Raw genomic sequence first — 121,896 nt, forward strand, 5'->3', positions numbered from 1 at the left:
CCTCCTAGCCTGTTGTGATTCATGAGATTATTACTCCTCAGGTGCAGGACTCTAGACTTCCCCTTGTTGAACCCCATCAGGTTCTTCTCCATTAAGCAATCCAGTCTGTCCAGGTTTAACAAAAGGGAAGGAAAGACTTCTGGTGTACTATCTACTCCTCCCAGCTAAGTTGTGTGTCCTCAGCACATTTGCTGAGGTTGCACTCTATTCATGCAGATCACTGGTGAATGTAGACAACACTAGATGCAGTAGCAGCAATCTCTGGGGTGCGCCACTTGCAACAGGCCTCCAGTACTGCTGATCACAACCATCTGAGCTCTGCCAGAGTTCTGCCAGAACTCAGAGCTTCAAAGCAGAAGATTCATTAAGTGTGTTTTCAAAGACAGCCAGTATCATTCAGAAGGGGTTTGACAGTTCCCTAATAAGTCTGATGGAAAAATGTTTCAACAGAAATGTTCATCTAAGACTCCTAACCGAAGAATTATAATTAGTCACGAGAATGGAGCTTTCTGTCAGCAGTTTTGCTTATAAACCAGATCCCCAAAGCAGTGTAAAGTTATGAAGGAACTGAAGACTAAGGCCAGGGCATGTCAGTATCTGATGAATGAAATGCAGTATTCACAAACTGTAAAAGGGGAGGTAGATACAAGAACATCGGCAATAATAACAATGTCTTCAATCCTTGTACACAACTTTGCAAACACATGGGCTAAAATATCCTGAAGGGATTAGCAACTTCTGTGTTTCAGTTGGTGGGTATATTTTAGTTTGAGTAGACAAAAGGGGGATTAACTTTGAGGTATAAATCCTGCAGTTTTGAAAACTGGGTTCAATAACAATTAAACTCAGCATAAGGAATGTTGGGGGTTGGACTCGATGATCTCTGGAGGTCCCTTCCAACCCCTACGATTCTGTGATTCTGTGAATGTTTGCCATTTTTAAACAAACGAGGAGTGTATCCTTGCAGTATGAGGATAGGACATTTGCTGGTCTCTATCTTTCCTTCTGAGTGGAAAATGGGAGTACAAATAACACAAAGTCCCCTGGGGTATGTAGCTTCTGAGACAGGCACCCAGAACTGGTAATACACGATGTTATGATGTGGAATACCTATAACCAAAAATCATAATACCATGACAAACTCCCTCAAAACATACTGAAAAGAACAAGACACTGTGTCTCAGTCTTTCTCATCTATCATATTAAGCTTTGGTGATAACCTTATTCTAGTATGATATATGGCACAAGTAAACTGAGATTTATTTGCTAACTACAACACTAAGAATAGTAACTTAACAATTCAAAAGCTGTTTTTGTGGTCAGTGGAACTTGGGAAGTATTATTTCAAAAGAATATGCATTCTTTGCTCTCTCATGTCATTCAATAACATCCTTCATATCCTCAGTAAGTGGGATATGTGGCTGGTCTGAAGGACCTAGCTGGCAGCCATCTGCTGCCAAACTAAATTTGTAGCAGCTGAGTTTTCTCTCCTCTTTTCTGGGGACACAGTGATCTAAGTTCCTTTCAGCATCTGGGATCCAGCTGTTGTAAAACTTACTGAGACAGAGTTATTGCTGAGACTTCTTTCCTCCTTTAAATGTGATTGAAACTAGCTAGCAATTTCATATCCTGAGTGTAGAACCGAACAGTTGACAGCACAAGTTTTGTTTTCATGGAATCACAGAATCACCAAGGCTGGAAGAGAGCTCCGAGATCATCCAGTCCAAACTGTCCACCTACCACCAATATTTTCCCATGAAAGCATGTCCCCTGATATCACATTAAGCATTTCTTGAACACCTCCAGGAATGGTGACTCAACCACCACTCTGGGCTTTCCATTCCAGCACCTGAACATTCTTTTGGAGAAGAAATTTTCCTGATGTCCAACCTGAACCTGGTGTAATTTGGCTCTATTCCTTCCAGTCCTATTATTAATTATGAGGGAGAAGAGGCCAACTCTCATTTTGCCATAACCTCCTTTTGAATAGTTGTGGAGAACAATGAGGTCTTCCCTGAGTCTCCTCTTCTCCAGACTACACAATCCCATTTCCTTCAGCTGCTTCTCTTAAGACTTCTTTACAGTGAGGGTGACAGAGCACTGGAACAGGCTGCCCAGGGAGGTGGTGGAGTCTCCTTCTCTGGAGATATTCAAGACCTGCCTGGATGCCTACCTGTGCAATGTGGTGTAGGGAGCCTGCTTTGGCAGGGGGGTTGGACTCGATGATCTCTAGAGGTCCCTTCCAACCCCTACAATTCTGTGATTCTGTGATTCTCTTAAGACTCTTAAGGTGTTCCAGACCCCTCATCAGCTTTATTGCCTTTCTCTGGACTCTCTCCAGGGCCTCAATATCTTTTCTATAGGTTCAATACGAATATTATATTGATCTTAATTCTAGCATTTGTACAACAAGAACAGGTGAAAGACAGCTTGGTAGTAATACTGACCATTAACTTTTTACTATTAGAAATCAGAACACAAAACAATTATGCTATGAAACAAATTTTCAAACTGCTTCTTTGGGTCAGTCAGGCTGTATTTATAGCCTGAGATACATTTCAACTAACAAGTAATTAGAAGTGATGAACATTTCCCTTTCACATAGTTAAGAAACATTGAAAGAAGACCAGAAAAAGCCAGAATGTTATTATCTCCTAGCACTTTTTTTAAGTTTATGGCAGATGAATGTAGAAAACACAAGTTACGTGAAACTTTCAAAAGAAAGACTTTCCATCAGAAAAATATTGTCTAGCTGTACTATGTTGCAGACTGATAGATCTTTTAGGATGTAACTGTTATTTTTAGAGTTAGTAAGTTTTCTGTTATCTGTAACAATGCAATCGTCTTCAGACTCAAGGAGCTCATGAGGTCATATCTTCAAAATTTATGTGCATGTATTTCTATTCTTTCTCTTGTTAAAATATAGAGTGGGAGTGCAAATAAACAGTGAATTAAGACACAATCCCATCCTACAAGTACAGAATACCAAAAGGCTTTCAGTTTGCTGAGTTATGCTATTAAAGTGTGAAAGAATTAAAGTGTGAAACTGAAAGAAATGCAATTTAATTACTAAGAAAAGCCAACATATTTCAAATAAGTGAGAGCAACATAAACTCTGCAATACTAAAAAGTGTTGCTGAGACTGATATTTTAGTTTTTTTTTCTTGCTGATTCATGAATCTAACTTATTATTATTATTATTATTATTTACTTATTTCCAGCAGACATATAAATGTAGCTTTTCATCTTTATGGCATTATATTTACTAACAAGTGTGATTAATGTCATCTAACTTCAGATTTCTATAATATAGATCTTACATTTGAGCCAGTCCTTCTAAGCTACAAATATAGTCAGTGGTGAGCATCAGCCACTTACAAGAAATTATTCACCTGACCAATTGTAGACATCTAGCTTAGGACAATATTAACCACCACATTCTTCTTGTGGTCATTTCACAGAGCATAGAGTAGCTTGGATGCAAATATCTATCATCTGTTCCCGGGTGAACCCTTCACATTAAGGAAACTTTAGTTAATAATTTCCATTGTCCAAGTGAATGTCATATTAATCTTGTACTAAGTAATTTTGTATTATGCAATGTGGCAATTGTGCTATAATTATTAAATACTAAAAGTTTGTTTGTCTTCCTGCCTGAGCCTTTCAACTGAAAGATGACAGTATGCACTGTCCGAATCTTGTGTGATGTGTGAACAAACGTATTAAGTTCTGCATGATTATTAATTCTATTTATGGCAATAGGAACTAGAAGAGGACAATCTGTACATCACCTCCACACAAACATTACAGGCGAAAAGCTAGAAACAAATCAATCAATAAATAAAAGCTATATTCACTATAACACTGCACACTCCATATGTACTTCTCATTTTGGTGGTTAGGCACAGAAAGGATAACCTAAACAAAGAAAGATGGAATTACATTAAACAATTGAGAAGAGAAAAAGGTATGAAGGAACCAGATTGTGTAGCTGATCTCCTTAACACAAAAATTCAGAACTAGTTAGAACTCTAGAAAACATTGTTAAGATCTGTTCAGGTCTGTTTAACCTATGATAGAAACTGCTTTGCCAGCTTCAGTCTCTAGTTGGCTCCTGCTTCCTGCTTCTTTCCCACCTCTTATCTGAGAGCATTGTCTGGGTTCTAATTTCCAAAAGATTTCCAGGATTATTAAGAAAGGCCTGTCTCTTGAGTGTGAGATATTCCAGACTGGTGGTCTTCATTTCAGATTCTTTGTCTCAGACTCATCAGTACAGCTTCACTTATTCCAGCCATCACTTGGTCATATTACTTTCAGAGTGCATTACATAATGACCAAGACTCTAGTATTTGTGACAGTCCTACATCCAACAGAAGGGAAAAAAAAAAAAAAAAAAAAAAAAAAAAAAAAAAAAAAGTTATCTGGCTGAAAAGAAATCTGATTGTTTTTGATAAATGATGATACCAGGGCAAAGGAAGAAATCCCCATCATGCTTAATAAGAGCAAAAAAAAAATTTACTTTTCAGTGAGCAAAATAATAATCCAACTGATTATACTGACACTATATGAATATGAATGAATGAGAATAATATGCATTATTCTCCCAGAAATTAGATGCTTATATCTATAAAAACTATATAAAATAAAAGTTTGCATCTATAGTAGTCACAGAATTTTGCACTACCACAGACTTCTAAGAAATCCCTCCAGTTATTACACTTTTTTCCATTGCCTGTCCTCTATAGGCAAAGAAACTGAACTCAGTAACATTTTCTTTCATTTTTCATGAAAGTAAGCCCTTCTGAAGAACATGGGAGTTTTCAGTAGCAGTTGTGTTTTGCCCCTGCTGAGGAATGGGAGTTAATTTGATAAGACAATCGTGATCTATATAAAAGAGTGACAAGTCTGAACACACTTGTTCAGTTATTTAAAACAGGATGCATATGAAAATCTGAATGAGATTTTCTTTGTCTCACATTTTAGTGGCTTATATATCAAAACACAGAAGTCTGAGCTGCCATTCAGTGAGATCTGGACAGGCTGGAGTGCTGGGCAGAGAGGAACCATGTGAGGTTCAAAAAGGACAAGTGTACAGTTATAGAATCACAGAATCATAGAATGATTAAGTTTGGAAAAGACCTCTAAGGTCATTAACCCCAGCCATCAACCCATCACCACTATGCCTCCTAAGCCATATCCTTAAGCACTACATCCACCCTTTTCTTGAAAATCTCCAGGACTGCTTCCCTGCTCAGACTGTTCCAATGCATTATCATTCTTTCTGAGCAGAAATTTCTCTAATAACCAGTCTAGACCTCCCCTAACACAACTTTTAAGGCCATAAACTCTCATCCTATCACTAGTTACTCAGTAAAAGAGGCTGACTCTCACCTTCCCACAACTTTCTTTCAAGTATTTGAAGACAGCAATAAGGTCTCCTCTGAGCCTCCTCTTTTCCAGACAAAACAAGCCCCATTCCCTCAGCTGCTCCTCATAAGACTTGTGCTCCCCAACCTTTACCAGCTTTGTTGCCTTTCTCTGGACACAATCTAGTACCTTCACGTCTTTCTGCTACTGAGCAGCCCAAAACTGAACACAACACTAGAGGCGCAGCTTTATCAGTGCTGAGTGCAGAGCTACAATCATCTCCCTATTTTTGCTGGCTATGGTATTTCTGATAGAAGCCAAGATGTAAGTAGTCTTCATGGCCACCTCGTTACACTGGTGGCTCATGTTCACCCTCTTACTGATTAACATCCCCAGATCCTTTTTCATTGTTCAACTTTCCAGCTATTCTAACCAATGCCTGTAGCACTGCATGGGGATGTTGTGACAAAAGTGCAGGACCTAGCACTTGATCTTGCCAAAGCTTATATAATTGGCCTCAGCCAAAAAAATCCAGCCTGTCTAGATTCCTCTGTAGGGTCTTCCCATGTTCAGACAGATCAACACTTCCACACAACTTGGTGTCATCTGCAAACTTACCAAGGGTACACTCAATGCCCTCATCCAGATTACCAGTAAACACATTGAACAGGACATACCCCAGTTCTGACCTCTGGGGAACACCACTTATGACTGGTCACTAGCTGGATTTAACTCCACTCATGACCACCCTCTGGGTCCAGACATCCAGTCAATTTTTTACCCAGCCAGAAATTCACTGGTCAAAGCCACACACTGCCAGTTTATCCAGAATAATACTGTCACAGACATAGTCCATGCTTTACTGAGGTCCATGTAGTCTACATCCACAGACTTTCTTTTATCCACTGCATGATTCACCTGGTCATATGTGGAGATTGGGTCAGTCAAGCAGAATCTATCTTTCATAAGCCATGATGCCTTAGGTGTCCCCCACATGCTATGTGATTACATACAAAAAGATCCCCTCCATGATCTTCCTAAATACCAAGGTCAGGCTGACAGGCCTCTAGCTGTCTTAATTCTCCTTCAGACACTTCTCACAGATAGGCATCATTATGACAGTTCCCACACCTGAGAAGGAACAACTGCATGCATGCCTAGAGCATCTTAATTGTGTGAAAAGGCTGAGATACCTGTCACTTGAGAGGTGGGCCCATGCAAACCTCATGAAATGAACAAGGTAATGTATATACAACTGTTATTCAGAACTTTACAAATGTTAAACATTCTTGAAGTCACAAATCAGTTAAATTCTAAAAACACTTGTAAAAATTGACTGTATTTCAGATCTCCCCAAACAATAAATTCAGTAAAATCACCACCTGCACTTTGAGACAGCCACAAAATCCTGCCATCCAGTACTTTGCTCAAGACCAAGCAAAGAATTTCCCACACAGAAAATGTTTTTTGATATTGTGAAATTTCATTCAGCGGGAAATAATTAGACATAGGTCACTTCACAGAGCAATGTAGTGATTTTTTTCTTGCTCCTGTCAAGAATGTTGTTCATAGCATATGACACAACTTTGTCACAATTTGGGCAGCTTTGAAAGACCAAAATAGTCTACATACTCTCATTCAGGTCTCCAAAAAAGACTACAAGAAGGTAAGGGGCTATAAAACCCTGCCTGGACAAGCTGTGGTGATGGCTGAAGTATAAGGGATTGAAAAAAGGACCAAGTAGCATCCTGGAACGCTACACAACAGCTCTCAACAGAAGTCAGCATAGGGGGAGTAAAGCAATGTAATGTGAAGAACTAGAGCCCTGTACATAACAGGGCAGGTGGTATGAAGGAGAAAACTATGTATAATGTGTGTGGTAAGACTGTTGCTCCTGAAACATAAGTTGACAGAGACACACAGTGTCTCCATTGGCAGCTTCTCCAGACACTTCAAAAAACAAATTTCTTTCTGTGCTAGATGTGCTTCTGTCTAAAGTCAGTGGTACTTTTTCCTTCTGTTTTAAAAGCAAAAAGTTAATCAATGCTTAAAGTTCAACAAGTTCAAGTGAAACAATGAAATTAGTATCTGGGGCTCCAGTAGTATTTTGAATTGAAAACTCACTAATAATGGTGTTTTATTTCTCTGACGTGAATCCAAGAACTTCTAAAGCTCTCTTTTTATCTAGCATACACCTGATATCTGTTAATACAAGAAAAACATTTTCAGAAAAAATACTGTTGAGAAGTTTAGTTAATGTGCTTTTATAAAAAATAATAGATGAAACCAGTTCACTCAGAAAATCTGATTTAGTTTAACACAGTTAAAGGCTGTGAAGAAATGGTCTCTCTGTGTAGCTGACATAGTAATTCATTATAATTAATTACCACTATTATCAATATTACGGCAAACTAATTATTGCTCTAGAATATGACCTGAAAGTTGATGTTATTAAGAAGATATTCTGTCACTATATATCCCATTTTGAGCCACTCAAGAAAAACAGGAAGAGATTAAAAAAAAATGGGTATCCAACGTGGTAAAGCTAATACTAGCTAATACTAATGTAGATGAAACTCTTACCTCAAAGACATGCAGTTTCAGAGTATTCTGAGCACTAATGATGTCATTTTTTTTTTCAGTTCTCCTGGATTCTATCCAACATCCTTCACTGTCCATGGACCACTGTCACAAATGTATACCATTTTATCAGGCATGTGAACAGCAGCAAGGCAGATTTCTCTTCCAAGTTCTGTTTCTATGATTTTAAAGCAAGACAGAAGCAGGATGAGGGCGAAGGAGGAATTCATCATCTCTGCAACTCAATCACTGGTAACACAGAGTTCTCCCTTCCACTGGGAACAGGTCTAAAACTAAACACAGTATCCTAGATGCAACTTCATATGTACCAAGTAGAATAAATAACATGATAAATAATCAACAATTTTATAAATTAAACCAGTAAGGAGATGGTATTTCAAGCTACAGCCACAAGGTAGCAGAGTAACTTTAATTTGAACCACATACATGGAGTAACAGATGTGCAAACAGACACAAAAGCATGCATACATTTATATAAAGATAGTTGCCTCCCCTCAGCTTTAACGAACTGCCCCCAGACATTCCTTAATGACGTAAATGGTAACATTCAGCTATGCCTGGGAGTTCAATGATGGGAAAATCTGAATAGTGTGCAACACAATCTCATTAAGGAAAAGGACTTACAATTTATATTTCACAGCCTGTGAACTACATTTCCTGATCTTTCTTCAGACTCCTAAGAGGAACTGAGTAACATTATCATTATCAATATAATCATGTTCTAATGAATATTAACTGCCTTACTACCTATAATGCACTGTGAAAAAGACATTTTTTTCTTTTTTAGTTTGTATTTTATTTCACATCACTGAACTTCAAGGAACTTAACTTCCAAAATAAATTAAGGTCTGATGTAAATAGGTTCTAAGATGAGAGGAATTGTCTTACACAGGTATTGAGATGGATTTCAAACTCCACGCAAAACATTTTAAAATTCTTCACTTTCATGGGCCAAATACAGTTCAGCAACAGATCCATTAAGATTATAACACCTGATTGTGAGCTTAACTTGTAAATTTGTTCATTTACTTTCCGTACTTCAATAACTGATTGGAATCTTCCTGCATTCCCATGATCTGGAAATGAATAAGCAGTTAGCTTCAGTATGGTATGAATCTGCATAAGGTCACAAGAGTCACCTGTAGGAAGTAAAAGTTGCTAGGATTTTTTGCTGATTGTTTATGATCTGCAACTTCTGGCTATAGCTGATATTTTCCATGAAGATATTTTATATTTATTGTCTACAACATAGAAATATATTTTGGCATTATGGAAAACAAAGACAAGGTATGAAAATAAGGGTGACAGATTTTTTTAATGAATCTTACATGGAGAATAGCTCAAGTAAATGCAAAATAATTCTTTTTCTAGTACTAAAGAAACTTGCTGGCATATTTTCATGAAAGAGATCACTTTAAAATACACTTGCTTTTAATACAACGTACATCTGTTGTCTGATTAAAAAATAGATGCATACCAACAAAATGTCATTTTCACATTGTGATTACCTACAATGAACACCAGTGATTTTGCAGCTATGAGCCTTACATTGCAAAAGAGGATTCTTCTCCTGGGAAAAAATAAAATAAAATAAAATAAAATAAAATAAAATAAAATAAAATAAAATAAAATAAAATAAAATAGTTTAAAATTTCTTTCAACTTTATACACTTAAATCATTGTTTCTGGATGTGCTTTGCATTGGTTATAAAAATCACTTCTGATTAACAGTTTACATGGAATAATTAATTAAGTTTCTTTTTGGGGGAAGATGTTGTATTGGTAATGCAAGCTTACAAGCCCGGGTATAGGGAACAATGTCTCTAATATGCCAATATATAAACAAAAAGAAAGAAAGAAAAAGAGCCTTGACAATATTTATCTAGATATACATTCTCCACAAGTTAACACTTATTTACTTACAAAAATCAGATATTTAAGTTTTATCAAGGCTAGCCAAAACTAGAGGAGAAAGTTAGAAATCTTTATTTATTGCCTGGTTGGAAGGGAAGAGAGATGAAGTGGTGAAGTGTAACAATAAGCAGTGTAGGAAATGGGGAAATAACTTCTGATTAAATGCAGATGCTGAACTAAAAGTGGCTGCTAATCACACCCTCTGGATCCTGCTTTAAAGAGGAAAAGAGTAAAGATATGACCTCCTTCCACTCATCATTTACTTTATTGCCACATAATTCTTCATGCAAAAATACTACAGTGAAATAACTTCAGTCTTCTACAAATGTTTCTACACTTGAGCAGGGTATTACAAGGATAAAAAAGAAAAAAGAAAAAAAAAAAAAAAAAAAAAAAAAAAAAAAAAAAAAAGGATAACTATTTGGAAGAAGAGAATAAATTAAGGTCATGAAGGAGCAGAGCCCTAATAGATACTGTAGATGAATATCTGAAAAGAGAATCAAAAGAAATCCACTATAACATGAAAAATAAACAGTAAGATAAAATACAATTTATTTAAAAGAGACCAACATAATCTGAATGTACAGCATTGAATATAAGGTTTTGTGATAATATAACCTCTTTATTTTATGGTGACAAAAAGGCTAATACAGGACCAATAGAAATGTTGTGGACCACAACTCAGTACTAAGAAACACACTCTGTTTATTTTCCCTGATGCTTGAAATAATAAAATTACCTTTAGTAATGTGACAGAATAAAATAATAATTAAATAATAATAATAATAATAATAATAAGGCAATTGAGCTTTCCTAGAATCTCTTCTTGCATATGCCAAATGAATATGTGTACTCTGCTGCTCTGAAATGCTTATAAATCAAGGAGTTCTCACCCCATAATGTGTGGCACTGTTTAACATATCAAGGCAGACTGCTAACAGGGTTATGGGATGCTATCAAAAAAGCATCCAAAATGATGTATTGTTGCCCACATGTTTTGTGTTTGGAAAGCATTCAGATGGAGGTGGAGGGGTTTCATTTGTTCATATTTAGAATCCAGTCCTGTTTCTAAAGACCTTCAGTCTAAATTTTCCTGCTAATTATACAATGGTTGCTTGGAAGATTAGCAGAGTATATTGAGGTTGTTAATCTTTACCTTCTCTCCTTCCTTCCATCATTCCTTTTGCATCCATACTTTACAGAATTATCAAAACTGAATTGGTAATAGCATAACTGCTGCACAGGATCTTACTATACATGTCAGCTACTAAGATTTAAATGGTCTCTTCTCTAAGAGACAAATATAGAAACCAAGATAGATAAACTTTATGCCAATGTAAATATATGAGCATTGCAGTAGTTCCTAAAACTGGCAGTTTCTTAATCCATGAGTACACAATAACCTATAGAAAATACAGTGAAGAAATTATGTATCCCTTTTGTCAGGAAACCTTCTGATCCCTCTCCAAATATGTATACATACTAAATAAATAAATAAATAAATAAATAAATAAATAAATAAATAAATAAATATTTTAAAATGCTATTTCTGAATACATAATACATTGTACAAAAGCTCAACAATACTGTGGATGATCTTACTCCTCCACCTCAGTCATTCATAGGAACAGCACTGTACAAAACAGAAGCTGGAAAGACATAAATTAATGTTAGTGTTGCCTCCCGTGGTCAAGTGGGAAAACCTCCAAATCAAAAACTTGACTTTGATACACTGCCTGCTGCAGAGGCTGGATCCTTCAAACACTGCCATACTGAGTCAATGTGTGGCAGCCAGAAATCTAAGACCATTTTATTTCTTTGTTTTCCCATAAATTTATGTTGCTATTTGCAAGATTTTTACAGAATTGCTGCACAACAAATACTTGTATCAAGGCAATTTCAGCTGCATAATATGTTGGCTATATAATTTTCCTTATGTTCAGAAATATGCTCCACTGTTTTGAAGGCCAGAAAATGAAGGCATTTTTTATTCCAGAAAACAACATGAGGGTACATGTGGGAAAAGAACAGAATTATACACAAGAATTCTTGAGGGGGAAGGCACAGAAAGGAAACTGATTTTCACACCTCATCAGTGAAACTATCTTCACAGTTTGATCATAATAAAAGTCTCCACCTAAAATATTAAAAAACAATATTTAAGTTTGTGGAAGTGATTTGGATTAGAGCAAGACAGAGGATACTTTCCCTTTGCATAGATACTATTCAGTTCAGGGTATTTGAACCTTACTAATTTCGTATGAAGAAGATGTTGATTTAAACTACTTAACTTCTTTTAGAAGCAAATGCCGGGATTCTCCAAAGTGCATGAAATTATGATAGACCATTCCTCATTAATGGGAGATTTCCATTCTTCCAAAGAAATAACATCAAGATGTAAATAATTTATTAACAGCAATTAAAATTCATTGCAATAAATGTCAATATCTCAACTTCTATATGGATAAACCTATGCATGAATGATTTTCCAGTACCTAACAATAACATCTTGCTATAACTCTGAGATAAATGAACACCAAGTGTGCTATTTATCTTGGTCAGTGTTGCTGTGCTGCCTTCCAGCTGTACAACCTGCTGACTTAATTTCAGAGGTTGGCTGTCATCTTACTCTTCACTGTATACCTTCTAAAATATTAAGTAAACCCTGTGGTCCACTCCCTGTCTCTTTCAGATGGTTTTTTCTATTATGTATCTGCTAAAACATTTCTTATCTCTCTTGCAGCTTTCTTGGGAGTTCTGGAATGGATCTGTCTGTCCTGACATTTTCACAGGCTTCAGACATTCTAATTTTTTTTATCAGCTCCATTGGCAAGTTCTTATTATTCTTCAGTATCTCATATTCTTCCCTTGGGAAATGACTGTTTTTGCTGTCTGTCCCTATATTCTTTCAGGAGTCAAGAGTTAATTCATTTGATAAATCTAGTTAGGTATACGTCTTTCTATCAGTAAATTGCATCCTAGGTTCTGTTATCTCTTTTAACTAATCACTGTTCCTAGTGTCATTATGAGTTTTTCCACAACTTTTTTTTCCACAACTATTTGGGCAACCTGTTCCAGTGCATCACCACCCTCTGAGTGAAAAACTTCCTCCTAATATCTAAGTCAAACATCCCCTGTCTCAGTTTAAAATCATTCCCCCTTGTCCTATCACTGTCCACCCTCATAAATAGTTGTTCCCCCTCCTGTTCATATGCTCCCTTCAAATACTGAAAGACCTCAGTGAGGCCTCCCTGCAGCCTTCTCTTCTCTAAGCTAAACAATCCCAGTTCCCTCAACTTTTCCTCATAGGAGAGGTGTTCCAGCCCTCTGATCATCTTAGTGACCCTCCTCTGGACCCGCTGTAAGAGCTCCACGTCCTTCCTGGGCTGAAGACCCCAGGCCTGAGTGCAGTACTCCAGATGGGGACAAATACCAAGTTAAATTCTCTGAAAACTGTACTCAGTGATTGGATGTGGCACAACATAAAATAATAAATAAATAAATAAAAACCTAATGAAACAGAAACACAATTAGGAAAGTAAATGAGAATTAAGGAGCATTATTATGCCGGTAAAATAATCCATATTATTATACCCATATAGAGCAATTATTACTCTGTACTTGTTCTAGTTCTACACTTCTTGAACTGAATGGCTTTATGGCTGAACAGAGTGCTAGGCAGAATATCAACACTGTTTTTATCATCTTCTTTCTTATATATCAATACCCTTTCACAGAAATGCTAGATCAAATCTCAATTACATTCTTTCAAAGGAGGGTGCTTGAATATTATGTATTAATGCATATGTTCCATGAAATCAAATATGGTACTTAAAGACAGTTCTCTGAGTAACACATTTCATACTTGTTCAGTGTGCTTCAGATACTATCAGTAGTTTTTGGTTTGTACAAATTTTACATTTACCTACTGAATAGGTTTTGGTGGATAACAGTTTTGTAAAACATGCTTGCATTGCTTCCTCTATTTTTAATAACGTGCTAAAGCAATAAAGAACTGAACCTTTTTAAAATTTTTCTCTTTTTCTTTATTTGCAAACACCTTTGATTGTCTTTTTTTTTTAATAATCTCTTGTTATCCTGATTTTCTTTTTCCTTTAATTGAATTTAATGTGAATTTGACTATAAAAGCTTTCAGCACAGCTATTTTAATATACTCACATCAGTCATACCATTCATTTTATTTAAGAAGGAAAGAATAAAGAAAAGGTTAGGAAAAATATTTACTGTCTTCTCAATTAAATGTCTAGTCATCCAACAACAGTAGTTCTGTCACATGCAGTATTTTGTTGTTATGTGGAGCTCATGCTGTTTGCTAGAGCTCCAAAGAGCCCTGACTACTGGGCCAAAATTCCTCAGCTCTACACAGATAAACAGAAGAAAATTATGATCCTACCTGGAAAAGCCTTATATTCTACAAGAATCAACTAATAGCCTTTTCTTTTTGAAGAATATATTCCATTTCCCTTTTTTCACGCAGTTTTGCTCATTTCTCATATATACACTTTCAAATAACACCTTTTAGGGGTTTTTTTGTTTTCAAACTGCCTGTCACACTGCAGGATCTTTCATTTCATTCCAGAAATATTCACTTCATTTTGCTTCATTTTTATTTCATTATTTCACTAAAAGACATTCAGTTTCATCCTGCTTGATACACATCAAATCATGATTGGTTATGAACATTATGAGTACCACTCCTTATCAGTAAGTAAACAGTGAAATATCTTCAGTGCACAGGCATCATGTGAATCTGAAGTTGTAACAGGTCTTCAGAATCCACACACCTCTCCAGGTCTTTAATCCAGAAACTAAATTTTGTCTTGGTGTATAACAGATCCACAAGTTATTTTGCTAAAATGTATGCCTGAAATGCTACAGCTGCTCTTTTTATAGTGAAACATTACTATAATAAAATATATGCTTACTTAATGAAGTAATACTATCTGTTAAGTTTAGCAGTGTCATACAATCTAACCTCACTTATCATCTTACTTTGCCAGGTGCAGTTTGGAAGGAATCTTCTCACAAAAATGAAAGCTGTTTTCACTGGTGTCCTGATTATTAAGATGTGCCTGAAGTTTCCTCTAGTAACATGAAGTATGTGCAGCACAGTGACATCTCTACTGAGAAAAATAGTTGAGCCAGTTGGAGGCATGTCCTCACTTGCAAAGGTCAGCCAATGTGAAGTGTAACAGCTATTATTTTGGGCTTTCAAAGACTGGGAAGCCTGTACACTGTTTTTTCCCTTCTCTCCCTAGAGAAAGGATACATACCAAATGGCCCAGCTGAGATTTGTAAACTTAACAGCTAGAGATGGGGAATAAACTATGTCAGATCAGCAGTCACAACAGATTTTTGCTTGAAGACTAATTTCAGGGCATATCTTCATATGGGCTTTTATTTCCCACTTTCTCCTCAGGAATAATCGTGTGAATAAATATGTCCTCTGGCATTTAATATCCTCTTCCTTTCAGTATTCTTTTATATATGTATATCAGGGAAGTAGGATTAAATTCCTTTTGTGCCTCAACTGAAGCCTTGCTTGCATAGATTTTCTAGCTGATACACTGAAATAACACTTCTCTTACCCTGTTCAAGCTCAAAACCTAGTCTCAGTCTTAATCTGCGATAGCTGTAGCTGCTCTCAAACTCTACCTTGTATGCACTTCAGGACATAAGACGTGTCTTCTTCTGTTCACACTTTAATTAATCCCCATATCCTCTGAGCCTTCAAAAGCTCCTCTCATTACACAAATCTTAAAGTGTGTAGTTGAGGCTGAGCTTCTATCTGCTTGCCTTTTAAGAAGAATGTTACAGTGAATGGTCTTGAGTCATCATCATGGCATGCTTTGATGCCAATACTCTCATAATGCTTGCAGCTGTAGTTTAATATGGAGACACTATTTTAGCCATATATTTGCTTGTAAATTCAGTTAAATGACTGTAATGTTGAATCCAATTTGCAGGCTGGGTGGAGAGTCTGTGTGTTGAATTGAGTGTGCAGTCCAAACACAGAGCATTTATTTTTAAGTCATTATTTTATCTTGACACACCTTTCAACAAACTGAGTAAGGATTTAAAATATAACACTGTGAACTACAGTTCCTAGGTCCAACAAAATACTGGTCAGAAATATTCATATTATTACATGTATGTACTCATTACATATTTATTCTGAGAGAATTAATACATTACAGAGTTTAGGCTGCACCTAGTATTGCTATTCAGCTGCTTCCACGTGTTTGCAAATTGGAGACTGACATGCAGCACGACTTTGCTTTATTCAGTACTTTTGTAAGTACTGAAATGAAGGATATTCTTAAGGGATGAACTTCAAATTTTCTCTATCCCACTAAAGAGATGGATCCAAGAAAAATATGTTTCAGGGAAAGTATTTCCACAAGAAAGAGAAAACTCATTTTTCAGATTACAGAGGAATGGATGTTACTTATTCATTAGCTTCAAAGTATGTTTTTTATTCTGTCCTTCTGCATTCTGCCTGTACTTTGCCACATGCTTGAGACTCCCAAACAGAAAAGTCTTGTATGACGGGAAGAGTATTGTTGACAAAGGAGAATTAACATTAATCCTATGAGTCAGTGCTATGTTGGATTGTAACCACAATCTCTTAGCTCCTGAAGATGACATTTCAACCAGAAGAACACAATGATAGAGGTAAGCTGGAGTTTAACATCCCACGCTGGTATTTTATTCCATGTCTTCAGGCCACTCAGTGACTCTTTTCTATGAAGCCATTGCATAAAATATATTTCTTCTGGGAATGTCATCATATGAATGAAGAAGAGGCTATTGCTCTCAGTAGTGATATCTTACAAAGGAATAGGAAAAGACAGCTGTGATTTCCAGATCGATCACATCTGTCCCTGAAACTGTTTGACATGTTGAGAAAAATGGCATGCACTTTTTCAAAAGAACAGTTAGTCTTGTACTGGAGAAGCAGAAAATTTCTCTCTCTACCTAAAGTACATAAGTAGTCATTATTAAGCTAAATACTCAAAATAGCTTCATAAAATAATTACACTACGTTATTGCTACCAAGTGAATTCAAGGATTTCAACAAAGAAAAATGAAAAACCTCACTCAGATGCAAGCTCAATCATTTTTTTATTACAAAAAGCACCCTCAGGAAGAACGCAATTTATATTCATATGTATTTTTTACTTGTCATTCCTTAGGCTTGATGGGTGTCAGAACATGACATTTTTAGTAGACTTGCAATTGCTCAAGAATTTAAATACACCCTGTGATTATATGCTGCAGGACCAACAACTGAAATGCCAAATAGCCGTTGCAATGCTCCTGGCAAAACTGTTCTCCCTTTGTGGAAAAAATTCAGGTGCTTTTCTGCAGCTGCAATTATTGTGTGATGTTTGGAATAGGCTTTGGCTGCTCTCTTTCCCTCCTCTTTCCTTCTTTCTCTCTCTTCTAAGGCCTATTCATACAGTCAGAACACTGCATAAATTATCATTTCAGCCAGGATGGAAAGCAGGTTTACTACTATATCATTTGATGCTACGTAATTGCTGATCCATTTTCTGTTAGAAAAGTGCATGACAAAGTTTCTGAAGTAATAATCTTCTAAAGATAACTAGGAAGTACTGTCAATGAGTACACAAAATAGTGAAATTAATATTCAGTTCACTAGCAGGGCACCATTATAATTATATTAGTTATTGTATAAAATAAAATGTTTCAGAATTTATAGACCAGATTGGATATATATTATAGAACAAGTAAAAATGGCAACTTTTATAAATTATTGCATAGAAAAAGCATAGAATAATAATTAATGAATAAATAATGAATTTGTTCATAAGTAACAAGAGAACCAGTGAGTGACAAAATGATCTGTATTGTCTATATATTTCTTTTTGTAAATATTACATGGATCCTTTTATCTAAATAAACCATCTCCATTTGATTTTCAGCTTCATTCCTTGAAGGCATATATATTACCTTTTGACCAAGCAAGAACTGACATGCAAGTTCATGGTGACCAGAAATATCAACTTCAGTTCTGTGATGTAGAGATATACATACCAAGTACTTGTATGTGCACTCTCAGGCTGTTCAAACAGATGCCATCTGGATAGATCCCAGCACTGACCCCTGGGGGACACCACTCGTCACTGATATACATCCAAACGCTGAGTCATTGACCACCACTCTCTGGGTAGTATAGCTTATGTCATAAAGCAAAGACTAGTGAAATTAACACTGAAGGAGTTTTGAGGTCCAGGCAAACAGTAGTATTCAAGAAGATGTGTACAGTCTTCATCAGCAATCTTCTGGAGTTTTTATTACTCTGAACAAGATGGTTACAGATGTTAGTATCATGGTTTAAGTGGAGCACTGGTCTGATGAAGCATGATGGTTCCCACAATTTTATGTTATGTTATTTTGTTTTATTTTATTTTATTTTATTTTATTTTATTTTATTTTATTTTATTTTATTTTATTTTATTTTATTTTATTTTATTTATGTATTGGCATACAGAAAGGCCTAGAGTAAAAATGTGTAGAAGCTTCCAAGGAATCTATGTAAGAACAGACACAATGACATGTAACAAATCAGCAATGCTTCTAATATTTCCAAAATATTTTTATTAGTGTCATTTTTCCTGCATAATATGATTCATGTATAGAATACAGGAATCAAATGGAATCTATGAAATATTGGAATGCTTTCTGAGAAATGAAAAACAAAACAAAAACCATAAAAAGGAGTAACAGCAGAGGTCTAACATTGGCACTGAATCTGCAAGAGATGGTTCTGGTTAAATTCTAAAATCTTCATCCAAACAAATCCTTGTTTAAACTCATGCCAGTGTGAAAAAGGACTACTGCAAGGTCCTTAGTTCTGCTATATTAAGCCTTTTAGATATACACTGCACTTTAGTATGAAACCTAGACATTATTCAGTAGTTGTCCTAAGTATTTTCATAATCATGATTTTTTTTTAGTCTGTTCCCTATTCAAAGTAGACAGCTAGCAGCTAGACAAGCATGCAAAGCTGAAAGACCAATAAGTAACTGAGACATATCTGTCATTTCCTGGGTTGATATTTCCAGGAAGGAATGATGAGTATGATCACTGTGAACAAAAAAAAATATATTATTTAAAGGGAAAAAATTACCAAATAAAACCACTTTAAAAGTAAGTAAAAATTCTCTATCAATCTGATTTATGAACTTTGCGGTCTGAAAACCTGCTGTTACTTACAGTTTGCATCAACAGCTTGGTGTGTAACAACAGGTACAGGAAGAAGGAAAGGGAAATAACTGTGCCACATGGTTATAGGGAAACACAAAACACTCACAGCCAGTGAGGATCTCCTTATACTAGTGAACATATATCAATATAAAGGCATTCAAATGTGCAAGGAGAATCTTTCTGTTTTCTAGGTAGTGTGTATCTCTATTTTCACAGTCTCAGGAAATGAAACTTGAATTCATTTCTAAGTACTTGACTTGCAAATGGAGCACTGAAGTTATTTGAAAACAAGGGCAGAATACTAAGATAGCAGGTCTGATATATACAGATTTAAATATACACACAGTTTTAGTTTTGGGAGAGACCCCAGTTTTCTAAGTGCCATTCCAGGGTAATGCAACTCCACTGAAGTGTCATTCTGCTGTCTTAATTTTATTTGGTTTAGTTTTTAAATCCATAACCCTGAAAATCTCCTGCAACAGGTAGAGAAGAGGAAGCACAGACTATTCTAGCTGCAACAAGTTTCTGTGGTATAAAGCATGGAAGTAAAACATAAAAATTGGTGTACTCCTGAATGTTCTTTTCTGTTATTGACTGTAGGGGAACTGGCATGAAAAGTACTAACTGGGTCTGACTATTTATAGAATCATTAAGATTGGAAAAGATCACTAAGATCATCAGTTCCAACCCACTCACTATGTCCTCCAGCACCACAACTACACATTTCTTGAACGCCTCCAGGAATGGAGACTCCATCACCTCCTTGGGCAGCCTGTTTCAATATCTCACCATTACTTCTGAGAACTTTTTCTAAAGTAAGGAAATAAAGTAAGTAACTTTTTCCCTGCCATAAGGAGGATCCAGGGAACTACAGGCCTGTCAGCCTGACCTCGGTACCAGGGAAATTAATGGAGCAAATAATTTTGAGTGAGATCACATGGCATGTGTGCAGCATCAAGGGTATTGGGCCCAGCCAACACAGATTCATGAAAGGCAGGTTGTACTTGACCAACCTCAGCTCCTTCAATGACTGGGTGACCAGACTGATAGATGAGGGAAAGGCTGTTGATGTAGTCTACCTAGGCTTCAGCAAAGCCTTTGTCACTATCTCCCACAGTATTCTCCTGCAGAAGCTGGCAGCCCATGGCTTGGACAGGTACACTCTTGGCTGGGTAAGGAACTGGCTGGAGGGCTGGGCCCAGAGAGTGGTGGTGAATGGAGTTAAATCCATCTGGTGACTGGTCAGGAGAATCCCCAGGATTTGGTGCTGGGGCATGTCCTCTTCAGTATCTTTATGATGACCTGGATGAGGGCACTGAGTGCACCCTCAGTAGGTCTGCAGATGACACCAAGTTGGCTGAAAGTGTCAATCTGCATAGGAGTAGCAAGGCCCTAGAGAGGGATCTGGACAGGCTGAATAGCTGGGCTGAGGCCAGTGGGATGAGGTTCAACAATATCAGATGCTGGATCCTGCACTTCAGCCACAACAACCCCAGGCAGCACTACAGGCTTGGGACAGAGAGGCTGGAAGACAGTAGAGGAAATGGACCTGGGGGTATTGATTGAACGTGAGCCAGCAGTGTGTATTGGTGGCCAAGAAGTTCAATGGCATCCTGGCTTGGATCAGAAACAGTATTGCCAGCAGGAATAGGGAACTAACTGTCCCCCAGTACTCAGCTCTGATGAGGCCATCCCTTGAGTACTGTGTCCAGTGTTGGGTCCCTGACTGCAAGAATGACATTGACGCCCTGGAGCACGTTCAAAGAAGGGCAACAAAGCTGGTGAGAGGTCTGGAGTACAGGCCATATGAGGAGCAGCTGAAGGAGCTGGGATTGTCCAGTCTGGAGAAGAGGATGCTGAGGGGAGACTTTATTGCTCTCTATAACTACCTAAAGGGAAATTGTAGTGAGCTGGGGTTCTGCCTCTTCTCTCATGTAACTGGTGATCAGACTAGAGGGAATGGCTTCAAGCTGCACCAGGGGCGATTCAGGCTGGATGTTAGGAAATACTACTCTGAAAGAGTGGTCAAGGACTGGAATGGGTGTCCAGGGAGGTGTCAGAGTCACTGACCCTGGAGTTGTTCAAGGAATGTTTGGACATTTTATTGAGGGATGTAGTTTAGTGAGAACTATTGGTGATGAGAGGATGGTTGGACTGGGTGATCCTGTGGGTCTTTTCCAAGCTTGGTGATTCTATGATTCTATGATTCTATGACCTTGAAGATCAAGTCCAACCACAATTTAACCATACTATCCCAACTCTAAAAACCCTCCACTTAATCATGTCCCCAAGCATCACAGTCAAATGGTTTTTAAACACATTCAGGTATGGTGACTCAACCACCTCCCTGGAGAATAGGCTCCCCAGGGAGGTGGTTGAGTCACCATACCTGAATACTGGAATAGTGCTTAACAACCTTTTCTGTATAGAACTTTTCCTGATATCCAACCCAAACTTACTCTGGCACAATTTGAGGCCATTTCCCCTCATCCTGTCACCTGTCACTAGCAAGAAGAGACCAGCCCTACTCAAGCTGTAAGCACCTTTCAGATCTTGGAAGAGAGCAATAAGGTCTCCCCTCAGCCTCCTTTTCCCCAAACTAAACAGTCCCGGATCCTTCAGTCTTTCCTTGTAAGGCATATTCTCCATGCTCTTCACAAGCCTTGTTGCCCTTCTTTGGACCTGCTCCAGCACCTCTGTGTCCTTTCTGTACTGAGGTGCCCAAAACTGAACACAGTACTTGAGATGAGACCTCACTAATGCTGCTACAGGGGCAAGATGACTTCCCTAGTCCTGCTCACCACACCATTCCTGATACAGGCCAGAATGCCACTGGCCTTCTTGGCCACCTGGGCACATTGGTGGCTCATAATCAGCTGACTGTCCACCAGTACACCAAGATCCCTTTCCATCAGGCAGCTTTACAGACACTCCTCCCCAAGCCTGTAGGGTTGCCTGGGATTGTTGTGACCAAAATGCAGGACCCGACACTTGGCCCTATTGAAACTCATACAATTAACCTTGGCCCATCAATCCAGTCTATCCAGGTCCCTCTGTATTGCCTTTCTCCCATTAGGCAAATCAACACTCCCTCCCAACTTGGTGTCATCTACAAACTTGCTGAGGGTGCACTCAATCCCCTCATCAAGATCATTAATAAAGATGTTCAAGAAGCAACCTCAGTACTGAGCCCTGGGGGACACTGCTCTTGACCATCCACCAACTGGATTTAACTCCAGTGACCACAACTCTTTGGGCCCGGCCATCCAGCCAGTGTTTCACCCAGCAGAGAATATGCCCATCCAAACCACAGCCAGCCAGCTTCTCCATGAGGATGTTGTGGGGGACAGTGTCAAAGGCCTTACTGAAGTCTAGGTAGACCACATCAACAGCCTTACTTTCATCCACTAAGCAGGTCACCCTGTCATAGAATTATATCAGGTTTGTCAAACAAGATCGACCATTTGTAAACCCATGCTGACTGTGCCCAAAGCCCTGGTTGACCTTTAACTGGTCCATGATGGCTCCTGAGATTGTCTGTTTCGTAACCTTCCCCAGCACCAAGGTGAGACTGATAGGTCTGTCGCTACCAGGATTATATTTCTCTCCCTTTTTGAATATGGGCATCACACACAGCCATTCTCCAGTCTGCCGGGACATCCCCAGTTAGCCAGGACTCCTGAAGGATGATTGAGAGTAGCTTGGCAACCATATCTGCCAGCTCCTTCAGCACTCTAGGGTGCAGCCCATCCGGCCCCATGGACTTGTGAGCATCCAGCAGGTTCAAAACCATCTCATCAGGGATCATGCAGAGCTTATTCTGTTCCCTATCCCTGTCTACCAGCACAGGGAGCTGAGTTCCCAGGAAGTAACAGATCTTACTATTAAAGACTGAGGCAAAGAAGGCATTAAGTACCTCAGCCTTATCCTGATCCTTGGTCACCAAGCTGCCCTCAGCATCCAACAGGGGATGATGATTCTTCCTAGTCCTTCTCTTGCTGTTGATGTATTTATAGAAATATTTATTGTTGTCCTTTACCTTAGTGGCCAAGTTCAGTTCTACCTGGGCTTTGGCTTTTCTAATTTTCTCCCTGTACAGCACCACTGAGTACCGGTAATCATCATAAGTGTGCCCCGGTGGCGCAGCGGTAGAATTCCCATCTGCAACACCAGGGGGCCCGGGTTCGAATCCCCCCCGTGGAGCAGGGGGTAGAAGTGCCGCTCTGCTACACAGAGGGCTCGAATCCCGGGAGTTGGACTCGATGATCTCTAAGGTCCCTTCCAACTCGCACAATACTATGATACTATGATGATAAGTAGCTTGCCCACTCTTCCAGAGACCATAAACTTTCCTTTTGTTCTTGAGTTCCAGCCAAAGGTCTCTGTTCAGCCAGACCAGCCTCCTTGCCAGTTGGCTCATCTTCTGTGACTTGGAGATGGTCAGCTCCTGCACCTTTAAAATGACTTCCTTAAAATATTCCCAGATTTCCTGGGCTCCCACGCTCTCCAAAACTACCTCCCAAGGGACCCTCTCAACCATGGTTCTAAAGAGATTAAAGTATGCCTTCCAGACCTGCCATCCAAGGTACCTCCCCTCTATGGTTCAACAAGGACTGAGAAATCTAGCATCTCAGGATCACTTATGCCCCAGATGACCTTTACATCCCCCACAAGACTTTCTCTGTTAACAAACAGCAGATCCAGGATTTTGATTTCCCTTCACCAGCTGTGTCAGGAAGTTGTCTCCCACACACTCTAGGAACATCTGAGACTGTTCCCCACATGCTGTATTATAAATCCAGCAGATGTCTGGGAAGTTGACGTTCCCCACAAGAACAAGGGGGGGTGACCTTGAGACCTCACCCAACTGTTTATAAAGTGTCTTGTCCACCTCTTCATCCTGGTTGGGTGGCTTGTAACAGACTCACATGGTGATATCAGTCTTATTGGCCCCTGTTTTTATTCTGACCCATAAGATCTCAACCCAGTCATCACCATCATTCATTTCCATATATTTACATTATTTCTTAACGTAGAGGGCTACGCCACCACCTTTCCTGCCTTGCCTATCTCTTTTGTAAAGTCAATAGCTATCCATCACAGCACTCCAACTGTGTGAGTCATTCCACCATGTTTCCATGCCGGCAACTATATCATAGTTTTCTGAGTGCACAATGGCCTTCAGCTCTAGTCTCTCTAGAGTCTCCTCTTTTCAAGACCAAATAATCCCAGTTCCTTTAACTGCTCCTCTTAAGACTTGTGCTCCAGCTTCTCCTCCCTTCTTTGGACAAGCTTCAATGGCTTGGTGTGTTTCTCCTAGTCAGGGACCCAAAACTGAGTACAGTGTTCAAAGTGCAGCCTCATCAATGCCAAGTACAGGGAGACGATCACATCCCCGGTGTGGCTGGCTGTATAATTTCTGATACAAGCTGGGATGCCATTGGCCTTCTTGGCTACCTGGGCACACTGCTGTCTCATGTTCAGCTGGCTGTTGACTAGCACCACCAATTGTTTTTCTACCATGCAGCTTTCTAGCCACTCTGTCCCAGGCCTTTAGCATTGCATGGGGTTGTTGTGACTAAAGTGAAGGATCCAGCACTTGGTCTAGCTGAACGTCACAACCAGTTGAACTGACCCCAGCCCATTAATCCTAATTCCTCTGTAGTGCCTTTGTACCTTCAGGCAGATGAACACTTCCTCCCAGCTTCATGTCATCTGCAAACTTATTGAGGGTGTACTCAGTCCCCTCACATTTACAGTATAGCTCTTCAGCCTTAATTACATTGGAACTATTTTCTCAAAGAGGTGTATTTTACCATGCAGTAGATCTAATTTAAAATAATTATTTTAACAATTCAGAGTAAGTACAAAGGACAAGTCATTGCCTAAAAGAAATGCTGTTATTCTGGATAAAAACATGGCACATTCAACTTAGCATTGTGATGGCTGTTAGCACAGTGCCTTTGACTGTCCTCTTCACAAGCAGAAATATTTCTCATTTAGAATGAATGCTATTTGCTGCCAACATAAACTTCTGAGAATCTCATTGTTAGAGTACTGTCAACGATATTTCTAGGAAATAATGTTGTTCAATAATACTAAAGACAGACAAAATGATTCAGATTCCCTATAAAATGAATCATTTAAAAATAAATAAATAAATAAATAAATAAATAAATTGGAAATAAGTTTATTTGTTACATGGTAATCCTCCAGACCTTTATTGTTTTACAAACTTCTGCTAAATACTAAATGAAAAATCAGAACAGAATCCTTATTTTTTATAACTCTGACAATACAAGAACAGTTTTATGTACTAGGAAGTAATCTGATTTCCTATGGAAACAGTGAACAACGTCACTCGCTGTCACCATTAACAGACTTCCTTAGTGATGGTTAGATTCACTGTTCCTTTTCTTACTTGGCTACTGTCTCTAATTTCTAATCTGTGAATAAGAAACACCGAGTTACTGTCTGTAGCTTACTTTTCTATCTTTACGTCATAATTCTTTAATATTCATAAAAAATAGTAGAGGCTATTTGAACTAAATGTCTGTTTTTGCTATACTAATGATTCATGAGGCAAGGTTTATATAGTATAGTATAGTATAGTATAGTATAGTATAGTATAGTATAGTATAGTATAGTATAGTATAGTATAGTATAGTATAGTATAGTATAGTATAGCATATGATATTATATGCCTCCCTCTAAGAAATGTATATTATTTTAGGAGTTGGATATGTATTTATTTATTTATTTATAGTGGTAGTTGTGATCTAAACTGTGGTGTTTGTTTATTTTCTCATTTGTTTTTGTTTAAAGTACTGCCAGAGAATTACTTGCAATATAATTTGTAGCACTAAAAAAAAGGGTCAAGAAGAGCTGCTATGACACATACCATGTTGCTTACCAAATTGAAGAAAAAATAATGGAGGCCATTAATCTAATATTTTGTTGAATAGAAACAAAGATTATAGCCTCAATATCAGCTTGAAAAAGGAGATTTCAAAAAGGTTAGTACTAGTAAGATTTGTTGTCAGCCCTTGTCAACTACCTTTGGATCCTCTGCAATAGCATACAATATTACTTTCCAAGATTATGATACAGACAGATATGGCAGGGTGAGATTTGGCCATGGGGAACAAGATAGTAAAGAAGAAACACACTGAAGGGCACTCTCCTTTTCCATTTGTCACTCATTTTGTATGATTTCTCTCCTTCAATGTTTTGTTCAAATACACCTAATTCAAATGACACTTGTGCACTCCCAGTCAAGCGTACCAAGTACAGTTGTGTCCCATCCCTGCATTACGTTTATTCAGCCAAAGCATATGGGACCAAATTTGAGCTGTTTCTGCTGCATAAGAAGAATCAAATCCACAGTTTCCTCTTTCTGAAGAATGCTTTCTTGCTGAATCCTATAATGATCTGATAGCTTATTGGTTGTAGGAAGGGTTGCCCCACAGAATCCATTTTAAAATGATCTCATTTTTTTTCTGGAAGAACCTGTGGAGAATATTTTCTCTTTCTTGAAGATAACATTCTTTCTAACTTACATAAAAGCACTGAAAGCTACATGCTGCTTTTTGTATAAACAAACTCAAAATACAAAGTCAGCAACTCTAAGGGAGATACTAACTGTTTCTTAAAGAAGGAAGATGGTTTGCAGTTGGCAAGTGCAGGTTAAAAGGGTAAAGGCTTAGCTGACAGCAGTAAGGGCCAGTTTCAAACAGCTTGAGAGATCTTCCTAAAAGTAACAATAAACACTGCTTTGAACCTCTTTCCAGATAATTCTTAATCATCAGTGTTGTATATTTAAGAGAAAACAAATAATCTGTTGAAAACAGTATCTGAAACACAAGCTAATGTGGGATAAGAATATGAAAACAACCTTTTTTCATTAACTCAAGTGATCTGAACAGTCTGTTCATTCTTTACCTTCACTTTGAATGGCAGTTGGAAAATGGTCCAGCTGTGAGATAAACAGGTTCATGCTATGCTGGATGATAAACTGGCTTAATAATAAAGCTGTAATTGTTTCAGTGTAGGGCTACACCTGTGATATATCATCAAGAAAGCAATATCAGAAAATAGAAGGAAAAACTCTTATATTCACATCACAACTAAGACATTTAGGTATGGAGTGAGGATATCAATGAACAAGAGGGATTTACAGAGGTTGGAGCATTAGAATAACACTCATGTTGGCATAAAGTTCAACTAATAATAATAATAATAATAATAATAGTAATAATAATAATGAGTGCTGCACTGGGACAGAATAATGATGATGATGGCAGGGATGAAAATCAGGTGCTGTGAGAAAAGGCTAAGGAAATTTGAGTGTCCCAGTCCAGAGAAGAAGAGGCTGAGAGGCAATCTCACTACTCTCTGTAGCTCTCTGAGAAGGGAAAACAGAGGGACCTGACAGGTTCTACTTCTGAGAAATTATGGCAGGATGGGGAAAGCATAATGCAGCCAGGGGAGGTTTATATCAAGCATTGGGGAATATTTATTTACAATGAGAATGGTCTAACACTGGAACAGGCTTCCTGGAGTGGTGGTTGATGTCCCATGCCCATCAGTGTTCAAGAGGCTTTTCGATAATGTTCTCAGTAATATGCTTTAACTTCTGGTTGTCCTTGAATTAGTACAGAGATGGAGTTAAGAAAGTAAAGGCACAGAACAAACTGAATCATCATGATGATGCACCAGAAACAGTGTTGCCAGCAGGAGCAGAGAGGTGATTGTCCCCCTGTACTCAGCACTGGTGAGGCTGCGCCTTGAGTACTGTGTCCAGTTTTGGGCCCTCCCTGCAAGAAAGACATCAAGGCTATGGAACGTGTTCAAAGAAGAGCAACAAAGCTGGTGAGGGGTCTGGAGCACAGGCCATATGAAGAGAGGCTGAAGCAGCTGAGAATGTTCAGCCTGGAGAAGAGGAGGCTCAAGGGAGACCTTATTGATCTCTATAACTTCCTGAAGGGAAGTTGTAGTGAGCTGGGAGTCAGTCTATTCTCTTGTGTCATTAGTGATAGGATTAGAGGGAATGGTTTCAAGCTGTGGCAGGGGAGATTCAGGCTGGACATTAGGAAATATTACTTCTCAGAAAGGGTGGTCAGGCACTGGAATGGACTGCCCAGGGAGGTGGTGGAGTCACCAACCCTGGGGGTGTTCAAGGAAAGACTGGATGTTGTGTTGAGGAACATGGTTTAGTGGGAGCTATTGGTAATGGGTGAACGGTTGGACTGGGTGATCTTTTAGTTCTTTTCCAACCTTGGTGATTCTGTGATTCTATGAATCTGTCAAGAGATGTAAAAAATAACAAGAAGGAATTCTACAGCTACACTGGTTGGAAGAGAAAGGCAAAGGAGAGTGTTACTACTAAATGAGAGAACTGGCAACAACAGATATGGAGAAGGATGAGGTACTCAACAAGTTTTTTAGCTCAGTCTTCATTAGGAGTTAGGCTTCCCAAGTTTCTCATGATCCTGAAACTCTAGGAAGGAGTTGGGGAACAAAATTCCTCACACTGTAAGAGAAAAGTAAGTTTGAGAACACCTGATGTCATCCTCTACTCTGCCCTTGTAAGGCCCTATCAGTAAGTACTGCATCCAAGACTGGGGCCCTCAGCATAAGAAGGACATGGAACAGTAGGAGTGGTTCAGAAGATGGCCAAGAAGATGATCAAATGGCTTGAATGTCTCTCTTATGTAGAGAGATATCCCAGCTGTGGGATCTGGGAATGCTTACCTTGGAGAAGAGAAGGCCCGCCCTGGGAAGACTTCACTATGGCTTTATATATAACTGTCTTGTCAGTTCACTGTAAACATACACAGTGAAGTTCTTCTTCATATTTCTGCTTCAAAACATCAGGTAGAAACTCATGTCACTTTTTAAGCTGTGACAATACTCTAGACTAAAGAACAAAGAAAAAAAATCACATATATCTGAGCTGTAGAAGAGGCTGAGGGAGGACACAAACAGCCATCCCAACATCTCTACTTGGAAGTTCAGCTGTAATTCTTATCATGAAACCAAAGGCAGGGAACTTGGCTTCCACCACTGCTGGCACAATGCGACTTCTCAGGTTTGGTACCTGTATTGTTTCTTATGGGAGAGAAAATACTCTCTACTCCATTCAGAGTGGTATTTTCTTGACATATTCTCAGTCACATCTTTCAAAGGACAGAGATGGAATAGCTTTACATTATTATTTTCTTTTAAATCTAGTTAAATTAGAATCAGCCTGTTTGTTGTTTAGCTCTCAGTGTGCTTCCTTGGAAACTAAATCCTAGATTTATGATATCTTCTGATTAAAACAGACCTCAGTTTTTCAATAGCAATATCTAGAGTTTTGCAATGCTATGAGAAATGGACTAGGGAAGACAGGAAATAATATTTCAAATTCATGCACAGCATTAAGAAGCAAATATAAATGAATATTACACTTTTTTGTTTGTTTAACACTTTTTTTTTCTTCAATATGATTCTGTCTGTCCTTGCCGTTCATTTCAGAATCATTTTAATTAAATATTCCATTATTCCAGCTGATGCTGTGTTATTTCTGTCAGTGTCTGCCCAGAAAAAAAATTGCATGTAAAAGTTACAGCTTTCAATGCCAGTGAAGCAAACTACTCTCTCTCTGTCTCTCTCTCTCAAGAAAGCACACACACACACACACACACAAACTCCCAGAATAAAGACTGCACAGCTAGCAAAAGCAATCAGTTGGATTGGTTAGTGGAGTTGCAATTCCCACTGCTGTCCTGCTGACTCCTTGTTGACAGTGCCTGCAGCAAGCAGCAGAGTTGGGAGTTCAGCACTGAACAGATCCCAAAGAAAATATTCATTTCCATTACTTCAGCCCTGACTGCCTAACTTTGCTGTGTATCTACATCAGGAGTACATCACTGCTTAGTTCTTGCATCTACAAGCACACCAATGGCATGGTCTTGGTGAAACTGGAGACTATTCTTATTCCATGCTTGTACACTGATGCTGGCCCATCCGTGTCTAACATAGGATTTTCTATAAGGTCTTATCTGCCCTTTCCTGACTTCTTCAGGTTGGTGGAAGCAGATAAAACATTTTGGAAGTATATGTATGCAGAGAGTCTGGAAAGAGGATGACAAGTCTGACCATCCTCAAGGTCCTGTCTACCCTTCGTATGCTCGTTGTTTCCCATAGCAGTAATTGCTAAACCTAAAAGCAAACCTAAACAGAGAGTAGAGGCTACAAAAGGAAAGAACACAAGAGAAAGAAAAACTGTGAGAGAGAAGTCCCTAAACTCCCTTCTTGGAGGGGCATGAAATCAATAAATCAATAAATCATCATACATCATCAATGAACATTACAAGCATATTCAACCCCCCCCACTCCGATCCTCCCCCCAACCAAAAAAACAAAACAAAACAAAACAAAACAAAAACCTCAATAAAAGCAGCAAAAAGATCCAGTTAAATAAAGAAACAAGAAGAAAAGGGGAAGGGAATAACATGAATATAGCAGTGCTTTCATCTTTTGTGACATTCAGATTACCGAATGGATTTTACGCAACACTTCTTTAATGAAAGTTCTTTTCCTATCTCTTCCCTAGATCTCACACATTCTGACACTTTTACTACAGACTTCTCATCCTAGTTTTCATCAGTATTCTCAGCAAAAGTAAACTAGTCTCAGACCAAGATCATCCTACAGAATGATCATCCTTCTGTGCATCCTTCTGCACAGAAGCTGTAGTCTATTGTGTTATCTCTCCCTAGTGCATATGATTGTTATGACAGAAGGTTTCACTTTTGATTCTAGGATACTTTTTTATTGCCTTTAGTTTTCTTCCCAGTGCAGTGTCTGTATTGATTCATATCTCTAACTACAGAGTTCCAGTTAGAACAAAAAATAACATGATTCTCAAGTTGCTCTTCCATCCAGGCACTTCTCTCCATACTAAATTATATTCCGAAGTTCCCCCCTAAATCCAGCTGAGATCATTACAGGCATTTGGAGAATACAGTTTCCTACCATGCACTGCCACAGAACTCAGACTTCAAACAAGGAACAAATTGCCTCTGTCTCCACTGTTGATGTTTTAATGGGTTCAAGGTGGAGAATAGCAAGAATCAAAGATAAAGAACATCCATCCATGTGCACATACTGGCAAAGAAGTATAATAAAAGTAGTCCAATCAGAACTGGTGGTTTGGGGTAACATCAAACAAAGTGTCACAAGGTGAGGATAAGTCCAGTTTTCATATGTATTCAAGTCATGAAAATAGGATATGAGTCTAAGAAAAAAACTATGACACTCAAAAAGAGATTCATTACAGTATTTGGTTAAAGCTTTGTTACTTCTTCCTCCATAAGCTTCTCTGTTGAAATCACAGTTAATGAAATTAATCTCGTGGTAATAGCTAAGCACCATACAAATCTAAATTTCACCCAGCACAGGAAAATTTCACTGTAGCCTATGTAGACACCTGAATAAAGAATTAAGATTTATCACGTTGCACTAATGTTGCCTTCTGCACTAAATACAGGCATAATCTCATAAAGTTAATGGGAATCAAGTGAAATTGTAAATTGTTTCATTTCATTTGGATGAAAATAATAGTACAGGAAAGCCTTTATAGTAAGCATACAAAATATCAAAATGAAAAATGAAAAAAAAAAAAAATGTTTTAAATTTCAGAAATGTAAAAATGTTGTGTTGCTTCAATAATTTTAAGCAAATGCTTGTTTTACATCTTGTATAAACCCAAAATAAGAAATAAAGTATTATAAACTTTAAGAGCAGGTTTGTAGTCTTTGATTACTGAAACAAATTGAATTCATGTGAATAAATCCAGTTAGTTTGAAAGAACTGCTTGTATAGGTAAGAAGTAATTATTCCAAGTATATGTGCTCTGAAAAGAAAGAAATAAAATAGTTAATTAGACAGTAAGCAAGCTTGAAATGCAAAGTGCTTTTCACACTAGCGTTGCAAAAATTCATTATGAACTTTCCCTCTAAAGGGAAACTAGAGGTCATTATTTGAGTCAGCAGAAAGGATTATTATGCTGGAGTCAGCAAAACTGTTTCATTTAAAGCCCATATACAATTTCACCTTATTATTCTTGCAGAATCTCTTTATTTTCAGTGTTGTAGAAATTCTTGAGAATAAAATTGCTTTGTGCACTTCTTCATTTACTGCTGAAAAGCAAGGCTGACACAGAATCTACCTTTATTAGTATATCCATATTGCTGAAGATGTGACTAAACAGGAAGACTGATGGTCAGTGGTCCAATTAGTTAAAGTTCAGATCAGCTGTGATACTGGTAGGATGGCAAAATGAATTCTTGAAGTGCATTTGCAGTTGTTATCTTTTTGTTTGTTTGATTGACTTCCAATCAAACTGAATGTATTTGTCCTTGAGAAAATTCTATTCCACCGCAGACAATCAAAAAGTAAATATTCCCAATATTCAGTACGGCAGTGGTCCTTATAACCATTGGAATTTCCTATCAAGTCCCAGAATAAATCACCAGGTAACCATCATTCAAAATGTAGCAAATTCATATGCTTTTCACCCTACTTTTGTAAGGTATTCCACCTGAAGCTGTTACAGCCAAAATGGGCTACTCAAGTAAAGCACAAAGGATGATCTCATCTGAAGTAATACCACTACGGACACTGACATTGTTTCCAAATATGAGGCACAGACTCGACTTGGTTGTTAGAGTGGAAGCAAATTGAAAATTGAAAAAAATTACCTGTTATTCCAGTCTTAAATCCCTACTTCAGAACAGAATGGAATGGAACAGAACAGAATAGAATAGTTCAGTTGCAAGGGATATTCAAAGATCATCTAGTCCGACTGCCTGACAACTACAGGGCTAAACAGGAGATAAAGCTTATTGATGAAGGCATTATCCAAATGCCTCTAGAAAACTTACAGGCATGGAGCATTAACCACCTCCTCAGGAAGTCTGTTCCAGTGTTTGAACATCCTCATGATAAAGACATTTTTCCAAATGCGCAGTCTGAACCTTCTTGGGGAGTCAGCAGAACTGCCACCTTGGACTTCCGGAGGGCGGACTTCAACCTCCTCAGGACTATGGTTGAGAGGGCCCCCTGGGGAGTATCTTTGGAGAGAGTGGGAGCCCAGGAAGGTTGGGAATACTTTAAGGAAATTGTCCTAAAGGCGCAGGAGCTGACTGTCCCAAAATCGCGAAAGATGAGCCGACGGGTGAGGAGGCCGGGCTGGCTGACCAGAGACCTTTGGCTTGATCTAAAGAACAAAAAGAGAGTTTACGGTCTCTGGAAGAATGGGGGAGCTACTTATGAGGATTACAGGTTTGTAGTGAGGCTGTGCAGGGAGAAAATTAGGAAGGCCAAGGCGCAGCTAGAACTGAGCTTGGCTTCTAAGGTTAAGGAGAATAGTAAATGTTTTTATAAACACATCAATACCAAGAGGAAGGCTAAGGAAAATCCCCATCCCTTGTTGGATTCTGAGGGCAACTTGGTCACTGAGGATCGGGACAAGGCTGAGGTACTTAATACCTTCTTTGCCTCGGTCTTCAATAGTTATGCTTGTAACTCCCTGGGAACGCAGCCCCCTACACTGGTAGACAGAAAGGGGGAACCAAAAGAGCCTTGCGTGATCTGTGATGAGATGGTTCTGGATCTACTTAGAAAGCTGAATGTTTATAAGTCCATGGGGCCGGATGGGTTGCACCCTAGAGTTCTGAGGGAGTTGGCGGATGTGGTCACCAAACCACTATCCATAATTTTTCAGCAGTCTTGGCTGACTGGGGATGTCCCGGTGGATTGGAGACTGGCAAATGTGACGCCTATCTTCAAAAAGGGCCGGAAAGATGATCCTGGCAGCTACAGGCCCATCAGTCTCACCTCGGTGCCTGGGAAGGTTATGGAAAGGATAATCTCAGGTATCATCATGGACGAACTAAAGGTCAGCCATGGGATCGGGCCTAGTCAGCATGGGTTTATGAATGGTAGATCCTGCCTGACTAACCTGATTTCATTCTATGACAAGGTGACCCGCTTAGTAGATGAGGGAAAGGCTGTCGACGTGGTCTACCTGGACTTCAGTAAGGCCTTTGACACTGTCCCCCATAACATTCTGGTAGAGAAGCTGGCTGCCCGTGGTTTGGATGGGTGCACGCTCCGCTGGGTGAAGAACTGGTTGGATGGCCGGGCCCAGAGAGTTGTGGTCAATGGAGTGGAATCTAGTTGGCGGCCGGTCACAAGTGGCGTCCCCCAGGGCTCGGTGCTTGGGCCGCTTCTGTTTAACATCTTCATTGATGATTTGGATGAGGGGATTGAGTGCACCCTCAGTAAGTTCGCAGACGACACTAAGCTGGGAGGGAGTGTTGATCTGCCTGAGGGGAGAAGGGCACTACAGAGGGACCTGGATAGACTTGATCGATGGGCCAAGGTTAATGGAATGAGTTTCAACAGGGCCAAGTGTCGGGTCCTGCATTTTGGTCATAACAACCCCAGGCAATCCTACAGGCTTGGGGAGGTGTGGCTGGAAAGCTCCCAGATGGAAAGGGACCTTGGTGTGCTGATGGACAGTCGGCTGAATATGAGCCAGCAGTGTGCCCAGGTGGCCAAGAAGGCCAATGGCATCCTGGCTTGTATCAGGACTGGTGTGGTGAGCAGGACTAAGGAAGTCATCCTGCCCCTGTACTCAGCATTGGTGAGGCCTCACCTCGAGTACTGTGTCCAGTTTTGGGCACCTCAGCACAAGAAGGACATGGAGGTACTGGAGCAGGTCCAGAGAAGGGCAACGAGGCTTGTTAAGGGCTTGGAGAATCAGCCCTATGAGGAGAGACTAAGGAAGCTGGGGCTGTTTAGCCTGAGGAAGAGGAGGCTGAGGGGAGACCTTATTGCTGTCTTCCAGTACCTGAAAGGTTCTTACAGTGAGAGTGGGGCAGGTCTATTCTCACTACTGACTTGTGACAGGACGAGGGGAAATGGCCTCAAGTTGCGCCAGGGCAAGTTTAGGTTGGATATTAGAAAGAACTTCTTTACAGAAAGGGTGGTTAGGTACTGGAATGGGCTCCCCAAGGAGGTGGTTGAATCGCCATCCCTGGATGTGTTTAAGAGCCGCTTGGATGTGGTACTCAGGGATATGATTTAGCAGAGGTTTGTTGTTGTGGTATTGTTTTGTGGTTGTTTTTTAAGAGATAGGCTACTGGTTAGGCTGCGGTTGGACTTGATGATCTTCAAGGTCTTTTCCAACCTGAGTAATTCTATGATTCTATGATTCTCTATCACAGCTCAGTGCCATTCCTATCCTACCATTCCGAGTGTAGAGCCTGTCAGTTTCCCCTCCTTAGAGAGCTGAATAGAGCAATGAGGTTGCCTCTGACTCCTCCAGACTGAACAGCCCAGGTGTCCTCAGCCTCTCCTCAAAGGACATGCCTTCCAGCCTCATCATCATCTTTGTTACCCTCTTCTGGATGCTTTCAAGCACTTTCTGTGTTGTGAAGCCTAGAACTGCATAGAGTATTCAGGTAAGACCATACCAATGTTACATTTTTGCTGTCTGATTCTGCTATTTTAACACACCTCAAAATGCAGTTTGCCCCTTGGTTGCCCAGGCACACCACTCTGCTGGGTCATACTGGACCTGCTGTCCTGCACTGCCCCAAGCCCCTAGGCTTCCAGCATTGCTCTGTTCCAGAAGATGGAAAATCACATCTAGAATTTGAAGATGTTTCCTTGAAGATGGAAGTATTCAGGAACCAGTGATTTTATGTAATAGGTATTACATCTCTGAAACTTGCTTTTTGTGGAGTCATGCGCACTGATTTCAGAAGATATGGCAGAGACTGGAATGGCCTGAATGGTAGCCATGAATCTTCAAAGTTTGGAGTGATGTGATAAACACATTCTACATACACTCCAGAGAGAGAGCTTTTACAGAGTCACTCATAACACGGATTTTAAGATGGGAGGAATCAGTTCCTGAATAAACTTCCTCCTTCCTAAGCATAAATAATCAGTTTTCACCTCATTCTCAGATGTCAAAAATTCGATGTAATTAAGCCATATTTACAGCAAAATACAGATGAAATTCTGAAGTCAATTTGAGGCTGAACAAACTTCAGGTTTAAAGAATGTAGTATTTTACCATATCAATATCAGATGTTGACAGCTATTCAAAAACAGATGCTGTTTTTGCAATATTCTACAATATTGTAATTTTTTTTATTATTTATTTAAATGAGGAGTTTCTTCTAATTCCAGTCAGGGTCTCTAGTGCAGCTACTTGAAAATCTCTTTGTCTTTTCTACAGTACATTATTTTAGGGCATTACAACTTCTAAACAACCAATTACAGTTGCAGTCAAAACTTCAGTACATATACTTCATATTTTATTTTATCTTCACTCTATTTGCCTGGGAAGAAGAAATTTGACAGTAAATACAAGCTCTGCTTTCATTTTATAAATTACTGTTGCTTTCCTGCTGGAAGACAAGAAATTGAATGTATTTTTGCATCACAGTGCTGAAGCACCTGGGAAAAGGTGTGAAACATTTTCATGCTGAATGAATAGATGTGCAGTTACTCACACAGGGTTTTTTCAAAGGTTAAGGGAATGTGTTATATCATTTCAATAAGGTGTTATATTGTTTATTTTGGATACAGTGTTCACTCTATGTTAAAATTATGTTAGTTTATTCAAGGTCATGTATTGTTTTCTTATTTTCACTTCCAATTTAATTATCTTGCACAGAGAAACACACCCAAAATTATGAACAATTTCCGAGAAAACATTAATCAAGATTTGAAAATGAACAAAGGATTTGAATAGCAGAAGAAAGGTATTCCAGAGGTACAGATTTAGAAGAGGAAATAGGAAGTAAACAATATTGTCTATATATATCAAATTATGTTGAGTAGTTGATACTAGCAGATATTTTCCTAATAATAACAGAAAATATTTCTGTATTATATATGGACCAATTAAAGTTGCACTTTACTTCCCCTAACTTTAATAACTGAACACTACACTCAGTCTAAGATGGCAAGTAAGCTCCTTCTAGAATTGGTGGAGAAAAGAAAGTAAAAGAGAACTCTATAGTTCTTATGCGAAGACAGAGTCATTCTGGCTATGGGGAACTTTCTTCATTTAATTGACAGTTAAACAAGTATTGATGAATGGCTTTGGTTAGACAGACACAATTTAATTTCATAAGGCATATCTTACCACAAAACACAGTCAGGTAACTTACTAAGGAATTCACTTTAATATTGAACTTCAGAGTCAGAAATATAGAAAATTTACAGAAATTATGATCAAAAATATCCTATTTAGTATTAGTTGATACATCAGTTTTTACCCAAGACTGAGTCTTGCACCTGTCTTTCAGTTTTTATGCCCCTTTTCCAGCCTTCAAATGATCATTTTTAATTTCATCTTGTTATGTATGCCAGTTCTATTTTTTGTCAAAGAGTTTCAGCTTGTCAAATAAAAAATAACTCAGACTAGTCTTGATAACAACCAAACTGTGCACAGCCTGTAGATAATAGTTTCCTAAAAGGTAAAAATTTGTTTAACCTTTTAAAAGAATGTTAAAATATCGTTTTGGGGAAGTATGATTTAAAAAATGTTATATGACTCAGTAAAAAAATAAAAAACAAAGCCAAGGAAATTTCATTTCACTGATTTTATCTCTTATGAGAGATATTGTATGAACTTAATTTAAGAAACTGGTGTTTTTTTACTTTAGTCAGGGTGTAAACTTGAACTACATGAGGAGCATGCAATGTTTAAATGATTGCTCAGTGATTTGTTTAAGAAAACAAATGCCACCAAACTTCAATACACTCTCTGTAATTGTCTACACATGTTTTTTAAAATCAACCCATCTTTCAAGTAAACCTCTGTGGGGGTAGACATAACTGTGAGCATGTCACCAAATTGCTTATCAGAGTCTTTGGTAGACCTTATCACCGTGAAACCCTGGAAGACCAGTGTGTGAGACAAGAGCAAGCAGTGTCTGTTTGCTTCTAAAGGTGGACAGGAGGTTCCATTGATATGCATTGTTAATCCTGTTATTCTTAAGAAACCTTTCATCCTTTATCACTGTTGTTTGGGAGAAGCTGGGACCAATTAACTGATTAGAGGAACTGCTAGAGGAACAGGAATGTCTTGTTTGTAAGTGAATGGTATATAAGATGCATGCTTAACACAATAAACAGACGATCCTGATGCTACAAGAAACTAAGAGAGCTCTCTAACTCGACTGAGCACCGACAAACCTCCTCAGCAATTTTTGTATATTTAAAAAAAGCCTAAACCTTGACCCTCCATTTGTTCAAGATAACTCCCTCTAAGTGTTAGACCTGGGATAAAGAAGTTCAGATACCATACAATGCATTGTCAGGAAAAGGCGTGGATAGCCTGCATACGACATTTCCTGCAGGCTATGTTTACAGGGAATTTGCTTTGTTATAGTTATTAAATCCATTCTGCTTGTTACTAAACACTGTTCTTTCAGGAATATTCATTGACCAATGTTTTTGCTTCCTAAAAGCTGTAGTATACAGTTTTCCCACAGATGTTTCTGTTCTAGATTCAACTTATTTTTGTATAAAAATCTGCTCTGCCTTTCATAGAATATCATCCATTAATTATTATAGCATCTGTTTTTATACTGACCTCTGTAGCAGGAAATAGACCACAAATGATCCAATAAGGCTGGTGATAAAAAGTATAAATAACATCTTTGCTTTCTTGCTATTGTGTAGACTTTTCTTCAGTCCTGGTCAGTATGTGAGAGAGATTTAGTAACATATTATACCTCTAAGGAGATATCATGTGTTTTATTTGCAAACCTTTCTCAAATTGAAATTGTGATTACTTCAAAATAAAAATCACGTTGTTTAAAACTTTATTTATTTATTTATTTTTCTGCATTCTCTCTGGTAGCGTATTAATTCTATTTCACAAGGAAAAAAAATATGTAGTCATGGCTGAATGAGCTTCTTAAAAGCATGAAATTTGGTGATTTTTTCTGTGGACTACTTGCAGTAATCTTATATAAATAGAAGCTGCATATTAAGAGGAATGCATCATTCCCAGTAGTATCTTTAAGCATAGATTTCCTCTCATAAATTCTGATGCTGTTCTTCTGAAGAGTTAAAAATAAATAAATAAATAAATAAAAAGGCAAGCTTAGACTTTATGATAATCTTAGATAAATGCTACTGATAATGTTCAACACAAGGATTTGGCAAATGGGTATAAATGATTTTTTTGGGTTCTCTTACTTCTCCTTCAAGCCTATTTAAAAATTCTCAGCTATTCTGGAGAAGACAACAGGCAATGTGTTGAATAAACCTATAAATAAAAGCAATGAATTTTGTCTATTAAACATTATTTTATTTTCCCTAGTACTACAGAAATGCATTTTTATTTACCAAAACAGTATATTAAAACAAAATTCTGTGTTCCCGTAGGTCAGCCTAAACAAACATAACAATTCCATTGGCCTTCAAATCTGTTTAGCCTGAAAAAAACTTTGGCCAGCTCACTGGAAATACAATTCCTCCACTGTGACAGGTTTTCTTAAGCATTTTGCAGGGCTAACATTTTGAAGACATTCAATATACAATATAATGTCTTGAAACAGATGAAATAAAATTACTTATGAAACATAAATTAACAGCATCTCACAACCACAAAGACAAGTGGCATGTGAAATATCAGCTCAAACTGATTGAAAATTATAAGTATTATTTAACTTTGATACCTTAAGAAAAGCACAAAAATGATCACTTCTCTGAATTATAACCTTATTTCCATCGAAAATAGTCTCTAAGGACCAAGCAGAACTGAAAGTGTAAGAGAGTAACAAAAATAATGTACTATGAAGAGTTAAATCAAATCTATGATTCTATGATTCTGAATTATTTATATCAGTTTTATAATTTAATGTTATCATCATAGTAATTGTATCACTAAATAACGTATCATTTTAGTACTTATTTAAACTTCTCTAAATGAATGAATTTACCATCAGTCTAACTCATGAAACAATCCTTAACCAATTTCCCCAACAAGAACATTATGCAGATAAATTTTGGAAAAGGTGGTAACAGTAAAAAAAAAAACAACACTACATGAGCAAGTACAGAATGTTCTTGATGTTCATTCCCATTGTTTTATTGTTTCAATGACCACGTGCAATGAGTAAATTATGTCTCAGTAATTAGAAAGTTCTTAATTTGCTTAGTCTATTTAGAAGATCTTAACGCTGTACCTATGCTGCTACTACATGCCCAACTGCACAATTTTTTCGATGTTGTCCATGTGGCTATATGGCTAATAACAGCGTAAAAAATTGGTCTCTAGTTACAGTCTACCTTTCAGTTTGGATTAATTGATCTTTATGATTACCGCCTGTGAATTTTCAAGGCTCTCTTCTCCGCAGCTTTGCTCTTTCCCATATAAAGCACACAATGCTGATTCAGCATCGTAATCACCACTATGAATCTTGTTGCTATACCTACAGCTAAGCTGGCTGTCTTATTTTAAACTAAGTATTATGTCTACAAGGTACAGCACTTTTAAACTCCTCTTTCTGCAGCCCTTTCTTCATTGTGCTTCTTACTCAGAATCTACAGGCTGCTCTAAGTACTAGCTGGCTATATTGCATGAACAAACCAGTGTAGCTGTATACAACTAATAAAACAATGCCAAACTTGTGGGGAATGGCTACAGCACAGTATTTGCTCAAATTGACTGCTCAGTTCTTATCCTCCTTCACGAAACAAGGCAATCTATTTACACAAACGAGCTCATCTGACAGTACTCTGACAGAATTGACTTCAGAATCATAGAATCATAGAACACCCTAGCAAGTTACTATGAATCTGTACACATCAGTATCCATGTCACGTAAAAAAATGGTAAATGTGGAAGCTGGGATTTTTATCTCCCTATCAAATCAATAATCCAGGAACCTACGAACTATGACTGAATCTACAAATAGCATCTCCTTGAGCTTTGTAATGCAAATGTCAGGTGGACAAGTTGGTGAAATTTTAGCTTTGGATCATCCCTGGAAAAAGTAACACTTCAATATCATTTTGAAATTGCAGTAGAGATCTACCAGAAACATTTTTCGTCCAAGCTATTTTTCAATCAGCTTTACTGCACTCAGAATGATTTAGCTGAGAATTGAGGCAATAGCTTCCTAGAAGAAATGAAGTTATCATATCTGTGTGAGATGTATTCCTCCCTGGCTGGGTAAAATATTTTCAGAAAAGGTCACAAGCCTCTAAATAGGAGAGGAAATAGGAAAGTGAACAAACGTGGTAGTGGATAAAATCACCCACCCTGTTTTAAGACTGGCACTCATGAAAATAAACTTGCTTTTCTTCTAGCAGAACAAATTAAACTGTAGCCTGGAGGCACAAGATCTTACATGAGAGTCTAGAAGGTTTCTTTAAAAAGTTGAAGACCTCAGGCAGAGAACTGCCTGTTAGGTGCACAGGTATTTGATAATGGTGCCAGACTGAGTTAATGAAGAAGCTGCAACCTGTTCTGGACAAGGTCAAAAGGGTTGCAGAGAGCAGGGGGCAATGTTCTCCTGAATTGCTCCATGAGAATTTACTAGGATTGCTGAGACAGCTTTAAAGGTTCTGCAACTGTAAAGGGTGCTGACCTGAACCAGAGTCTTGGCTTTGAGCCTGTCCCCATTCAAGAAACAAGAGTGTCATAGACAGTAAGCACAAATTAATCCAGGCATAGCATTCATATCCCCTCATTTACCAGTGAGCACACTCTTATTAATGAAATTAATTCTGGTTCTAGCATACATACTACTGTTTTTAACCCTATTGTTGTCACTCGGTTCTTTGACTCAGCTTCATTTTAATAAACCATCTTTGAGGAAGGTGACACAAGTTATTCCTAAAGGATATGATATTGTCTGGAGAAACAGGCATGATTTGTCCATGCTTATTATACTGGGGAATATCTTGAGAATGAAAGGAAATAATTGACTTCAGCCTGACAAATGTGTAGAAAATACCTCTTTTAACTTTCACATATTTACAAAAAAGGAGACTTTAGAACTTCTTCTATTAATGGTGTATCACCTGAGTCACCCTGCAACAGAACAAGCATGCATCTGTCCATAAAGTTACTGCTTCTTGACAGTAGTAACCACCAGTTTGGAGAATTTCCTTCTCCTTGCTTCTTAAGTCTCAAATAAGCTCTGGCCACTAAAACCTGTTACAATTTCCTGCCAGATGAAGGAAGTATTTGCTCTCTTCTCTTTTTTTTAAGATTGTACTTTTAAAACAAACAAAAAATACTTAAAGAAATCACACACATGTAGCACAACTTCTGTTAATTTCAAGCTCTGTGGCTGGTAAACTGGAAAGGAGAATAATGCAGTAGGTTCAACCTTACTTTGTTTCTCAGGGGATGAGTTTTGAGAAAAACGAACAGCTACTGATCTCAATCTCCTATTGTCAGAGCAGAACTTCCTCTTTCATTGTGACTATATACTTTAAACAATTTCTAGGAAGTACTGAAGTTATATTTGCTACACCCAAGGCTTATTTTACAGTAATGAAACACAGCTGCTTATTTTTTGCATCAGAAAAGATTGCTTTTAAGTTAAGACAGAAGCTGTGTTTGCCCAATAATCTAGACCACAGGTGTCCAACCTTTCAGCCTGCCTGGGATGCACTGACTGAAGAGAAATTGCCTTGGGATGCATATAAAATATATAATAAATTTAATGTATACAGGAAACAAAAATTATGTAATAATAAAAAAAGTGTGCATTAAAACATAAAAAGGAGGGCAACACAGATGTAAAACTAGCAGGATATTTGACCTTGTTTTTGTGAAACTGATGCATCAGTCTGGTTTGATGGAAGCAGTGACAGTTCCTTGTGATTTGTCAAAGTGCTTATCACCGGTTTCTTATCTAATTTTACTCTTCCTTTCTTCTCAGAAAGAGTGGTGATGTGTTGGAACAGGCTGTCCAGGAAAGTGGTGGAGTCACCATCCCTGGAGGTTTTCCATAAAAGGGCACTAAGGAATGTGGTTTAGTGGACATGGTGGTGATTGGGTGATGGCTGGAATAGATTACCTTCTTGGTCCTTTCCAACTTCAGCAATTCTATGATTCATGATGTGCAGTGTACTTAGCTTACCCCAAAAGTAATGCCTCCTAGTTATTGCAATGGAAGCTACGGCAGATACAAAGGGCACAACAGAACTATTTAATAGAGCCAAGTCTTAGCTACATAACATGGTTTTTCAATAGTTGCAACCACCAGCTATTCATTTTCACCAGCCACAAACAAGAACCTGCATGTAGCACTTCAGTAAAACTGCACCAGTAAGGGTGTCCATCACCACTGTCACTGTTGCCACAGCTAAAAAGCACCACACACTGCCTCACTGTGCTCACATCCACTGTTTGGTCCCCATAAAAATTAGTCAAACATCAATGAACGTCAGTGGTTACCACTTCTTCTGCGCAGAGGAATTCAATGACACACCTTTGCTTTATATGCACTTCCATGTCAGAGGCCAGTTTGTCAGATTGCTCCTCTGCTGCCATCTGTCATACAGCAACAGCTGTAGTATTGGTGGGAAGGTTCAGCCTCTACTGCCATATCAATCAACCTGCACCTCTGGCATTGCAGACAATCACAGAATCACAGAACTGTAGGGGCTGGAAGGGACCTCAAGAGATCATGGAGTCTAAACCCCTGCTAAAGCAGGTAACATACAATAGGTTGCACAGGTAGGCATCCAAATGGGTCTTGAACATCTCCATGGAAAGAGACTATACAACCTCTCTGGGCAACATATTCCTGTGCTCCATCACTCTTACTGTAAAGAATTTCTTCTGCATGCCTGTTTGGAACTTCCCATGTTCAAGTTTTAAACCTCTACTCTTTGTCCTACTGCTATACACCACCAAGAGGAGCCTGGCGATATCCATTTGCCTTCCACCTTCCTTTAGATATTTATAAACATTAATCAAATCCCCCGTCTTCTTTTCCCCACGTTGAGCAGACCCAGGTTACTCAGCCTTTCCTTCCAAAGATGGAAGATGCTCCATCTTTGTGGCCCTCTGCTGAACTCTTTCTAGGAGATCCCTGTATTTTTTGAAATGGGAAGCTCAGAACTGGACACAGTGTCCTAAATGTGGCAAAGTAGAGGGGGAGGATGGCCTCCCTCGTCTCACTGGCCATGCCCTTTTTAAAACCATTCCAGGATACCACTGGCCTTGGCCACAAGGGCACACTGCTGTCTCATGGCCAACATTTGGTCTACTTGAACACCCAGGTTCCTCTCCTTCTCTAGGAGGCATTACTTCCTTACAGTTTGTAGTTAAGACTAGGTGATCTTTGAAGATCCCTGCCAGTTGAACATCTGTTTTATACTCTTATTCTGAAACTTTCTGGCCTGAAGAAGTCATAATCCTTAAGTACAAGCATTAGTTTCAACAGAATCCTGCAGAAATCCTGGTATAAGCCTGCCAATTTTGAGGTAACTTTGGAGACTGGAGATGTGGTTTAAAAAGTCTTTCTACCTGAAAAAGAACACCAAGTTATAACTCTAAATTTGAAAGTGGGTGTCTCATTAATTTCTAACAAAATAATGTGTATTATATTTTCTGTCAACAGCCCACTGTTTCGACATAATTCATATTCATAAGGTTCAGACACTGGCCCGAAGGTAGCTAGATGCCTATCTATCTATGTCATGCACTAAAATACGTAGGTTTCAAAAAGAAGTAAGATTTCAGACTTGCCCATGTGTTTGATATTACGTTACTTCTGTAAAACCCAACAATGGACAATAAAACTCATTACAATCCTCTGTATGAATGCCAGGACTATGCCTTACCAGAGTGACCAAACCATGAAGATAAAACCATCACAGGGTTTCAGACCACATAAACAAATTATTCACATGAAAGTGCAAGTGGAGTACTGTGATTTAGATTATGGGTCTCAGTAGTACTTTTGAAACAAAGAGTTACAGTTATCTACAGAAAGTGGAATCCCTGCAGGCATCTGGTTTGCAACATCCATTAAAAAGCTAGCAGTGTGTTGCTCGTTAGAGAGGGTTGCTGAAAACTCGTAATTTGTCTTAAAATCACAGTTAAAAAGTAAAAAGGCAATAATTACAAGAGTTGAAGTTCCTGCACTACTGAAATATTTTTCTCATTGGTCGTTTGTTTGTTTTTTAACTTTGTGCAATAAAACATACAATGGCATCATGACCAGGCTCACATTCCCATAAAAGCAAATTTCTTTTCCAGATCATGAAGATTAAATGAAAACCTGGACAGTGTTTTGTATTTAAATGTTGTTTTTGAGATAACTTAACAAAACAAAAGAAATGTAAGTGGAGTGTGCGTATGCATCGTGAAAAGGGGGGAGAAACAAAAATTTATGGTAAAGTATGTAATTTGTTACAGAGCTCAAAGATACATTGTTGGCTTAATAAGTAAGTAAATAAGCAAGCAGAAAATCAAAATCACATTGCAAGAGAAAACTCAGAATCAGGATTTAAATGTATTTTCTTTGTAGGAAGCTGAATCAAAGGAAGTTGAAGTAGCACAGGAAGTGATGGAAAAAGGAGAGGTTAATGGAAAATAAATAAATAAAGTGAAGCATGCCAGATGCCAGATAAATTTACTTCTTCTTGTTCTAAAATCTTCACATGTGCAAACAATTCGCATTTTAGATGCCTGTATTACTATGATGCAGCAGCTTCGATGAAGACAATCTCTACAAACTTAGGATGTATATGGAAAAAAAAAAAAAAGTGCCCTGAGAAAATGCAGAAAAGAAAAGCAGTGTGACTGAGGATATCAGATACTTTAAATCTGCTAAGGAGGAAAATAAGATTATTTTGATAAGAATATAGATTGCATACTAATTTTGTTCGAGGATATTTTATGATTGTTGACAAATACTACAGGATAAACTAAGAAGACATAAAATGTTCTAGAGGGAAGAAATTTAGCACAGAACATAAAAGGCTTCTTTCACAATGTTTTGTACCAACATTAATTAAACTAGCACAAGCTGCAAAACAAAAATTTTATGAAGATCCTTTTGTACAGTAGAAAAGGACTCCTGGCACATTTGTTACCTTTAGTTAATACAGATGGAGCAGAAACATGGGCATTCTCCAAGAATATCAAGTATCTGCTAAAAGCTGAGCTGTAAAACATGAAAAGATTTATGCATAGAGTATTGCTGGAACGATACCAAATCCTACAACATCTTAGTTCTGGTACTTGAAAAAGGAGCCCTTGAATATATCAGACATAATAAAAACAAGACTATAGTCCCAGAAGTTTTGCCAAGTAAATTCTAACATGGCCGTAGAATCAGATTGGAAAAAATGGAGACTATGAAAATGAACAACAGAGTAATCAAGGTGAAAGACATCTTGGAAACTGTGAATAAGCAAGTGTAAGAAAAAAGTTTAAATGTAAATATCACTAATCCACAGTACAGTGTATACTATCAAAGATGATAATAAGAGCTTTCAATGATAAATCTTCACTTACAAGTTATATGTACAAGCTCTGCACCATTTTCCAAGCAGTGCATAATATCCTGTAAAAACAACAGTGAACGCTGCAGAAACACATTACACTCTCTTACATTCACTGATTCTGTCATACTATTCCTTTAATGGAAGTTAAGCATACTTTTGGCTATATGAAGTCAAAAGTCATTGCTCTCCTGTGCTACAGATTACTGTCTTTCACCTAAAAATCAAAACAAAGGAAAATGGTAGAACATCTTCAACAGAAAATTAATTCCGTGTATATTATAGTCACATCGCTTAGAGGAGAGCCTACTATTGAAACTATTTCTAAGGCTTTGGTTCCCATCCCTTCATCTCTCACCTTTGGGACAGAAAGCATTTTTACTGTTTTTCATGGAAATGACACCCCTTAGAAGAAGTATGTCTTCCTGACCTTTTTTCCCCCCTGTTTTTTCATAGTCCAATTCTTCAAAGCCTTTAAATTATTCTCAGTTTATTAACTAAATTAAATATTTATATCAGATTAAATGGAACTGCTACTGCACTCAATTATGCATCAACATATTTATCAGTGACATAGGCAGTGTGACCAAGCACACCTTCATCAGCTTTACAGACCTGGCAAAGAGCAGGACCAGGACGCTGAACTTTAGAAGAGCAGACTTCAAGCTACTCAATGGAATGCTGGCCAAGATCCCCTGGCGCGCTGCCCTCAAAGACAAGGACGTTGAGGAGAGCTGGCTGCTCTTCAAGGATGCCCTCCTGGCAGCACAAGAGATCTCCATTCCCCTGATTAAGAAAGTGGGCAGGAGAGGTGGAAAACCGGCATGGCTCAGTAAGGACCTGCTGAGAGAACTGAGGGTGAAGAAAGGGGTGTACAAGCTCTGGAAACAAGGCTGTGTCACCCGGGAAGAATACAGGGATGCCGTCCGGATTTGCAGACGTGGGATCAGGAAAGCCAAGGCGCAGGTAGAACTGAACTTGGCGAGGGACGTGAAAAACAATAAGAAAACCTTCTACAGGTACATTGGCCAGAAGAGACAGGCCAAAACGGACATACCTACTTTGGTAAATTTAAAAGGAGAAATGGCTTCAACAGATGAAGAGAAAGCTGAGGTGCTGAATGAGTTCTTCACCTCGGTCTTTACTGGTGGCCAGGATTCTAGTCTTTTTCACGTCCCTAAGTCTTGCACCCCCATACCTCTATGTGGGGACCAAGGAGATAAATCCCTCCCCACTGTAAGGGTAGAGCAAGTCCGAGATTGCCTCCTTAGACTGAATGAGTATAAGTCTATGGGGCCAGATGGCGTGCATCCCAGAGTCCTGAAGGAGCTGGCTGAGGTGGTTGCTGAGCCGCTCTCCATCATATTTGAGAAGTCGTGGCTGTCAGGTGAGGTCCCGGATGACTGGAGGAAGGGTCACGTCACTCCCATTTACAAGAAGGGGAGCAGGGAGGACCCGGGCAACTACAGGCCGGTGAGTCTCACCTCCGTGCCTGGGAAGATTATGGAACAGATCCTCCTGGACAACATGCTTGATCACATAAAGAACGAGCATGTGATCCTAGACAGCCAGCATGGCTTCACCAGGGGAAGGTCATGCTTAACTAATCTTGTGGCCTTCTATGATGGAGTGACGGCGTCGGTGGACGAAGGGAAGGCAACCGATGTCATTTACCTGGACCTGAGCAAGGCCTTTGACATGGTCCCCCATCACATCCTCATCTCCAAATTGGAGGGAACTGGATTTGATGGGTGGACAACTAGATGGATAAGCAATTGGTTGAAAGGCCGCAGACAGAGGGTGGTGGTCAATGGCTCTATGTCCAGGTGGAGGCCGGTAACGAGCGGTGTCCCTCAAGGGTCTGTCTTGGGACCGGTGCTCTTTAACATCTTTATTAATGACATCGATGAGGGAATGGAGTGCACCCTCAGCAAGTTTGCTGATGACACCAAGCTGAGTGGTGCGGTCGATACGGTGGAGGGAACGGATGCCATTCAGAGGGACCTTGACAGGCTGGAAAGCTGGGCTCGGGTGAACCTAATGAGGTTCAACACGGCAAAGTGCAAGGTTTTGCACTTGGGCCGGAAGAACCCCAGGCACTTGTACAGACTGGGAGGAGTTGTCCTTGAGAGCAGCTCGGCAGAGAAAGACCTAGGGGTCCTAATAGATGAGAAACTTAACATGAGCCAGCAGTGCGCTCTGGCAGCCCGGAAGGCAAATGGGATCCTGGGCTCCATCAGGAGAGGGGTGGTCAGCAGGGATAGGGAGGTGATTGTCCCTCTCTACTCTGCTCTTGTGAGGCCCCATCTGGAGTACTGTGTCCAGGTGTGGAGCCCTCAGTACAAAAAAGATATGGAGATTTTGGAAAGGGTCCAGAGGAGGGCCACGAAGATGATCAGGGGGCTGGAGCACCTCCCCTATGAGGACAGGCTGAGGGAGTTGGGTTTGTTCAGCCTGGAGAAGAGAAGGTTGCGGGGTGACCTCATTGCAGCCTTTCAATACCTGAAGGGAACTTACTCCCAGGAGGGGAGCAAACTCTTCGAAAGGGCTGATAATAGCAGGACTAGGGGAAATGGTTTTAAGTTAAAAGAGGGAAGATTTAGGTTGGATGTTAGGGGGAAGTTCTTTACTAGGAGAGTGGTTAGGTCCTGGAACAGGCTGCCCAGGGAGGTTGTGGATGCCCCGTCCTTGGAGGTGTTCAAGACCAGGTTGGACGGGGCTCTGGGCAACCTGATCTAGTAAAGGCGTATGTTTGGTGGCCCTGCTAGGCAGGGGGGTTGGAACTACATGATCCTTGAGGTCCCTTCCAACCCGGGTCATTCTGTGATTCTGTGATTCTGTGATACAGACGACACCAAGCTGAGCGTTGCAGCTGATTTAACAGAAGGAAGGGATGACATCCAGAGAGACCTGAACAGGCTCACAAAGTGAGTCCACATGAACATAATGAGATTCAGTAAAGCCAAGTGCAAGGTGGAGCCATCCCAGATAAGTGCACAGACTGGGAGAAGAACTTGAGTGCAGCCCTGCAGGAAAAGGACTTGGCAGTCCAGTCCAGGTGAATAAAGGCTGGAGATGAGACAGCAGTGTGCATTTGCAGCCTGGAAGGTCAACAGTATCCCAAGCTGCATCAAGAGGTACCCCTCTTGAGGTAGCTAGTAGGGCAAGGAAAGTGGTTGCCCCCTCTACTCTGTCCCTCTAAGACCATATTTGGAGTATGGCATCCAGGCCTGAGGTCCCCAGCACAAGAAGGAAGTGGAGCTGTTGGAGTGGGTCCAAAGGACCACAAAGAGGCTAGAGAATCTCTTCTATGAAAGCAGGTTGTGAAAGCTGAGCCTGTTCAATCTGGAGGAGAGTTCAGGGTAGACTTCATTCTCCCAGTACTTAAAGGAAGCTTATAATCAGGAGGGATACCAACACTGTGCAAGGTCTGACAGTGACATGACAAGGGGAAATGGTTTTAAACTAAAAGAGGGGAAAATCACATTGGATTTTATGCAGAAATTTTTCACTCAAAGTGTGGTGAGGCACTGGAACAAGCTGCCTAGAAGCTGTCAGAGAAGCAACCATTGTATAAAACTTACAACTCAGAGTATCTACAAAATGCACTCAACATATGCACTCAAGCAAAAAAAATATATAATCTGAACAGTGTCAGTAGCTATTCTACAAGCAATAGGAGTTTGTTTCATTCTGAATTAGTTGGTATTCAAAAATAAGTAATGGCCTATAATGAAATTTACTTTTCTGAATATCTTCCAGGTAGTAAGAAATTCTACCTCAGTCTAACAGTTCATCTCTTCTATTGTCTTCCTTTTTGACATTGTCTAATGCAAGATGTATATGAGAAAATGAAATACAAAAAATGAAGAAGAATTTAGAAGGAGTTACATGCAATCAAACATCAGGAATGTTTGGTTTTAATCTCAAGAAGTCTTACCCTCCACCGTGGCATACATTCCCTACATATGTACCAACTATCATTTACAGGTAGTTCAAACAGGATTGAACTTTTTTAATCAAACAGGATTGAATATTTTAATCCATGGTGCAAGCACTTAGCCTCCCTGTTTGTCCATTTGAGTAGCTGACAGCACTGCAGACAGAAATCCTTCACAGTAATTTGAAACAAGCTCAACTTCTCTACATGCATTTAGTTGACTTATAGTGATACAGAGGAAATATAAATACCTGTTTTTAAAATAACAATGCAATATATTATTCTTTGAAACTAGTCTAAAACTAGAAGTAGTAATATAACTCAATTTAAAAAAAAAAACAAATGAAATTACAGTTTTTTTTTTTCCAAAATCTCTCTCTTTTTTTTTTTTTTTTAATTCCACTTTGGTTTCCTTTTGATTTAGGCCTAAAAACTTCAACTGGAAAAAACATGTTTACTTCCTTAAATTGAGGCCAACAGATATAACATGCAAAACAGCAAAAGTTACACATGTGCTTAATTTCATTATCTTTGAGTAGTTCCACGGTGGTAACTAGATATATGATGTATAAAGGCAAGCATACGCATAAATTGTTCCAGAACTAAGACCCCAGCTCTTAAATCCAGGTTTGAAACTGTGCAGTTTTTTCTAAACTGCTACAAACAAACTACAAACAAAAGTGTACTCAGTGTGTTCTCATAATACGTAAGACAGAAGTTGGACGACATATTTAACTATTGTAATGATTATGAACAGCTGTAGTTTATGAGTCTCAGAGGAACTTAGAAAAATTCCGCAACCTTCCACTTATTCACCAAACTCTTTGTTCTCTGATATTTCTAGTAGCATCAAGCTCCCCAGATCCTCAGAGTATTTTGACTTCTTTTTCACTTGATTGAGGGACCTTGGCTCCTCTTGTTCTGTGAGCAATTAAGTCAATTTTGAGTAGGCCCAATGTAAGAACTCACACAGTGAATAAGGGATGTCAATTCACGTGAGCATAATTTTGTAAATATGAAAATAAAGTCCTACTAAATACTTACTAAAAGTTGTATTTTACTGAGTGTTTATTGAACCCTGAAAACTCACAGGCTGAAACCTGACTGATTATGATCTTTATAATTTTTTAGTGAAATTATTCAAGTAGCAGAGAAGGGAGGAGAACATAGAATTATAAAATCATAGAATGGTTTGGGTTGGAAGGGACCTAAGCTCTCTCAGCCTGTCCTCAGAGGGGAGGTGCTCCAGGCTGTTGATCTTTACGGACCTCCTATGGACCTGTTCCAATAACTTGATGTCTTTCTTGTGCTGGGGGCTCCAGAACTGGACACAGCACTCTAAGTAGGGTCCCACGAGAACAGAGGATATAGAAGGGCAGAATCACCTCCCTCGACCTGCTGGTCATGTTTCTCCTGATGCAGCCCAGGATATGGTTGGCCTTCTGAGCTACAAGCACACATTGCTGGCTCATATCAGCCAACACTCCCAAATCCTTCTCCTCAGAGCTGCTCTCAAGCCATTCTCTATCCAACCTGTATCTATGTTTGGCATTGCCCCAACTTAGGTGCAGGACCTTGCACTTGGCCTTGTTTCAACTTCATGAGGTTGGTATGGGCTCACATCTCAAGCCTGTTCAGCTCAGCTTGGTGTCATCTATGAACTTGCTGAGGGTGCACTCAATTCCACACTCCATGTCACCTACAAAGATGACAAATAACACAACTTTGAACTCCGATCTTTGAGGTACACCACTTGTCACCAGTCTCCACTTGGACACTGAGCCATTGACAACAACTGAGTGACACTGTCCAGCCAATTCCTTATCCAGTGAGTGGTCCATTCCTCAAATCCATTTTTCTCCAGTTTGGTGACAAGGATGTTATGTGGGGCAGTGTCAAATGCTTTGCACAAGCCCATGTAGAAAACATCAGTTGCTGTTCCGTTACCCACTGATGACGTAACTCCATCAAAAAAGGTCACCAGGTTTCTCAATCATGACTTGCCTTTGGTGAAGCCATGTTGAATATCACCAGTCATCTCATCTTTATTTTCCATGTGCCTTAGCACGGCCTTCAGGAGGATCTGCTCCATGATCTCATCAGGCATGGAGATGAGGCTGACTGGCCTGCAGTTCCCTGGATTTTCTTTTTTTCTCTTCTTGAAAATGGGGGTTATGTTTCCTCTCTTCCAATCAGTTAGAACTTCACCAGACTGTCACAACCCTCCAAATGTGGACTGTGGCTTGGCAGCTTCAGCTGCCAGTTTCCTCAGAACCTGCAGATGGACCTCTTTGGGTCCCATGGACTTGTGCACCTTCAGATCCTTTAAATAGTCTCAAACCTGATCTTTACTTACAGTGGGTAGATATTCCTTCTCCACATTCTTAACATTGCTTTCTGCAACTTGGGCAGTGTGGCTAGAGTCCTTACTAACAAAGTCTGATGCAATGCAATGCCATGCAAATGTCCAGTAGACAAGGGCAAAGGCAGCTGCCTGGTATTTTCCTGCTGCATAGTATAGAGAGGAATAAAGATTTGGGAAAATTGTCCTCTGAAGAGTTATTGCATCTCCAGAGCTGTAGAGAATGGGGAGGGGGTGGTTGGCTTCCTCTTGTACTCAAAAAGCCAAACCTAAGGGGCATTTTTAAGGAGGGCTGTAAGAAAAATCAAACTTAACCAGCTGAACACAACCTGTACATTAGCAGTGTTTTTCTTCTGCTGAGCCGGGGTAGAGAGGTGACAATGAAGCATGCCCAGGTCTCTCCTGCCCTACTGAGAGTGGGTTGGCCATTGGGAGGCATTATTAATTAATTACGAGCGGGCAGATGCCCCTTTAAGGTCTGCTCTGCTCTCCAGCGGCTGTAGCTGGAGGCTTAGAAAGGAATAGGGTTGGCTTTATTTGTACATCTTAGCGCTGGGTTAAGCGAAGGGGGGTGGTTTCCAACGCCCAGAGGTCTTTGGTGGCTTAGGTGGGAGGAAAGTTGTGCGCGGCGCTGGTGGGGGGAGAAGTAAAATTCCTCTTGATGTGAAGGGAAAAAAAAAAAAAAAACGTAAAGACTGAATAACAAACAGGAAATGCCTAACTCGGCTGCGAGGCGGACGGGAGGCGCAGAGCGCTGAACTCCACTCGCAGTACAGCCACTGCCGGGCGTGCCGGTTGCAGGATCGCTCCCGTCGATCGCTCCTACCACGGCCCCGGGCTCCCGGCCCCTGGCTCGCAGGAGCCCAGGCATGGCTGCCTCCTACTGGATGCTGACAGGTGAGGAAAGTCCCTCTATTACTTTGACAACCCTGGTTCGGACAGTAGTCCCCCTTTCTTCGGGAGGGGGAAGAAAATATGGGGTTTTGGCACTCCAGAGATCGAGCTCCCCCTGCCCCCCGTCCTTCGGTCTTTCCCTGCCATCCTACCCCGGGAATGCTCTGCTCCATCCAGCCCTACTTCAGGACTTTGTGAGGTACTACTTCGGGTTTTTTGTCTGGGAACTCTGATTCCTAAAACAACCATGCAGCCATGTGGGGAAAAGTGCTGCTAGATGAAGATGAATGGGTGAGAAAAAATAGTGTAATTGGCACTGGCTTGGGAAAAGAAATGCACCCTGAAACTTTTTTTACTTTATTTTATTTTTTTGAGTAGCTTTTCTGTTTTTCTCCTACTTAATTCAAAGATATCATGTGTGGTAAAGGGGAAGGAGAGGAAACAGTTAACTGTCCGGTTAACCTGAGGAAAAATGAGTTCATCCGGAACTGAAATATGTAATATTGCCTTTTAGGGTTTCATTTATTGTTAAGGGTTTACTTTCTTTTTCAGTAAAACATGTATGACAAGAAACGTTTCTTCCCACTCCCCTAGTAATTATGTCTGTAGTAATGCTTTGGAACTGAAATCAGGGAAATCAAAGGAGTGGGAAAGAGTATAAGGCAATACTGGGACTCATGTGCGTACAAACTTTGACACAGAACTCCCCAGCAGCTCTTGAGCTAGCAACTAGAACACAGTGAACCTGAGTCAGTACAGAGGAAGAAGTCCATTTCATAAGAATAATCAAAATGCAGGCAGCAGCAAGTGGGGAAAAGGCAAGACAAGGTTTTTTTCCTCTTCACTGTGCTTATTGTGCAAGAAATAACTGGTATGTGAACATGTGGGAAACTGAATGTAGTTCTTCACTATGCAATATTCAGCTCTCGTTCATAGATGTAATTACTAGTACTACAAAACAATATTCACCAAAGTGTGCTTGTCATTCTTTAAAGAGGTCTGCTTTACTCACTAGCAACAATTTAGTGTGCCACTTCTTTTTCAAATTTTCAGTTTCCTCTTGTAGTACCAATAGATAATTTACAAGTAAAGATTAAAAAAAAAAGAGGTGCATTGTCAGATGGGAGTTCAGCTCAAGGATGGGTCCTGTCCAAATTTGTTAGAAGTTGGTGTGAAAGGGAATACACTTATAAAAAAAGAGAAGGCATTACAGGTATGAGGAACAGGATTCGAAGTGTCTCAGGTAAATAAGAGAGAACATCATATATAAATGAAAAAAATGTCAGAGAAATGTGGACAAGGAGATTATAGTAGAATAATAAGAAATACAAATTAATTACATGTTATTTCTTAGAAGGGGAAAAATAAAGCAAATACTATCACAGAATCATTGAATGATCTCAGTTGGAAGGGACATTCAAGATTACCTAGTTCGAACTGCCTGCTATAGGCAGGGACACCTCCCACTACACCAGGTTGCTCAAAGCCCCATCCAGCCTGGCCTTGAATGCCTTCAGGGAGGGGGCATCCACAGCCGTGCCTGTTCCTGTATCTCACCACCTTCACAATAAATAATTTCTTCCTAGTACCTAGTCTAAATCTACCGTCTTACAGTTTAAAGCCATTTTCCCCTGAACTGTTGCTACCTACCCTTATAAAATGTCCCTCCCCAGCTTTCCTGTGGGCCCCTTCCTGGTACTTAAAAGCCACTATAAGGTCTCCTTGGAGCCTTCTCTTTTCCAGGCTGAAGAGCACAGCTCTCAGCCTGTCCTCACAGGGGTGGTGCTCCATCCTGGTGATCATCCTTATGGTCTTCCTATGGACCTGTTCCAATAACTTGATGTCTTTCTTGTGCTGGGGGCTCCAGAACTGGACACAGCACTCTAAGTAGGGTCCCAGGAGAACAGAGGATATAGAAGGGCAGATTCACTTCCCTCGACCTGCTGGTCATGTTTCTCCTGATGCAGCCCAGGATATGATTGGCCTTCTGAGCTACAAGCACACATTGCTGGCTCATATTGAGTCTTTCATCAGCCAACACTCCCAAATCCTTCTCCTCAGAGCTGCTCTCAAGCCATTCTCTGTCCAGCCTGTATCTATGTTTGGCATTGCCCCAACTTAGGTGCAGGACCTTGCACTTGGCCTTGTTTCAACTTCATGAGGTTGGTATGGGCCCACATCTAAAGCCTGTTGAGTTTTTCGTTAACTCAGTATTGCCCAGTGCTCTAAAAACTCAGAGGAAAAGGAAGTCAAAGAAATGAAAATAAGCAGGCACAACCCTGACCTGGATGAAAGGAAAGACAGAAACCTCAGCGAGTATGATGATGATATGGAGCTAGGAGGAGTGGCTAACACACCAGAAGGTTATGTTGCCATTCAGCAAGAGCTGGACAGGCTAGAAAGTTGGGTGGAGATGAACTTTTCGAGATTCAACAAGGGGAAGTCCTTTACCTGGGGAGGCATAATGGTGTGTATCTTTACAAGTTTCAGGACAACCTGCTGGAAGGGAACTCTATAGAGAAGGACCTGGGAATCCTGGTAGAAAACAGGTTGACCATGAGCTAGCAATGCGTCCTTGTGGCCAAGAAGGCCAATGGTATCCTTAGGGTATTTAAAAGAGCACGGTCAGCATGTTGAGGTAGAGTTTCCCACCCCATCCCACCTCCCCCTACTCTGCCCACATGATGGCTACATGTGGAATACTGTGTCTAGGTCTGAGCTTCAAAAAAGACAAAAATCTTACAGAAAGAGTCTAGTGAAGGGCCACAAAAATGATTAGGGGCCTGGAGTAACGCCATAGGATGTGAAGGATAGGATAGGATGTGAAACCTGGGACTGTTGAGACTGGAAAAGTGAAGACTGATGGGGGATGTGATTAATCCTTATAGATAATTAGAGAGTGAGTGTCAAGCAGGTAGAGCCAGGCTCTTTCCAGTGGTGCCCAGTGACAGGCCCTGGGGCAGTGGGCACAAACTGGAACACAGGATATTCCATACAAACATGAGGAAAAACTTGTTTATTTTGGTCATTATACTTGGTCATTAAAACACTGGAACCGGCTGCCCAGAGAGACTGTGATGTCTCTTTCTCTAGAGATATTCAAAACCTACCTGGGCTCTTTCCTACGTACAGAATCTGCTTTAGCAAGGGATTGGAGTAGGGGATCACCAGAGGTCCCTTCCAGTCCCTACAGTTCTGTGATAAGAGTTGAGGAAATGCAATCAGTGAAGAAAGACTGAACAAATTAGGCTCATTTATGCAGGAGAGAGTAAAGGGCAAGCTGTTGAGTGTTTCAAATCTATGTTTTTAGTAGAGTACTACTATATATGAATATTTTTCCAAATGTCAATGTTTCTTTTCTTTCGTGAGAGCAGTCACTCTATAAACCAACATATCCAATATATAAAGACTAATATGAAGCTTTTATGCACTTGGTTTTCTTCATCCAACAAAGAACAAGGTAACCTATTGGGTAAAAAAAAGAATTAACTAATAAATAAATAAATAAATAAGAGAACATTCAGAAGAATTTTAGTACTCATCAGGTATTGACAGAATTGCTAAAGTAGGCTACTTAAAAAACACCTCCATAATCTCCTTCACTGCAAGTATTGTTGAAGTTGGACTAACACTTGTCAGAGTTGATTAAGGTTTGTTTCACTGGGCTTCAGTGTATGTGGTTTCAGTAGGGATCTGCTGCAATTTCCACAAGTTCACGTCAAAAGAAGATGAAGGAAGAAGCCTAGCCAAAGGAGTTCCATTACTTTTGATACTTCTTCAGTTATGCTTATCTTGCTATCTCCAGTGGGTGATAATCATGTTGTTGGTATTAGGTAAGAGTACTGTGCTTGTCTTTCTAATTCAAAATACCAGTACATAACTGTAGAAATTCATTTCCACAGAAAAGGAAGGAGTCCTAAAACTGCATAAGCAGGACATTGGATGAGGGAAAAGAACGAAAACTGATTTTTACCAGTTTTACTCTCTACATTCATCTTCAGTTGCTCTTACAACAATAGCATCCATAAATCGCTCAGCAGAGATCCCCCCTGAATTGGATAATCTTTCTCACTAGTTCTTTTTGTCCTTTTGACTTCAATGTTTTTGCATGATTCTACCTATAATGAAAGTGTTGGGGGCAGGTGGTAAATTGGGTTGGGTGGCATAGGAACATTACGTGTCCTTGACTAAAATACATCCCTTTTTCATAAGGTAGATGATCAAAACTTGAAGATACGGGACTGCGTGTCTCAAATGTTTTCAGTGCCTTATAATACCCGTAAAAGTATTTGCTTGCCACCATTCTTGTTTTGCACTGCACTCAGAAAGGCAGTTAAAATGGATGACAAATTGCTACAATTATTAGTATCCGTTATTACTTTTTTAAAGTGATAAACAGAAAGAACTCAGATGTGACATCTAGACTTAGCTTTTTACCAAGACTGGAAAAACACTATAAAATTTAAAACATGACTCCAGGGAGGTTAACTTCATAGCTCTTTGTAATATGAACAAGATTAGTACGCACTTACAAACCTAGTTATATGTGCTTAAACTTTTGGAGATGTTGTTTTTCTTCTGCTGCTTTTTCCCAAGTACTCAAACAAATAACAGTATTCAGTAATTACTCTTCACCAGAGTAGGCAGGGCATATTCATTTAATAGATGTTTTCCTTTCTGAGCGACAGTGAGCTTGCTAATTTTGGAGAGCGCCATTTAAGTTTACAGTTGCTACTAAATACTTGTGGAACATTGTTCCCAACTGTATAAAATCTCATCATTTATTTGAGAAGGTAATTAAGCTCATCTCAAAATGCCTCTACAGCAACAAATCAATATGCTGAGAGGTAACTTTATTGTCTGTTTATTGGTTTAGTTGTTACTTTTATGCAGCATTTGTGCTTGGCAATAAGTCACCTGGTCCATGGTCTGAATACTTATTTTTTATAGGTACTAAGTTCCAACTTGCAAACTCTGAAATGTGTGGCATTTCTAAGGATGTAAGGATGCTACTGTAAATTAAATGAGAACCAACAAGTGGAAAAAAGTTTGTAAAAACAAGGCAGTAAAGGAAGAAAAATAAATACCAATGTGGAATGCTAATATACACTGTAGATATTTTTACTGAAAGAATAGCATGAGGTCTACCCTTGCAATTTCCTAAGTACAAAGAATGTAAAGAAAACTCACCATAAGTATAGCATTTATATAGTCAAATGAAATGAATTCCTGAGGAGAAGCTAAATGCAGTCTCCACCTAAGCCACAAAACGTTAATACAAATTATGAGTATGCACAAGCCCAAATTAAACAAATAGTTATGTGTGTGCTTATGTTTTATTCCCTTGGGTGGTCCAGTTTCCTTCTGTGAAAGTACTCATGCAAACAGTTCAGCATGTGTACTCATAGGAAGAGAGACTGAGGTCTCATAAATAAATCCTGTTATGTAATATCTGATAAAGTTGTTTTTACATCAGCATCAAGATTAGGAACACTGAATACATGTCACTGGGCCAGATATGAGTTCAGTGTCCTGTTCTAATCAGTGACCAGTGCCAGACACTTTAGAGAAATTCACATTATTCACATGAATTACACCATAATGGGAGATATGACTTGCTAACACGAATCTTGTATTTCATTAAATCCTTCTTATTTTCCTTGTAAAAAACATTGTCTTAAAAAACTAAAGGAAACCATAAAGTTCCCCTTAACCAAGGGGAAGGCAGCAAATTTAAAACTGTTATTAGGATATTTCTTGCCTTTCAGTTATGGCTGAGGTATAGACACTCAAAACTCACTTTATTTGCTCCAGTTGCCCTGATAAACTTAGAAAGAAAAATAACTTCTCTCTTTTATGAAGTATTTTCACTTTTCAATCTCTTTGTCATACAAACACATCCTTTCAGTCTCCATCCTTCTCAGTTTTCCCTCGTTTTTAATAAATCTGCAACATTCCTTCTAAAACAGCATTCAGCATCACCACGCTATTTCAAAATTAGCAGAATTTGCACAACTGTATCGCTAGTTTTTATATTATTTCTGGTTTGTTAAATCAGTCCAAGCTGCAAATTGAGTTGTCAACATCAGAACACCAAGCTTTTTATGTTACATCTCTGACAGTTCTGAGAGCTGTCTCATTCTGACCACAAACACGAGGTTCAGGAAGGAGCTCAAGTTTTTGTGTGTGTTTGAGCACAACTGGAGGTAGGCTGTATGAAAAAAAAAAAGTTAGCAACAGTTTAACCAAAACCTTTATGCCCTTTTTAAAGTCAAACTAACAGTTCAGGGCTTAGTGTTACTTTGGACTCGTTTTCTTTGCTGTCTGTAAATGTCATATCTCTAGTCACCGTTTTTATGCCCTAGCAGACGTTAAGATTCCATAGCCTGTTCGATGTGATTCTGAAGTACCACAGTGCTCACTTATCACAGCAACGAAATCTGCTATTTAGCTGTACTTATCTCCTTTATCTGTACCCGTGACTTTCCATACCTACATGCCTGTAGAACTTAGTTGTCCCGCCCCACAGCACGGAGCACCACCAGCACTACCCCCACTTTTCCACGACAGACCGGAGGCTGCTCAGCCTGTGTGTCAGGCACGTACCGACCGCTCTTGCCAAGAGCGGCTGAGCGCTAGCGCCGTACGCATGCGCCAGCTCCTAATGGCTGAGTTGGCGGCGTGTGGAGGACGTTGCGCATGCGTGCCGCGCAGAAAGGCTGCCGGCCGCGCGCTTTCTGCTGGCTCCCCGTAGGACGGCTTCGGTGCATGCGCCTGGGGAGGCTGCAGGCGCTGCGCATGCGCACGCTGTGAGGCGAAGGGGTGGCTGAGGGGCCTGCAGGAGCCGGACTGCTGCTCCTGAGGGGAGCTCAGGTTTCGCCGCGGGGCCGCGTCTCGTCCGCGGTCGGGGATAGGCCCCTGGCTGACCGGTCAGTAGCGAGTACGTCCTGCTTGGCCCCGCCGCCAGGGCTCCCGGGGCGAGCAGACAGGCTGGGCCGCTGCCTCCGCTGCTGAAGAGAAGGTGGGGACGGCGCCGGCAGGATGAAGCTGGTGAGGAAGGACCTGGAGAAGGACAATGCGGGACAGGTGACGCTGATCCCCGAGGAGCCCGAGGACATGTGGCACACCTACAACCTGCTGCAGGTGGGTGACAGCCTGCGGGCCTCCACCATTCGCAAAGTGCAGACCGAGTCGTCCACGGGCAGCGTGGGCAGCAACCGCATCCGCACCACCCTTACCCTCTGTGTGGAGGCCATCGACTTCGACTCGCAGGCCTGCCAGCTGCGGGTCAAAGGCACCAACATCCAGGAGAATGAGTACGTCAAGATGGGGGCCTACCACACCATCGAGCTGGAGCCCAACCGGCAGTTCACGCTGGCAAAGAAACAGTGGGACAGTGTGGTGCTGGAGCGCATCGAGCAAGCCTGTGACCCGGCATGGAGCGCTGATGTGGCAGCCGTGGTCATGCAGGAGGGGTTGGCTCATGTCTGCCTGGTTACCCCCAGCATGACCCTCACTCGTGCCAAGGTGGAAGTGAACATCCCCCGCAAACGGAAAGGGAACTGCAGCCAGCATGACCGGGCCCTAGAGAGGTTTTATGAACAGGTTGTGCAGGCCATCCAGCGGCACATCAACTTTGAGGTGGTGAAGTGTGTACTGGTGGCCAGCCCAGGCTTCGTTCGAGAGCAGTTCTGTGATTACATGTTCCAGCAGGCAGTTAAAACTGACAACAAGCTTTTACTGGAGAACAGATCCAAGTTTTTACAGGTAAGGAGATACATTGTTTTTACAAAGTTTAAAAAGTGGATTAAGAGCTGCCTTCTGTGTTAACAGAAAAGAAATACAAGGAGGATGGGGAAATAATACCAATACTGGAGAAAATAACTTTCTACTACAACATCATAGGGCATATTATCATGCCTCTCAAGTTATAAAGTAGTTAGGCAACATTCAGGGGTTTTTCTTTCCTTGGATAATTTAGCATGAAGTAGAGAAAATATTGGCTTTAAGTGTCTATGTAATGTACTATTAAAAGTGAAATATAAATTGAAAATCAGTTTAACTATAGTGTTAAACAGCCATGCTATATAACACATACGTTTAGTAGCAGCTTTCTGAAGGTTTTAATAGAGGAAGGGAAGTGGTATAGGTTAGTTAATGTTGCTGTTAGTTATAGATTGTGTAGACCATAACACTTCTTCTTATTCTTGATTCTAATAATTGGTTGGGGTTTTTTATTGTTTATGTTTGTCTGTTCATTTTTGCCTTCCACTGAAATAGGCAAAGACAGATTGAAAAGTAAGTTTTCCTTTTCATAAGGATTCTTTTGTCACTTTAGAATTGTTGCAGGCCTAATCTGTGCTTTCAGAATGGGGATGGTCCAATTCTTAGTGGTCATAAAATTTGGTAGTCTTAAATTACACTAAGAAGCCTGCTCTTGCATATACAGGAAAATGATAATCTGTGAAAGCAAGCATAGAAATATGCAGTTACACTAGACTTGACACATTTGTGCTGTATGACTTCAATCTTAAGGGGTCATATTCTTCTTGTATGTTGTAAAATAAAGTGGGTTAAGTTTTCTTAAGTTTTCTCAGTAGTTTGAGATGCTTCTGCCTTAAGTATGGTTAACAACAGCTTGCCTTTTTAGGGTTGTTTCTGAAGAAAACCATTTTTTTAAATACGCTTAAAATACAGTTTGCGGATTTAGGTTGAGCTTTGTATTGTAGAAGAAGGAAAGAGTTAAGAAAAGACTTGAAGGAAGACACAAATGGATTATTATCAAGATAAGTGTGTATTGTGGAAGCTATTTGTGATTGGCTAATCAAGAGTACTGTACTTTGTATTAAAGAAAGAATCTCTGATTTTGTTTACTCCAGGTACATTCATCATCAGGACATAAGTATGCACTGAAGGAGGCACTTTGTGACCCAGCTGTAACTAGCCGTCTCTCTGACACCAAGGCTGCTGGTGAGGTCAAAGCCTTAGATGACTTCTATAAAATGTTGCAGCATGAGCCTGACCGGGCTTTTTATGGCCTAAAACATGTGGAAAAGGCCAATGAAGCAATGGCCATTGATACTTTGTTGATCAGTGATGAGCTTTTCCGGCACCAAGATGTGGCTACACGTGCCCGATATGTTAAATTGGTAGATAGTGTACGGGAGAACATGGGCACAGTGCGCATTTTCTCCAGCCTTCATGTATCTGGTGAGCAGCTTGGCCAGCTGACAGGGGTAGCGGCCATCCTGCGCTTCCCTGTGGCTGAGCTCTCTGACCAGGAGGATGAATCTAGCTCTGAAGAGGATTGACAACAGTGGCTTCATTTCACAGTATCCCTTCCGAGTGACATCAAAATGACATTAAAAGTCCTCTCTTTCTGAATGCTGTGTGCAGATGTACTGTGACATGTAATTTAAGTTTTTGATAGTATTTCTTATACTATGTGTTTCTTCTCACCACATGAATGGATATCTATTCTATGGTAAAGATGAATGGGATGCTGAGATTTAGAGCTGACTGGTTTTGCAAGTTACACCCTGGACCTCCAGCAGTACCAGAAACAGATCTCAGTCCCCAAAGCTGCTTATTCTTTACTCTAAGGCAGATTGTCAGCTTAATGTTCTGAAATGTGTACAAAACGCTAATAAAATAAGAAGCAGAAAACTATGTCAGACTCTTTATTTTTGCTCAAATGTTTGAAAACAGTATTACAAATAGAGAATTCTCCATTCAAGACAGCCAAACTATACGTGGTCTTCTTAGGAACTCATTTACCATGCCTTAAAAAGAAGGGTTGTGAAATGGGGTCATCTATTAGAGGCTTTCTGTGAAATGTTTGAAACAATCTTTCAGAAATTTGACTTCTTAGAGTAACAGTTTTCTCTTTAATGTGACAGTAGATGCCTGACAGATTGTGAAGCTTAGTGCGTCTGTTTCAGTTGTCTTTCCAAATGCTCTTTGGGAAATTCAGAATTTGGGGGGTGGGAGAAAGAAGATGGGGTTGGTGACAAGGTATGTGTCTTGCCAATGACTGTTGTGATGAATTAGCATGGAAACTATTTCAGTTTTTATGAGCCACATGAATATATGGGTAAGGTTTATAAAACGAGGTGCCTAGTTTTCATTTGGATTTTTTTGGCAACAAACAATAGAAGTGATTTAATAATCTGGTGTCTGTTACCTGTTTAAGAACATGCATTACAATATGGAGATAAAAGTTGCAGACATAAATAGAACTTTATCTTAAGACAGTGACCACAGTAAAAATAAAACCACTTCTCCCATTATTTGATTTGTTCAATGAAAGCCACATTAAGTTTTATTTTTTCACATGAACAATGAGATATTAGGCTTTTTTTATCTACTGCTATCCATGTTATTAACTCTCTAAAAGACTTAGTTGTCCAAAGTATGGAAGGGTGGGATTTCTTGATTTATAAGCATTTTTATAGTAAAATAAATATACATGCACTCTGTAGACAACTGCATCCTGTTTCAGGAAACAGCCTAATGGCTTCGTTTTGAAAGTAGGCTATATTCAGTAGTGCAGATGCTTAACCTGGCACAGTTCCAGGGATGTTAGTGTCTTTTAAAATTAAAAATATTTTAAATAGCTGGAAGGTCTATATTGACAAAGATTTTTGTTTAACAAACACTTTAAGGTCTGCGTCTAGATAACACTCAGTAGATGCGTGTTATCTGCAGATAATATTTTCCTGCTCTGTTAGCACTTACTCAAGTCTTTTCTTTTGAACTAAATATGCATGAAATAAAGCCAGCCCACAATGTGTAAATTGTTGTTGTTTTTTTAACACCATAATTTATTAATTTCAGTACTATTTAGGGTTGGGTTTGTATTGTGTTGTGACATAAATTTTTGAGCTAGTAGTTTGTTTTATCTTCCAGTCTTTTGATTTTCAAAATAGACAATTACACATTGCAGAACTTTTAATACTGTTTTTGCTGCTAAGAAGACTTTAAAGTATATCATGAAATTGTCTTGATAATAAACATATTTATTTACTTCATAGAGTACCTCTTGGAAACTAGCTGGGATCAGCCCCCATTTATTAATTTTGTAACCTTTGGCAATTTTGTCCAGTTATTATTATACCAATTTCGGGCGTTGCTTGTAGGATAAAGTCTGTTAGTCCTAGTTATTAAGTTGAATAGAAGATAAATGTTTATAAAAATTACATCCCACCTAATAGTATTTGGCCCAGGGAACTCTCTCATGCATTCACCACTGCACACTCTTTGAGCTGAGAACTGGCTACAAATGAGCTTGTGACCATTTTCTTATTGTTCTAATCATAACAGTCAGGTAGCGCTTCAGCTCAATTTGTGATGCAACTTCACTGATGCTTTAAAGGACATATAATATGAGGTAACTTTCATCATTTTATATTATTTTTGCAAATGTTAAGTAGCCCCAAACATAAAAAACTTTAACAATTTCTTAATTTATCTTCTCAGCTGCTGGCACTTCTTTGCATTTATCTATGAAAGTGTATTATAACCGCCTTCTCTGACTTATGTATAAGTTAAGTTTCTTTAACTGATGTCTGGTTGTTGTGTCATCCATCCAGAAAATGTGCTGTTTTATAAAGATAAGGTGGGATCATGGTGGAATTTTGTGTGTTTGATTTGTTTTTTGTTTTTTTATAGGGTTTTGTTTTGTCTTGGCAGATCACATTTCTTATTATACAGGACAAAAATGTTCCGAAGATGTTTACTCTGTTGTTTTATCTGAAGCCATATCTGTCCAGTGTGTGGTCTATTTCTTCTACAGATCATCAAAGAAAGCAGTTTTAGCAACATGAAACAACAATTAAAGGGTCAGCAAATAGGAATTGTTATAACTCAGAATTTGAATTTCTGCAAGTTGTATTAAAAAGAAAGGAAGGAATTTCTTCAGAAATGTACTTTCTTTTTAAATACAGCAAAGCTTCAGACTTGATATTTTCTCCTGATCTCTGATGCTTTTATGTTCCCCTTTTTCAAGATACAGTTAAAATTTTTATTTTGGAATGGAGGTATTAATGCTGAGCTATGTGCTGTTGAGGTGGCTCACATTGATGACTATTAACATTTCTTCTGCCATAAATTGTGCTAATGTGGAGAATGACAGAGCTGTGGGTGTTCTGTTCCATCTCAATTCCTGTAAAATGCCTGCAAGTTATTAAAAAGCTAAATGTTAGGATAAGTGCTTCAATGCTGTTGGGATTTAGGATTTTTCTGTTTGCTTTAAGATGATAGGAATAAAAGAAAAATGAAGTTGTTGCAGTAGTTGATTATGCTGTGTTTTTGTTACTCTTTTAACAGCCACATTTAGAGGATTTAGAGACCACTGTGTTAAAGTTTATTCTAGGAGAATATTTTACAAACTTATTATACTGTTAGTTTAGAGTTAAGAAAATTCCTACCCTTTTAGAACTTGTGGTTTTTGTTACAGTTCTTAATTCAGACTCTGACATGGGTCAAGCCTGGGCTATTTCAGCAGAGGAAAGGGTAAACATTGGCTGTGTAGCTTCTTGTGACAGTTGCCCTAAGAATTGCTTAATAAGCATAATACTTAGTCGTACCACATTTTTTATACTTGACTCATGCAGGGCATTGACTTTGATTTGTCGTGATCCAGAATACAAAGTTTAGAGTATATTCTCTGTAAGCTTATGAACTTGAAATTAGAAATGCCAAATAGTTTTTGTCAAAAGTTGTCATGTTTTAACCTAAAATGGAGCGTGAGGAAAAGTTCTCTGAAACGATACTTGATTGTTGTTCTCTGAAAATAATCAGTGTCTCCTGGGAAATGCAACATGAAGCAGGACTTTCAAATGCTGCCAGCTTTTGTCAGGCTTTGCTGCAGCAGTCTCTAATTTATTGCCTTCTGTTTGTGAAATGCTGTATTCATAGCTAATGTAATTACTTTCATATTGCTTTATAAGTTACTTAGAGTCAAATTAGAGATGATCAGGAATTCTCTGACAAAGTAGTTTTTCCATTCGAGAATGTTAATTGTTTGAAACCAGTCCTTTTTTTTTTCAGAAATGAGCATACCAGACTTTATGGAAGCTTTTTTCCTCTGGTCCTAAATGCAATTCCTAATCAAATACAAGCCTAGAATAGTGAGGAAAGAATCTAGGGGCTAAGGAGTAATACAGAACCAAAGGTATGAACTGATAAGTTCATAAGTTCTGATAAGTTGTTGGTCTAGGCTAAAAGTGTTTCCTCTTTTGTAAACATCTCTGGGAAGCTCTGTTCCATATGTTGAAGAAGTGTTACACACTTAGTCAGGTGCTAAATCTCTTGGCATGTAGGGGATGATAGGAAGGAAAACTGATTGAAAGCTGGGACTGTAGCTGCATAACATGCTACAACCAGAGTCTTTGTGATTCAGAAAATAGTCCTGAATAGAGTATGGTGTTCCAGGAAAAGAAAAAAAAAAAAAAGATTTTAACTGTCTCACAGTAGTCAAACAGATCTTGTTTTGAAGACAGTTAATTCCTCATAAAACTTTATAACAAATCCTAAGTTTTCTAAGCACAAGTGATTGAAGTTGTCTTTTTGCTGATAAGACTTCAAAAGAAGGAATTGAAACACTGGCAATGTGTGAAGGCAGGTAGCTGTATGTGTGAAAATGTGGCATCCTCAAAGAATGTACTATCTTGATGATCTTTGAGGTCCCTTCCAACCCAAGCCATTCTGTGAGTCTGTCTTCATGACAAAGGTAATGACTTAGCTTATAGTTGTGTTTTGTAGCTAATACTGACTTAACCACAATGGCTTGATCCTTATCTTCAGATCTCAAAATTTCAGTTAGAGTTGCTAGGTAACAAGTGCTGCATTTAAGATGTCTGATGGTTGTTTATCAACTGCTCACAATCTTTTCTTTCACCAGCTTCTGAAGTTCTGAAACTTGCAACATGTCCTGCTGAAAATAATTATATTTTTTGTTGACCTGAGTGTTCAGCCTGGTGACTTCAAGTATTTAATGCTGGTATAAGCATTCAGATTTCCGTGTATGACAAATTGATTGCATTGTTTGTCATTTATCTTACTCAAATAGTTGCTGTGAAACCACTTCTATCCCTTCTGTAAAGATGAGTATTTATCCCTGTATATTTTTTTCCTCTTCTGAATCAAAATTGCTGTACTGCTATGGGGTAGGTAAGAGGAGAAGAGCTTATGCATATATATATATATATTTTTTTTGTACCTGTTACTAGGAGAACACCTGCTGTCTGACAGAACTGCCAGACTTGGCACAGCAGCTGCTGTCTTTGCACTCAGCTGGTACTTCAGGGCAGTGGTAGTAAAAGGCAGAAAAGGAGCAGCTGCATGATGAGGGAGTATTCCCAAATACTAGCCCAGTGAGAATGAAAAGTTACAGTATAGCAGGAAGTGTGAGATGCCGTGTTGGGTAGGGTTCTTCATCCTTGAGAACAGCAGCAGTGGATGTTAGAAACATCTGTATTTTCTTCCAACTGAATTACTCTATTCTAAGACTAAGCTAATATGGTCAATCTTGTATCCAAGAGAGAGGAGCCTTAAGCCTGGATCTAGGAACTGTGATACTGAGAGCTCAGGAGAACTTGATCATCCTTTCATTATCAGTACAGTTTCTGATGGGATGGCTGGAGAAATGTCACATATGGAGTAGCAAGTACAAAAGCAGTATTTCTTGTGTTGTGAAAGACAAAGGCATTCAGCATGGTCTGTAGTCAATTTCTAATGAAAATAATAATAATAATAACATGATTGAAATAAACATTCCAGAGTTTCTGAGGAAGAATTAATTGAGAAGAAACAGCTAGAAAAAGTCAGAAAACTATACTGACTAAAATTACTATATTGAAAGGTGTTTTTATTGAATATTTCTACTTACGTTTCAATGGAAGCATTGTTTTCTTACTAACCAGACCATTACGTCAAGTCAACCAAATTGCAAGACTTCATGCTTTTTCACTTATATCTCAGACATTAGTTATTACAAATATAATAAAATGCAGTCACTTATTTGCCTAGTCAAGTGTACAAACCTCTTGATTAAGAGATTTATGGTTGCTTAAGCAATTTCAAGCTGTCTACATATTTCACACAAATCTATTTGCATGATCCAGTATTTTGACTATTTTGACACAAAAATCCTATTAAGAGTTCAGAAATGACAAAATAAATGTTGATAGTGTATACTGACAACTGTAAGTCTAACCTTTCCGAACTTTGAAGATATGCTGTAGACCAAATAGGTTGTAAAGAAAGCTCCCGCTTACTGTGATTTTTAGCTGCAGTTTGTTCTCCTCCCGCTAAGGTCTAGCTTTAATTTTGTTTTGAAGGGATACAAACTTTCCTCTTAAAATCTCTGAATGGCTAATTCAAAATTTTCTTGATTTATTTCTTGTCCAGTAAGAAAAGAACATTTGCAGTAAAATGAGCTAGCATTAATTCTGTGACACTTTCAGCTGGCTTGCTAATGAAATCCCTACACCAGCTGCACAGCAAAAGAGGTGGTGATGTACTTCATTCTACAGACTGTCTTAATCTTTAAAAATAGAAGAAATTTTTTATGAGATGCTTATTATGCATCAAGTTTTCACAGTGTTGATACTCAATATTATAAATCCATGGCTTTTGGATAATTTCTTAAAATTTTAATTGAACAAGGTATATTGACTACAAACGTATAATGTGGAAGATAAGAACATTGTCCTTCTTAAAATGTTACTGCTGTTTTAAAAATTGTTTTACTTCCCAAAGTGCACTGTGAAATGACGGAGGTAGAAGCACAGCTCTTGAGTATATTTCACTCCAGAGATGTCAAACATGAGCACTTCAGGGAGTAAGCTTCTAACCTACATTAGAGATATCTTCACTTTTTGTTTCAGTGGTGAGATACAGATTCAAAGTTGACTGTTTGACTTCATCAGATTTTTATTTATTTATCTATTTATTGTAAGTACTGCATGACACTTCCTGAAATACTGGTACATTAATCCATTTACAGAAGGTTAGCTTTTGTCAGTTGCCTGTAAATTATGTTCACCTCAAAAATAAACTGGAGATTTGCTAACAACATATAAAATAATGAGTCTGTAAAAGTTTCTATGATTATCCTAAATTGTGCAGCGGGTAAATCTGCTTCAGAAAGGTGAATAACAGCAGTTTACAAATTAGCCAGTGCAGCACCATTTGTTTTTGTGCTGGTTCCATGCAATTACAAAAGCAGAGTTTGAACAGTGAACAAGTCTTTGTTTTGGTCATCTTCAGTTTTTCTCTGGAGTTCTGTGTCTTTCATGGTGGGCAGGTGGTGGCAGTTTCTGTGGCCATTTCTGCGTTGGAAAGTAATTTATGATTCATGATCATGGGTGGTTGGACTTAAGGACTACTATGGTCATTTGCTTGGATTTCTCAGTTAAAATTAAAAATCTGTGGTAACATTGGTTTATATTCTTTAAACTACCCAGTGCAAGGGAAGATTTCTTACTTAGCTAGGATAAGAAAACATACTGGCTTTGGTTTACCATCCCATTCACTAATGAGCATTAGTAAGGTTTGAACAAAAAAAAATTAACTAGGATATTTAACTTTATAAAAGTGTTTTCTCAATTAGGTTGTCATAGCATCAACCTGTGCAGGTTGAATGGAGTTTAGAGTTATAAAAATTGTCTTGATTTTCATTTTGCTCCTGCAGCTCATAGTTAGCTGCCCTTAATACAGCAACATTGTCTGAAAAAATGATGTTAAATTCCTTTTGCTAAGGATTCTTAAGAGTTTTCAGTTCTCCGCTGAAGTAAATATTTTGAACAGGGAAACATGGAATTACTATCTTTAAGCAGTCTTACTATAGGAAACTGGAGCAACATAGTAGTTCCCTCTGCTAGAAAATGATACAAGTGAAGTAAATGAGTGTGCTAGGTATTCCAGTGAAAATTATCGTATGTGGCTTATTATCAGAAATATAAGAAAAGGTCTTCTCTACCACTTCACTGTAGTTTGCAAGTACTTTTCTTTTAATATACATATCTGAAATTTACTCTGAAGTGTGTATTTCCCCACCTGGATGGTGGATTCATAAGAAACTTAGAAATACAGATAATGACATTTGTCATTTACACTTGAATACTAACAGTTAGTAATTTATTCCAACTTTCTGTTGTTGACCATTAAATCATACTCAGCGCTTTGTCTTTCCTTGATCCTATAGTAAACTGTATACTAGTACACTGAATTATGAAAGATAATGAGCATGTTGCAGTTAAGTCATCCCTCTATCAAAATGAACCATTTTTGGGTGGAGAAAAGGCATAATGCTAGCAGTTGAACACACATCAACATCTCTGCCTTAGAATTTCTGGTATGTATCTAAGGTTTTTCATATGAGCTAAAGCTCTGATGTGTTGTAAAGCAATTCTCTGATTCAAAAACGTATGCTGATACTTGACCGTAACCATAACCATTTCTTGAAGCAGTTGTTGCACAGTCTGGCTATATCTTCAGATTGAGTCGTAAGCATAATGTTGGGGAATCTGTTACTTGAAGTGATTTTTGTGATATCATAAGCTAGAAAAGATATCAGAGCTCCTTGTTTGAGTTGAAAAATTGAGTTTGCTTCCTCCTGACAAACATGTTATAGAAGTTAGTATTGTTAGAAATCTGGAAAGAATATTTAGAAATATTAAAGAAAATATTTAGCATGGTAATAGTAATAAGGCTCTGGATACTCAAAAGCTCTATGCTTGTATGAAAGAAAGTGTAAGATTCTTATTGAATCTACTTGGGCTTTTGATTTAGCATAACAACAACAACAACAACAAAAATCTGGAAATAAGCCTATTAGAAGTTCAGTTAACAATAAGAAGTCAGGTGAAAAATCTCTCAGGATTTGATGTTTGCTAAAGATTTTAGCATGTGTTTCCTGGAGCAACAGCTGTACCTGACTTCTTCTGCTGGTCTCTATAAGGTTACACAGCTTTCTTATAGGAAGCAGGACATCAGCTGGCAAAACTGAGGTCCAGCATAAATAGGTATATAGGAAAGTCACAGAAAATCAATTGAAACAGCACATTTGATCCTTCCTATCAATCTGGAGAAATTTTGCACAGAAGAAAATGTGCAGATTCTGAGTAGTTTTAAAGAGTGTTGTGCAGAACACGTTCTTGTGGTTTTTTTAGGATAACAAATCCTTGTTTGTTCAGTTATATTTTTTGCACAAAACTAATATTTTGCTCGTGTTTAAACTTCTGATTTCCATTCCAGAAAATAACGTGCATGACCTTTTAACCATGCTTTTGTCTGGAATTTGAACTGCTTGCAAATGACTATAAATATCTTTAATCTTAAAAAAAAAAAAAAAAAAAAAAAAAAAAAAAAAAAAAAAAAGTTCAGTAGGATAGGTAGTTAGAAGTTAAAAAGCAGATGTGGTGGGAAGAAATGGTCTTTGACCACAGAGAAGAATGTGGCTAGAGGCAGACACACGGACTTTAGTTTCTTGAACATTGTTAAGTATTAATGGAACAAGTATATCCAAAAGCCTGTATACGTTTGTACATGTCTAGTAGCTGACCTCACATTTTTTTGTAAGTGACTGCATATTTCTGAGACTTTTTCTCCCTTCTGTGAGAAACTGTAAAATGCTAAGAAATGGTCCAGTGAGAGAAAGGTTCCATGCTTTGGACAAAATGGTTTTATTCTGATGGCTGCTGAGCAGAGCAGATATTCTTGGTTTCTACTGTTGTATGCATAGAAGTTTTAACTGTTGCATTGAGTTACTCATCTGGGATCACATTACAAAGCTTCAATTCATTATATTTTCAGGCTTGACACCACATTATAAAGCTATTTTCCAGTACACAGAATCAAAAACTGGCAGAGGAAGCTTTATTTAATGAGTTTGAAATCTGGCTTTGAAAAGCATGTGGCTACTGAACCTGGAACCATTTCCAAACATGCATTTCTTTGTCTTTTTTTTTTTTTTTTTTTTTTTTTATATATGTATCTACATTTAATGATAAGTCCTTTTTTAATAATATGGGCTTACTCCAGAAAGTAAGTCTTTTGCTTTTCGAAGGTTAAAGATTAAAGAAAAAGCTGGAGGCAAAATTAAACAAAGGTTCCTTTGTAGCCTTGAAAAATAAAAAGCTCAATTTAAGCCCCTCTGAAAAATTTCCAGAAGTTAAACTTTTCTCCGTTCTTTTCTTCTTAATCTACAGCTTTATTTGAAATACAATGATAGTTAGTCAGCCAGAACTGAATGCAGTACAGGCCCCTACCACAGCCTCTGTAGCCTTCAGCATTAAGGCCAAATAACTTTGGCCTTCCAGCTCACAGATGGCGATTGTAACACATAGTCTTTCTTCCACTTGGGATGTCAGTGACTGAATCTCTATTTCATAAGTTGCATATAGTGGTGCAGTGACATTATTACATATAAAATAGGTAAAATGTAAGGACTCTTCTTCAGTGCACCTGCATATAATCTGCTTTTGTAAACTAGAGCCATCATATTGCAAATGTGTGTGTATATTTATTTATTTATTTATCTTTGCAAGCAAATGCATGTTTAATCCTCTCTTTCTATGAGTCAGTGGCAGTCTAATTGTGAAGGATTATATTATTTTCTATTGTTTTCATATTATGCTTTCATGGGAGGCCAAGGCAATTCCCAATCCTGCTTCCCTGGCTAATTGTCATGCATCCTAGCAACTTCCATGTAGGCTGCTTTCTCCATGTGCTTTATCAAAGTACAGTAGACACAGGTAGACTTGTGCACTATTAGCATAAAATACTACAATGGAGCAGTCATTTGTTGCCTTATAAGTTTGGTCATCCTTCCTAATGTCACCTAGGTTTCATAACAGTTTTATCAAACACATTGTTCCACATTGCAGTCTTATATTGCTTGTAGATCTTAAAAATACCATTCTGATATCATTGCAAGACACCAAAGCAGTATTTTCCTTTTTAATGTTTGTGGTTGTTGTTGTTTGTTCTGTTGTTGTTTGTTTTTGTAAGAGAAGTCGATAAAATATTTCAGTGTTATTTTAATTTTAGTCTTAAACTTCTCATTTATTGAAGGGTGGATGCAGACTGTTCCTCTCTTACAGACTTTCCTTTTTTGGACTTTCCCACTATCTTGCAGTTGTGCATTCTTTCACAAGATATTTCTACTTTTTCTTCCATGTCTGCATTCAGACTTGCTTTATTTAAAGCTCTCCTAGCCAATTACAGAGGAATGAACAAGGGCATTTGAAATGCTATAGCAGGAAGTGTTTGACTACCTGAGTGATTCTGGTCACATTCTGATGTAGAGAAGTGGTGTGCAACCAACATGGTAAGCCCTGTTGACTGTAATGTACGAACTTGTCCTTTCCAAGAATAACCTCTGATTATGGAGGGTGCAATTTTTATTAGCCTCAGACCATACGAAGACAAAATGTCCAAACTGAAGATGTTCTCTTCTCTTGGGTTGGTTAGTTTCCATAGCGTCATCTATTGTGGTTGATTTGTGGTAATGTGTTTTTTTTAGCAGTCAAGAGCCAGGTGTTAAGGTTTGTGCTGCCATTCTGGTTATGTTTACTTTCATCTATTCTGAGAAAATATGGGTGCCTGTTCTGCAGTCGTCTGCAGATGTTAGAGGTCCAGGCAATAGACAAACAGACAAGTGCCGGGAAAATCTATTTTAAGCATTTTTGTCTAGTTTAACAGAACAACCAGGCAGACAGCTTGAAAGTCTGGTTAAAACTTCTGTTAAGTAAAACAGAAGGAAGGAAAAAACTTATTAGTGGCTACTGGACAAGTATGAGCTACTACTCTAGGTTTGCAGTACTTTATTACAATAATATTTGGCTTGTTGTCTTGGTGACTGAGTGTTAACCTTTCATGCATAGGTACAGACTGTACTCAACTATGAATACCATGTGCACTAGCAAGTCTTCTTACTCTGTTCAAATCAGCAGTGAGGGAGTCCCTGTCTTGGTTCTTCTACAGTGCCTCATTTGTTATAAAATGAGAACATAAAGCTTAAACTTCAGTTTTTATCCTTTGATAAACATATATGTTGTGCATTTGTGGTCTGTACTTTGACCTGCCTTTTTGTCATTCTGTTAACACGTCACAGAATCGTTCAAAATCTTAATTTACCTACAGTGATTATGACAATGTATGTAGCCAAGTACGATATGTCTCAAAAACATGCAGGTTTGTTTTTTGTTTTGTTTTGTTTTTTTGTTGTTGTTTGTTTGTTTGTTTGTTTTCTTATTCCATGTAGCTTTCAAGGTTCTCACCAACTTCACTGTAGTTTTGTTTTTCCATTGCTTCTGCCAATACTCTTTTTAATTTTCCAACACCAGTTTTCTCGAATCAGGTGGGAGCACATAAAGCCTAGAGGAAAATCACAAATCTGGAAGAATACAAGCTAAATATTGTTATATGTGTATTTGCATTATGTAGTGCTTATAAAGCATCATTTTCACAGTCTCAATTTTGGTTTTGTAATGCTATGAATTGCCAGTGTTTTACAACATTGTACTGAAAAAATGAAACAAAACTTGAAAACCATTGAAGTTGTTCTTAGTTGGCAGTGTAACATTGATCACTGCAACCTCCACCTTTCAGTTTGCCATCTGTGCACTTTCACTATTATTCAATACACTCATGATATATTATGATGAACATGAAAGCCACAGGAGGCTGTGTAGTGTGTTTGCAAAGGAAGATAGCCCACATAATATATGCACAAAATCAAACTTCAGAACATCTGATTTCTAGCTAAACTGAAGTTGGAAGTTGAGGAAAATGGTAGCCTTACTGGATCAAATCAGGTCTTTAGTGTAGCATTTTATCTTCAAGAGTAAAAGCAAGCTGATACACAGAGAGAAAAGACAGCTGTTCCTCCTTTGTGTTCTTCCAGTCTTTTAATATTTCTACATTTTGTGAACCAGATGCATTTCCTATATGGTTTGTGAATTATGGTTTGATTTTCCATTAACCTAGTTATCCATTGAATATATACTATTTAGCATACAAAACACACTTTGTCATCGAGGTCTACAGGCCAGTTCCCTGCTCAGTGGAGTTTTCTCCTTTTTATTTATGACCAATCTGACCCCTCCTAGCTACTTTTAATTTTTCTAACTCTACATTTTAAGAATTATTATTATTTCTAGTTCTCAATTGTCCTCTCTCAGAATTAGGAGGCTTTGGGAAATATATAGCAAATAGCTGACATTTTCTTTCTGTCTTCTACTTTGTTTAGCATTTCACATTTTCAGTCTTTGTTATATTGGAATATAGAAAAAGGAATATATACTCTTTAAAATTAAAAATGTTGAGTGGATCACATCTCAGACTCAGAAAACTTCAGGGACCATGTGTATATCGAATACACTGTAAAAGTCACAGTAGTCTTCTGAGTTGTATAGTTGTGAAGAAACTCCTCTGTCAGCAGAATGAAGTGAAGGTATGTGATAGACATCGTAGCAGAGAATCTCATTGGAACTGTTTAATTGTATAAGAAGTGAACTGAGGGAGTGTCTATGTTACAAATGTCCTCATCTTACTCATTGTGTCAAAAAAAAAAAAAAAAAAAAGTGATTATATTTATTCTCGAAATGCTATTAAAAATATTTAATACTTCACTACTTTTTTAAAGGGATATTTTATTTAGTTACATTTTGATTACCAAGAGGGAGGGAGGAAAATTTCCCTTACACATAAGGAGAAATAGCAACTTTTTTTTAAATTATACTTTAATGGTTAGTGAAGACAGAAGATGTGAGTTACTTTTCTTGCAGTTTTTTTTCCCATCAGAACTGTCAGCCATGAATTTTTTTCTTATTGCTTGTAATTAATCTTTTCATAAGAATAAAAGTAAGATTTGTTTTAGTGTTCCCTATTTTGTATTTCCTGGCTCTAATTGAAGGAAATAAAACCGAAATAACACAAAATAAACTTTTCCTTTTTTTTCTGTCCAGTGAAACCGGAAATACCTACTAAGTGATAAATAGTCCTTCTATGATATTTCACTGCATTAAGCAGGAAATAAAATGCTGAGAGAGACAGATTAGTGTTCACCATTTGGGAACTTAATTATAGTAACAAGCATTCTATGAGAACATCATTATCTTTGTAATGAGTAACAGAAGTATTTCAGCAACTGGCCATTATTTGGATGGTTTGACATGCAGCAAGCATTATTGAGTTTGATATTTTTAATTAACTGTTAAATTTCAGCAAATGGTCATGACATGCCTATTTCAGATGAAAGCTCTATATAACTGTTCAACTAATCTTAACGCTCTATAAATCTGACTAAGTTTTGGTTCTTCTGTAATAAAGGCATCACTCTGCAGATGAATTAATGATTTGAAATTGACTTCAGCATAACAAGATGGAAGAAATCACTGCTAGAATTTAAGAATATAGAAAAGTGAAAAAGCTTCATTTTCATGTACATGTGGGAATGTTGACTAGTAATTCAGTAATTTTGACTTTCCAAAATAATATGTAGGTTTTGGCTGCAGAAGTCCATCTCTGAATATATATATATCTCTGTACATATGTGTGAGAAAGTACATTCTAAGTCTATTACAAGCTAATGGTAAACATGCTTAAAATGCCATTTTCAACCCTCAGTAACTGAACCCTGTTATCTAAAAGTCTTGCTTTTCATGCATATAGCTACTTTTTTTTTTTTCTTAAGCTCTCTTTCACCTCATTGGCGCATCCAATGTTGATGTGAAAAATGCAATGACCTTCAGTGGGCCTCTTGAAGACATGTTTGGATACACTGTTCAGCAGTATGAAAATGAGGAAGGAAAATGGTAAGTTGCTTTTCTTAAGTTTAAGCTCCAAATTATCAGATATTGAGTGACTCAAGTTCTATACTATGGTTTCTAGTTATGCCCAGTATTTAATCAGGATCTCTTTCTGTCAGTCTTAGATTTCTTAATGTGATGAACTGGCATAAAGAAGCATGCAGAGTTTCTGATGGGACTGGAGAAAATGCTTATCTGTCAAAACGCTTAGCCATACAATTCCTAGCTTCTCTTTGGAGGCCTAGTTGTGTCTCTCAGTTGGTAATATATTGTCATTTGGGACTTGGCATTTCCTTCTTCACGTGCCATTTCCCTATCATAACTCTCCTGAATTATAAATTTGATTTTGGTGTGCTTACTTTTATCATTACTTGTCTGTATTTTGATATGCAGCTTATGCTCTTCCCTCATAAGAACTAACATTACAAGCAAATCGTAGGACTGGAGGACCGAAATAGCAATTGAATGGGGAAAGGTTTGGGAACCCTGAGGTCTGCAGTGTTGTTAGCTGATTTCTCTGTTTTTCCACACACTTTGCCAGCAATCTGACATTCTTGATAAACCCCAGAGACTCCTGCTGGCAGCCTGGAACGAAGGACATGTGGCTGTTTGACAGCCAGGCCACTCTGATCCGTAGTGCCTCTGTGGTTCCTTTCTTCAGGCATCAGGCCTGCTTGGTTCTGAGAGTATGGGAAGCATGGGAAGTGCTCACTAAAGTGGAATCACAAAGCCTACTTTTGAAAGTGCTAGTTCTGCACTGTCTTTGTTGCAGGGTGTTTAAATATCCATTTGTATTCAGAAAATGAAATATAAATAGCAACCTTTTTTGAGCTAATTTAGACCTTTAGGAAATGGTGTCCATTCTGGGTGCAGGTATTTTGTACAGTAAGTAATATTTCCATAGACTGTCCTGAAACCCTGTACATGCAAAAGCTGTCTGAACCAGAAGTTACTACTTTCCCCTTTGCTGAAGGAAGACCACAGTCTAAGCCAGTGAGTGTCAGCACCTCTGAACATTAAACTCCCAAGTTGTTGCTAAATTTTCAAGCTTTCAGCTTCCTGCTGTGTAACAACATGCTAAGCAAGAAAGCTGCAGGCTGGTATTTTAAATATACAAAGCTTTTTTGGTGCTTTGTCAAGTGCTATAACACTACTTAGATACCACAGGCAGAATTTTTCAACAGAAACAGATGTTCTTAAAACCTGATTGCACTTGTTTCTCAGAGAAAAAGTAGAGTCCACTGGGCCAACAGATAAAGTGGCTTTTCAAACCACTTATCTCAGTTCACATGGCTCCTCTTTGTTTTCAGAAAAAAACACAATGTGTAGGCATAGTCCTACTGAGATTGATCACCTCTTGTGCGATGTCAAGAACACTCAGCTTTTCTGCAGTTAAATGGAAGCCAAAGGTGCACAAGAGGTTGTTGTGCATGCTTCTAAGTTTTGGCATATGCTGTAATCTGCTTTTTACAGCTTGAAAGATCAGTAAGATACTGTATGTGCTCAGACCATTTAATTTGCTTTTCAATATTAAGAGATATTGCTGGATCACAGTGAGCTGTTTCAGTACATTCATTTGGAAGCTGGATTGTGTACTGGGTTTAAATTCTCCTTTCAGCTTCTTTTTAAAATCCTTTGGCGACATCTCACCTGTATTTGGAAACTGGTTCAGATATCTTCTGCCTGAAATCATTAATTTATGATTAAGGGCAAAACTAGTTCTGACAGTAGGTATTCATAATCACGTAAGTGTCCAGGAACAAATCTTACGTAACTGTTACTCTTAATGTCATGGTTTCTGTTTCCATCATGTGCTATGAATTCCATTTTAACTTGAGATCTTCCTTTTACTTAATGGAGTTAGTCATTCACTGGGTAGTGTGGCTGATAAAGACATGAGAATAAAAACAGTGTCCATCTCTAAAAAGCATTTCCTGTTGAAAAAATGAATTTAGGAGTGAATGTTAACTTTTCGTGTTTACAAAATACTATAAAAGAAAATAGATTTTTGATCATATAATCTTTTTTTTTTTTTTTTTTTTTTTTTTTTTTTTTTTTTTTTTTTTTTTAAATTACATAAAAAGCCATCTGTGATATATTTGAGCTGCTGATTCACATTCTGCTTGGTCCTTGTGGGCTTCCCCTTTTGAATTTGATCCCTGCTCAGTACTGAATTTTTTCCCCTAAAATACATTAACAATCAAGAATGATACGAATAAAACATATTTTCCCTTCCATACTGCTCACAAGATGTTTTGTCCACCCCCTGATAATATTTAAATATGCCTTTGGTATATAAGAATATTTTCATTCCATGTCCCTTCTTACAGAGGAGACAGAACGGTGTCTGAATGAATGAGGAATATTAGTTACTTCTCTTATTTTCCACCCTATACTCTTTGTGAAGAGTTTGCTGCTGCTGTGTTCTGTATGTAAATTTTATTTACCAGTTTTCTTGCATTTAGTGGGAGATGAAATTTCAGATAACATATTTCATTTGCAGGGTACTTATTGGTTCTCCATTAGTTGGCCAACCTGAGAAAAGAACAGGAGATGTGTACAAATGCCCTGTAGGAAGGGACAGCCAATCTCCCTGCATAAAGCTGAACTTACCAGGTATGAAAGCAAATGAAGCTGATATGTGGAGGCTCCAATCTTAAAAGATTTTTTATTTAAGTAGTAAGTGTTAAAGTTATTTTTTATAGAGAAAATTTACTTTTGTCTCCAGAAGTAAATGTGAAGGAAGTTCTGTTTGCAACATCAAAACATTTTTATTTTAAAGCTACTTGTTGCCCTTTGGAAAACATGCTGATACTTTTAAAATGGGAATCAGCTGTGTTATCCAAATATTGTTATGGCTGGCACTGATTGACTGTGTTTTGGCAGTTCTGGCAGAAAGACCGAGGAGCATAGATTCATAGGCCATCCTTTCCAAAGCTCTCTGGAGCCAATGAGAGCTTCATATTGCCTAGTCAGTAGGATTTTGATAGTCACCTAACTAGCAAGAGCCATACTGAAGTACATAAACAAGGTGAAGAAATATTCATCTGTTTCTTTGTCTTGTGTCAAGAGATACTCATTGCAGATTGAAAGAGATTTCCTCTTGGTATGAATTCTCCTAAATATGCCTGTCATCCTGTTTTTATTTTTATTTTTTAATTCTTTCCCATTGAAAATCTTGATGTCAGTAATAAATAAATAAATAAAAATTAAAAGTTGCAAACATAAAAGCTATAATTCATTTGTAGCAAGACAACATTAAAAAAAAAAAAAGAAGAAGAAGAATGTTTGTGTTCTATTTGACAAAACTGTGTGAACAATAATGTTTTGCTTTTATAACACTGTTATTTTTACTTTATTATTTTTGTAGTTAAAGAAAACTATTTGAGACAGTAACACAGACAAATTTTCTGGGATAAAAGCCAGTCTCAGAACTTTTTTCTTGTTCTTTGCAACTGAAAAAGGAGGATGAAGGGGTGCTAAAATATTTCATGGAATCAGTGTCAGTCTGTTTTATTTTAGGAGCTGGAAGCCCTATGGTAGCAGATATATACTTTAACATTTTGTTTTCACATTCTCAAATACTTAACATTTTAATCTATTTATAGACTCTACTTCAGTGCCTAACGTCATGGAAGTAAAAGAAAACATGACTCTTGGAACAACCTTAGTCACTAACCCAAAAGGAGGCTTTCTGGTAAGAAAGAACTTTTTGCCAATTTCAAAAGAAGTCTGTGTTTTTCTTAGGTACTGTACCAAATATTTCACTTTTTTTCATCTTTTAAAGGCATGTGGACCGCTCTATGCTTATAAATGTGGGCGTTTGCATTACACAACTGGAGTCTGCTCCGATGTCAGCTCCAGTTTTGAAACTGTGAGAGCGATTGCTCCATCTGTACAAGGTATGCATCCCACAGGAATTCTCTTGTGTGTCTGAAAATACAAAGTGCCAAACAAGATGAATGTATACACACAGGCATACCAAAAAGTACGAACTCCTTTCCTTAGCTAGTAGCATTACCAAGTTAAGTAAATGTTTTCATTGTCGGTGTATAACCTAAATTCTTGCTAATTTTGGAGTTTATCTTCGTATAAACAATTATTAAAGGGCTATGTAACATCCAAACGCAATTGCTAAAAATAGTTGCTTGTGTTTTTTACTTAAGGCCAAAAGACTCTTGTTAAACAATGACAGCATGTTGTAAAGACTTAATACAATCCCAGTTTAGTAATATAAAAATATTAAAGGCCTGTTCCCTTGGCATATCAGAGAGGAACTGGCATTTAAGAAGGCAGGCTCTCCAGTAAATATTCCAGTTATGTGATCTTCTAATCCCATTCCTAAACATCAGTTTGGAAGAAAGTGCTTTGCTGCTCAAAGGAATACCAAACCACATGAATTGCCATGGAAAAGTTGTTGAGTGACAGTTTGCATCAAGCATGTCAGCTTAGACCCACTATAGAGGGATATATATTTCTTAGTACACCATAAAAAATAATAGATGCAATTATATATTTAGACCTTATTTAAATAAATTATTATGTGGTCATCTGTGTTGCAGAATGTAAAACCCAGTTGGACATCGTCATAGTCCTTGATGGATCCAATAGCATTTATCCATGGGAGAGTGTCACAGCCTTCCTTAACAGTCTCCTGAGAAACATGGATATAGGTCCTCAGCAAACACAGGTAAAATAATTGACATTTCATTGTTATTTAACTTGCAGGACAAAGTAAAGAATTCACAGGAAATAAGAGCATCGTCTATGGAATCCTCTGTAATTATAACACCATACTCTAATGGAGTGCAAGAAGAAAGCAGCTGAAAAGCACAACTAAGTCTGTCTCTGCTGCTAAGTAGTGATGTCAGGGAGGATCTCTCTTCCCTCGCTATTTTCAGGCTGCCTCGGTTTTCTAATTGAGTGACAGAAGTTACATGTTTTAAGTGATGCAATTTGAGCTTTGTCCTTTCCTATTTCCTTCCTTTTCACAGTCACAAAGAACATTTCTGCTCCTCTAAGACAGGCCTTCTTAGTTCAGACCCTTAGTTGTAAGATTTCTGGAGTAGTGTTCAAAATTTTGTGCTGCGGAGCACCAAGAATATACATTTGAAATCCAAATAACAAATGGCTTTAAAGCTGCGTGTTATTAATGGCAGAAGCTTCATCTCTTCCTAAACAGATCCTAATTCCCTGCTGCAGTAAATCAGAACAGTTTCATCAGAATTCATGAAGCTAAAACCAATTACCACAGTTGAGGACATGATGTGTTTCACAGTCTATTCAAGACAGTATGCAAACAGCAATTTGACCATAATACAAGGAAGGGGCAAACATATTTTAACACAGAAAGTTTGATTGACAAGAATCTCTTGTCGCTTGACCCACTCCCTCCTCCCAGTGTGAAGGAGTTTTTAGTATCCTTTATGGTATTCGACATGCTGTAGGACAATAATCAGTCTTTTTACTACTTCTGATTAGCTCCTGCAGACGTAAAGGATACAACTGTCCATAGAGAGTATCTCTATCATTTTCCAAGTTAATGGGATTAACATCCAGGTTCCCTATTGGCTCTGCTGAATAATAGCTGGTAAATTGCTGCGTATAAACTGTCACCTTTACAATTGTGTCCTGTTATTTTATATCTGCTACTTTCCCAGATAGAGTGAGGAAGAGGGAAAAACTCTTTCAGATGTAACAGAAGGGGAAAAAAAATGTTTGTGGTCCTTACTCAAACACACATAGTGTCTTGGGAGAATACTTAAAGCTAGACTTCTCTTTGCTGATCAAAAGCTGCATGGAAATCATTACTACCTTGTGCCCAAAGGCTTCATGGGAAAAGTACACAGGGCAATCAATGATACTGCACCCTCACCCTGTTCCTCACCCTGAGATACTAAAATTTTTACGTTGCCACACCTTTTCTACTTGATTTTGGATTCCTGCTTTGTCCTGCACAAAAGGTCCTCTTGCTGATCTCCTGCTCATGTTCAGCAGTCAGCTGTCCCCACCTGCAAAATCCATTCTTTTCAAGTTTTGGCATAGCTACCCTTTCTTCTCACATGTATGCTTATTCACTCAAGAATGTCAGCTTTGGCATCTGATTACTAAAGAGCTGAAACATTTGAGAGGCAGATAAGAAGAGGAAAAGGGAGAGAGATTGAGAAGAAATGGAAATGGAAGGCAAATATTTAAGGAATTTTGGGAGAACCTGTTACCTTTCCCCTCCCTTCCTCCTAATAATTTTATCCTAGGTAGCCCTGTCCTTTCCTCCCTGTTCCCTACCCGAGGCTTCACTCATAGCCACAGGCAGTAGGAGGTTTATTCTGCTTCTTCCACCCATGCTGTCTCTTTTAGCATTTGTAGCATTTGTACTACTGTTGAGTAAGGAGGAGGAGAAACAGCAGAGCAGGCTGGTTTGTTTTACTTCATCTAGGAACACAAAATAGAAATAAGTGAGCAGTTGTTTACTTTCTGTTTTAACCATTTTTTCCCATGTTCATTTTCTCAGGGTTTTTGAGCTCATTGAAATCCGGTGTACTTTCACTGACTTCAGATTGTTTTCTTCTCATTCAGGAAAGGAATGAAGTGATTACAGAATAACTTCTTAGCTTGGGTGTGACTTGTTCAAAACTGTGTTTTGATTACCAACTTAGAAGAATTATTTTCCACTCTCATTTACCCCACGCATGAACAATAGCCATTAGGGTTGTGGCAAGTCAGAACAGAAATTCCTCAGTATCCCATTTGGCAAATCTGAAAGCTAAAAGACTCAGATAAAAAAGACAAAATTTAGTATAATATTTTTCAGAAATACTTTCTTCCTTCCCTCTTTCCCTTCTCTAAAAAATAATGTCTTACTGATAGTTAAGCTACATGTCCCAAGCTTAGGGATAGAAGTTGTAAAGAAAAAATGACAAAGAGGAAATGGAATATGGATTAAATGAGAAAAATAACATGAAGACAAAAGCATTTCTCTCTGCCTTATACCATATTTTAATGCTACTGCAGAGAAATACTTTTTTTTCTCCTTTAAATTCTATGGAGACAACTTTTTTTTTTTTTTTTTAATATATATATGAGAATGTGTTTTTTTTTCAATCCTTTATATATAAGCAGTCTTCTCATAGAAGAAATTAAAAAAAACACAAAAAAACAACAAAAAACTTTAATATACTTCATAGCTCTATTGTGATTGCTTTCAGAAAAACATATTTTTTCTCTCTATTAACACATGAGATAGCCAGCCATATGTATTTGGCCTGAATCTTATTATATCCATAGGGGCTGTATCAGTGGACTAGTAAATCATATCATGTCATATCTTAACATCCAGAAGAACAGAAGTGTTTTAAAGAAGCATGAAAAAAAAACATAATAATAATATAGAAAGACACCCTCAATGGCTTAAAAAGTAACTTGTGTCTGACTCCTTATGAGTATTTTAGACCAAACAAATTGTAGCTGGATTTGGCTGTACTTCCCACATCCCGCTGATGTGAATCCCATCACATAATTTCCATGTACAACATGGTTTAGTAATTGATTAGGAAAGCCAGAATATTCTCTCCAAAAGAGAGTCTGCATTCACTAAAAGAGAGAACAACAGTAAGTTATTGTCATTTAGAACATTTTGTCCCAAAGTAGAAGAGTCTTTTACTTGCCTGTTCTCTCTTGCAACACCTTTTTCATAGGAACTGGGGACAACTAAAGAATTATTCCCTTGTATAGTGTAAAATTTATGGCATGCTAGGGTAGGGAACTTAGGAATTAAAAAGATTTTCAGTAGACTATGGGCAATAATGCTAGGAAAAATGCAGGTTTTTCTGGAGTGGAGTAGAATTAATGTTCATCAGCATAACACTATTGTATTTTCCAGATTTAAGCTAACTAGTTAATTTAAATTAGGGTTGCTGAAGTTATGAAGTCTAAAGATGTTTATTATCACATAATGGTATTTGCATTGTGATGGTGTTTCTTCAATGGTTTTCTATTAGATTCAAACCTTCATTACCATCTCATGAAATAAAATTCTAATTTTAAAAATTGAACTATAATTTAAGATCCTGCAGGAGACCAGGACATGCAGCCTAAAACTGTGTGTGGATTCTGAGAAGTCAGGTTACACTTTGTGAGGTGTGGCTCATCACTGGTGCTATGAAATACTTAAAACATGATGACTGGTGTTTTTAATGTTACTGCTAAGGAAGGGTCTCACAGAACAATTGTATCCCACAAGATAACCACATGCCCCTTTTCCTTCCTGATTTTCAAGCTATGCAACACAGTGCAGTTCTCCAGACTCAGATGTTCTTCCTATTCACTTCCTGAGAAGGAAATGCTCAAAATGTTTATTTGCTGTGATCATGGACAGTGCTTCCTCTCAAGTAGGAAATGAGACAAGTCAGTGTCTTTTTTTAGGAAAAAGACAACATTAGCATGGGTCTCTAGAACAGTGAAAGATGGGCAGATCCTTATTACCCTGATCTTGGCAGAAGTCAGTGGTCAGTTTAACCCTTAATGTCAATAAAATCCTCAGTGCAGGAGTCTGAATCTACAGAAGCAGTCTCACTGGCAAACAGAAGTCTCTGGCTGCGTTTCTTGTGCATGGTCCTAAAATAACTGAGGCATTCCTCCTGATCCAAAAGGCCAACCATAATGAAAAACTGTTGTTTTTCATCAGTCAATAGTAATCGTAGAATAGTAATTTTAAATGATCAACAGCATCCCTTTGAGATTAGGTTATATGAAGGAGACAAATTACTTGCTAATAATCATTAGCAAAATAAAATAATTATTAGAAATAGTTTATTGGCTGATTACACATACACACACATCCACAAATAAATAAAAGGAGGAGAAGAAAGAAAACTCACTCATGAATGTAGTATTATCTACAGAACAGAAACAATTACAACATTTTCTCATTGTTGCTTTCACAGATAGATGCCACAAAGCATCTTAGAGAGAAAAACACCTTAGAAAGAAAAGGTTAAAATGTTTGTATTTAGCATCAGATATGTAAGGTTCTGCATCTGGAGCCATAAGACTGATGTTAGCTGTAATACATTGTATACCCAACCAACTGTATAAGCCCACTGCAGAATTAATGCCCTGCTGCCCAGGAGAAGCTGCAGGGTAGATATGTAGATAGTGTTTCATAATGTTTGTGATATCAATGTCTAGTACCAAATATTTGACAAAATCTCCCTTTTTATTTAGATATAAGCAATGAATGCCAGCAATCAAACACAGTCAGAGAGGCTATGAAAGTACCTCAGAAAACACTTTCAAAGCAATTGCAAAGGACGTACTAAGCCACCTCTAAAATAACGTGGTGCTTACTATCTACATGGTAGAGTGCTTTTAAAAATAGATGAGTGAGACATAAATGTGCCATGTAATACTGCATTATCCTAAATAATACCTATAAATAGCCATATGTAACATAAAATTGAAATATGCTAATGGAACATTGTGTGGGTTCTTCTCAGTAAAAGCTGTCAAGTACCTGCCAAAACATTAAAAGTGACAGAAGTGAATGAGGGAAATTAATTAGTATTTAAGGATATTGCTTATCTTCTTTTCATTTTACATTTTGCTTTTGCAGCAGGTTCCCTCGAGCATTTGTGTTTGATTTCAGTCCAAGGTTGATGGATTTTTTCTTTGAGCTTTTGCATCATTCCACCATTTCAGAAGCCACCATTTTGTATTCTTTCCTCTGGCACTTGTCAGGGGTATTACTTTGGCTTACTTCCTCTTGTAGTAATGGTTATGCACTTTTGTCTTCATGAAGATACAGGTACTTAAGTCTTCCTTTCTACCCCAAGGGCCTAAATATCAATAAAGTGTTGTTTCTAGGCTGCATGAAGAGTAAATAGTCTATTGATTTAGGGAGCTCTATGTTTTGATAGAAGTAGGAGTTGTACATGAAATTCAGCCTCATACTCTTTCAGGAAATCTCTTTGAAAACTTACGATTGCTTCTTAGGGCACTGAGTGCCTTGTCCTAGAAGTGAGCAGGTCTGCATCTCAGAAGACCCTGTGTCAGGAAGTAAAAGGAGCTGAGCATGCATTTTACTTTGTTCCTATTTTTAATAAAGAAACAACTTAGAAACTTGGGGAAAAAAAAAAAATGACATTAACTGTTTTCCACTTTGTCTTGCTTAAGTGCTTATAGGTGCTTCGTATTTGGGGTAAAGACATAGTTTAGTTTTTGTTTTTTTGTTTTTTTTTTTTTCCTGACTTCAACTACGGATGAGCATTTGCCTCACTGCAAGAGATGTATCTACTTTCTTTAATGGTGGTTGATTTTTAGTATGAATGGTGTATTTCAGGTTGGAATTGTTCAGTATGGGCAAACTGTAGTCCATGAATTTTACCTGAATTCCTACTCAACAACAGAAGAAGTGATGGCTGCAGCCCTAAGAATACGTCAGAGGGGTGGCACACAAACTATGACAGCCCTTGGAATAGATACAGCAAGGTAAGTTCACAAAATGTTTTCCTAGAACAAGTTTAACAACTCCAAAAATAGGATGTGGCTGACTTCATTTTAGCTAGATAAATGAGATTTAAGGAGAGGATGGATAAAAAGGCCTCTGTGACATTTACATGTGGCAACCTGAAAAGGCAGCTGTTTCTTGAATGGAGAAAATGGGAAAGAAAAAATACATGGAATAAATTTGTAGTCCTAAGCAAAGGCAATTTAAGAACTTGGATTTTCACATAGGACATTAGGTTATGTAGGAACTGTGTATGCAGAGGGATAGATGAGATCAAGTTTTTCAGGGGAGATGGGAAATGATGTAATTTTTAGTATTAATTTCTTTCTTCTGAGGTTAAGATTATTGTGAGATTAAAGTCCACATTTGTCAGGAAGTCTAGAAATTTTAGATCAGAATTCTTTTAATGTTCTAGAGCACTTGGAAATTAAAAACTCATTGAAACTTAGAATGGTTTGGGTTAGAGGGGTCTTTAAAGACTATCTAATTCCAACATCCTTGCCTTGGTCAGGGGTGCCTTTCTCTAGATCATGTTGCCCAAAGTCAAATTCAGCCTGGCCTTGAATACTTCTAGTGGTGAGGCATCCAAGCTTCCCTGGGCAGCCCGTTCCATCTGGCACTTCACCACTCGCAGTGAAGAATTACTTCCAAAGACTTAATCAAAATTTGTCCTTTTTTTGGTTTAAAACCATTCTACCCTGTCCTATAAAATAAAATGAAATATAAAGTCCCTCTGGAGCCTTCTGCTCTCAAGACTGAAGAATTCCAGCTGCCTCGGCCTGTTTTCTCAGTAGAGGTATTCCAGCCCTCTGATCATCCTTGTGATCCTCCTTTGGAACTGCTTTAATCCCCTAGGTGGGTCACCTGGTAATAGAAAGAGACTGGGTTGGTCAAGCGGGACCAGCTTTATACGATTCCATGCTGACTAGGCCTGATGCCATGGTTGTCCTGCACATGCCATGTGATCAGAATCTGAGATGGCTCTAGCTCAAAAGACTGCCTAAGAATGAACAGTATTGATACAAGCATAACAACAATCTACATTGCTAAACCTTTCATACTTTTTTCTCCTACTTCTTCTAGTGTAACAGCATTCTATGACAAAGCATGTCTCCTTTCCAAAATATTCTAATTTAAATCTGCAACATCTTCCTGATTAACTATTTAAATATCTGATTTGTTGATACTGTGTCTTAAACTCAACAACATTGTTACCTTTTCAGGAGTAATATTAGAGAAATACTCAGTTACAAGTATGGAATCAATGGAACCCAAGCAAGTTCATGCAGAATCAATTAGCAAATAACTATAAAAAAAAACTGTATGTATGAGAAGCTGTATGTGGTTCAGAAAGTCCCTGTGTGCCAGAAACAATTGCAGGCTTGTTTATACAGGAAATATCAACAACTTTCCTCAGCTTTTATGGTCCCTCCTAACTTCCATTTTTGGTTGTCATCCAAGATGAATCTTAGCTTTTATTCTTGTGGACAGTCCTTATGTTTGGTGATATTTTTCTAAAAAGAGGAAGCCTTGCTTCCTTCCATCCTCTCCAGAACCCTAACCTACCCCTTGCTTTTATGGTTCCATGCAGAACCATGTCATGCCAGCCTGCATGAACACTCCTTGAAACCTCAGTGTCCCTTTCCCCATCTGTGATATTCATTGAGTCACCCATGCCTGCCATCACTCACTGGTAGCCTACTTCTGCCAAGTCTACAACATCCTGTCTTGCTGTGGATGTATGCTGGTAACTGAAGAAATACTTCAAAGTGCTGTTTTAGTGTGGAAATAGATTTTTTCAGTTGTAGATTTTGGGGGAAGAATGTTGATTGATGTTATGTTTTATTTTTTTATGCTGCCAAAACTGTTTTAAGGTGACAGTTTATTCAGTTAGGAAAATAATTATTCACCAGCCAACACTGTGCTTTTCTTCTGGCACAGTTGAAAGAATCCTTGTGAAACTCTGACTGCAAACTATCATCTAAATTCCAATTGGTCTTGTTTGTATTTGTTCCTGGTTAATTTTTATTTCTTTTTTCCAGTGTTCTAGTTAATGTAAAGTATTTTATGTCAGGGTTGACTAAACAAAAATGGTGTATGTGCTAAATGTTGACTTTGCCTTTTTCCAAACCCTTTAGGGAAGAGGCATTTACTGAGGCTCACGGTGCACGAAGAGGAGTACAAAAAGTAATGGTTATTGTGACTGATGGGGAATCACACGACAACTACAGATTACAAGAAGTGATTGATAAGTGTGAAGATGAAAACATTCAGAGATTTGCAATTGCTGTAAGTGGAAAAAAAAGTAGGAGTCTGAAAAGTGTTTCACCTTTCAAACATCTGTCTAAAAAGTTCATGTCACAGAATCTTGATGGAAATAATAATATTTCAGAGATTTACAATAATAATAATAATAATAATTAAAAGAAGCTAAAACATTTTACATTTGTTTTCTGATTTTAAAGCATGTAGGAAAAAAACTGTCTGACAGGGTTTGGTTTTGGTTGTTTCTTTTTTTATTGTTGTTTTGGCATGGTTTTTCTGTGAAGATAAAAGAGAGAGTTTGAGGGACAGTATAAAATATAATCTTCCTTCTTAAAAGGAACAGTGAACAGAGTGGATTAGTTCAAATCTCAGAACAGTTTGCATAGACACACTATCCACTTAGAAACAAAAAACAAGAGCAAAGGTGTGTTACAGCTGCACCGTGTTCTAGGATACTAAAGTTGTCATTTTCACATTGAGCAATCTCAGTAGCTGGATGAGAGAATGAATGTGATGGAAGCTACCTCATGAAAAGTGGTGCAGAAAAATTAATAATAAATTTGGTGTAACCTCTGCTTGGGTGTGTATTCTATACTGGAATCATCTGTTTTTTCTCATTAACTTTTAAGATATTTTGGGTTGTCTCTGTTCCTGTCTCTCTTATTTATTTTTATTTTTATTTTCTTAGTAAGAACAACCTTTCTTATAATACTTTCTGGTTCTGAGTACAGACTAAATGACCTGAAATACCAAAAACTGATGAAGTGCAGATTTTTCATTTCCCCTTCATATCTTAAAGAATGACCACTAGAGGCATTGTTAGCATATGACAAAAAGCTTTCTTTACTCTCATGAGTATCAGTACAGTAACACGATAGGGGATCAAACATTTTCAAGAAAATAATTGTCTTTAAATTAAAGAAAATCATAGAACTGAAGTTTAGTTACATATGACAGCATTTTCAATGGTTGCGTTTATAAAGCTAGAGAGCACTGAGGAAAAATGTCCATGCTGATTATGCAGTAATTTTTAGCTAAAATCCCTGTCTAAAACCAAATTTGAATTTCTTCGATGTCCAGGAATGCTAGAACATTGAAATGTGTTTGGAGTTTCCCTCTCAAAGCAAGAAAGTGTGCATATATATATATGTAGATAGATAGATAGATAGATAGATAGATAATTTTCCCCCATGAAAAATAAGCACTGGTCAGGGAATTGGAAAAATGAGTCTTTTTGTTCTGAACCATCCTGAGTTTTTACAGCAGCAATATTGAATCTATTAGCCAAACCTGAAGTCTTGTACCATCATACTGAATGCAACCAGTCATGATGTACTTACAGGACAAAGTTATATGTGACAAAAAAAAAACAACAACTATCATGTGCCTAATTAAGTATCTCCTTAATTGCTTGTATATTGTGTTGTGACACAAGCTGGTGGTGCATATTTAGAAATCAGTACAATTATATAGTCTGCCTGAGACAGGGTGTTTGTTTGTGTGTTTGTTTTCTAAATCAAGGTCTATTTCAACAAATTCTTATAATTTTGTAAAGAAAGTATGACAGCAGCAGCTGAGGATAATAGATATTACAGCATACAGTTGCTTTGCTTACTATTATGATGCTTGCAGAAAAAAAAAGAAAAGAAAAGAAAAAAAAAAGTGGGCTCTCATACAGTTCTGTTCAAAATAATGGCTTTTAATCAATGAAGGCTATAAATCTGAGGGAGGCTTTAATAGAACAATGAGGGTTAGATATGATTTTCCAATACTCTCTGACAACCTTCCTCAAAGGTGCCTTTTAAAAATAGGATTTAAAACATAACCTTGACTCTTTTTTGTTGTTGTTCTTGTTTTAATTCTCTTTAGATTCTTGGCAGCTACAGCAGAGGGAATTTAAGTACTGAGAAATTTGTAGAGGAAATAAAATCAATTGCCAGTAAGCCTACTGAAAAGCATTTCTTCAATGTCTCAGATGAATTGGCTCTTGTAACTATTGTTGAAGCACTTGGAGAGAGAATATTTGCCCTTGAAGGTAAGACATTATTTAAAATTTTACTTTATGCCTGCATTAGTGCTGAAGCAAACATAAGACCACTTGCTTTTATCGTCCTTTGCAATATACTATGTTACATAAAATATGTTATGCAACTGTTTTTTCAGCTGATCGTAAAGATATTTTACAGTACACATCAAAAACATAGATAATAGTTTGAATTATGTTCAGATGGATTGGAGCAGATGGAGACAGTAGCCTAAAAGGGTAAGAAGGGTCACTATAGTTACCATTACCATTTTACCCCTGGCTGAACTTGAACTTGCTTTCCTTTATGTAAAAATGTTGCAAGAGCATGTCCTAGACTGCCCCAAGATCATGTGTTTGTCTGCCTTTGCCTTTAAATTCTCTTTATGGTTAGTTATTAACTACAATGTATTAGTTTGCTGTACAGGTTAATGTGAATTTGGTGTATAAAGTTGGCGAGATATATATTTTCCTTTTGATATGTTTGTGATTGTCAGATTTTAGCAGAGAAAAGCCACCTCCTAATGTCTCCTCACACTCTCCATCCAAATTAGGCAACACCAGCCAACTCTGTTTCAAGTACAGTTATTTATTAGTTATAAAATTATTAGTTATAAATTACAGTGACCAACTCTGAAGGGCTTAGTGTCATGCAAAAACAACATCCAGCTGTTTGGGCTTACTTTTTTCAACATTCCAGTTTTCCAAGTAGCTAGAATTTGTGTAGTTTATAGCTGGAGCAAAAGATAATGCTGAGGGGAATGCCAAGAAAAAATACAAATATGAGAGATTATTTTATAGCTCTTTGAGCTAATGTTTCTTAGACATTTAAGTATTTTTTAGTGTATCATTTAGTGTGAGTTAAGCCTTTCTTCAGTTGATTGCTGCTAAATATTTTTTTTTTCCATTTTGTGTATTATTATCTTTTCCCTATCTGAAGGATTTTATTTCCTCACTTATAAAACCTATTTACTTGAGACGAATTTAATCTCTCTGAAGACCTAAGTTTAGCTTACTGAAGTTTACTAAGTACTTTAAAGTTCAGGGAATAGAAGCTCTTTTGTTAAGTTTATGTTTGATCAGAAGAATACACTTTCTGTTACGAAACAGGGAAGTTGAAAACTTAGCCATGAGTTTTTAAGACATGAGAAAAAACAATGTATTTTATATTTTATTATTAGAATGAAATCTGTTAATCACCCCTGTAATATATGATGAAATTTTAATGAAAATATAATAAACTGCTTTTATTAGCCCCTGGTAGGACAAAGGATATAAGACAGAAGAACACAAGAAGTACTGGACATCAGTACATTTTGAGTACTCAGATTCAAGGATTCTCAGTATAGTACAACCGTCTGAACAACCAGATGTAACCAGAAGAGACAGTGTCATTTTGTTATGCTCCACCTAGTCCTGTTCAGCAGTCAGTAGCCATTAGGTAGTGCCTGGCTACACATGGAACCCCAGACAATGCAAATAGCAGAGTAAACTGTGCTGGCCTAAACTTTCTGATGATGAGAGAAGGCTTTCTTTAGCAGGCTGTAGCCCCTCCACTGGTATTAGTAATTATATTAGTACTTTAATTATAATAATTATATTTAATATATTATAACATATTTTAATTATAATAATTATGAATAATTAGTAATTAGTGAATTAAATTAGTAATTTGTAGAAGAAAATACATTTAAACAATTTTTGTGCTCTAATGGTACAATTGTAGTTATTTAGTTGAAGAGGAACCTAACTACATGATTGAATAGCAGAAACGTTATATATTTATATGGTAAATAGTTCTCCTTTGTTAACGTGGCAATTTCAGCATATTACACCTCTTCTAGGTATCAGCAAGTTCTGCAGTACTCCTTGAATTCAGTTTCAATCTTCTGCAAAATATGCAGAGGCAAATATCTGTTTCTTGAATATTACAAATTTGTATTCAGAATAAACTTACAAACTATTAGTATTCTTGTGTTTTGATATATTTTTACCTTATTTTCAAATTTTGTTTCAGATAGACTTGGCTGTATTACAAAAAAAAAAAAATACTTATCCAAATATTTTTAAAAAAGGTTGAAAAAATGATTTCTTTCAACCTGTAAGAGTTCTAAATAACTTCACCACACCCAAAGTACTCCTTGAATTCCAGATCTTCACTAGAACTTCCGTCTGTTCCAAGATTTCCATATAAGGCCCCTGTGAAATGAAGCCTCTTTCCACCTGTGGAACACTCAAAAATGGCTTCCTCTGTCTTCAAGGCAAATTAGGGTGAAAACTGAAATAATAGCTTTATGCGAAAATGTGATGGAGACTCATTCATTAAGAGTTTCTATGAGTTAGTAAGACTGGAGCATGTTGATCATATAGGCATGGTTTCCCACTTTGTAGAGTATTGCAGGAACTATTCTGGATTTGCAACTCTGTACGGATTCATTGTGGTGGAAGGGAAGAAAAGCAGATTAATTCTGTTCCTCACAGCAGATTAATTCTTTCCCTCACAGCTTCCCTGGGACAATGTAGTTCACTGGGTGTGTGCATTATGGAAGTTGAATTAACCCTATACAGTGTAGCTGAATTTATTTTTGTACATAATGTGGAGGTCAGAGGAAACTTGATTCATGAAATTCTGTATCTGAAAGTGCTGAAAGTCTTAATCTAAACAGCCTTCAGCTGGTGTAGAAGTACATTTGATATTTTTCCTCTTGTAGATTTCTTATTTTCATTTTGTTTTCTTTGTCTTTAAAAAAATACTGCAGAGGCAAATTTGGAGAGAGTTGAGTAAGGAAATCCAACAAAAACTCACACTTTGACAGCCAGTGGATTTTTACACATAATCTTTTTCATATGCCTCTGTGTCTCATGGCATGTACTTCTCATTTTAACAGCATTTTTATGTTTTATCCAATCTGTAGACAGGCACAAATGTTTTTTCACAAAACATCCTTTATTAGATGCTTGGCAGTTAGAAACACAGTGGAAAGTTAGAGTGGGGGCCATTATCTAAGCAAAATTCAGAAGTGCATATACTGACAGTACTGGTATTGTCTTCTGCCTGAAGCTATGAGTCCTGTCTTTCTCAGCTCATTAACGAGCATCCTTTGTTGCATGATTAATGCTGTCACTGAAAAATATTGTTTATCAGAAAGAACCAAATTTTTCTCAGACTTAGCAAAGCAGCTACATCTTGTGAAACATGCTGGCCCATGTTTGTATGCTGAACATTTTGTGTTTGAGATCACGTCTGCTTACTATGGCTAGTCATAAATCCCAGCAATTAGTAAAGACATACACGAGTGAGCAGTCTTTGTGGTTTAGCTGCTGAGTAGCAGAAGTTCAGTCCTGATGCCTGAAATTTGTGCAGCCGTAGCTTGCTATGTCTCAGTCTCATTCACTCTGTTTGAGGTTTGCCTCAGTGCTCGGTTGGTAGCAAATTATCAGTTCTTCCTGGACAAGCCTCAGAACACAGATCATAGTTCCTTTCTGATGCCTGTAACCATGTCATGCTCTCAAGGAGGAATCAATATGCAGAATATAGTTAACTTACTTGTGATGCTTACGTACCTGAGAGTATAGCACCCTGAAGAAGGCCCACCAGTTTAGTACATAGCTGACTACCTGAAAAGATGTTGACAGTACTAAATCACAATAGCTTTTTTTACTTGGTCACTGAAGAGAAATAGAAACATTTTCATTTGAATTTCTGGGAAGAATTATTGTTCCCAAGCCCTTCCCTAACACTTATGAATCTTGGATGGTTGAGATTTTCCTATGTTGTTTTTAACAAAGGTTCATACAAACATCAAATGTTTTTCATTTAAAGTTCTACCAGCTGCCTACAAATTTTTAGTTGCTTGAATATGCAGCCGGGGTTACATGGATGTGTTTTATTGTTCGCTTAGCTCAAGTGGAAAATGGCTTAAGCATATTAATCAAACATTCCAAACATATTTAACATCAGCTTGAGGTCAAATCTCAGTTTTAGCCCAGAAGTCTTACTTGGACAAGATCTGAAACATGATCTTAAAATAGAAGTGATTTCTTTCACTTAATGGTAGCATTTAATGCAAATCTTAATTTCCGTATTTATTGTAGAAATCTGTTGCAAGCTATATTTACAGAATAGTCTTGTTAATTATGTTATCCTTTGCTATCATGCAAGCATCTTCATTGCACGTCTTTTTTTGTTTGTTTAATAGCAACAACAGATCAGCAAGCAGCCTCATTTGAAATGGAAATGTCACAGGCTGGTTTCAGTGCTCATTACTCGCAGGTAAACAAGCTGTCTGGGAAGAGAAGTTAGTTTACAAAGTAGATTTTTGTTGGTAATGTCACAAATTTTGAATGAGCTTTCAGAATTCTTTCTGCAGCCCTGTTACTTGTTTGCTGTTGGATATTTCCACGTTTCCTATAGTTGAGTATTTTGTAAAATGCACATGAAGAAGAATTTAAACAATGGGGGAAAATAAGTGTCTTATTCACACTAATCCTAAATGTAATGCTCCCATAGTATTTTTCTACCAGGGAAATATTCTATTATATGTTAAATGCAAAACTGTTCTCTATAAATGTTAATATGCAAATTGTTATTGTACTGTACTGATGAAATTTAGACCAAAGATACATATGTAATGAATATTTCTGTAATGGACATGGTCTGAAAAAGTAATAACATAACACATCATTAGCTCTATTAATATTTCGAATACCTCAATTCTCAAGGGGTAAATATTTATGAACTGGGATGTCAAAATCCATGGGAATATTTGTTAGTAGAAGAAATCACTTCCTGCATATGTTATTTATTTTTTAAAATCACAAAATACCTATGCTTGATGTACACAAATTAAATGGAAGTTTAGCATGAGATCAAAGGAACTGGAAAGAGTTTCACTTTAAAGATGTGGAAAAGTAGTGACAGTTGAAAAGTACACAAAATGAAAGAATTTTAACTCAGCAGATTTTGAGTGATCCAAGACAAACTGACATACATAGGAAAACCTTCTATGCAGCTCTGTTTACAACCCAGCTATCACTTGTAAAACAAAGAATAACAGACCTTCAGCAGGATTTAATATAAATACTTCATTGCAGAAATACTCTGTGTCCATTTTCATTCTGTGTGCTAGGAAATTGTACATTATCCTTGAAATGCTGTACTTCACCTTACATGCAGGTATTATCCTTATAGAGAGACTAGGGAGGATTTATAAGGTTATCTGTTTGGTAGACCATATGATCAAAGTTACCATAAAACTGAACTGCTGTCATCAGAGCCTTACTTCAGTAATGGGTCCTCAGTTCTTGTTGTGTTGACAGACTCAGTGCATCTGATGTCTCTTTTATGAAGAAGATGGCATTCATACCTTCAGGCAAAGCATTTATCCATGACAAAAGGCACTTTTCAAATGCAAGTTCAGCAGAGAACATTTCAACTTTCTGAATGTTCATCTGTGGACTGCATTTAGATGTAATTTCTGACCAGTCTTGCTAAATTTCTTTCATCTTTCTATCTTGTGTGTCATGATGGGCTAAACTTGTAGGAGCTATATTTCAATCTGTTACTTTTCTTGAATGGTCAGTGTGTTTTTAATTGCTTGTGTTTTTATCAAGAAGTGTGAGACATCCTCTAATTTGTGGGACGGAGTATTTTAAGAAAAGCAGGGCTAAATCTAATGCGCATACGGAAAGCATTTTTCAGCTAAGCACTGTGATGAATGATAATCTATAAAAGATTCACATACAGAATAGGCTTTTTGTTTTTCTCTACACAAGGACTGGGTTATGCTTGGAGCGGTTGGAGCATATGACTGGAATGGCACAGTGGTCATGGTGAAGGACAGTGATATTTCAATACCAAATAATGACACTTTTCGTGACAGACATTCAGAAAAAATTGAACCCCTGGCGGCCTATCTAGGTAAGAAAATTAGCCCATATTGTAACATTTTTAAATGCTCTCACAAGTCTCATTTACAAATATTCTCTATTATCTTATATTCTAAGATTCTGTGAAATTGTATAATTTATAGACATGTCAATTCTATGATTTTTTTTTTTTGTTTGTCCTTTAAAAAGCAATCAACCAAAAAGTTACTCCGAATGCTTGTCGCCCTAGTTGTATCTGGACTTTTCTCCAATAGAGATCTCTAGTGTGTTCAGAGATCTCAAAGATCCCCTTTGCACTCTTCTCAAGCTTTTCTCTGCCTTCATAAAAAGCTTCATATAATTTCCATCTAACTCTTTGCTTAAAATTAAACTGTTCTTTTTGCTCTCTACCTTCTTTTCATTTCATTCAAAACTTCACTAATGAGAAGTCACCAAAAGAATCATTTTATCTTTTCTCCTAAACATATTTTTTCCTTATTTACAGATTTCCATTAATTTATTATTATTATTATTATTATTTTAATAATTCCAATTCAGGCCTATGCACCAGAATACCTACAGTTTTACTACAATTTTTATTTATCCACAAATTTTATTAGTCATCACTCAAGTTGTTAAACTGTCATGAATACTAAACAGAGCTAGGTTCAGAATGGTTTCAGAATCAGAGCAGGACACTATCATTTTGACAGCCAATGATTACTGTTCTTTTCAACCAGCTATTTGTGATCAATGGTTTTATGCCTGGGTGGAGGCCCATCACAAGTGGTGTCCCTCAGTGGTCAGTCTTCAACATCTTTATCAGTGACATTGACTATGGTATTGAGTGCACCCTCAAGTTTGGAGATGACACCAAGCGGAGTGGTGTGGTTGATACACTGGAGGGACAGGAAGACATCCAGAGGGACCTGGACAGGCTGGGGAAGTGTACTCATGAAAACCTAATGAGGTTCAACAAGGCCAAGTGCAAGGTGCTGCACTTGGGCTGGGGCAATCCCAGGTATTAATCAGACTGAGGAAAGATCTCCTTGAGAGCAGACCTGGAGAAAAGGACTTGGGGATCCTGGTGTATGAGAAGCTGGACATGAGCCAGAAGAGTGCGCTTGCAGCCCAGAAGGCCAACGGTGTCCTGGACTGTATTAAAAATGAGTGGCCAGCAGGAAGAGGGAGGTGATTGTCCCGCTCTACTCAACTGTTGTGAAGCCTCATCTTTCTTTGGTAGAAAGATGGACTAGATCCCCATCCAGGCCTGGGGTCCCTAGTGCAAGAAAGATACAGAGCTCTTGAAATGGGTCCAAAGGAGGGCCACTAAGATGATCAGAGGGCTGGAGCACCTCTCCTGTGAAGAGGGAGATGGGTTTGTTTAGCTTGGAGAAGAGAAGGCATTGGGGGGGCCTCATTAAGGCCTTCCAATATTTGAAGGGAGCATATGAACAGGAGGGGGAACAGCTGTTGGCATGGGTAGATAGCTATAGGACAAGGGGGAATGGTTTTAAATTATGATTGATCTGGGAGATTTAGGTTAGATATTTGGAGGAAGTTTTTCACCCAGAGGGTGGTGACACACCGGAACAGGCTGCCCAAGGAGGTTGTGGATTCCCCATCCCTGGAGGCATTCAAGACCAGGCTGGATGTGGCTCTGGGCAGCCTGGTCTGGTGGTTGGTGACCCTGCACATAGCAGGGGAGTTGAAACTAGATGTTCTCAGTGGTCCTTTTCAACTATGATTCTATGATAATAATTCTATTTGCAAGTTATTTCCCTTGTACCATCATCCTCTTACACTACCTGTGGATAGCAAACCACGTTATAAAAGTTCTTCGGAATTTAGACTAACCAGCCTGTGAACAAGTTTGATGACATGCTGATGCTCATGACTCTGAGCCTGTAGACAAATTCACCTTCAGCCCTTTAATTTGTCTCTGGTGTTCTTCAGTATAATTAAGAGTAAGCATCTGCTTGTAGAGCTAAGCCTTTGAAACTCTCTGAATCACAGCAAGTATTTCTGATGCATTCTGTGTCTATTGCATCATTAATTCTTTTCTGCTTCGTAGGCTATACTGTAAATTCAGCATTGACACCTGGAGGCGTGCTGTACATAGCAGGGCAGCCACGATACAATCATACTGGTCAAGTCATCATTTATAAAATGGAAGGAAGAGAGGTGCAAGTACTTCAGAGGTTAAAAGGAGAACAAGTAAGTATGCATTCATGATTAACATATGAGGTGAAGATGGCAGGACAAATGGGAATAATGATTTCAGATGAGAAAACTCAGTTTCAGAAGAACCAAATAGAACTGTAAGTTATAATCAGAAAGATTACAAGATCAGAAACAAAAGTTAGGTAAATGCTTTGGTCTATTATGTAGCAGACCCTTCAAAATCTACTGTATATGGGATAAGCCTCTGCTGATGTAAAAGTGATTATAGCCATCTCTGGACTGGCAATTTTTTATCCACTTCCTGGAAAAGATGTTATTGTCAAGAAACAGATGTGATAAGCAATATTCTGTGAGGGAGAATCAGTTGGTATAGCATGTAATATATCATAGTTTATATTGAGTAGCAGCTCTTCCTTCAGGAAAAAATAACATGTAATTATGTAATTAGAGAAGGTAGTATAAGATCATGCTTAAACAATTTGAAAGTCCTGCTGACTCTAGTCTCTCTATACTACAGTACAGCTTTTGATCAGGACAAATCAGATTATGTGATTTTCATCTTCTGTAGCTGGCATCTCCATCTCAGCAAATCAGTCTTGGAGACTTTTAGAGTCAGTGAAGAACAGCAGGTGTTTTTAAGGTTTGAGTGATATGGCCTATCTGAGGCCAATATCCACAGGGTGTCTAGTTTGGCTATAATGTTAGATTCATCCCACAACTTGTGCCAGGACTTCATAGTTGGAAGTGACACGTTCATACATATCACTTTGGAAATAGGTAGAACAGAGGAGAATGGTTTTAAAGTAGAGAGGAGATTAAATGAGTTATTGGGAGGAGCTTTTTGACTCAGAAGGTGGTGAGACACTGAAATAAGCTGCATTCAGGAGACAAAGGCAGTTTGGATGGGTTCCTGAGCAATCTGATCTCATGGGTGGCACTCCTGCCCACAGCTGGAGGTTGGAACTGTGTGATCTTTAAGGTCCTTTGCAATCCAAATCATTCTGTGATCCCACTTTTTTTTCCCTTATCAAGCCTAAGACCACCAGTTTTCCTCTCTCTATTTTTACTGTTGTGACTAGCTTCCCCAGGACAATTCTATTCAGACTCTCTCTCCTGAAAGCTGACTGTCTTCTTAGCAAGTAAGAGGCTCCATCTGTCCATTTCAAGCCCAACAATTTGGGGTGAATAATAAACAAAAAATCTAACAAGGAACCTTAAAGCAGAAAACAAGCTTCTCAGGCAAACTGACCAAAAGGGTCTTCTAGATAGCAAAGAAAATGTCTTCACAGTGGTGAAGCTTTGTTGTAAGCAGCTGTATAATAGGTTTCTGAATTGGAGTTGTTGCAGGATGCATCTTACTGTAACTCTGATTTATAACTTTATGTTCCTGCAGATTGGCTCATACTTTGGTGGTGTTATTACCACAATTGACATTAACAGAGACTCATTTACAGACCTTCTCCTTGTTGGAGCTCCTACATATATGGGAACTGAAAAAGAGGAACAAGGGAAAGTGTATGTGTATGCTCTGAACAAGGTAAGGATTATATTTGTGGACTAGAAAAAGACTGTGTTCCTTTCTGTTTTCATATCCTTATGTCAATGAAATATGATAACTTGAGCTGGGAAGAACAGTGTGTTGAAAAACAGAGAAACATGCTGATAACAGAGAGTGTACTACTATTTATCAATACCTTCTTCTTAAACTTTTGTTTTTCACTTTTACTCTAATAGAGTATTTTGTATAGATAAACAGTATCCTCTAAACTGTAACAAGACATAGACAGAAATTTACGAGGTTAGTTTTTCCTTTGTATTTTCTTTCTTCTGTCATGCATTAGGGAGAACTAGAGCTCATCCATCCTAAAAGTGTCTGTTCCGATGCTTTTGTGACTCCTCAAGCTACATCTAATTCTCACACTCTCAACAGATTCTTAACACATTGCAACTACATTAAGGAGTACCTCAAATACACTTAATTTTATTCAATTGATAAATCCCTCCTTCCCAGTTTCTGTGTATAACTGTTTTCTCCTTTTCCCTTCTTTTAGTCCAACATTACTGCATATTGTTATAACAGATATCACAATAGGTCCTAGAAATAATGATCTCCTAAAATGCCATGGCAGGAAAAGGGCCTGAATAGACTGGATCTATTCTGATGAATAGCTCTTCCAGTTTCTACGTGTGCTGCCAACAAAAGATTGATGGTGAATAACATTGGCTAGAAGACAAAAATTCAGTGTCCTCTAATTGCAAGTGTTTGAAATTTGTTTTTCCCATTGTTACTTTTATCCATCTTCAGACAAAGGAGGTGGAGCAACAGTTTGTTTTTAGTCCTCATTAAGCTCTTAGGACTAATCTCTTGGGAAGAATGGGTACATATCATACTGTACGTGTGGTTTTGGTCTAGGATTCATGCACACAGGGCTCTGTTGGCCAGAAATGTACATGTGTGAGGGCATGGAGTTTGTGTGTGCAGGGGATAGAATTCAATCTATGTAAGAGAAATGCATTATTTTGTTTTGGAATAATAGTATTGTCATCTGTGATTCCTCTGAAACTTGGCTTATTTCTCAAATTAAGAGACTGACTTTGAAAGAAATTTTTCTGCTATGTTGAGAATCAAGTTGAATACTTACAGTAACATCCAAACACTGCTATGAAACTGTGTTTTCTTCTAAGTCTGTAATTAAAGCATAAGCATATGTTCAGCGTAAGCAGATGCAGAAATGAGGGAGTGATATTTCCTTTCACACCCCCTGTTTAAAAACAAAGTTACAGTTACAGAATCAGCTTCTACATTTCACTTAATTATTATAAATGGTATATTAATATTTCATTTAACTCACCAGTTTGTCTTATGTACAGGAGCTGCCTAAAATCTGCATGACTAAAATGTTTGTGGAAATCCACTAACTCTAAATCCATCCTTTCACAGACCAAGTTTGAGTATCAGATGAGTCTTGAACCTATAAAACAAACATGCTGCTCACCATTAAAACATGACACCTGCAAAGTTCTTAAAAATGAACCTTGTGGAGCACGCTTTGGGACTGCAATTGCTGCAGTGAAGGACCTCAACCTTGATGGGTATAATGACATTGTAATAGGATCTCCCTTAGAGGATGATCATCGGGGAGCTGTTTATATTTATCATGGCCGTGGCAACACAATCAGTAAAAAATATACACAGGTATGAGATAAAACTTCACAGGTTGGTACCTTCTGTAAGTCTGTGTAGGACAATCCTCATTTCTGCAAGTCTTTCCAACATAGAATCAAATTATGACTTCACCTGTCACAGTAATTTCTTTTTTAAAATGTTCAGTACTTTTAAACTCAATCTGATTTAACCAAATTTGACTCTAATATTGTTAGAAGATATATTTGCATGTTTTTATTTGAAACCTCCTGGTATATTCTATACAGCCATAAAAGTAGATATTTTGTAATTCTGAATATTTATAGCAGATTTGTCACCATGGTAACCTTTTTAGGAGTATTATAAAGAAAATTTAATAGATTTAAGGGGTTTAAAAGCCATCTAACCACCAACAAATGTGTGTTGCATGTTCCTAAGAAATCCATCAGTCTGCACTGTATAAATCTCTTAATGCTTTTCACAGCGTATTGCATCTGGTGGAGACGGGGAGAAAGTGAAATTTTTTGGTCAGTCTGTGCATGGAGAAATGGATTTAAATGATGACGGTCTGATTGATGTCACTATTGGAGGCCTTGGTGGGGCTGCCCTCTTCTGGTACGGATATTCACAGCAGATTCTCAGGCTAGAAAATAAACATTTGTCTTGCAATACCTACATAACTTGGTTGCACTACAGTTTGTACTGTTTTGAGAATATTGATTTTGTACTGGTTTTATCTCATAATTTACACTGGATGTGACTCTTTGTATTTTCATGTGTCTCTGGAAGTATTATAAAGCATTCTAGATAATAGTAATGGATATAAGAATGTTTTAGGGTCTTCACATTTGGTGATTGCTATCCTCGTAGATCATATTCGTAATAGAAACTGATTCCCCTTGTGGAAGAAAGTAAAATAAGGGAGCTGGGAGAAAACATTTTCTTTTACACTGTATATTGTTTTCTTAGCAATTTGAAGGATAGGTTCAGATGTAGGGGAATTGCTAAGTTTTAAAACTCCAGTTTGACTGCCTCCAAAAGATACTTTAAAAAAAAAAAAAGCTATCTGGTGAATAGTGGAATAGGAATAGTGAACTTGTTTCTTTGATGAAAGATCACAATTCCAATGGAATAATGAGCAACGTGTATTGAAGGAAGAAGATGAAAATGCCAGTGATATAAATAAATAACATTTAAAGCTATTTTACAGTTCTCTCTGGTAAGGGAATTCCTAGGCAAATTCCCTGTCCTGTTGCCCCTCTGATGTACCATCTGGTTTGTCAGATCTTGCTTAACATCCTTAAACTGCCAGATTTCCTCGCAGTCATCTGCTGACTTGTCTTTATAAAAGCTCCATGTGTCACTAGGCTGCACCTTTGCTGGCTTTCTCAGCTATTTCACCTCCCAGCAAAACTGTGTAAAACATTGGAGTGTAACACAAATCACCTAAAAGCTATAGATTTTCTGAGAATTTCATTCATTTCACAGCTTACAGAAGACTCCCTAGCAAAGTCATTTTTCTGCTTCTGTTTTCCTGACTTCTAACTTTTGCAACCTAACACAGGAGAATATCACAGAAACTTTTAATTCTCTTTAAACATGTTCAGTTATACTATTCCTCCTCTGCCTTTTTCCCTGTTGTATTATCTTCCTTCAGTGTTCTACAAAGTTAATAGGACAACATTCAGTACAGAAAAGAATGGATCAAAATCTTTGTATTATCAGGATTCAATGATTAGTATTAGTATAACTTAAGACTTTAGGAGTTATGATCCGCATTACCCCACAAAATCAAAATCAGCGGTTATACTTAATATCATAACATTTCATGATTAATATTTTCTGCCTTCAATTTTAGTGACATTTCCAACTTTTATCTAGGAAAATGTCTGTTAAGTTCCTTGTTCTTATAAAAGCTGGAATCTACTGTTTTCTACAGTAGTACACAGAATACCCAGTATTCACATTATGACAGGGAGAACTGCTATGTTCTGTAAGTTTGTCACCATTTTGTTGCAGGGCATATCTAATCTATTTGAGGTCTTGATAGTATCAAAAGAATCTTTCCTCCAATACAGTCTTCAATGCCAACAGCAGCTTTTGTTTATTTATATTAGTGTAATTTATTGTTCTGTCAGGGCTGGATTGAATTCAGAAGTTTGTGTGTGGGAGCATCAAAAGGTTCCTTTAAATGTGTTTTTGATGAACAGGGATGCCACATAAATTCCATTATTCTCAGTGAGCTGTATAGTACAGGGTGATAAACGCTCCATTGACAGGTCAGCAGTGCTTAGCCAGTTCTTATAACCATCGTTAAGTGTGAGTTAAAGTAAAATTTTTCTTAAAACTCTTTCATGTAAATTTCAATTAATACTGTTGCTAGATATGAGAGTATGCATGGGAGGCTAGCATACTTCTTCATATGGAAGAGTCTGGCTTTCTCTTTGGACTGGAGTAGCACTGGCTGAGCAGTCTCACTGCTCACTGCTCTCCTCCCAGATGTTTGTGCAGCCGTGCAGTGAGCTAGCCCAGGATCTCATCCAACTGGAACAAAACTCACCCGGTCCCCTCTCACCCTTTATTTTTCTAGTTCATTTTTTAACTTTGACCTGCTTCTCAGTCTGGTCACCATGCAGCTGCATCAAAGCTTTTGTTGTTTTAAGTGACCCAGGGTGCATGCAGGATGGGGAAGAGGAAAGGCGGAGCTTGTCTAGCGAGGGAAGACCCTGAGGAGGAAGTGAGAGCAAGAGCTGCCCACGCTGCTCTTCCCAGGACCTGGGACTGGTGGCCATACCTTCTACCCTTTTCCTTCTGGCCATCTAACCCTTTTGTATAACTCTTGCCACCCCTATATTTTATGGGCAGGGGGTTCACCTGCTTCTTCACTGTCATGTCAAATCACAAATCTGGGGAAGGAAAAAAAAAAGCTATTCTGCCATTTTCTCCTGATTTACTGTACCAGCATATTCCTTCCATCGTGAGGCCAAGAATGAACAGATAAAGAGCAAAGGTAGAGACATTGCAAGTGAGTAGGGCAAAGGGGGTCTTAAAAGTGGGGAAAAATGGTAGTAATCCCTAGCCTGTTTATCTACTCACAAATTGAAAAATGACACACTACCCTCTTGCTCTTGTATAATAATTTGTTTGCCTGAGGTTGCCCTTAAGAATCTGTTTGGGTCTTCAGTCTCTTTTGAAGTGCAGTCAGTTCTTTAGAGTCACTTAAACGATTTTTTGAGATGCTTTTTTTCATCTGGTATCCAGTCTGAAAAAAGTACAGACAACACTACGGAGAAACCCTGTGACTATTTGCTCTTTAATATGTTGTTTATTGTCAATATGTAGTAAGAGAATAGTTACAAATTTTATATGTTCATTCTAAACAATTATTTAAAAAAAAAAAAAAAAAAGGTTGCTGATATTATCTTCAAGGTGTTTCTCTAACATTTTTGTTTTGTTGTTTTATTTTTCTTAAGGTCTCGTGATGTGGCTGAAGTAAATGTTTCTATGCAGTTTATGCCTAAAAGTATCAATATTCAACAGCAAAACTGTCAGATAAACAAAAGAAAAACAATATGCATAAATGCCACCATTTGTTTTAAAACCAGACTAAAGTCAAAGGAAGATATATTTGAATCCAGTAAGTAGGAAAGCTCTGAGATATGTTACAAAAATGTTAAAAAACATATTAGTTTATTTCTGAAAAATGCAATTCTCTCTCTTTTTTTTTTTTTTTTTTTTTTAAGAGAGCATAAAAAAGAATGTCTGAAGGTAAAATCATAGAGAATATTAATCTCAAATTCCTTTGCAGGTCTACAGTACTGGATTACTCTTGATGCACAAAGACAAATATCTCGAAGCTTGTTCACGGAAACTCATGAGAGGAAAATGCAAAAAAATATAACTATCAAAGGGTCAGAATGTATTAAACATAACTTCTACATGTTGGCAAGTAAATCATTTAAAGTGGCTATGTATTTCTCTAGTTGATACTGTAGTAATCCAGATGTATTCCATTAGGTGTAAACTGGACCAAAAATAACCCTAAAACTGTGCATGAAGTGCATTTACTGTTTAGATATTTGTATATACACATAGATGCAAACTATTTACTTTCTAAATGCTCTGTTTGCATTTGTCTCTTTGGTGTGGCTCTGTCTTAGGAAAGGGTATGACACATTTAAATTGAAACAGGCAACTGTCATAGTTAATAGTTTTGGCACATTCAAAACTGCAGGAGCAAGTGGGCTGTAAGTTTAATTTGATTATTGGTGCCATTTCTTCTAATAAAACTGTAATCAAAAACTACCAAATTAGGTTTGGGAATAGAGAATACTAATTGACTGTAAAAGCAGAAATGTAATTAGTGACTATGAGAATGAAATTGACCAGATTATAACTAGTGTGCAGAGTGAACTGAGTGCTTATTGCAAGCTCCCCACATTTTAAATGTTTAGCAACTTCACAACTGTAGCACAATTCAAAACTAATGATAAATGGCTGCAAATATTTGCTTGAGTATGCAGTATATTTCTTAGCAGCAACCTCAGTTTGACTTCAGCAAAGATGATACTGATGTTGTTTGTCTTGCCAATCCTTTAAGCACAACTGAAATGGAAAGTCTACCCGCTGACATTTCTGAGATATCCTTAAATGAAACTGGTAGAAATTCTCTTGCTGTGCAACCCTTTTACGACAGTGACATATTGAGAAACATTAGTTGTTATTTAGAAGGGTTGGCTAGCACATTAAATACCTTATTGTTAATTGCAAGCATTCACATATTTCTCTAGCAAGAATGGTGACAGAGTAACTGAAAAATATTTTATCTCAGCCTTCTTTTTTGATATATATATATATATTTATTTATTTATTTTCCCTATTCTCCTTAACTAGCTCGGGTATCAAAGTGAATGTCTGTCATGGTTTCATGATTTTTGGTTACTGATATTACACACCATATCATGTAGTGCACTGGGAGTTAAAGTGTTAATGCTCTATAAACTGTAGACAATGTCCATAACAGCAGTTTAATTTTCTTTATTTTTTAGGACAAGCCTGATTTTCAGGACTCTGTAAAGGTTTTGCTAGAGTTCAATTTCTCTGATCCAGAGAGTGGACCTGTTCTTGACAGTAATCTGCCAAATTCAATATCTGAATATGTAAGTCAGCTAGATTCTGCATTAATAAGCAAAATATTTAAGGTAAAACTCATATCCCACACAAGACATGAAAGAGAGATTCTTTAAGCCCATCCAGTAGATGTGTCCTTTAAATATGTTTAAGTATGAAGAACTCAATTCAGTGTGTTTGGGAACCAATCTAGGAATCCATAGCTTTAAAGCTGTGCAGAGGTAAATGAAGATAGAGAGTAATTGTACTGTCTTTTTTGTTTTGTTTTGATTTATTTTTTCATTGGCAGGGAAATACTAGTTGTATATCTTAGTGGTTCTTGGCATCATTTGTACTTTTCCTTTTGCTTATTTTTCTAACTTAGATGAATCACCTAGATTTCCTTATCATTCCCTTATATGTTTTACCTGACACTTCAGAGAATCATCACAGATTCAAAGAATGGCTTGGGTTGGAGGAAATCTAGATCCAAACTGCCTGCTCAAAGCAGAGCTGCCCCCCATCAACTCAGGCCGCCTAGGGCCCCATCCAGCCTAGCCTTGAGCACCTCCAGGGATGGGGCACCTACAGCTTCTCTCAGCAGCCTGTTCCAGTGCTTCACCTGCTCACAGTGAAGAATTTCTTCCTAATATATAACATAGTTTTACCTATTTTAGTTTAAAGTAATTTCCCCTGGTCTTATCACTATCAGATCACTTTAAAAGTTGATTCCCTTCCTGTTTATTAGCTCCCTTAAAGTACTGGAATGCTGCAATGAAGTCTCCCCAGAGCCTTCTCTTCTCCAAGCTAATACTGACATTTTAAACTGTTTAATATTAGGGGATACTTTTTTGAATGTCTGACAGGGGATCTTATATAAGATTAGATGAAGATTTAAAATGCAAGTATTTGATTTTAATAATCAATATAATAAAATTGAGAATAAAAATACTATTGTTGCAGATTCCTTTCACAAAAGATTGTGGAGCCAAAAATAAATGCATTTCAGATCTTGTTCTGAATGTAAAAGCAAGCATAGCAGGAGACAGGTAACTATACTGGGTTTATTGTATTGTTTGAAAACTGTACAAAATTTGAATGTATAATATAAAATCTTTAGTATGATAAGTTAATGCTGTGCCATGATTTCCGAAACAGAAACAGTAGAGTCAAAGATATTTCTTTTTATTCTTTAGAATATTCAAAAGTTAAGATGTCCAACAATCATACTTTATTTTACAGCTCTTCTCCATTCATTGTCAAGTCACGCAATGATAGGTTCACTATCCAACTCTCTATCAAGAACAAAAAAGACAGTGCCTATAATACCAGAGCTTTGGTTCAGTATTCTCCAAATATTATTTTTGCTGGCATTGAGGTAGGAATTTTTCACATTTATCTTATTTATCATAACTTATATTGCTGTGGAGGTCTAAAGAAGCCTTTGTATTAAGACTTAATTTTACTTCTCTAACATCATCTTGATTGATTGGAAAAGATTTACTGGAAGTACTACCCTTGCTTATACTTCTATAAGGATGTATTTGTTTTGGTTTTAACCAACCTTGCTTTACCATCTGTAAATGGCTGACAGGTTTCAAAGTGCTAATTTGATAGTAAGCAGCCACATCCCAGATAAATGCCAGAATCATCAATCACCACTTCAGATCTATCTGAATACATACGTAATATATGTATAATATATACCTATCTATGCAGAAATGCCTCATTATTTGTCAGAATGTCTCCTGACACTCCAGTATACTCCTTTGGTTTAGAAGCACTCTCTTCATAGTTTAGCAGATTAGTGCCTTCCTTAATCCAGCCTCAGATAGCATCTCCAAAGCAGATGTGTTTCTGCATGCCCCTCTGCTGCCATTTGTCACACAGCAACAAAATGCAATGGAATATTGGCAGGAAAGTTTAAACTCTACTTCCATCCCACCCACACACTATGGGCCAACATAATAAAATAAGAACCTTTACTTTTGGAGCTGCCCTTGAGAATATATGTTTAGTCAGAATTTAAAGAGTTTATGCATGATAATGATTTCACTTTCTCCTTTATTTAGGATATACAGAAAGATAGTTGTGAATCTAATCACAACATCACCTGTAAAGTGGGATACCCATTTTTAAAACCTGAAGAAGAGGTAAATATACTGACAGAAAATACACTGAGAAGATGTCATAGAACCATCATAGAATGGTTTGGGTTGGAAGGGATCTTTCAGATCATCTAGTTCCAATCCCCCCGCTCTAAGCAGAGCTGCCCCCCACCAGCTCAGGCTGCCGTGGGCCCCATCCAGCCTGGCCTCGAGCACCTCCAGGGATGGGACACCCACAGCTTCTCTGGGTAACCTGCGCCATTGCCTCACCACATTCACTGTGAAAAATTTCTTCCTAATATACAACCTAGTTTTACCTACTTTAGTTTAAAGCCATTCCTCCTGGGTCTATTACTATCAGATGATGTAAAAAGTAGGTCTCCCTCCCGCATACAGGCTCTTTTCAAGTACTGGAAGGCCACACTGAGTTCTCCCCAGAGCTTTCTCTTCTCCAAGTTAAACAATCCCAGCTCCCCCAACCTTTCTTCATTGGTGAGGTGCTCCATCCCTCTGATCATCTTCACGGCCCTCCTCTGGACCTATTCCAACAGCTCTACATCCTTCTTGTGCTTGTGGTGCCAGACCTAGGCACCATACTCCTTTCAAGGACAGAACAGAGGGAAACAATCACCTCCCTCTCCCTACTGGCTACCTCTCTTCTGATGCAGCCCAGGATACTGTTGGCCTTTCAGTCTGCAAGCACGCTCTGCTGGGTCAACATCCAGCTTTTTGTCCACCACAACCCCCGAGTCTTTCTCTGCAGGGGTGCTCTCAATGAGTTATTCACCCCTACCCAAGTCCAACACCTTACCCTTAGCCTTATTGGACCTTATTCTGTTCACATACACCCACTTTTCAAGACTGTCCAGGTCTCTTTTACTCTTTTACTCCTAGAAAGGTTTCCTTAAAGATCTATCAGCTCTATTCTGTTCCTAGGTCCCTAGGGACTGTTTCACAGAGGATTTCATCCAGTAATTCCCTAGGAAGACAGAAGTTCGCTATTCTGAAGTTTATATGTTTTTCTAGTACACTATGGGATAAGGTGGACTGTGGCTTCTTGGCTCTGAAAATTTTGAGGCTATTGTTTAATAAGTGATAATTTCTAGATTTCTCTCTGTTTTGGAGGAAAATTAAAAAAAAAAAAAAAAAAATCCTTTTTTAAAAAAGGTTAAGGTATGAATAAACATCCCACTGATAAAAGCAACACGATTTTACTCATTTTTCTTCAGTCCAAACTTTATTAATGTGCTCTTCTTTCTTTTTTTTTTTCTTCTTTCTTTTTTTTTCCCTTTTTTCTTTTTCTTTTTCTTTTTTCCTTTTTTTTTTTTTTTTTTTTTTTTTTCCTTTAAATATGCACACTATTTCTCCAAACAGATCTCCTTCAAAATATCATTCCAATTCAATGCATCATATCTCCTGGAAAATGCCACTGTTGATGTATATGCTACAAGGTTAGTTGCAATCTTTGCTTGTTTACAGTGTGATTTTTTTAGAATGCTCTACAGCTGTTTTCATTGAAAAACAAGGATGTACTTTTGAAATGTAGAAGTGGCTGAACTACCTATAGAACAGGCAGCTTTACATACGTACTTGGTCCTGCAGTTGACCGAGTAGTCTATGGTTCTTGATTCTGTGAGCCACAAGTAGTTTTACCTTCAGTAAAGGTTTATTCTCTTACAAACTTACACATATGTGTTATCATAAATTGCAGTTAATAAAAGATGTCTTGTCCTCAAGGAGCAAGGAAACTGAGGATGCCCTCAGTGTTTGCTCTCCCTGCAAAAGACAGAGATGGTGTGGAAATAATGGTCCTTGTTTGTTCAATTTCCATCACAATCTGTAATTTCAACATGGATGCATCTCTGAGCTGTGTCTAGTTTGGGATTTAACTTTATTTACTGGAAATAGTCTTCTGAACTTTATTTAGAAGACAGAAATTGACTAGAAATAGTTGGTAGGTTTTCATAACAAGAACTGTGTGTATTTCAGTTTCTTGGTACTCCTTGCCCCCTAGTAGCCTTCTTACATGTGCAGATGATATCAGAGTCTGACATGAGTGACATATGTTTTATTTTAGTGACAGCGAAGAACCACCTGAAACCTTGAGAGACAACAGAGGACAAGTTACAATTCCTGTAAAATATGAAGTAGGATTAATATTTGTGAGGTATTCATGCTTCATTATGCTTCTGTTTATTAGTATAGCAAATAACAGATGTCCACACAGAATATAACATTGTTTTGGTTTTGAGCTGTGCTCTGTATCTACAAGTGACAACTACCACAAAATGAAGCGCAGTCTTCACTGAAAAGAGCAGTCATGTGAAGTGATAAGTGACAGTGACTACTACATGTTGCTGTAGCTCCTCAATTTAAATTTGATTTGCAGTTTGCGAGTACAGCTGCAGCTTTTGGTGATTCTCGTTATTGCCCTATTCATTCAAAGGCATTTCAGGTACAAAAGAAAGGAAACAAGGACAGACACATATCATATCACTGTAATACTGTGATATGTGTATATTGTTTAAAATACAGTGTTTGATTTCCAGCTTTAAAAATTAGCCTTAGTTTTATATTTACAGGGATTTGTTTTTGTCACTTCTAAGATGATCTTTAATGCAGATCTTATACTATACTTTCGGAAACAGATGGAATTCAGTTAAATTCCATCCCTGAAAAACATCATCAATATTTTCAGTAGAATACGGGGCATGGTGAACTCGTGTAAAAAATTATTCATTTGTTGTGCATTTCAAGTGTTCAAATCCATCCTTCCCTAGACAAATTTAAACAAAGTTTAGTTATCTCATTTTTAAATGAACGCTGCCTGTTTTACATGGCAGTACTATCTCACAGTAAGGAATTGGACAGCTAATATTTGCTCACTTGATTGCTTTTACTGAGCACAACATTTGATATGTATGTGGCAACAAAAGAGCACTACTCAGAAAAGGATAAATTGTTTTCAGTAGAGGCAGCATTACACTCTTATTTTCAAGACTAGCCCTGTAGGACTCACAAATTAATGAAAATACCTACATGATTATCTCACTTAGAGTTTTTATGAAGTTTTTGTTATTACTGTTTGTGTGTTTTTGTTTTTTAATCTGCAGTGTTTTCAAAGAGCACCATGTTATAATTGCCGCAAATGAAACTATTCCTACTGCTATTAACACAACAGAGCAGATCGGCGATGAAGTTACTTTGCATTATAGGGTAAGAAAAAATGAAACTGTAATTTATTTATTTTTTTTTCATTTAATTTGTGTGATTTAAAGTGATAGCTTTAAGTTATGGAGTACTTGAAACTTTCAACAATGTTTAAAACTTGTTTTCTTGCCTGCTTTGGAATAAAGTGAATCAGAAGTTTTCAGAATGGTCCATTTGCTGTGGAGTAATTCAAGTGCATTTTGCTTGCATGTGCAAGTAAATGAGAACTTGGCTTTTGGCCATTACAGTTCAGAACAGATATTTCCAAAATCCAACCAACTGTGAGAAAAGGCAAATGTTGTGATCTAAGAACTTTGTCTTCTTAATGGAATGCATACTGCAAATCAAAGTCACTCAGAAAAAATATATATAGGAGTAGAAGCCCTGCTGCAAGTTGCAGTAGTGCTGAATTTAGATATCATGGGAGCATACTTGTTTCCCAGAGTCAAATCCATAGCTGAAAAAAGGATTCTGCACGTAGTCACAATAAACGTCTCTGAATCAACTTTGTCTATATAAAACAAGCAATGGAAAAGGTCTTGCTTTTACTAGGCAGCAGTTGCAAATGTTTTATGTTTTTTAAACCACCTACAATTTCTTCTCTTATTCTTCACATTTAACTCCTGTAACCCTGTGCATTTGTGGATGCTTTTTTAGACATCATTTGTCTTGTATCAAAATCCTTGCTTTTGAAATGTAAAAGAGCTGATGGGCTGCAGAGCATACCATTTGTGGTCTCATAAACATAAATCATCTCTGCAAGCAGCTTACTACCAAACAGGGAAAAAGTAAAAAATAAAAATAAATTTTAAAAAAAATCAATAAAATACCAATAAAATAAGAAGAAGGTACTAATTATTATTTTTTTTTTTTTCATTTTTATAGATTGAAAAAGGTGAACATTTTCCAATGCCAAATCTCACACTGCAAATCCTGTATCCTGATGTAACAACAGCCAAAAACACCCTTCTCTACCTTACGGCACTGACACATTCCCAAGTAAGAAAGCAATTTTTATTTTTCCTATTATTTTTACTATATTTTATTATATATATTAAAAAAATATATTTTACTGTTAAGTTTGAAACTTTTTTTCATGTAAAGAAGTGCGAGCATTTGGGGTTATGTTGTGCTTCATGGCCCTTAGTCTAAATGCTAAGATGCTGTTGTTTTAATAATACGTGAAGATGTTCATAGGAAGACTGAAAAGAATTATTAGAAGGAAATGAATAAATTTAAAACAGCTTTGAACAGTAACTGGAATATATAATGTTGATTTGACATATTGCCAACTGCTGAGAAGTTCAGATTGAGACATGGGACAGAACTTTCTTAGTTCTGGCTACTGAGCCTGATTATCTCCATTATTAATAGTGCTTCTTGTGAATACTCTAGCCCTGCATTTAAATTTAGAGCTTGATATCCTCTTCAATACTCTTCATTCTGAAATTAGCATTCCTGCATGTCTGTTCTCTGGCACAGGCAGTCCTCTGGTTTCTTCCTTGTCTGGGGCACTGTGACTTTCTGAAGGAGTAATAGGTCAAGTCTTCACTTCAGTCCTCATTTAAGGATGATCAGTTTTTCCATTTCACTCCTCCAGAGCTGCTGGATGAGATCACAATTACAGCAAGTCCCATGACTCTAGATTTGCAAATATTAAACTAGGTCTACTTTACTAATTGAATAGCTCAACAAATACCACCAAGTGGTGACATGAACCTTTTATTTCATTCATCTTTTCTACATCTTTTCTACAGAAACACACCACTTCCCAAGTACTTCAATTAGTTGTAATGTGGTGCACCACTGAAAAACAGAGTAAATGGTTGAAATGAAATTTCAAGGTTCATTTTAAAACAAACAAAATATCAGAGTGTTTCGTGTTTAGTGTACAAAAAATTATGACTGTTCTTTAATTCCGTCTCCTATTATTGTAATTCCTAACCAATGACCACATTTGATCCACCTAAGCTTACACATATGTTCACAAACCCGAATGCGCCACAGGAAATTTGCAATATATCTTCACTGTGCTAAGCTGAAAGTGAATATCCTTGATCTAAAGAAAAAAGCAAAATAAATAAATAAATAATATTATTTTTTTTAAGGGCGGGGGGGGGAGGGGGGTAAGGAAAAAGCCCTCCATTCTTCCTCTGAACTGAAGATATCAAAGGAGCCCTTGAAGGAATCACAAAAGGTCAGCAGTGATCCAGCACCCTTTCATCTTCCCTGGACTCCTGAATCCTGCACTTCACCTACTAGTCTTTTGCTAAGACAGAAAGCTGTGCAATCCCATTCAAAAGCTATTTAGCTCCCTCTTAGTAGCCAGCTCTTGCTGGTTCGTGTGGCAGTCATCTTCCAGGAAGATCTTGTTTGCTTCTACAGGTGCTTAAGTAACCGGATAAAATTTAAGTTAAATTATCTCACAAAAAACGTGTTTGTTTACATAATGATATTTAAATGTTCATGTTATCTGAATTTGCTTTTCTGCATTCTCGCAATATGTGGTTTAATTATTGCATTTAGTTGCTTACAACTAATACAATAAGCGAATATTTATGTTATTAAATATAAAATATTATTAATATTGTCTTTTTCCCAAGACCTTCTAATGGTAACAGGTTGGGTATTCAAGCAATAAGTATATTTTTTGTATTTCTTCTAACAGAATGCTGTCTGTAGATCTAGTTACCCAGTAGATCACCTAAAAATCGGTTCTGGGAAATCATTTGTGCTACCAAAAATAAAAGAACCTACAAAGGATACAATTATGGTAAGCCTCCCTATGTTGTATACTTTCAACCTAGATTTACATTTGTTTACATTTTCTTGAGCATTTTTGATGTGTGTATATATAAAAACTTACATCAAACTACATCCTCTGAAAAATCACATTGTATAATAGCCTTAAAAGGTATCTTTATGTAGGACTAGCTGTAGATTTTCATTATTTCTGGCCACAAAACTGCATGTAGAACTGAATTTGAGGCTTGATTATTTGTTGATGTTTTTTTGTTTGTTTTAGTCTTTGGTTTTTAATTCAACAAATGTGTAAATAATGGCAGCACTTTGCACAGATATGTAAAACTCACTTTCTACTTTCCCACTATAATTGTCAAATAATATTGACAGCTCACATTTCCCTTGCAGCTTTTAACTTTGCAATTAAAAATATTTTCAAATACAGCTGATGGAAATGTAGTTGCTGGAGCAATATGGGAAGGTTTGGCCTCACATTTAGACAGAGAAACTGTTGAGTATAATTTTGCTAACACAGTTATGTTGTCATATTGAGGAGTGGAAAGACGTCATACTACCTACTCAGCAGAAAGATGCAAGTGGCACAAGCTCAGTTTCTGGTATGAATGAAACTGTGTCAGGAGATGTGTGTTTTGCCATGGTTATCATATATCCTTCATAGAGGTGGTAACAATCCAGGTTAGCACATTTCCAAATTATCAGGCATGTCTGCTGTACTCCCAGCAGGTAAGTAAAGACACATGAATTCTCCTACCTCAATTCAGATATCCCATGGTTTTCAATGTTTAAGCCATAGCCGTGCTGACAGAAAACTATACCTTGCAATTGCAGGCTATGCCTCTGTCAGGGAACGCTGCTGCACAGCTACAGTAACTGAGGTTCCTACAGGCTAAGGATTTGCATAAGGGGCTGTTCCACCACATAATAAGTATCCGAACTTATTTTACATACTGTGGTGTAGTTTTTACATTTACAAAAGAAAAACACATCCCTTTAGAACTGATATCACAACAAGACAATGATCTATAGGTATAATATGTTTACATGTTTTTATTCTAATAATGTGAAAAACCTACTGCTGTTAAGTTTATGTTGCTGACTTTTAAACAGGAGTGTGATACATTCAGCTGTGCATCTATTAATTGTGCCCTGGCCCCATCTGACGTATCTCAAGTGAATGTTTCTTTAAGAGTATGGAAACCTACCATTATAAAAGTAAGTAAATCCCATCTTCAGGTTTGGAAAAAATAAGCCAGTGTTTGTAATGTTTCTTGAAATTATATCCTTAATTTTCTTGTCTCCATATTCATCAAGTATTGAAAAATGTTTTCATACATTTTATTAACCTGTGAGTATTTAGAACTGAACACGTTAGAAAGACAACTCCTACTTTTTTCTGTACTTATGGGTTTGTGTTTTTTTACTAGTTGGTTACCCATCCACAAATTCTAATTCAGCGTATGTATGGAGGGACATATTGAAGCATATTATTTTTAAGTAAATTTTAAGCTTTTTTGGATCTATAAGGGATTTTTTTTTTCAATTTTCACAGTTTTTATTATGTCTCCCAGAACTTGAGCATTAAGTTTTGTTTCCAAACTTCCTATTTCTGCGAAGCTTTCTATTTCAAAATACCTACTATAAAGCAATGGCATTTCTTACCTTTTCCAGGCAAGTATTCACAGCTTAACCCTTGTTGTGAAAGCATTACTTCGGAGTGAAAACTCATCACTGATTTTGAGAAATGACCATCAAAAACTAGAGGTAATCTGATAGTTCGTGACTCGACTCTTCATAGGATATCTTCATATCTTCTGCTGAATCATTTATTGTCATTCATTACTAGCAGGTTGATTGCTATCTGTCATAATAACCTACTCTAAATACAAGTAAAGGAATTCACATTTCAGCCAAATGTCAGAATTAACCAAGCCATGTGCCTGGGACGTGTCTGAAGTATTTCTGCCTGTTGCAGTGTAAATGCTTACTGTATCTGTGTTAATTAAAAGCGTAATTAAAATGATCTTTTTAATGAATTGGTAAGATTTTCAAAGCCCTCCTGAGTTACTTAAAATTGACACTGTATTTTCTTTACTATTCCTACTATTAATTCTTTTTACTCCATTATCCAAGAAATAAGTCTGAAATTGAATCTTTTATTTTACAGAAGTATTCTCATCATTTTCTAATACACTACATTAGAAACAACATTTTCATAATGAGCTCCTATTAAAATCTAGAGTTGTTTATTCATGAGCTCTTAAGAGGAACTTGTATCTGACTCTGTAGCAGATATATCACATATAATGAGGAATGTGTTTTATTTTGTTAGCTACGTTATTTTCACTGTCATATGTTTTATTCCAAGAGGTTTATAGTGGCTAATGCATTGCTTTTCTGTGATAACTTATGCATTCAGGAGCTTATTTACTAAAGTGTTATTTTTTTAAGCACAAGACTTATTATGAGTTATTACTCTTTATACCCCAAAATTCTGAGCCCTTCAGTGTGCAAAATATTTTTGGAATGCAAATCTCACAAGTCAGATATTAGCTGATTCTGTATTGAGGCAAGTCTTTTAAGCAATAGGTTGAAATTCAATCCAGGAGTGAAAACATAGGTGACATCCTTGTAGATAAAGACAGCTGCTTTTACAATCCATATAATTTCAGGAATAGCAGTCTTAAATATGTAACTTCAAGCTGAATGTTTGTGTTCAGCTATTTGATATCTTTTGAAGTATAAAACTGTCTCTTTAATAAATTCTTAAGCTAAAATAATTCAAACTATGTCATCAGTTTCACTCAAACATACATGTTCTTTATTTGTTTGGTTTACACTGGAGAAGTTTAGTGTAAAAGTAAGTTAGTACTAATGTGGCTTTTTACTTTAAGTCTGCTAGTCACTGCCATCTTTCAGAGAGGAAAAGAGAGATTGAGAACACACTGAAGAAACTCCCTAGCATATGCTTCAACTACCTACGTTTTTTATTCTGAGTGCTTTATACAAACAGTTGTTAACTGATAGCAGGTCCATTCCTCATGGAACAAACATGCTTGCAAGGTACAAGGTATTATGTAAATATAAGGTGTTTGAGGGTTTGTATTTTTTTTTTAATTCCTTCCTGCAAATTCTTGTACTCAGAATGAAGTAATACCTTGGAAACTCAGTGTGTATTGATACCAGTCATGCTGCTCTGATGATATTTTAAAGGAACAGTTTATTTATTGCTTACATTCTGAACACTTTGCAGACCATGATTAAGATTTCCAAAGAACTCCCTCCGGGTTCAGTCCCCTTATGGGTTATCCTCCTGAGTATCTTCGCTGGACTCTTGATTCTTGCACTGCTCATATTTGCTTTGTGGAAGGTAAGCTGCACACCCTTCATGAAAATAAATTTAGATAGATAGATAGATAGATAGATAGATAGATAGATAGATAGATAGATAGATAGATAGATATGCTTAATTTATGTATCCTGTCCTCCTTATAATTAGAACCTGGACACTAAAATTATCCAGTAGGTAAATTGGAATGGGTTTTGGAGAAATGACAAAATAATTAGTAGCAGTACATTTTTCTGAGGTGAAATATGCAATGCTTATGATTGAAGCTCATACTGATATATACACAACAGTACATTATGAAAAAAAAAATAAAATAAAAAGAGATATTAGCTCTGTAGGGTTATTTTGCACTATGTATGGTGAAGTTTTCTTTGTGCAAGAAATGCTAAGCCTGTGGTAATTATTGCCACAAGTGGGCACTCTTCTCCAAGCTAAATATTCAGTTTATATTAAAGTTTAAAGGCTGTAGTCTTTTTAATTACAACCTGCATAATCTCTTGAAAAAAATCCTGAAAAGCATTAAGAATGATTTATTTATTTGACTGCCAGCTATTACTAAGCATTTTAATCATTGACACCATGTGCACATAACAATGATTCAGCAGTCGCTTTTTGTCTGCTTTTGTGACACGTCTCTTTAATTTTTTCTGTTCCAGGAAAGGCAATGTTGTACTTCACTGATAAAAAATTAAATGACTATTTACTATTTTGCAAGTATGAAAGTAGTAATAAAAACTTACTATGTAAATGCAATATGGGCTGTTAGCTTTAGTAGTTCTTTATTCACTTCATTTCTCTTCTGCAGGCTGGATTTTTCAAGAGGCCGCTAAAGAAGAAAATGGAGAAATGAAGAATAAAAAAAAACAAACACAAAACCAAAAAAAATTTTCCTCAGGTCTGCCTCAAAAATGTGACTGTACAATTAAAAACTCAGATATACATGCAGCGCTCACAATATTTTCTAAACTCCAGTGCCTTAAAAAAAAATAGAAGACGAGAAAATAAGAATAGAAGAACTTCAAGCAAACAAACACACATCTGAGTGAATCAAAGGAAGAACAAATAGCCTTATGTCACTTTGTGATACTCAAGGACATACTTTCAAGTAATACTCGTTTTTGGAGAGTAACTGAGTTCGAAGATTCTAACATTTTTTAGTATGAAAAATGCTAAATCATGTTTTGTACACCTATATATATATGTGGAACCTGTTTTAATCCTGAATTATGCAACAACTTGTCTGTGTATAGAAATCCCAGTTTTTTTATCACTCTATGATTGTCAAAGTGAAAATGTCGTATTCAAATTTTTCTCCTTTTAATGGACTGTCAGCTACAGAAAATTCAAACTTAGAAGATGAACCAAATTCTACATGGCAACTGAGGTAATGGCAATTCAAAAGACTGAAGCACCTGCAGAACTTTGCATGAAAATTACTGAAATTCATTGAACTTCTCTTTCAACTTGTTTAACTGGGTCCAGCTGATACTCCAAGAAATGTTTATTGTCAAGTGGATCACTGGGGATATATCCATTAATTCATGTAACTGTTTGAACTTGAAGGGGATTTTTGGCAGACCTGGAAATGTATGCACAAAATATTCAAGCCCAACTAATTGCACGCTTTACTCAAATAAGCAGAGGAACAGTTG

The 121,896-nt window shown here is 37.7% G+C and overlaps 2 protein-coding genes across 2 annotated transcripts; both read left to right on the forward strand.

Annotated features, from left to right (window-relative positions):
* The first annotated feature begins 53,714 nt into the window (after positions 1-53,714).
* ITGA1 (integrin subunit alpha 1) lies at positions 53,715-121,218 on the forward strand. Its single transcript, XM_072359192.1, has 30 exons — positions 53,715-53,903; positions 77,605-77,725; positions 80,223-80,335; positions 81,328-81,416; positions 81,507-81,621; positions 82,282-82,409; positions 88,056-88,204; positions 90,362-90,512; positions 92,358-92,523; positions 96,711-96,784; positions 98,287-98,431; positions 100,454-100,596; positions 101,957-102,100; positions 103,505-103,759; positions 104,193-104,323; positions 107,182-107,345; positions 107,517-107,653; positions 108,757-108,867; positions 109,781-109,866; positions 110,060-110,195; positions 110,890-110,970; positions 112,300-112,376; positions 113,003-113,092; positions 114,039-114,141; positions 115,021-115,134; positions 116,804-116,908; positions 118,006-118,110; positions 118,567-118,659; positions 120,149-120,265; positions 121,050-121,218. Exons 1-30 carry the CDS (start codon positions 53,876-53,878, stop codon positions 121,092-121,094), a joined length of 3,516 nt encoding a protein of 1,171 aa, XP_072215293.1. The 5' UTR covers positions 53,715-53,875; the 3' UTR covers positions 121,095-121,218.
* PELO (pelota mRNA surveillance and ribosome rescue factor) lies at positions 60,648-67,590 on the forward strand. Its single transcript, XM_072360544.1, has 2 exons — positions 60,648-61,667; positions 62,780-67,590. The coding sequence occupies exons 1-2, from the start codon at positions 60,942-60,944 to the stop codon at positions 63,209-63,211; spliced, it is 1,158 nt and encodes a 385-aa protein (XP_072216645.1). The 5' UTR covers positions 60,648-60,941; the 3' UTR covers positions 63,212-67,590.
* Positions 121,219-121,896: the final 678 nt, after the last annotated feature.

The sequence above is a fragment of the Excalfactoria chinensis genome, chromosome Z, assembly GCF_039878825.1.
Source record: "Excalfactoria chinensis isolate bCotChi1 chromosome Z, bCotChi1.hap2, whole genome shotgun sequence".
In the NCBI taxonomy this organism is placed as follows: Eukaryota; Metazoa; Chordata; class Aves; order Galliformes; family Phasianidae; genus Excalfactoria; species Excalfactoria chinensis.

Excerpts from the sequence above, each read along its gene's own strand:
- ITGA1 (XM_072359192.1), top strand. The coding sequence starts at position 53,876 with ATGGCTGCCTCCTACTGGATGCTGACAG. Across the intron at positions 53,904-77,604 it reads CTCCTACTGGATGCTGACAG|CTCTCTTTCACCTCATTGGC; the intron begins GTGAGGAAAGTC and ends TTTTTTCTTAAG. Across the intron at positions 118,111-118,566 it reads GGAAACCTACCATTATAAAA|GCAAGTATTCACAGCTTAAC; the intron begins GTAAGTAAATCC and ends TACCTTTTCCAG.
- PELO (XM_072360544.1), top strand. The coding sequence starts at position 60,942 with ATGAAGCTGGTGAGGAAGGACCTGGAGAAGGACAATGCGGGACAGGTG. Across the intron at positions 61,668-62,779 it reads ACAGATCCAAGTTTTTACAG|GTACATTCATCATCAGGACA; the intron begins GTAAGGAGATAC and ends TGTTTACTCCAG.